The sequence below is a fragment of the Anomaloglossus baeobatrachus genome, chromosome 2 (assembly GCF_048569485.1).
Source record: "Anomaloglossus baeobatrachus isolate aAnoBae1 chromosome 2, aAnoBae1.hap1, whole genome shotgun sequence".
Taxonomy (NCBI): domain Eukaryota; kingdom Metazoa; phylum Chordata; class Amphibia; order Anura; family Aromobatidae; genus Anomaloglossus; species Anomaloglossus baeobatrachus.
Genome location: NC_134354.1, coordinates 100951628 through 101082295, shown reverse-complemented (window position 1 = coordinate 101082295; position 130668 = coordinate 100951628). Strand labels below are relative to the sequence as shown.

The window sequence follows — 130668 nt, the reverse complement described above, 5'->3', positions numbered from 1 at the left end:
GGACATCAGTACAATTTTCTACAAAAAGGTAAATTTTACCTAAATTCATGAATAGCAAAAGTATAGCAGTTTCAGCGTGTAAAGCCATGTGAATCCCCCAGAAGGTTACATAAAGGAGCTTAGACTTGGTATGTGAACAAAAGACCAAATTTATTGTTTCATGATCACCACAAAATTTATTTTACAGTGGCTTACACAGTACAAAAGGTTTTCTGCATCTACACTTCACACTTTTATAACATATATTGATCAGTTGACAGTTTGAGAGGACTGGTCTACCTACAAAGATACGTGAAAGTTTTTAACTTGTTTCAGTAATTCATCTGGTAGTGGCACCTATGGGCAAACAACTGATGTTGCAGGATAAATCTGCAGCCAATCAGGCATTTCCGGGAAAGTGGTATTGTATACGGATGAAAGAAAGCTCAAGTCTGCCATTATGGAAGCTTTGCTCTTTTCTGGCTCCGAAAAAGGGGTCACAAGTGGGGTAATCTTGTATAACTATGATTGTCTTCATGGTTATCCTCAACTGCTGTGGATATAAGATAAGAACTCCACTTGGATATCCTTCTAGAGAACCTGAATCGCTGATTATTCTTGTATACCTGCGCCTGAGGATGTATCCGATGAACTTGGAAAAATTGCTTGTAAAAAAATAAATGTTCCATCAGAGTTCTTAATTAACATAAATCGACTTCAAGTAGAAGTGGCATGCAGTTCCATTGTTCCTCTTTGGTGAGTACATGCAGGTGGGTAATGACCAGTCCAACCGGAATCTGCACCCAGACAGCCAGGTGGGTAGTGACTAGCCAAACCGGAATCTGCACCCAGACAGCCAGGTGGATAGTGATCAGCCCAACCGGAATCTGCACCCAGACAGACAGGTGGGTAGTGCACCTAGATATCCAGTTGGGTAGTGACCAGCCCAACCGGAATCTGCACCCAGATAGTCAAAGAAAAGGAATTATACTGTGTAAACCCTTCAAAAAGCAGTTAAAGATGTCCACAACTTTTGATATTTATGATCTATACATAAGACAGGACATCAATACCAGACTGGTGCAGGTCCAACACCCGGCAATCCCAATGATTGCTGTTATGTGCTCTGGCCAGATGTTAACAACATACAGAACTGAAATAGAACACAACTGTACATGGGTTCATGGCTGCTCCCAGGCACTAAGTTTTGCTCCTATTTATTTGAGAAACCTGTTCTAGAAAATCATGATAAAAATTAACACAGCTTTTTTAAGCATGCAGTATTTTCAGAAGCTTAGGATATGAAACTCCACAAAAACAGCCATGCTAGAATATGCTCCACTTTCTAAAAAAATCCACTGACCCCCCCCCCATACACAGGCCTATAGAAAACTGTTGTTTACCTACACGATATTCTAAGTAACATCTGGATTTCTTGATTGACATCCCCAGGGGGCCCTTGAGCTATATTGAACCACTTAACCCCCAATATGAGCAGTATTTGGCCCCATTATATTATTCACTATGTACAATTCACTCAATAACTACAAAGTACATTATAGAAGTACAGATAAATGTGAATTTATCGGTCTTTATCGGCAGCTCAGACCGACACTGATTACAAGTGTCAATTTTTAAACGATGATATGCATTAGTGAATTTTTGGACATTCATGATTTCCTCGTTCAATATGCCTCTCCTTCATTTTTAAAATTTATTGTAACTTTTGACCATGACAAAAAGTTTACTGTTGCATACAAGGTACAAATGTGGTCTCATTTTTTTCCCACTCTTGTAGTAGGTCATTCTATAATATAAAAGAGTGATTGGTTGAGGGTCTAGGAAGAGGGATGGTTTTCCTACTATCCCTGCAAATGAATGTGAGCGAAAGATGATCATGTGTCTTAATGATTAATCCATTCAAAAGCAAGGAATAGTAATGTGCGAACCTAAACTGTAAAGTTTGGGGTCCGTACCGCATACCTAGTGTCTGTGCATGGACCCTGAAAACGGACTTCTCAGGGAAGTCCGTGTTAAGGCCGCTTTTACACGCTGCGACATCGCTCAAGCAATCTCGTTGGGGTCACGGAATTTGTGACGCACATCCGGTCGCTTTTGCGATGCCGTTGCGTGTGACACCTATGAGCAATTTTGCATCGTCGCAAAAACGTGCAAAATCGCTCATCGGTGACATGGGGGTCCATTCTCGAATATCGTTGCTGCTGCAGTAACGATGTAGTTCGTCGTTCCTGCAGCAGCACTCATCGCTCTGTGGACACCGCAGGAACGAGGAACCTCTCCTTACCTGCCTCCCGGCCACAATGCGGAAGGAAGGAGGTGGGCGGGATGTTTGTCCCGCTCATCTCCGCCCCTCCGCTTCTATTGGGCGGCGGTTCAGTGATGCTGCTGTGACGTCGCTGTGACGCTGAACGAACTGCCCCCTTAGAAAGGAGGCGGTTCGCCGGTCACAGCGACGTCGCAGGGCAGGTAAGTAGTGTGACGGGTCCGCGCGATGTTGTGCGCCACGGGCAGCGATTTGCCCGTGTCGCACAACCGATGGGGGCGGGTACCCACGCTAGTGATATTGGTCACGATATCGCAGCGTGTAAAGCGGCCTTTACTGTTGGGGTTCGGCCACTCAGATAAATAAAAAAAAATAAATTAAATGAAAGAAAATAAGGAATAAAGCAGGACCGTTATACTTACCGACCTTCCCCACGGCTGTAACACGGCTTCCGTGTCCGCTCCTTAACTCTCATACATATTCACTGCTTCCCTTGCCCATCGCCAAGCCCGGAGTCTGTGATTGCTTACAGTCAGATTGCATCCCCATCCTGTGTGACAGTGTCTGTGATTGGTTGGAATCACACACGCTGTCTGTGCCCCTATAGTGATGTAAAAATAAATAAATTGGCATTGGGTCCCCCGTATATTATGATACCCAGCGCAGACAAAGGATACGATTACAGGCCGCAGCCCCCAGCTGTGTGCTTATCTTGACTGTGTATCAAAATAAGAGAGACCCTATGCGGCTTTTTTTTTTTTTTTAAATATTCCGCTTCACTCACCAAAAAGAACCTGATCTTCTAGATCCTAAATGGGTCCCTATTAAAATATTTGTGCACCCCAGGTGAACACATATTTTAGATTCTGTTAATGCGACCAAAACCCACCCACATTCGCTACCAAAACTGCACCCACTTGCAATTATGAGAATTTTGTGGCTCTCACTGGGGTGCAGCCTCTTGTCATTCACAGCAGGGAGCTGGCTGATCGTCTTGGATTGGTCGCGACCAACCCATCACCACTATTCAGGCAGGCCAACTGCGGCCAATAAATGTCAGCCAACCAGCTACATGGAAGCCAGTCATCTAGTGGTCTTTTTAGATAGCTCAACTAGAATTCTAAGCGCAAATAATGAACGCATTCTCAACAGCACATTGCCTTACACCTTTTTACAAAAGACAAAGTGCTTCCAAGTATAATTTTGAATTGAGCTTAAAAATCATCACAGTTGATGAATGAGCATTTTACTCGTTCCTTGGGTGATTGCTGCCGGTTTATACAGGCCGCTATTCAGGAATTCTCATTTAAATTTGCCATAGAAAACGATTGTGATTAAGTGCATTTAATGAATTTGTTCTTTTCCTTCCCAACCGTTGCTTTTAAAGGGTTTTATACTTCTACACATATGGCCTATTCTTCCAATGGGTCATCAATATCAGATCAGTGAGACTGCGCTACCCAGCCCCCTGTCAAGTCAGCTGTAGCGGTGGTGGCTGTGAGACTGAGAAGTTACCTTCAGGATTCAGCGGGCCACGAGTGAGGAACAAGACCAGACTAGGTTTAAATGCAAACTCTTTATAACCTGATAAGGAAATTGGGAACTGAAACTAGTGTGGAACACAAAAATATCAACACAAGGGAATGTACAAATACCGGGTTACTAAACCAGGATCAGTGTGCTGGGCTAGGGACCGATTCCAATAGGACAGGAACCATCGGGACCAATTTATCTAACTAGGAACTCCAGGAAGGAACTAGGAGGTGTAAATCACTAGGTGTATTAAGGAGCTGACTCTGGACCAGCACATCAATTAACAATCTTAACTAAATCTCTAATTCCCCGCCCTTCCCCCACACATATAAGCAAACCGGAAAAGTACCCCAGGGTAAACACCTGCTAGCAGAATACACAATCAATAAGGTTCAGTACTATAGTGGTGACTGTGGCGTATTATTTATTATACCTGGTTTGGCGCCAAAACCAGTACTGCATAAGTGTGCACACTTGTCCGCAAAAACAAAAAGATATAGGCCAGACCTGAGCTCAGGACGTACAGTTACAATGGATTTATCCAGGAAGGTCTCTGGTGCAAAGGGGTATCCGCTTCACTTTCGGCTCTACAGAAGTTCTCTATGTCACTGGCGATCACGGGGACAGATCACCTCAAGGCTTGGCTCTGCAGCAGTTCGCTATGGCACCAGCAATCACAGGGACTGTTCACCTCAGGGTAGAAGTCACAGTCTGATATGAAGGTCTCAGGTGCGGATCACCTCAGGGCTCAGCTACGCAGTTCTCTCTCTGGCAGCCATTTATATCAACTGACACGCAGCTGACTGGCCTCTGCTCAGGCAGCAATCGGCAGGCTCTCTCCTCTCACACTCCAGGTCTCCTCGCACAGCAGTCCGCAGGCTGTCTCCAACACTCCAGGTATCCAGAACACACTAGTGAACAAGCAGCCACTTCACCTCAGAATCTCCTTGCTCTGAGACTCTTTCTCTCTCTCTATCCTCCTCTCAGGCTGTGCAGACATCCCTCTGGTGGCCAGAAGGAGACACTACAGCTGGCTTATCAGCCCTCTCACAGTGGCTCTGTCTGAATGTTATCTGCTCATATCCTCTTTTCCACCTGACCTTCTATATACTGGGCCTCCTCTTTTGGTGCAGCCCCAGATCTTCTTCCATTAAGGACACATGTCACCATGACTGATGGGCACATTGATTTCCCTTGAGGCAGGCTCAATTCTTTATTCTGGCCATCTCAGTCTCTATGGTGATCTCCACCGTATCCTAGCCTTTTCTCACTAGAATAATGGCTGTCTAGGCCAAAGAATACTAGCAGTGTTCTCCATCTTTTCATCTCCTCTATTTGGTCCTGAGCAGGTCCATTCCATTCAAACCTTGAAGAAAGCACTCTACATGAGTCTCCCTTTGTCACTTTTGCCATGCATCCCAGAGTGCTTGAGTTTGTGTTCCTGATGGTTACCTAAGACTTGTACCTCCTTCTACTGGAGTTTCCTCTGGGCTGCAGTCTTGGCTGTACTACATTCAAGAGGATTTTTTTTTCCAGATTGGAGGGATGTTCTTTCTTGCGCTATTGTGGCCTAAAAGCTTAGATTGCTTGCTAATTCTACATTGCGAGGCCCGTATTTTCTTTCCTTGTTGCAGATGCCCTCTGATGCCCCACATAAATTCCTGATAACCATTTCTCACAGCCCAGTCTTCCACTCAAATTCCCGGTCACTCAATTTAATGGCAGGGTTCTTGAGACCGCAGTTCTAAAGGCCTCGGTCTTTCAGATTGGGTCTGATTATGATCAGGATGTGACAGATCTACAGTCACACTTGGTAGGCCTTGTTTTATTGGTGGAGATCCAACAACGTCACTCCTACGTGTTTTTCCCTTCCAGTTGTTCTCTTCTTTTTGTAGTCCGATCTTGAGTCCAGATTGGTACCGTGTTCTTTCAAAGGCAAAGACTCTACCTTGGCTATTCTTTTCAGGAGACAGATGGCTTAGAATTCTCAGGAAAATACATTCCTCCAGGGCATGGCACACCCTATGCTGCCGTATCAGCCCCAAAGGGTGTGTGAGACCTCAATCTAATTATGGATGTTTTTCAGCCCCCTACACTCAAGACAAGGAGGGACATCTCTTCACTCCTGTTTTCCTATAGGGTGGCTTTCCCGATAGGGATGACTTCTTTAGTCAAGATGCTGAACGAGCGGCTCCCACCTGTTACTCTTGGTTCATTATCTTTACCTAAAAAAAAGTGGTCTTGCATTTAGTACCATTCTTTCTGCCTAAGGTGGTCTCTTCCTTTCACCTTAGTGATGAAACTTCCCTTCCTTGTGCCCTCTTTCTGAATGTTTTTTCGCAAGCTGAATGGGTCAGAGGGTGGCTCCACCTGTATTATCCCTCCACTTTTCATTTGTACAAATCTATGGCTTTTCATCCCAGAAGGCCCTCGCAGGTGTCTGACTCCCTCTAAGGCTACCAATGCTTGTGGGATTCAATATACCATCCAGAAGCAGATTGAGCTAAAGCCAAAGTACACTCTATTAAGGATCACAGCTTACACGGCCAGTGTATGTCTCCTGGGCCAGCTCTGTCAGGCCACTACTTGGTCTTCATCTTTTCAAAGGTTTAGGGTCCTTATCTTTGTGTTGGTGGACACAAGACTTGGAAAAGCTTGCTGCAGACAGCAATCACTTTGGTAGTAGCCTGAGAAATTGCCATTCTCTCTTTGCAGAATTATTAGCTTCACCATAAAAAGGACTGCTTTTGGGACACCCAGTGGCTTTGCACATCAAAGAGGTGTGGTCCATGCAACACACAGGATGTAGCCTGGCAGTTAAATTTTTAAAAATAAAATGGGGGTGGAGTGACGGATTAGGCCTCTTGCTCCCACACCTCTGCCATTCCAGACAAGACACAACTTGGAGACCCATCTTGGAGTCTTGACATTTAAAAACATGCAGGCAGATAGCAGGACAGTGGCATCAATTGCCCCCTTCACCCCCATTTCCCCATAGTGGCTTTGCACGTCGGGGAGGTATGGTCCATGCAACACAGTATGTGGCCTGGCATGTACATTTTTAAAAATACAAATTGGGATTACCGACAGGATTAGGCCTCTTTGGAGACCCATCTTAGAGTCTTGATATTTAAAAACATTGCAGATAGACAGCAGGGCAGTGGCATCAGTTCCCACCCCCCCAATTTGCACAAACTGTCTTTGCACAGCAGGGAGGTATGGTCCATACAACACACAGGATATGGCCTTGGTGTCTCACATGGGTCAAAAACACAAGGCATAGTCACTTCCATAAGAGCTGACAGGCTCTCACTCACCCCGACTGTAGGGGCTAAACAAGTGGAGGTTCTGCAGTCGGAGACCCGGGAAGAATAGTTTAGACGGTGATGCAGGAGGAGGAAAAAGCAGCAGACACATTTAATTTCGCTGCCAGTGGTTGGGTAGGCCGGGTAGTCCGCATTTTAGCACAGTAAGATTCCCTTAGTAATGCATGTTGTTTGTGCCAGTTCATGTATGTAAGTAGTCAAACTATTTAAATTTGTGTCTCTTCTGTGTCATTCATGCATGTAGTAGTCAAATTATTTGAAGTTTTGCCTCTACTGAGTGGTTGCTTACAACATCGGTAGATAGCGACAGGTGAGTGATCCTTTGTGGTGTCAGAAAAGGCCCAGGCTAGGCAATCCTTCCTGTGAACTGCAGACTTGGGATCGCAACTGGCCACAGCCAGAGTTGTGGCTGAGGATGCAGTGCTTCTCATGGGTGTATCACTAGGTATTTGTGCGGGAATCGCCAACATAACATCCTCGTCTTCCTCCTCATCTGCTGAGCTACACAGCTGTGTGCCTTTGGGCTCACACCAAGTTGGATCTACAACTTCATCAGGCTCTATGTTGTCCCAGTCCTCATCTTCTTGACCTGACATCACATAACAGTACGTGTGCCCTAAAGGTATCCAAGTCTCATTATCATCACCTCCCCCCCAAGGTTAACGTCAATTGACAAGGTTCGGGATCCTACTCTGACCCTACTTCGTCTGGGCCAGGATCCAACTCACATAGATTTTGGGCTCGGTGCAGATGCTTTCCTCCGCTGGAGTCTGGGAATCTTTGGAGTAGATTTCTGTTGCCCAAGGGATACAATGTGTGAACATCTCTGTAGACTCGACCGTATGTGGTTCACACAGTCAGTTTGCAGTTTGGAGATTTGTGACGCGAGTGGAAACAAGTGTAATAGGGGTGGCACCTCTGAGGAATGAACTGTGTGTGATGTTGAGGTACAGGAAGAGGGGTTGAGGCCACTTGATGCAGCGTTTGCCATCCACCCCAGCACATGCTGTTTATCAGCCTCATTTTCAAGTTGAAACGATGTGCGGCTGCCAAAGATATCTAGTAGAGTAGGCTGTCCAGTGATGGAAGTTGTTCTCATTTCTCTTGGAATAGGATGATCCAGTGTTTTCTCACTAGAGCTTTGACTAACAGAACTTCCCAAAGGAATTACCTCTAACTAACAATACATAGAAAAGTAGTTTACTGCATAATTTTGAGCAGGCAATGACAAGTGCCAAGACCTTTTTAGCTACTTCACTAGCAAATTTACAGCAGGCACTAACTACCAGTACCTAGAAACGTGTTTCACTGACTAGTTTGGAGCAGGCAGTAATTAGCAGCAATACCGATTTAGATTCTTCACTGGCAACGCTTTACCAGGCACTAACAAAAGTAGCAATTCCTATTTCTATCATTAAATGCCGATTTGTGGCACACAGCCTTCCGTACATTTCACGTACCTACTTGTACACCATCGCTCTCCTATCTATCTCAACTACCTATCATTAAACTCCTAGCTAAGCTAGCTGTCTAGCAGCACCTTCCCTAATGTTTCACATTCACAAAATGGCGTCGACGGCACATTTTTCATTCAGACGGACATGTGACTTAGGCAGCCAATCACACAAGCCCTTGTGTCTGAACCTTGTGGATGTTTGCTGTGCCGTGATTGGCTGCAGAAACATCCACAAGTTAAAAATAAATAAATAAATGGCGCCACACCTGACTTCTCCAGAGTTCCCACCCCCTCCACTCATTAAACACATCCCCCATTCATCATACAGCACCACAATCCTACCTAAAAGCACAACATGTTATTAGAAAAGCATTTTTAAAACACGATCAATGATCAAACAAAGCGGAACATTGGGGAAAGTGTTTGGGCTACCGAACCAAACAGGCTAAGGTTCATACTGAATTTGAAATTGGTGAACCTTTATCGAACAGGTTCACTCATCTCTAGTCCAGAACTCACATGTCATAAAAATCCATCAACATAGTACAAAAAAGCTGTGAAGAAAAATCATGTAAACAACCACCACCACAATTAAAATAAAAAAGGCTTAGGATAATTTTAACCTATGTTTATTTGAAAAATTATTTTATTTGTCCTAAACAACACAAAAGCCTCCACACCACCCAAAAAAAAGATAAATATATCATGAATATAAACTGAAAAATTTCTTTTCAAGGAAATGCAATAAGAAAAAATGAAACCTATATTGCAATACTATCTGCAGAGTCAAATGAACAATGTCTTTAGTCTTCCTCTTTTTCAACATATGTTTTTACTGCAGCTCGAGCAATTTGCCTGGCTAGATATCGGTCTCTGGCAGAAATCACAGTTTCTTCATTATTACGCTTTGCAAATTTGCTTGTTGAGGACTTTCCATCTTGTGAGGCTTCCTCCACCTTGCGCTTCAAGTCAGAATCTTTTTCCATTTCATCAGGTTGATACGCTTCACACGATGACACTATCTCCCCTTTTATCTCAAGACCCTTATGAATCTCGACTTTATCTGGACCCTCTTCAAGCTTACTTTCTGTTTTTCCCTGGTATTCTCGTTCTCGCCTGTCAGTGTGATCTCTCTCTGCTCTGTGTCTATTTTCTCTTTCTGGTTGATCTCTATCTGCTTGCTCTGTGTTGTCGGTGTGCTCCCTGTCTATGCGATCTCGGTCCAACCTGTCTGTGCGATCTCGGTCCGACCTGTGCCTGTCCTGCCTTTTGCGATGCTCTCTCTCAGTGAGATCTTGATCTTTATCAGCCCTGTCTCTCCTCTTTCCCTCATCTATTCTTTCTTTGTGTTTCTTGCTATCTTTTTCAATATAATATTCGTCAACCTCTCTTCTGAGATGTTCTTTTTCTCTTTTTCCATCCCTTTTACTGCGTCCATGTTCTCTCTCTTCGTAATCTTGATCTTCACCCCTCCTCTCCCAGTCTTTACTACTATGCTCTTTGTGCCTTGTTCTTTCTTCGAAATCTTGAGTACCTACTCTTTCACAATCACGGCGTTGTGAGTTGCTACTTTCTATTCTGTTTTTGCCACTCGTTTTTGTACTTTTTTCCTTGTACCTGTGGTTGTCATCCTCTTCACTTGATGAGCTTGTGTGTCTACGTCTATAATGTGTCTTTCTTTCTCTTCTCCCAATTTGACTTGATTTGTTTGCAGAGTCCTTTTGATCATCACTGGACTCAGTTTCCAAATCACTATCAGCATCGATGTTGTCCTCCTGGCTCCTATTAATAGACTCATCAGAATATCCTCTGGGTTTCTCCTGTTTAACCCTACAATTAGAAACAAACAGCGTTTATACACTTATTTCTAATATTTCTTGAAGTATATACAGATAGATTAACCCCTTCAGCCCCCGGGCACTTTCCGTTTTTGCGTTTTTGTTTTTTGCTCCCCTTCTTCCGAGAGGCGTAACTTTTTTATTTTTCCATCAATCTTGCCATATGAGGGCTTGTTTTTTGCGGGACGAGTTGTACTTTTAAATGAAACCATAAGTTTTACCATATAGTGTACTGGAAAACGGCAAAAAAATTCCAAGTGCGGAAAAATTGCAAAAAAAGTGGGATTGTACAATAGTTTTTGGGATATTTTATTCACCGTGTTCACTATATGGTAAAACTGATGTGTGGGTATGATGCCTCAGGTCGGTGCGAGTTCGTAGACACCAAACATGTATAGGTTTACTTGTATCTAAGGGGTTAAAAAAAATTCACAAGCTTGTCCAAAAAACGTGGCGCACGTTTTGCGCCATTTTCCAAAACCCGTAGCGTTCTCATTTTTCAGGATCTGAGGCTCAGTGATGGCTTATTTTTTGCGTCTCGACCTGACGTTCTTAACGGTACCATTTTTGCACAGATGCTACGTTTTGATCGCCTGTTATTGCATTTTGCGCAAAATTTGCGGCGACCAAAAAACATAATTTTGGCGTTTGGAATTTTTTTGCCGCTACGCCGTTTACTGATCAGATTCATTGATTTTATATTTTGATAGATCGGGCATTTCTGAACGTGGTGATACCAAATATGTGTGTATTTTTTATTTTTTTAACCCTTTAATTTTCAATGGGGTGAAAGGGGGGTGATTTGAACTTTTAGGTTTTTTTATTTTTTTTTAATTTTTTAAAACTTTTTTTTTTACTTTTTTTTTTTTATTTTACTAGTCCCCCTAGGGGGCTATTGCGATCAGCAATCCGATCGCTCTGCACTATCTGCAGATCTCAGCTACAGAGCTGAGAACTGCAGATTTGCTGCTTCACTTTCAATGCCGGCTGTATTCCGGCATTGAGAGGAAGTGACTCATGTTAGCTACAGGCGTCATCACATGACCCTGTGCTACCATGGCAACCGCCGAAAGTCACGTGATCATGTCACGTGACTTCCGGTGGGGGCGGGGTAAGTCACTGTCATGGCGGCGCCCATATACATATCGCTGCCAAGACTTTGGCAGCGAAATGTAAGGGGTTAATGGCCGCGGGTGGAAGCGATTCCACCCGCGGCTAGCAGGCACACATATCAGCTGTTGATAACAGCTGATATGTGCGTGTCTCGCCGCCGCCTGCCGGCGGCAGGGGGCGGGGCTTACCGGCACACGATCCATGACGTATCTAGTACGTCATGGGTCGTTAAGGGGTTAATTGTAGTTTACTATATAGTCATTGTGTGTACTAGATTGAGGCAGATTAACTTCGTAATGTACTGGATAAGTCTCCAGTCTTTCCACATTTGGGCAAATGTATTTACTCACTGAAAATGGATAGCCATAGAAAACTGATGATCCACACCACTATTAGGGAGGAAACTCCCAACTACAATTTTCTGACTATATAATACGCAAAAATTAAAATGCAACAATAAGTTTCATTGTTGAACGTCTTTCTTGTGGCTATGGGCAGGTGCCTGAACTCGTCGGGCCTGTGTCCAGCTCTGTCCCCATCTACATTGAGGTTGGTTGACACAAGGTGCGTTTTTAATACTAGAGGATAGGACCGTCCCGATTAGGGTACACCCTGTCGCGGTGGGATGGATTTTATGCTTTTTTTTTTTTTTTTTTTTTTTTAAATCAAGCACAGTGTTTACCAAGTACCCCATGCTATTTATATGTACTATTACTATTTACTTACTGAAGGGCATATGATCATTTTGTTTCTATCTTAAAGGGAACCGGTCATCAGAAATTTTGCACTAAACCTAAAGATTCCCCCTCTGCAGTTCCTGGGCTGCATTCTGGCAAGGTTCCTGTTGTTCTTGTGCCCCCTTTCTGACCAAAATAAAGACTTTATAAAGTGGTACCTTTTTGCATTCAGATCTTGATAATGGTACACTGGGGCGGGCTCTCTGGTGTCCGTTAGTCTGCCTCCCTGTCTCTTTAGGCCGTCCCCCATCGCGCAATTTCAAAGAGGTGACGTGAGGTAAGCTGGCCAGCGCTTGTGGAGAACGGTGGAGGTGGCGGTGAAAGTGCGAGCACGAGATTATGGGCGGGTACTTGCTGATGAAAATCACAGCGCCGCCAAAAATCTCGCGCACGCGCAACACGTCACCAGCGGTCACACTGTGCACATTTCACAGTCCCGCAAGAGTGGCACGGCGCATGCGTGAGATTATGGACGGCGCTGTGATTTTCATCAGCAAGTACCCGCCCATAATCTCGTGCTCGCGCTTTCACCGCCGCCTCCACCTCCACCGTTCTGCGCAAGCGCTAGCCAGCTTACCTCACATCACCTCTTTGAAATTGCGCGATGGGGGATGGCCTAAAGAGACAGGGAGGCCGACTAACGGACACCAGAGAACCCTTCTAACTTCCTAACGGAAAAAAATGTGTTTCAAAAATTGCGCTGGTGTAAAGCAGACAAGTGGGAAATGTTATTTAGTAACTATTTTGTGTGACATATCTCTCAGATTTATATGCATAAAATTTCAAATTTTGAAAATTGCGAAATTTTCAAAATTTTCGAAATTTTCACAAATAAACACAAAACATATCAGCCTAAAATCACCACTGACATGAAGTACAATATGACACGAAAAAACAATGTCAGAATCACCAGGATCCGTTGAAGCGTTCCAGAGTTATAACCTGTCAAAGTGACACTGGTAAAAATTGCAAAAAAATGGCCGGGTCTTTAAGGTGAAAACAGGCTGGGGGCTGAAGGGGTTAAAAGAACTGAAATGACAGCAGGGTGGCTCAGTGGTTAGCCCTTTTGTTTGCAGCACTGGGGTCCTGGATTCATATACCAACAAGGACAACATCTGCAAGTAATTTGCATGTTCTCCCCAGGTTTGGGTGAGTTTCCTCGAGGTTCTCCGGTTTCCTCCCACATTCCAAAGACATACTGATAAGGAATTAGATTGTGAGCCCCAATGGGGACAGTGATGATGATGATATGCAATAATAATAATAATAATAATAATAATAATAAAACAAATAAAAAATAAACTCCAATAAAGAAAGCATACCCCTTGTAACTTTTCGCCAATGAATAATTGCACTCTAGTAATGTACAATTTGGTTATCCCATACATCTAAATAAAGACATATCCTCTTTGTGTTTGCACCAGAAGGTAATGAGAAGAAAAATGTCAACAGTGAAAACTTTACTTACTCGGTACTTCTCAAGCTGCATTCAGGAGTTTTCTCTTCGCCCACAGTCTGGTTCAGCAGATGTCGGTAAAAGCCGCTCAAGTCCTTCTGCTTAGTTACATCCAGAGATGCTAAAATTGGAGATGTTGGAAAGTATATTTAATATGCATTTTATTGGGTGTAATTATAGATGTCCTAAAGATGGAAATTCATCTACATCACAGCAGTGTCTCATCTGCAACAGCAACTGGGTGCATTTTATTCCCCTTGCTATAATACCTGTAAAACCTTGCAAACTATATATAAGGATAGCAAAGGTGCCCATAGTTACAATGGATGGCAGGATGATAGCTTTTATGTTTTATTGTTTGGGAGGTTTTGGAATACTAATTGCAGCTCTCTCCCTGCAAACCACAGATCAGGGCATCAAACCGCAAGATCCCCCAGTCTACAGTTGGCTTCTCATAGGCACACATTTACTATGAAGCCTGTTTTGTTACATTTTACAGTCTTTTCAGTGATACAGATAACTATTATTTTTCACCTTCTATCGCAGCTTCTCTCCGCTCCCGCTCTTCCTCTTCAGCTTTCTCCTGGAGCTTTTTCTTATAGGCGGTTGTGACGAAAGCTTCCTTGTCCTGAAATTCTTCCCCTTCCATTTCACGTTCTTTCTGGATCTTCTTCTCCATTCTTTTTTCCTGCTCCTTTTTTCTGTGCTCCACTGCTTTCAAGATGTTCTGGATATATTTCGGCTATGATAAAAATACATGTGCTCTAAATAGAATGGCAAGATCTTTCATTTTCCAGTACCTTTTCTGTTCATTTTTCAATATGGTGCCCAGTAAAGATGGCATGTATAAGAGATAAAGGGTTGTTCCACTACTTATATAGTGATGATGTATCCTGAAGACTAGATCAAGAATATCAAATCGAAGATGGCCCAACACCCGGCACTGCTATCTATACTCATTGAATGAATAGGAGCCGGTCTGCAGTATCTTGCAGCAGCCATTACAGTTGAAGAAGCTGTGATGTTTAGCTATGCAACTACTAACATCCGACCGGTGCAAGCACGGAGATCAGCTGACTGGTGGGGTGCTTGCTGGTGGTCCAGCACTGATCAGATATTGAGAAGGATAGGTCATTTATATACAAGTAGTGAAAAATCCTTTAATATCAAGACACACTTGTGTTAAAAGGATTTGTTTCACCAAACACATCTGCTTTGAGATTTACCACAGTGATCAGCTTAAAGGGAACATGTCACATCCTCAAATAATACTAACCTGCATATATGGTGTTAATATGCAGGATAACAGCATTCCAAAGCTGCCTGGGCAGCCGCACGGAAAGCCTGGCTACTGGGAGGACATTAACCTTATTCCTCCCAGCAGCCTCCGGTTTTCAGTCGTAGTATAGGCGTATCTGGCATGGCTTCAGTCACTGCTCAGTACATAGTGAGTGGTGAGTGTAACCAATCCCCGGCATTGACTGACAGCTGGCTCTAAAAAGTTACGCTGCTGACCATTTGGTCAATCAGGATCGGGACGCGGTTACAGCCACCACTCACTACATACTAAGCAGAGACTGACACGGCGCCATCTATATCGCTATAACTGAAAGCCGGAGACTGCCAGGAGGAATACAATTCATTTCCTCCCAGTAGCTGGGCTTTCAGTGTGGCTGCTGGGCAGCTTTAGAACACTACTAATCAGCAGATTAACATCATATCTGCAGGTTAATAGCATTTAGAGACATACTTGGTTATTTTTAAATCTAGGGTGACAGATGATTTGGATGGAGAGAATGCAGCTGGATGCTCACATATACTACTATGTGGAGGTACTAATTAGATGAATAGCTTTACATGTATACGTAAAGTATACTAAAGTGTGAGGACCCACTTTTTAGTAGCCCAAATGAGTGACATTTGCCATAATGGGTCCCAGTACCGAATTTACAGAAACAATGTTGTTTTTGTAATCGAATTTATTAAAGGGAACCTGTCATCAGAAATTTCGCCCAAAAGCTAAAAGATTCCCCCTCTGCAGCTCCTGGGCTGCATTCTAGGAAGGTCCCTGTTATTATTGTGCCCCATGTGAGACCAAAATAAAGCCTTTATAAAGTTCTACCTTTTTGTATGCAGCTTCTGTAAATCTGACACGGGGGCGGGCTCTCTGCCGTCCGTTATTCTGCCTCCTGGTCCTGTATGCCGCCCCCATCGCTCCTTTCCATATCTGATGCACCGCCCACTGCTCCAGCCATCCCCACGCATGCCCAGTGCCAGTCTCACAGGACTGAGCAGTGTGACCGCTGGTGACGTGTGCGCAGGCAAGTGATTATGGACGGGACTGTGACTGTTATCAGCAAGTACCCGGCCATAATCTCGTGAGCGCGCAAACCTCTCCAGCATTCACACTGAGCTCAGTGTAGATGCTAGACTGTATGGGCTGCTTCCAGGGATGACGTCCCTTTGTCATGTGATAGGGGCGTGTTCGAAATACTATCACATGACAAAGGGACGTCATCCCTGGAAGCAGCCCATACAGTCTAGCATCTACACTGAGCTCAGTGTGAATGCTGGAGAGGTTTGCGCGCTCACGAGATTATGGCCGGGTACTTGCTGATAACAGTCACAGTCCCGCCCATAATCACTTGCCTGCGCACACGTCACCAGCGGTCACACTGCTCAGTCCTGTGAGACTGGCACTGGGCATGCGCGGGGATGGCTGGAGCAGTGGGCGGTGCATCAGATATGGAAAGGAGCGATGGGGGCGGCATACAGGACCAGGAGGCAGAATAACGGACGGCAGAGAGCCCGCCCCCGTGTCAGATTTACAGAAGCTGCATACAAAAAGGTAGAACTTTATAAAGGCTTTATTTTGGTCTCACATGGGGCACAATAATAACAGGGACCTTCCTAGAATGCAGCACAGGAGCTGCAGAGGGGGATTCTTTTAGCTTTTGGGCGAAATTTCTGATGACAGGTTCCCTTTAACTATGTGTCATCTACTATAATTACTAAGGTATAACTCATCATGAAACGTGCCTCTGTCAGGGAAACCAGTACCTGACATGACATTCAAAGTATGCATTCAGAGATTATCTAGCATGTGCGGACAATAAAGAAAAGATAGGGACCATTTTATCATTGTTTTTTCATATTTTTCTGTAGTAAAATAGTTCAAATAGTGACTCATTGTTTATCCCCTTATTTATGAATACATTTTATTGTTTTTAAGCTAACTTTACTTGATTCAGGATGTGATTATAGCCAAAAAGCCCAAAGTATCAACCTCTTTAAATTTGTGCCAATTTAAAAAACTCTGTGGATTTGCTGTAAACTTGAACAGCGTAAAAAGAAAAACTGAGCAAAAAATAACTAAAAATTACTTAAAACATTTCAAATGATGTATCGGGTTCTAAGTGTGAACATAGCTTCATACTTGTGTTAATATTTTATTTATATATACAGTGGAACCTTGGATAACGAGCATAATTGGTTCCGGGAGAGAGCTCTTAAACCAAGTTACTCTTATATCAAAGCAAATTTTCCCATAGGAAATTATTGAAATTCGGATAATTCGTTCCACAACCCAAAAATATTCACTGTATTTATACAAACTTATTACAGTAATACAATATAATGTAATGTATTGATATAAAATTATTACAGTACACTAATACAAAATACTGTACAGTGCAGTAAAAAATATATAAATAATATTAAACTGCACTTTAGCTTACAATAGAATTATTGGTGCTCGGGAGGTACAATACAAACAATACACTGTACTGGTTAGCAGAAAGAAATCCACAAATGCAAATTCATAGACATGCTATATAGTATATACTATACAATGGTATACTGTATACAGTACATACAGAAAGTTACCTCCAGAACTTGTCAGAGCGTGGTGAAAGGACGGATCCAGAAGTGTACACGGTTGAGTATTTGCTCTTATTGCAAATCATTGCACTTAAACCAAGTTACACATTTTTGAAAAGCTTTGCTTGTCTTGCAAAATGCTCTCAAACCAAGTTACTCTTAATCCAAGGCTCTACTAATATATATATATATATATATATATATATATATATATATATATACATACATATCTATCTATCTATATATATATTATATAGGTTGTATTAACCTTTATCTAAGCCAGTAGACCAAAACCTTTCTTAACTGGAGAGCCATATTCAGCTTTGAGGTGGGTTGGGCGGCAGATCCAACACCCGTCCCCGTCAAAGTGGTGCTCCCATTACCGGTATGACAGTTACAGCTTTCCCACAGAAATCGCCATATACAGTATACTTCTCACCTTACCCTCATTCAGTAGTCTCACCTCAAGTTCTCCCATCTCTATATCACATCAAGCTTCAAGCACCTTTTCTAAATGGCAGTATTATCTTATCTCCAGATTACTTTAATTAATTTATCTTTAAACCCCCAAATCCAGTATATGCACAATCAGGTCTGGTCTCCTGTGTGGGGCTACTCACAAAAGCCACCAAGTTGCAAGGCCTAGTGCTAATGTACCAACATGGCAGGCAGCAGCGAGCCACATATCATGAGTCCACAAGACACAGGTTGGGGAGCCCTGTTCTAAACTGTAATATTAATGATTACATATGAAATTTGCCATTTACCATCCAGTTCATGCATTTAGCACTGAGATACCTTTCTATCCTTTCCAGATAGCATCTTTGCTGCATTATCCTCCTTCTTCTTCTGCAGGTCATCATACACACTGTCATATTCATACACGGATGCATCCTCCTCCAGGGCTTTCTGCATTTCTAGCTTGGTCTTGGAAGAGAGATATAAACATGAACATTTCTGCAATTTATCATATTTTATTACAATGATCTCAGAATGATTAAGATAAACCTCATTAGATCTTCACCAGAAAGGTCAAGTTCAACAACCCACCTGTGCTCTACAAGATAATATTGAGAGTAACCAGAATTCCCAATGAAACGTATGGAAAGCTTCAATTTACACAAGGAGCAAGATTGCAACACTTTACATGATGTATTGGAGTTACAGAAACACTCTAGAAAGATAAAGCTTCCAGCAATGCGCCGTCACGAGAAATCGTCCACTTACTTTATCTCATTTCGGCAGGCTCAGGATGAAAGATGTCATCAGTGACGTCACATGCGTGAAGGTGGTGCAGAACACGTGTGCAAGAAGCCTTTCCAAAGAATCAAGTAGCGTGGGTATGGTACTGGCACACAAGTGGCCACATAGTTTTGTTATGCGTCAATGTAGCATGTGATGCACGTGGTTTGACACTGTTCGAATGATAGTCAGCGATCTCACAGATGACATGCATCAAAGGAGAAATCTTTTGTCCTATGATTTTTATAGTGAGATAAAGATACTATTACTGCGTTCCTGCTCCGTGATAAGTTAGAAGACTGTAGGGGGGACGCTACTTCTGCAGTTAGAGGCCACAAATAGGTTTGAGAGGAGAAAAGAGGGAAATGGCTGATCTTCTTGGACACATATAAAGAAAGCCATGTGCATTTCTCTCATTTGTTACTGTATGAAAAAATAGATCAGATGGGATCATTTTCTTTTGATTAAAGGGACTGTCTGGTTAAAAAGACAGGATAGGTGCTAACCTACTGATCGGTGTGTTTTTGATTGCTGGGACTCGCACCAGTCAGCAGAAGGGAGAACCTTTTTCCCATTTAAAAAGGTTGTCCACTACTTTTACATTGATGGCCTATTCTTAGGATAGGTCATCAATGTCTGATCGCCCTCCCTATTGATCCGTATGAGAGGTCACAACATCCACCTCCCTATTGATTTAAATGGGAGGCGGACGTGCAGTACCTGGTCGAGTCCACTATCAGAAGATGGAGCAGCTCGTAAACTGAGCATTTCAGACTGCCTGCAGCCGCCGCAGGGACGAAAAACAACTGATTGGCGGGGATGCGGGATGCCATCAATGTAAAAGCAGCAGACAACCTTTTTAATAAAAGGAGTAGCTGATGGGAAGCTCCACTGATTGTCTAATGGCATTGCCAGAAAAAAAATGAGCGCAGTGCTCGGCAGCCCCAAAGGGAATGAATGGAACATAGATGGAGTATGTGCACTGCCGTGGGGATAAAAAATCCCCATTCTAATGGGGATAAAACTTCCCCATTCTACCAATCACTGCAGGTCCCAGCAGTCGGGCCTCCACTGCTCCACAACTTATCACCCATCCGGTGATCAACCCTTTTAATTGTATGAATTTCAGGATATGCAAGTGTTTTGTCTTTTTTTTTTTACTATTTTGACCTTTGTGACTTCTTTGGTCTATATGTATTACATTACGTAACTGGCAGTAGAAAGATTTAACAGTGAATCTATCCATGACCTTGTTCTAACATCAGAGTTTGCAACTTGTATTTCTTTTCTCCTGAAGTCCCCTATGCTGATTTATGACCACATCAAAGTTTAACTCAGCTTTCATGTGGTCGTCAATAGAGATGAGCGAACCAGAAGTTCGATGTTCGTACCCAACACAGACATTCCCAAAAAAAAAAAAAAATCATACTTTGGGTTCGGAGTTCGGCCTTTTGGATGGTGTAGCCCCTGGAGGTCAAAAGAATCTGTGGCAGTTCCAAAAAGGTATGCCCGGGATTAAACCGCTTTTGATCCCATATAAAAGGGGGTTGTTGTTAGGACACCCAAGCACAATATTTGGATATCAATATTGATGGATCATTACATCTGAATAAAAGGCCTCCTGATGAACCCCAGCCATGGAAGGGGGGAAACGCGTTGAGGCAGACGCGAGAGAATTTATGATCTAAACTCCTAGATGGGAAAGGACTGAGATATAATAGGTGACTCTGGATGGAATGGAGGTTTTTATGCCCCGTGGATGATTATGAGCACCAGCAATTTGAGAATTTGGATTCCTATGGAGTAATTACTAAGAAGAAAAGAGAGAGATGCCTGAAAATTATTATTATTGATTTGACTATTTGCATCTTGGGTGATATTTCTGTGGAAAGAATATACCACAATTGTTTGGTCAGCAATATATATGTAGGTTGTTGGTCCTTCTTTATCATTACCGTGGTGCCTATGGGCTATATCCTGTAATTAATTTTTGACCTATTGAGCTTTAGATTAGGAATTTGTAGGATCTTTGATAGGGATAGCCTCCATGGAGCAGGGGCGCAAAATAACAGCAGGGTGTCCCCCGCTGATAGGTAGTTGTGATTATTAGGACAAGTATAGGGTCTTGTAGAAGGCCAACCATGAGTATAATAAACTGATATAAGTGGTATTACTTATTTTTTCTTTGCATTTGGGGTGTATTGGTGGGTGATTTTTTGATTTTTGGATATTTTTATTGTGAATCAATAAAATTTGTATTTTTAAATATATCCCGGTTTTTACATTTATGGATTTGGAGACCCAAACTGCCCAATCAGTGACTTCCAATGGGGTTCAGGTCAAGTTTGGGTCCAGCACAAGACTTTATCAAAATTACGTCTGAACCTGCCAAGCCGGACTTCAACGGGTCCGCTCATTTCTAGGCATAAAATTAGAAGCATTCAGAAGTAGAGAGATAAGAGTCACAAACCAGAGCAATCAGAAGCTCACTGACAGGTTTAATGATAACACATTCTATAGCCAACCATAAAGTGTGATACAAAGAGGCTCTATAAAGCTAATGTAGATCTGAAATTTGCAGTAATGGATTTTAACAAATCGATTTTAATTAAAAGAAAAGCCTCTCAAAAGTGTCCATATTCTTTAAAGGTAGAATTTTGTAGATTTAGAAAACAAAAAACTGAGTATTGCTTTAAAAGAGTTTTTTGAGTTTAACACTTTACTTGGCATTAATTGTCAGTAAGAATATAAGTAGTTTAGTAGCTACAGAGTGTGTCTTAAGTAGATCTTCTTGGATTGGGCTGGGCATCTGCGGTCAATAGTCACAGTGCGAGCCTATCAAACATCATCTTGTCAATGTCATTCTGATTTGAAATGAGTGGCATGAATACTACAGAGTATCAACAAGTCAGGTCAGCTATTGCAATGTACTTGAGATGATGCCAAGGGCTGAGCCTTAGAGAGAATTAATATAACTTGGATCAAAAAGTTGAAGGTTTCACAGTAGTAGTATGTATTTCTTTTACTTCACAAGATGGTATACATAGCGCACATTTCTGATATAAGCATAGTTTTATAAACACTCTCGCACATATCCCACCCGTATTGTAGAAGAGAATAACCAATTGTTTTTATATTTTACCATTTGTATTTCTCTATATATAAAATGCAGTCAAGGATGGATAACACATAATACCTGCTTCATCGCACGTTTCTTTAGGGCTTCTTTTTGCAGAGTTTCTCCAACCGACATCTAGAAATAAATTAAAAAAAAAAAATGTATTTATGTATAAAAGCAACACAAATAAAACAGGGAATCAAAGTATACAAAAACACAAACATAGGCAGTTTCGGGTGATATCATCTATGCCATTGGTGGTTAACTTACCATTTTATGAGAGTTTAAGATGTGGACTATGATTCTATGCAAAATACAAGGAGATACACCGAGTGCAGAATTATTAGGCACGTTGTATTTTAGAGGATTTTTTTTATTATTGATCAACAACTATGTTCTCAATCAATCCAAAAGACTAATAAATATCAAAGCTTAATATTTTTGGAAGTTGGAGTGGGCTTTTTTTTTAGATTTGACTATCTTAGGAGGATATCTGTTTTTACAGGTAACTATTACTGTGCAGAAGTATTAGGCAACTTAATAAAAACCAAATATATTCTGATCTCACTTGTTCATTTTCACCAGGTAAAAAAAAATAACTGCACAAAGTTTAGAAATAAACATTTCTGACATGCAAAAACAAAACCCCAAAAAATTAGTGACCAACATAGCCACCTTTCTTTATGATGACACTCAACAGCCTACCATCCAAAGATTCTGTCAGTTGCTTGATCTGTTTACGATCAACATTGTGTGCAGCAGCCACCACAGCCTCCGAGACACTGCTCCGAGAGGTGTACTGTTTTCCTTCCCTGTAGATCTTACATTTTATGAGGGACCACAGGTTCTCTATGGGGTTCAGATCAGGTGAACAAAAGGGCCCATGTCATTATTTTTTCATCTTTTAGATCTTTACTGGCCAGCCACGCTGTGGAGTAGTTGGATGCATGTGATGGAGCATTGTCCTGCATGCAAATCATGTTTTTCTTGAACGTCACCGACTTCTTCCTACCACTGCTTCAAGAAGTTGTCTTCCAGAAACTGGCAGTAGGTCTGCGAGTTGCGCTTCACTCCATCCTCAACCAAAAAGGTCCCACAAGTTCATCTTTGATGATACCAGCCCATACCAGTACTCCACCTCCACCTTGCTGGCATCTGAGTCAGAGTGGAGCTCTCTGCCCTTTACTGATCCAGCCTCTGGCCCATTCATCTGGCCCATCAAGAGTCACTCTCATTTCATCAGTCGATAAAACCTTTGAAAAATCAGTCTTAAGATATTTCTTGGCTCAGTCTTGGCGTTTTATCTTATGATTCTTGTTCAAATGTTGTTGTTTTTCAGCCTTCCTTACCTTGGCCATGTCCCCGAGTATAGCACACCTTGTGCTTTTTGATACTCCAGTAACGTTGCAGCTCTGAAATATGGCCAAACTGGTGGCAAATGGCATCTTCACGCTTGATTTTCCTCAATTCATGGGCAGTTATTTTGCTCCTTTTTTTGCCCAACATACTTCTTGTGACCCTGTTGGCTATTTGCCATGAAACGCTTGATTGTTCGGTGATCACGCTTCAAAAGTTTGGCAATTTCAAGACTGCTGCATCCCTCTGCAAGACATCTCACAATTTTGGACTTTTCAGCGCCTGTCAAATGTCTCTTCTGACCCATTTTGCCAAATGAAAGGAAGTTGCCTAATAATTAAGCACAGCTTATATAGGGTGTTGATGTCATTACACCACACCCCTCCTCATTACAGAGATGCACATCATCTGATTTACTTAATTGGTAGTTGGCTCTCAGCCTATACAGCTTGGAGTAGGACAACATGTATAAAAAGTATCATGTGATCAAAATACTCATTTGCCTAATGATTCTGCACACAGTGTATGTCTGTTTTTTTTCCTGTATCGCAGAGGAAAAAGGCCAAAAAAGTGTATGAGTTTGTGAAAAACACATACAGCACATGGATGGGCATCCATTACTGTCCGTATTTAACATTGCAGAGTGGGGGAGAAGCTTTGTAACTTATTTCTTTACCCATCCGTGAAAAACACTGATGGAAAAATATGGACACACTGATAGTACACGGATGGCACACTGGTCTAAAACATTGATCATACCAGTAACATTGTTTCATTTACGTGTTAAAACACGGACGTGTGAATGAGGCATAATTCATGACTACATAGAACACGTAATCGCATAAAAGCTATTTATTCCCCCTTTATCCCAACCTTTTCATATGGTTTTTGTCAAAGACAATGGAGCATGTTTATCAAGCTAAATGCACCAGAATTATGATGTAAATCCCGCCTTCCGCCCAACCCCAAAACTGTCTTTCATGACTTATTATTAGAGATGAGCGGACCCGTCGATATTTGGGTTCGCACAGACTTGAATAAAAAAAAAAAAAAAAGTTCGGTTCAAAAACCAAACTTGACCCTGGGCAACAAACCCCATACAAGTCAATGTGCACCTAAATTTCTGTGCTGAAAAATGGCTGTAAAATGGTTGTAGTAAAGGGTAGGGGGCTGCAAAGGGAAGTATAATTGAGTTAAGAGCAGGACAATTACACATACTCCTGTTTTATTCCTCTGGGAAAGACTTTTTTCTGGGCTACTCATTAAACGTCATGAATATTCACTGATTTCTCCGCCCAAACTCTGTGCCATCTTTTGTAATTCGCTGCAGACTTCTATACATGCCCCCCCCCCCCCCCGCCCCCTGTGTTGGCATATGTGATTGGTTGCAGTCAGACTGCTATACGCACTTCTCCACCCTCTGTGTCGGTGTCTGTGTTTGGTTGCAGAGCAGTTTGCAGTATTGCACTGTAAAAAAAAAAAAAAAAAAAAGAACAAAGATAATAATAACGCTTTTTAATTGTTTAATAAAAAAAAAAAATACAACAACAGAGAGGGTTCACCTTTTTTTTTTTTATAACCAGCCAAGGTAAAGTGGACAGCTGGGTGTTGGTATTATCAGGGTGGGAAGGGTCATGGTTATTGGCCCGACCCAGTCTGCAGCTGCTTCAGAATTGGCATATTCATTAAATTTGCCAATTATGGCGCTTTGCCCGATTCTTCCCAATTGCCCTGGTGCAGTGGTAATCGGTGTAATATATGGAGTTGATGATAGCTGTGATTTGTCAAAAAGCATGGCTGTCATCAAGAACTAGGTTTTTAATGGGAAGGGGTCTATGAGACCCCCATTACTAACCCTGTAAGCCTAAAGAAATAAACACACAGAAAAATTCTTTATTTGAAATAAAAAAACACAGACACCCTCTCTCACCCATTTGTTAACCCCCAAAACACCCCTGCAGGTACGACATAATCCACAACAACATCTCACGATGATCCTTGGCTCTTCTACATCAAGAGGCTACAGAGACAGAAAATGTGACCGCTCACTGCAGCCTCTGGGACACACTGAGGGCAGCAGAGGTTAACATGGCTGTGAGAAGCGGTGACGTCAGTAAGTTCACATCCAGGAGCTCCCATGGTACCAACTGTGACCGCCGGTGAACTTGCTGCTGGATTTCGTGACATGGCGGCAGAACAGTCCTGCTGCAAGTTCTCCGGCCAAGGTAAAGCAGATCGCTGGGGATTACAGCTTGAAGTTGCTGATTTACCTCCACTGGTTATCAAAAATAGGGAGGGAGCCCACATCATTAATTATTTATTTATACTTTTTTTTTTTTTTTACAGTGGTGCGCCGGCCAATCATAGCCATGACAAGATTTGTCATGGGTGTGATGGGGCTGGAAGTGCCCATATCGGAAAAGCTTGCTGATTGGCTTTATTCGGATGGCAAACCCATACAGGAACCATACGTAGAGGTAAATGTCTGTCTTTGGGTTTGCTCATCCCTCCTTATTATGTGTTTTAGAAACTTTATGTGGCTTGTCTAGCCTAAGTGTGTGGATTGATGGTTTATTGGAAAATGGATGAGGCCTACCATGCAACACTGAGCAGTAAAACAAGGAGCACAACAATATATGTACAAACTTTTGCCACAAAATAATCCAACTTAAAGATGGTGTAAACTCAGGCTAGACAGTATTAATACACAACAGACTGATCAAACAGCATGAATCACTATGATAGACACAGTCTGGAAATGTGCCGATTTAACTTTGCAATGTCAAAAAATTAAATACTATTGATAAATAGGCTCTAATGGACTTATCTTTCTACAGAATAAACGTAGGAGTTAAAGGGAACCTGTCAGGTCCCATATGCGCTCTAACCTACAAGTAAGGTGATGTGTGGCCTAGAAACCCCTTCCTACCCATCCCTGAGTTGTAATATTGTGTAATATGAATTTATAAAAAACATTATGTGTTCCCTATGTAAATATGCAGAGAGTTTAGTCCCCTGGGCGTTGCTTAGCCCCGTGGACGTTTCCATGCTTTCCGTGGTATCACGCCCTTGTGGGTGTGATACCATGGATTTACATGAGCAATGTCACCGTCAGCTCCTGGAGATCCTGCGCGTGCGCTATTGCCATTCGCGCAGCCTTCTTATCTGAGTGTACGCTTGTCGGTTGCACAAGCTCGCTGCGCATGAGCAGAAGACTCCTGCGGTTCAGACCATGCACAGAGCGTGTCTAAAGCCGGCAAGTAAACACCCGAATAAGAAGGCTGCGCAAATGAGAAGTGTGCACACGTGGGATCTCAAGGAGCTGATGGTGACGTTGCTCATGTAAATCCATGGTATCACGCACACAAGGGCGTGATACCACGGAAAGCATGCAAACACCCACGGGGCTAAGCGACGCCCAGGGGACTAGACCCTCTGCTTATTTACATAGGGAACATGTAAGTTATAAAACTTTTTTTATAAATTCATATTACACAACATACATTACAACACAGGGATGGGTAGGAAAGGGGTTTCTAGGCCACACATCCTGACCTGACAGGTTCCCTTTAACAACAGTAGAGACTGATAGTCTCTCCTCTTTCTCTAATGTATTGATGATAACAGAGAGTAATAGAGGAAGGGTCTAAAATCTGCGCCAAGGACTCAATCAATAGATTGAGTCCTTGGCGCGGATTTTAGACTTTTCTTCTATTACTCTCTGTTATCAGCTTTTCCTTGGGGATGCTGCCTGGACCCTGATTCCTACATGCCTACATAGTGGTTGTGACTTGCACAACCATTAGAGGTGAGTGTGATACCCCAACAATGGAAAGGGGTAAAATGGTGTAAGACCCTATTGCACTTTTTGTTTTCCACAGTTTCCTATTCTAATGTATTGATGTCAGGTGGATTTTCATTTGAGAAAAGCTCTTCCATGTGCACTTTTCCTTTCTTACCCTATAGTGGTAATTTTTTGTGTTCTACGTTTATGTTTTCCGCTGTTTGTCTTTACTGTATCCTTTCAAAAGTTGGAGGGCGAAACCATTCCTTTCAATAGATCAGTTGATCTCAGTACCGGTAGTAAAAAGGTAGCTAGACAAACAGTCATTTTACAAAAAAGAAAAAGAAAAACAATTTTCAACCCAAGATATTGCTAGTAAAGATTTGTTTATAGATGCTATAATTCAACCTTAAAGGAGTGGTAAAGCCTGATAATGTAATGGATTAATAGAATACAGTAATCCTCTTCATGCCTGTTGGACAGGAACTGTGTAATCATCTTCAGTTCCTGTGATAGGTGTTTCTGTATATCCCTTCCTTCAAACCAGATGGACTCAAAATGCTCACCAGTCAAGTCAAGTGTAAGTAATTCTGTATGTGGCACTTATACTCACGAGTAGAGATGAGAGGACCCTTGGAAGTTCGGTTTGGCAGGTTCAGCTGGACATTAGATAAAGTTCGGTTTGGGACCCGGACTTGACCTGAACCCCAATGGAAATCACTAATTTTTCAGTTCGGGTCTCCGCCTACATACAGCCAGCTGTAAACAGGTCACTTACAGGGGAAAGTAGGTGGGATTTTTCAATTTATTTTTCTTGTTTGGTGCACACTACATCCGATAACGTTGTTGTTACCCCCTGTGCAAGCCTTTCCAACACTGCAAGAGGCTTGCACTGGTCTGAGCATCGAGCGTACCCGAGCACAGCGATGCACTTTTCTTACGTAAAGCACCCGAACTCCGAACCCGAACCCTGGGTGTGGTACAAACACCGATCCTTGGGATTGCTCATTCCTACTCCGTAGTGAATAAATTGACAGGTTTCAAAAATGTTATTTCCATTTTTAATACGTTAACTTGTCTATTCAGCCTGTGATTTCCAGAATTCACAACTTTTACTTCTTGGTGTTACAACTTGAATGTCGAAGAGTATTGTGTAGATAGATATAATTCAGACAACTGCTTCTTCGTGTATGTGGATTTTATGCTTAAACCCACTGCATACATCTGAATAACTTGAATACATGTCTAACAAGTCAAGAAAAGCACAAATGACATCAGTCTTCAACATCAAATAAGTCATTGCTGTCAGGACACAATGAATATAAGTGGGGGCCCCGAGAATGCAGGTGGCAGAGCGCCATTGTTTTCCCTCCACTCAGCTGTTACAGCACACCTTATGAAACCGTGAATAGTGTCCGTCATGTCATCAGTATTCACTTATATACACACAGCTGGACTGTACATATGTATCTCATAAGACCAAAGCAAATAATTCAGTCTTTCCTCTCCAAGAAAGATATTCTATATCTTGGTATTGAAAAACAAGTCTCGATGGCAGGGAAAAGATAGGGGCCTCAGATGTACACACATCAGCCTTGTCCCACTGTTCAGGATAAGGTACCACAGTGAAGAAAAAAAAAAGAGAGAAAGAGAAAGAAAGAGAGAAAGAGGAGAGAGAGAGAGAGAGAGAGAGAGGAGAGAGAAAGAGGAGAGAGGGGGAGAAAGAAAAGAGAAAGAGGAGAAATAGAAAGAGGAGAAAGAGAGGAGAGAGAAAGAGGAGAGAGAGGAGAGAGAAAGAGGAGAGAGAAAGAGGAGAGAGGGGGAGAAAGAAAAGAGAAAGAGGAGAAAGAGAAAGAGGAGAAAGAGAGAGAGAGCGAAAGAAAGAGAAAGAAAGAAAGAGAAAGAGGCGAGAGAGAGGGAGGGAGAAAGAGGACAGAAAGAGAGAAAGAGGTGAAAGAGGTGAGAAAGAGGAGAGAGAGAAGAGAGAAAGCGAGAGAAGGAGAGTGCGAGAGAGAAGAGAGAAAAGAGAGAGAGCGAGAGAGAGAGAGGAGAATCATTCTCCAATAAGAGGGTTTCTAGTAACTGTTGTAAATCATCAGCAGACCCACCTGTTGTGATATTTGTAGTCATATATGTAGCTGAGCAATGTCACTATTAATTTTCTAACATGTAGAACAATACCAATAATAATACTAGTATGCTACAAGTATTCCCAGTGACAGCACGGTAGCTGTAGAACTGTATTACAGTATTTTTATGAAAACTAAGCTTTTTTTTCCCCTTTAGTAACCCTCTGTCCTAGAATAATACAACCATTCCAGCACACAAGTTGTGGCATTCATCCAGGAATGTGTAAAGTATAAAGGAAACTAGGGCATTGCCTTGTTACACACAGTGTTCATGTGCCAAAAGAAATTGATAAAACTTTAACTATGTGCAGGCAGGGTGTGTGCCTGAAATTCCCAGGGGAGCGTGTATTAACCAGCAGTGCCTAAAAGGGTTTTCCAAGTAATGTGATCAAATAAAAAACTTTTTAATATTAAACATATTTCTAAATACCTTTAACAAAAAGGTGTGCTTCATCTAGGGCTCTCTGTCAGGATTTTTAAGATGGCAACGTTCATCTAGCAACGTGGACCTGTCCTAGAAAGAGCTGCCTGAAGAGGGAGACCGACCTACTCACTGCCCTGTGCTAAAACTGTCAGGCTGACTAAGACGGATGTTCATTCTCAGTCCGCTAAAGAAAGGTTTTTATATTCTCCTTCAGTCCACTCAGCCTAATGTCCTGTTAGTTTGAATGAACAGAAGAATGCAAATTCACGATGCCTGACAGGACGCTGCTCTGACATGATGTCTGGTTGTGCTGATGTTCTTTACACAGCCTGGCCTTCTGCATGTGCCCTGAAATCTATGATGGGAGCACACTGATTTATGGAAGTTGCCATCTTTAAAATCCTGACAGAGTGCACTAAGGGGTACTTTGCACACTAGGACATCGCAAGCCGATGTTTGCGATGCCGAGCGCGATAGTCCCCGCCCACGTCGCAGCAGCGATATCTTGTGATAGCTGCCGTAGCGAACATTATCGCTATGGCAGCTTCACACGCACTCACCTGCCCTGCGACGTCGCTCTGGCCGGCGACCCCCCTCCTTCCTAAGGGGGCGGGTCGTGCGGCGTCACAGCGACGTCACATGGCAGGTGGCCAATAGAAGCAGAGGGGCGGAGATGAGCGGGACGTAAACATCCCGCCCACCTCCGTCCTTCCGCATAGCCGGCGTGAGCCGCGGTGACGCAGGTAAGCTGATGCTCCTCGCTCCTGCGGCTTCTCACACAGCGATGTGTGCTGCCGCAGGAACGAGGAACAACATCGTACCGTCGCTGCAGCGAAATTATGAAAATGCCGGACCCTACACCGATGATACGATTACGACGCTTTTGCGCTCGTTAATCGTATCAAAAAGGATTTACACACTACGATATCTTCAGCGACGCCGGATGTGCGTCACTTTCGATTTGATCCCACCGACATCGCAGCTGCGATGTCGTAGTGTGCAAAGTACCCCTAAGGCTATAGCCGCCACACAAAGAATTGACATGCTGCAGTTTTTTAGTCAACCCAAAACTGCACACACAAAAAAAGCAACGTGCGCACATCATTTCTGAATTCTCATAGACTTTGCTGGGAGAAGGAAAGACATGCATATTTGAACAACAAACTGCACCAAAAAATGTGGCAAAAAACCACAGGGTGCGCATGGAGCCTACAGTATATATTTTCGATAAATAAAGGTATTTATATTTTTTTATTTAAATATGTGTAATATTTATTTATTTTATAAGAAATCTTGGAGCACCCCTTTAACCCCTTCACCTCTGAAGCTGTTTTCATCTTAGTGACCGGGTCATTTTTTGCAATTCTGACCAATGTCATTTTGACAGGTTATATCTCGGGAATGCTTCAACGGACCCCGGTTATTCGAGACAGTTTTTTTCATGACATATTGTACTTCTTGATAGTTGTAAATTTAGGTTGATATTTTTTTGAGTTTATATGTGAAAATATTAGAAATTTGGAGAATTTTGAATTTTTATGCCCTTAAATCCAAGAGTTATGTCACATGTCTACTTTATATCAGCGCAATTTTTGAAACAGAATTATTTTTTATTAGGAAGTTAGACGGGTTCAAAGTTTATCAGCAATTTCTCATTTTTGGCTAATGTTTTTTTCTGGTGAGTTTTTTTAATGAATTTTTCAGAATTTGTCTTTTGTTGTGAATTATTTGAATATAGTGTAGGGACTCGTAAGCGTGGGGACCCTTGATCTTGGGTTACAGTGCTGGCCAAAAATATTGGCACCCCTGCAATTCTGTCAGATAATACTCAGTTTCTTCTTGAAAATGATTGCCATCACAAATTCTTTGGTATTATTAACTTCATTTAATTTGTCTTCAATGAAAAAAAAAAAAAAAGTTTGTCATAAAGCCAAACTTATAATTCCACAACAAACATAAAAAATGGGGTAGACAAAAGTATTGTCACTGTTTGAAAAATCATGTGATGCTTCTCTAATTTGTGTAATTAACAGCACCTGTAACTTACCTGTGGCACCTAACAGGTGTTGGCAATAACTACCGTAAATCACACTTGCAGCCAGTTGACATGGATTAAAGTTGACTCAACCTCTGTCCTGTGTCCTTGTGTGTACCACATTGAGCATGGAGAAAAGAAAGAAGACCAAAGAATACTTTTGTATTCGGCCAAAATATGGGCCAATACCTCACTATATTAAATATTGTTATATATCATTTTTATTGCATAATTTTCTGCAGGATAGAGCCAGGCCCTTTTGGGTGTCTGCCCATTGGGATGCACTTATATAGTGATGGACAGCCCACCTGATTTAATAGTATGGGTGTCATCAATAGACTGTAAGCCAGACACTGTGCATCACACATACCTGTGTAATTGGTGCCCTATGCAAACCCCATTTGTGTGCATGTTCAATACCAACAACCACCCCCTTTTGCATGAAATGGTATAGAGTGGTCATCTCATCGGTATTCTACACATGTGTTACCCTTACCTTCATCATAGGGGGCCTGCTGCATCCTGCGAGTGATCTTGCTGTCTGACCGTTGTTGGCTAATGGCTCAGCATATGTAGAGCAACAGTTTTTTTTATTAAGTGTGTGTTTGATATAAACACTAAACTTTAAAGTTTGGGTTCCCTCATCACTACTTAGGACTTGTAGGGAAGAGCTTGGCTAAGGGTATGTTCACATGCGGCATCTTTTTTTTACCGTAAAGATGCAGCGTTTTTGTCCCAAAAAAAACGCACAGCGACAAAGATGCGTTTTTACCACGTTTTGCTCAATGTGTTTTTTAAGTCAGATCTATTGACTGGAAGAGCTCAAAAATGCTGGAAAAACGCAAAAAGAATTGACATGCTGCATCTTGGGTTCATCTTCAAAAACGCGGCCAAGATGCAGCCAACAAAAGATGCCCCGTGTGGACAGCAAAATCAAAATCTCATAGACTTTGCTGGGGGAAGGAAATGCATGCATTTTGGTGCATCTTTGTGACCTCACAAACGCACTAAAAGATGCCCTGTGTGACTTAGGGGTACTTTGCACACTACAACATCGCAGGTGGGATATCGGTGGGGTCAAAATCGAAAGTGACGCACATCTGGCGTCGCTGTCGACATCGGAGTATGTGAATCCTTTTTACTACGATTAACGAGCGCAAAAGCGTCGAAATCGTATGATCGGTGTAGCGTCGGTCATTTCCATAATTTCGGAAGGACCGATGTTACGATATTGTTTCTCGTTCCTGCGGCAGCACACATCGCTGTGTGTGAAGCCACAGGAGCGAGGAACATCGCCTTACCTGCGTCCCGGCTGCAATGAAAAGGAAGGAGGTGGGCGGGATGTTTACGTCCCACACATCTCCACCCCTTCGCTTCTATTGGCCGCCTGCCGTGTGACGTCGCTGTGACGCCGTACGACCCGCCCCCTTAGGAAGGAGGCGGTTCGCCGGCCAGAGCGACGTCGCAGGGCAGGTAAGTGCGTGTGAAGCTGCCGTAGCGATAATTTTCGCTACGGCAGCTATCACAAGATATCGCAGCTGCGACGGGGGTGGGGACTATCGCGCTCGGCATCGCTACCATCGGCTTGCGATGTCGTAGTGTGCAAAGTACCCCTAAGCCTAAGAGTCGATTTGTTCAGCTAAGCTTTAAAATCTCTATTGCAGATCAAGTCAGTCAGAGACATACTATGACCCCCCTATATATGTAAGACAGGCCCGTCATAGGGACAATGCTTCTAGGGAAGACTCGTCCTTTAATACAGCATGCTTTGGAGCATCTCGCCCTCTTTCTTTTTCAGAATATAATGAAATTTAAAGTAAATTCCATTAATAGAGGTGGAAATCCAAAGATTCCAAAGCAAGAAGCTGAGGAGATATTAATTAGAGATGGACGAATAGTAACTATTTGTGTTCGGATAATGCTTACCGAATACAGAACACTATTCCAGTATTTGTCACAACAAGAGAAAAGCTCGAGTTCCCCATTGATTGGCATTAGGTTATTCGTGACGAATATCACAGTATTACTTTAGCATTCATTACAAATAAGCCTAACACAAATAGTTACTATTTGCTCATCACTAGATATTAATTAAAAAGGGAAAAACTAAAATATTACCCCAAAAGCTCAATCCCTTTAAAAAAAAAAAAAAAAAAAAAAAAAAAAAATCACTTCCAGACTTTGTCCTGTATGAACACTGTATTTTGCTTTACTTTGCAATGATACTCATGGTTTAGTAGTATTACAATACAGAAAAACTGAAATATTACATTGGTGTAATACTTTTCAAAATAATTAATTCTCTCTGGAAACTGATCAGATAGAGCTGAAAGTGCCAGGTACGACTCATTTAGAGGTAAAACAAGTGTTGAGGAAGTTACACAAAGGCCAATGTTGCAAAAAATGCAGAGAATCTACCAATACGTACGTCAAGCTAAGAACAAACCCGTCACAATTAAGGATTGGGAGGCCTGGACTGTCCAAGTTTTCCATTCTTGTGTACCTGTCTGGGTGCACATTAATCATGAGTGGACCAGGAGGAGGGCTTGCACAATATATGCTTACATAGGGATGGTAAATTCAGTTACTCAGATTTTATTTTGGCACTAACATAGAAATGTTGTACACATTATGACATTCTGCACTGCAAGAGGTCCTGTACCAAAAAACACAGTGCAGGCTGTAATTATGGCCGTTAAAGTATGGTTAACATGCAAAAGTGGGTTTCACACCACCAGAATAGCTACAAAAATCTTTCTTCCCCTGCCCAGGAGATGTAGTATGGTCACAACATGTTCCTGTATGGTCAGACACAGCCACTACACAGTACACAATAGGGGCACAAATATAAGATTATCTCAGCACAGAATAAATGTAATTTGTTTGTGGGTTGACCCTTTAACTAAAAGGCATCTAGTCCAATAGTGATAATCTCCTGGTGATCAAGACAATTATTTTATTTGAACAACAGCACATAGCCTAGTAAGTAACACATCGCTGGAATCAGACTCTGAACCCCTAAATCATGCTTCTCTCAAATTACATAGCAAAAATCTGCTGCCAGCTACATTTTAAAGTGAACCTGTCAGGTGCAATATGCACCCAGGACCACGAGCAGCTCTAGGTGCATATTGCTAATCCCTGTCTAACCGTCCCTGTATCTAGTAGCATAAATAAAGAGATCTTTAGAAAAAGTATTTCTAATGATCCCATTTGATATGCTAATGAGCGCAGAGACTAGTCGCAATGGTGTTAGTTTCCCCGACTAGTTCGCCCTCTTAGCACACCCACAGGGGAGTGCTAATATGCTATTCAATGCCCATTGCCCAGCGTCATCAGTGGTGATGCATGTACCTGTGTCTGTTGTTACCGCTTCAGAACGCTGGCTTTAGAGACCTGTGCGCAAGATCAGACGTCACCGCATTTCCAGTCATGCACACAAGACAGCTCTCAAGCCGGGACGCATACATCCAGCTTCATAGTGGGCATGACCGAAAGTGCTGAGACTTCTGATCATGCGCACTGACCCTAAATCTGGCATTCTGAAGAGGTGAAAATGGACACAGGTATGAGCGACACTGCTGAGCATTGGGCATTGAATAGCATGTTAGCACGCCCCTGTGGGCATGCTAAGAGGGCGGACTAGTCGGGGGAACCAATGCCCTTGCAACTAGTGCCTATGCTCATTAGCATATCATAAAAGATATTTAGAAATACATTTTCTTAAGATCCCTTTATCTATGCTACTAGATACAGGGACAGTTAGGCAGGGATTAGAAATGTGCACCCAGAGCTGCTCGTGGTCCTGGGTGCGCGTTGCACCTAATAGTCTATTGTGCATGAGGGCCTTAAAGGGAAACTAACAATGACTGAACCTGACGATAATCGACAGGTTCAACCAATTGTCTAATGTGGTTGGAGGCCTCTCACAGATGACTGTTAGGCTGCTTTCACACATCCGGCTTGAGCTGTGCGGCTCAATCCGGCTGTGCAAGCTATGCAACGGATGCGGTGAAAACACCGCATCCTTTGCATAAGTTTATCCCATGCGGCCCGTCCGGTTTTTGCCGCTTGCGGCATGCTACTGAGCATGTGCAGTGGCAAAAACCGCATGCGGCGGCCGGATGCGGTTTTTGCCGCATCGCGCCGCATCCGGCCGCCATTGGCATGCATTGAAAAATGCGCCGCATCGGCCGAATGCGGCGCAATGCGTTTTTTTTTGCTGCACGAAAAAACGTGCCAGGCAACGTTCCATCCGGCCGCCGCATCGGCTAAATCTGCTGCATGCGGCAAAAACCGGATGGAACGCAAGGCCATGCGGTACAATGCGGCACTAATTAAAGTCTATGCAGAAAAAACGCAACCGGCAGCAAAAAAAACCGGTTGCGATTTTCCTGCAAAGTGCCGGATTGTGCCGCATTGCAGAAACCGGAGGTGTGAAAGCAGCCTTAGTGATATGTATGATTTCGGACTGCCGCTCCTTTTGCACTCCGAGAGATAAGCTGATGCCAGTAATCTCTGGTAACGTCCATCTCATAGAGAACACAGCTGTGTTCGGCTGAGTGAGCACTCCCATGTTTATGAGAGTTGGGCGAGATAATAATAATATTTACTTATTTATATAGCGCCATTAATTCCACAGGGCTTTACATATATCAGAAACATTGTCCCCATTGGGGCTCACAATATAAGGTCCCTATCCGTATGTCTTTGAAGTGCGGGAGGAAATCAGAGCACGCAGAGGAAACCCATGCAGACATGGGGAGAACAAACTCCTTGCAGATGTTGTCCATGGTGGGATTTGAATCCAGGACCCCATCATTTGGCCATACAATAATCTCAATGTATATAAGCTTTAGTGTAAGGGGTGCTTCACACACAGCGAGCTCGCTGCCGAGATCGCTGCTGAGTCACGCTTTTTGTGACGCAGTAGTGACCTCATTAGCGATCTCGCTGTGTGTGACACTGAGCAGCGATCTGGCCCCTGCTGTGAGATCGCTGCTCGTTACACACAGCCCTGGTTCGTTTTCTTCAAAGGCGCTCTCCCACTGTGACACACAGATCGCTGTGTGTGACAGCGAGAGAGCGACGAAATGAAGCGAGCAGGGAGCAGGAGCCGGCATCTGGCAGCTGCGGTAAGCTGTAACCAAGATATTTACCTTAGTTACCAGCCTCCGCAGCTCTCACGCTGCCTGTGCTGCCGGCTCCGGCTCTCTGCACATGTAGCTGCTGTACACATTGGGTTAATTAACCCGATGTGTACTGTAGCTAGGAGAGCAAGGAGCCAGCGCTAAACAGTGTGCGGCTCCCTGCTCTCTGCACATGTAGCTGCATTACACATCGGGTTAATTAACCCGATGTGTACTGTAGCTAGGAGAGCAAGGAGCCAGCGCTAAGCAGTGTGCGCGGCTCCCTGCTCTCTGCACATGTAGCTGCATTACACATCGGGTTAATTAACCCGATGTGTACTGTAGCTAGGAGAGCAAGGAGCCAGCGCTAAGCGGTGTGCGCTGGTAACTAATGTAAACATCGGGTAACCATACCCGATGTTTACCTTAGTTACCAGTGTCTGCAGCTTCCAGACGCCAGCTCCGTGCAAGCGCAGCGTCGCTTGCACGTCGCTGCTGGCTGGGGGCTGGTCACTGGTCGCTGGTGAGATCTGCCTTATTGACAGCTCAGCAGCGACCATGTAGCGATGCCGCAGCGATCCTGACCAGGTCAGATCGCTGGTCGGATCGCTGCTGCATCGCTAAAGTGTGAAGGTACCCTAAGGAAAAAGAGATAAACACTCCAAGATATCAGACCCACAAAGCATCAGGCTCAGATATTTTAGATATCCAACTGTAACTAACTTCAAAAACATTTACATTGATATTTGTGAATTACGTTGCACACCTTTAAGCCTCCAAACTTTTGTAGACAGGTCATGGGTATAATTTTGGAATTATGTTCTTCTTTACTTTTTTGATTTCTTTAGCTGATGGATAGCTTTGTTTAACGAATGAATGTTAAAATGATCCACCTGCCTCTTGTTTGGCTGGAGTGTCCGCAGTACAAACACAGCATTGTGAATGGTTTATAGTGACAATTTCCGGTTGTCTTGAAGGTACTGATAGATTACAATTTCCTGTACCTTTTATATTATTCTTGCTTATCAACAGGTCTTTTATTAAAGGTCTGTGAGCATACTTACAAGTCAGTCTTCTTTATTTGTCTACATAAAGTCTTTTATTTCTAGGCACAAAGCTTTAATTTCAGACTATTTTTCAAGGTAAGAACATTTTCACCCATGTTGTTTGAGTAAAGACAGGTTGTCCACAGTCACACAGATACAAGTATGGACCTATGCCAGTAATTGAACATGGATTAACATGTCAGAATATTACCTATAGAGCATGTGATAAGCCCTGCAACAGGCCACCATAATGTGGAAGAGGATTGCGCAGTTGTAATATCCTATAGATACCAGATTTTCTGGCATATAAGACGACTTTTTAACCCCTGAAAATCTTTTCAAAAGCCGGGTGTGGTCTTATATGGCAGTGTACGGTGCCTTCATGGCTTTACTGCCATTGTTTACACATAATAAAAGATACTCTCACCTGTCCTCCGTTCCCGCGGTGCCTCCAGCTGCTTCTTGCAGTCCGCAGGTACACAGACCCCTCCGTGATAGCGTCCGCTGCAAGGAGCGGCCGCTACAGGATGTAGTCATGGCTTTACTGAAGTTAAATGCTTTGTGGCGCCGTAAAGCATTCAACTGTAGTAAAGCCATGACAACATCCTGCAGCGGCCGCTCCGTACACCGGACGCCATCACGGAGGGGTCTGTGTACCTGCGGACTGCAAGAAGCAGCTGGAGGATAGGAGGAGAGGTAGAATATCTTTTACTGTGTTTAAACAATGGCATAATAGGGGGCAAAGAGGGAACTAGCAAGAGGACATTACTAAACAATGGGGACAATACTGCGGGGGACATTACTAAAGAATGGGGACATTACAGCAGGGGACATTTCTATACAATGGAGACATTACAGCAGAGGACATTACTAAACAATGAGGACATTTAACTGGAAAAGTTGGGGGTCGTCTTATACACCGGAAAATACGGTACTTCCATATAATTTTGACATCAAATCCATACTGGTGAGAGTCCGGATCCCAAGACCCTAACTAATGCTTCTGGCTTTTTCGTGAATTTATTTACTAAAATAAGCTAATCATGACATCCTCTCAAAAAACCCAAATGGTGTACACAGGAGGCAATGTAACATAGAACTTTACATGCCCCGTTGCCCACAGTGGTCAGACCCCATACCTTTTGTAGACAGATTGTATGTCGTACTAATAAGTTGTCAATGTCTGTAATGAGAAAACTCCTTTATTATATGTATTAGTGGACATTTTTTATTTAAAAAAAAAAAAACAAAAAAAAGCGCTGCGTCTTAGAAGGAAAATTTTTCACGTTAATATACCCTATAGCTTGCTTATGTGTATGTGACTTTAACCCAAGTATGAAGCCTAAAACCAGTCACAGTAATGCTTATAGTTTTTAACTTCGGGGAATTCAATGCAAAATTTATTAACATATTTAAAGCGAACCTGTCAAAAAATTTTGGCTTTCTAAACCAAGACTAGCACCTTAAGTAGCGCCTGTGCTGCATTCTATAAAGGTGCATCCTGTGCCCCGACTCCTCTGGAGACCAAAAAAATACCTTTATAAAATCTCATGCCATGTATGTAAATTCGTCGGCCCGGTCTGATGAGTGTTCTATTTTACGACTCCTGTCCATCCTTTCGGCCCTTTGATGATTGACGTGGATGACGCCTCCAGCGCCATCTGTATAGCCGTGCAAAATCACGCACCTGAGCAGAGAATGCCGGCTCGCGCAGGCTCACTTCTCTCTGCCCTATTGCGGCAAAGATGAAAACATAAGTGCGCCTCCATGAGACGGCAATGTCTTCCTTGGCTTTGTAAGGTAAATGACCCATTGGTAGATGGCTTATTTTTTTTATCTAAAAAGATACTTCGAATGTCTTTTAAGCTAGGGTCACACGTAGCGACGCAGCAGCGATCACGACAGACGACCTGACCTTATCATGATCGCTGCTGCGTCGTTACATGGTCGCTGGTGAGCTGTCAAACAGGCAGATCTCACCAGCGACCAGCGACCAGCCCCCAGCGACGCATGGAAGCGATGCTGCGCTTGGTAACTAAGGTAAATATCGGGTAACCAAGCAAAATGCTTCACTGGTTACCCAATATTTACCTTGGTTACCAGCGCGCACCGCTTAGCGCTGGCTCCCTGCACCCCTAGCCAGAGTACACATCGGGTTAATAAGCAAACCTTTGCTTATTTACCCGATGTGTACTCTGGCTACGTGTGCAGGGAGCCGGCACTGGCAGCATGAGAGCGGCGGACGCTGGTAACGAAGGTAAATATCGGGTAGCCAAGGGAAGGGCTTCCCTTGGGTACCCGATGTTTACCTTGGTTACAGCTTCCCGCAGGCTGCCAGAAGCCGTCTCTCTGCTCGCTTCAGTTCGTCGCTCTCTCGCTGTCATACACAGCGATGTGTGCTCCACAGCGGGAGAGCAACGTCCAAAAAATGAAGCAGGAAATTCAGCAACGACCGACGACCTCACAGCAGGGGCCAGGTCGTTGCTAGATGTCACACACAGTGACAGCAACAAGACGTCGCTACTACGTCACAGAAAATGGTGACTTAGCAGCGACGTCGTTGTCGCCATCGCTGTGCGTGACACCACCTTTAGGCTCCTTCACACGTCAGTGATTCTGGTACGTATATTACTGTTTTTATACGTACCAGAATCACAGACATACGCAGACCTATTAAAATCAATGGGTCTGCGCACACATCAGTGATTTCTCACTGACGTGTTTCCGTGCAGCATACATGCATGTCCATGTGTTCTGCACGGAGACAAGTCCGTTTTTTTTTTGGCATTACTTATGTTCCTACTCATTGTTTATTCCGTCTTGCTCCACACCCATACATGCGTGCTGCAGCCTCTGAGACACTGATCAGTGAAGCCCATCACTGATCACCATCCGTGCTCACTTTTAGTCAGGATTTTTTTTTTTTGCTTGTCATTTTTTTTACCCCCATTTTCACCACCATCCATGCGTCTCCTGCAGCCGTTGAGTGGTGATCAGTGACACATATCACTGATCGGCATCCGATTGTAATTGTTTTTTGTTTTCAACTAGTGTAAAAAAAGAAAGAAAAATAAAAAATAACAATTTAGATTAGTAGTGTCATAAAATAATTTAGATAGTTGATAGGGTTAGATTAGGGACAGTAAAAATATACTATAGTAATCGTGTACTACAGTATTTTTTTTTACTGAACAGGGTTAGCGTAAGTTAATTGTGGACTCCATTTAATATCTGTATTTTCAGAATTGTAGTGGAAAATTCTTGTACTTGCTTTTCTGCATAGAATAACGATTAGTGTAACTAAGTTGCAGTTGATCAGTAACTGCTTTTACTGTCGTCTGATTACTTTATTTTTATTTTATTTAGATCTCTTTCTTTCTAGATTCTTGTCTTCTATTTTTTTCTCCCCCTCTTTCTTCTATCCTAATAAAACAAGTTTCCAACACACACAAACAAAAAATAAAGTGTCCCGCTTGTCCCAAAGGAGCCATACATCGTCTTTGCCCCGACAGTGATAGTAAGGCCGGGGCCACACGGGGCACTAGTGCGATCCTCGCATAACACTCGGCTCAACACAGCGGGAGCAGAGTGTCATGCGAGTGTCCCTGCGACTGAGGTCCGAGCGGACCTCAGCTGCGGGGGGGTGGGCTGGCACTGAGAAGGGGAGGGAGGAATTTATCTCCCTCTCTCCTCCATAGCCGGTTATTGCAATTCTTGCCCTTCACTCGTGGTACACTGGTGTACCGCGAGTGTAGTGCGATTTTTCTCTTGCCCCATACACTTGAATGGGTGCGAGAGAAAGAGTCTCGTATTACACCCGCAGCATGCTGCGATTGTTTTCTCGGTCCGATTAGGGCTGAGAAAATAATCGCTCATATGCACTGATACACAGGCTAATATTGGTCCGAGTGGAATGCGATGTTTTATCGCACTCCACTCGCACCGTTTTTCTCGCCGTGTGGCTTAGGCCTGAGGAAGAGGATCCCTCCTTAATTTATTTTTCCTCTTCCTCCAGTGATACCGAACCCCCACACAGATGCCCCAGGATACCAAATGATTCAGCGCCACTCTGTACAACAGAAATGCTGATCTCCTGTGAATGCTGGCACTCAGATGGTGTTTACAGGAACTACGTCATCATGACAGTGACAGAGGTCATGAGCTGACCCCCCGCTGTCATGACAGCCCATCGGAACCCCGTGATCACGTCACAGGGCTGCTGATGGGAGCTGGAAACAGCGTGATCCCCATCGGAGCATGGGAAATCCCATTGTCAGAGATTGACAGCAGGATTTAACTAGTTAACAAGCATGGGTGGATTTCCGGTCCACCTGCGTCTGTTCGCTGCACATGTTTTCTCATCAGATCAGCCGACAAGTAGGGAAACATGCGGTCACAGGTTGTGAAGGGGTTACATTTGAATAGGTTTTACTTTGTGCAATGTTGTTGTGAAATATTGTATAATATTTTTTCATCTTCAATAAAATAGATTTAACATAAAAATATTTATACACATATCTGTCATATCTTTATGGCTACTAATCACCTTATAGTGACTAAGTGGAAACAAATAACACTACGATCAATTATGGAAGTCATTGAGAGAATATCTTCACATAGTATTTACAAGTAAAATATAGTCTTAAGAGAAATACATTTTAAGAGTAGTGATGGGTGAACCCCCCCCCCCCGATGATCGGGAGCCTTGGCCGAACAGTTTGGAAAGATAACCTGTTGCTGAAGAAATATGCATTATACATATGTTTAGAGAAAATCATTCTATCTAATGCCTCACAACTCACAATTAATTTTCAGCCTTGGCATGAAAATTTTAACCCATAAAGACTTTCTCAAAGAATACCTCTTAAATTAAGTTGTGAGGCATTAGATAGAATGATTTTCTCTAAACATACATATAATGCACATTTCTTCAGATACATGTTAATGCTATACCTTTTTATCCATTATGTCTCATCCTGGTTTCCCTTACCTAACCCTCCTTTCGTTTTCTGTTATCCCCCTATAAAAAAAACCCCCAAAATTATAAAAAAAAAAATAATATTTGAACCACAAAGATATGCATGACCTAAAGCTAATTGTTGTGAAAGAACTATACACCACCAGTCCTCAATACATCTGGCACAACAGCGCTAATTGGTAACCAGTACAGACTACCTGCATGCGGTACCAACACTTAGATTATTCTGTATAATGTGACCTGTGTCCTACATTTGTAAACTGCTACTTTAGATCTACATATCTGGCGTGGTTCTCTCTGTACAAAGCAAATTATATTTTACTATGTGAATACAACAGGTCAGCAAATAAACCTCCAGTCCAAGCTACAATAGTCCAGATAAGAACATTAAATACAAATGCACGATTGCATGATTCAGATTCTTAAGGCTACTTTACACACTGCGACATCGCTAGCGATCTCGTTAGCGATGTGAAATTCTAGATCGCAAGTGCGATCTTTCCAGATCGCACATGCGTAAAATGACCTATGTGCGATCTCGAAAGATCGCACTTGCGATCTCGAATTTCACATCGCTAACGAGATCGCTAGCGATGTCGCAGTGTGTAAAGTAGCCTTACGGTCTCACTATAAAAATAGATGTTAGAAGAAAAAAAATCTCTGAATATAAGGCCTAAGACACACGGCGAGAAAATCGGTGCGAGTGGAGTGCGATAAAACATCGCATTCCACTTGGACCAATATTAGCCTGTGTGTCAGCACACATGAGCGATTATTTTCTCAGCCCTAATCGAACGAGAAAACAATCGTAGCATGCTGCGGGTGTAATGTGAGACTCTTTCTCTCGCACGAATTCAAGTTTATGGGGCGAGAGAAAAATCGCACTGCACTCGCAGTACACCGGTGTATCGCGAGTGCAGGGTGATAATCGCAATAGCCGGCAACGGAGGAGAGAGGGAGATAAATCCCTCCCTCCTCTCCTCCGTGCCAGCCCGCCCCCCGCAGCTGAGGTCCGCTCGCACAGTTGGACCTCAGTCGCAGGGACACGCACATGACACTCGGCTCTGCTGTACTGCCACCAGCGTGAGCCGAGTGTAATGCGAGGGGATCGCATTAGTCCCCGTGTGGCCCCGGCCTAAGGGTACAGATATACAGGGTGGAAATGCTCCAGATTTTGTGTGTCCATTAATACATGTAGACCCATAGCCTAAGGCTTCGTGCCCATGATCAGGGTTTGCAGCGTTTTGGAAGCAGCATGTTTTTGCTGCATCCAAAACGCTGCGTTGTACAGTACAAGCACAGTGGAAATCTCATGCCTACTGTGCTTTTTTTTCTCCGCAGCGTAAACTGACAAACAGAGTGGCTTTCTGAGTCACAGCATGTCAATTTATGCAGCAGAGACGCAAGTGTTTTCTGCGGGGAGAACAGACTAAAGGTCTACAGAGGCCCGAACCCGGATCACGGGCACAGGTAACTGCGGTCTGCAACGGAGAATACTCGCGGCCCCGCAGGAGAGGATACGCTGCATCCAGGACGCCACACTTACAGTACCAGACATGTGGATGAAATCTGGCCATGTATGATCAGCAGCTGATCAGAACCCATTGACCACAGAGTTAACTCACTCCTTATGTTCATTGCATGGAGTGTCCTTCTAAGATTCAGCAGTCAGAGCGCCTGCAATACAGACAGCATGAGCCATTCAAGAGGGCCAACACTTTTAATCTTAAAGGAATTGCAGCTTTCCGAATCCTAAGCGCGTGTAATGCACACACAATTAGCATTTGGCTCTGTGTGCCGCATACAGGGCTCGTCACATGAACTCAGGTATTTCATTTGCATACCTGCAGACACTTGCCAACTAGAGTCTCAGCCGCATCTAATGAGAGATGACTTTAATTAGAATGTGGCCGCAAATATGCAATTTGCATAACCGCAGGCCCGTGACAACCTCTGGAAACGGGAGGCAGAGCTGATTCTTAACAATGTGTGCATTACACACTGTTATGATTCTGCAAGATGAAGCACAAACAAAAGGTTTCAACAGGGGAGGACAACCCCTATAGAAGGAGGAGATCATCTATAATTTTTCCAACTCAATTGGGAGCAGAAGTCATCATGGGCGGGATTGGAGGACGATAACTTTAGGCCGGGGTCACACTCGTGTATAGCATGGGATGCAATATGCTAATTATACCTGTCTCAGGCTCCGCTGCGAGCGTGAGCTGAGTGTCATTGTGCTGTGCTCAGATTCGCATGCGAGAATCAGATCACATGTGAGAAGATGGAAATTCATCTCTCCATTGCATAACTTTGCATATAACCCACTGTACTCGGATGACATTGTGATCCGAGACACGCTGCCAATCACAGCATGCAGCGATATCGCTAGCGTGCGTACCCGCCCCCGTCGGTTATGTGTCACGGGCAAATCGCTGCCCGTGGTGCCCAATATCGCTAACACCCGTCACACATACTTACCTGCCTAGCGATGTCGCTGTTGCCGGCGAACCGCCTCCTTTCTAAGGGGGCGGTTCATTCGGCGTCACAGCGACGTCACTAAACGGCCGCCCAATAGAAGCGGAGGGGCGGAGATGAGCGGGACGAACATCCTGCCCACCTCCTTCCTTCCTCCTTGCGGGCGGCCACAGGTACGAGGTTGTTCCTCGTTCCTGCTGTGTCGCACAAAGCGATGTGTGCTGCCGCAGGAACGACGAACAACCTGTGGCATGAACAACCAACGATATTATGAAAATGGACGATGTGACAACGATCAACGATTTTTGACGCTTTTGCGATCGGAGATCGTCGCACCTAGGTGTCACACGCAACAATATCGCTAACGACGCCGGATGTGCGTCACTAACGACGTGAACCCAATGATATCTCGTTAACGATATTGTTGCGTGTAAAGCACCCTTTACTCCACTGTTCTGTTTTTCGAGGGGGGGGGGGATATTTTAGGGGACCCACTCCTGCATTGTCCTGTTGGGGATTGTCTAAGGCTGCTTTCACACATCCGGCTTGAGCTCTGCGGCTCAATCCGGCTGTGCAAGCTATGCAACGGATGTGGTGAAAACACCGCATCCTTTGCATAAGTTTTTCCTTTGCGGCCAGTCCGGTTTTTGCCGCTTGCGGCATGCTACTGAGCATGCGCAGTGGCAAAAACCGCATGCGGCGGCCGGATGCGGTTATTGCCGCATCGCGCCGCATCCGGCCGCCATAGGCATGCATTGAAAAATGCGCCGCATCGGCCGAATGCGGCGCGATGCGGGTTTTTTTGCCGCACGAAAAAACGTGCCAGGCAACGTTCCATCCGGCCGCCGCATCGGCTAAATCTGCCGCATGCGGTAAAAACCGGACGGAACGCAAGGCCATGCGGCACAATGCGGCACTAATTAAAGTCTATGCAGGAAAATCGCAACCGGCAGCAAAAAAAAAACGGTTGCGATTTTCCTGCAAAGTGCCGGATTGTACCGCATTGCAGAAACCGGAGGTGTGAAAGCAGCCTAATTGACGATCATATACTGTGAATTTTTAAATTTTGTATATATATTTATTAATGAAGAATATCTTACCTTGTAGGTTTTTAGGAGCTCATTTATACACTCTTTATGTCAATTATTCTGTTACCCCAATTTAAGCCTGTATTGGTGGTTCATAGAGAAAAATTCTTCTAATACTCGGGTTTTGTTTTTTCTTCAAAATTCAGATATGTTTTACAGCAGCTATATAAATCAGACACCAGAAGACTCAAACTGACTCAAGAGAGTCTCGTTGACATGCTATGTGGTCTTATACAGAGGTCATTGTGCAGGGAGGGGGGCAAGGTGTGCTTTAACCATCCCCTATTGTTAACAGCCGACCCGGTGTTATCTCTATATGGCTAACACCTGTCATTGTAATTTTAACATAAAAAATACTAAGTCATATCAAAATGAAACTTTCCTCCTGAATGACAAATCTGTTACTTTGTCTTGTTGGTCTACTAGGCACTGCTCCCACCTGGCCAGAATCCTACTGCACACTGATGAGGGGCAATACCCCGAAACAGCTGCCTATGGATGGATACCTGGCCTTGGTATTTCCCTTGTCATATCTTTAAACTCGTCAAAGGGGGCGTGGCCTGGCTATGGAGGAGTGAGGACACACTTCATCTCGGCTCCCTAACCTGCCCTGGATAACAGCCGACTATACAGCACCCCAGGTCCCTGGCCCTGGAATATGAGCCACAGAAAGAGAGGGAGATTGGTCAGGCATCGGTCCTCTGAGGCTCAGACAGCTAGCAGTGACATACAATGTTTATTCCCCAGGGCCTCAGAAGCTTCCTCCAGTCAAGCTCCACCAAATATGGCTGCCAGCCTTCACAGCCACAAGGCAGCATACAGCCTGGGTGAGGCTCCACAGACCCGCAGCAGGTCCACTGATTGCCACCTGCGGTCCCGCAGCGAGGGAATTTCCACCAGGGGATCCGCTCGGTCGGGAGACACAGTAGGAGGTTCAGGTATACCCCAGTCTCTGCCCTCCTTGGACACCCAGCACGGGAATGTAGCCCTTGGAGAAGGTATAAACCGGTCAGCTCCAGAGATCCTCCTTCCCCCTCCTCCCCCTTGCAGCGAGGATGAGATCAGTACTCCAGGAGGGGGCCTCAGAGATCCACAGCCCCAGCAGACATTTAACAGCCCCCTGGGGAGTTTTGATAATGGACAGGACACTGCACAGCCTCGGGACAAACAGCAAACACCAGCTCCTGCTACTGTTCCCCTCCTCCACCTCTCTCCTGGCCCTTTACTGTGTACTGCTATCCAGGCTCAAAGCAGTTTAGCAGCGTCTACCCCACTTATCCTGGACTCAGAAGCACAAGGTACCAGTGGGGGATGGGAGGGTGAGAGTCTTGGGGAAATGATCCTGATAAATAGCCCTGCTGTGCCCCCTCCCCCTCCAGTGCAGAGTCTCGGGAATCAGCAGCAGGGGGCAACCACTTACACCAGGCCTGCAGCCCTAGCAACCACAGCAAGCTGTACTGATGCTGATAATTCATGTGCCTCACCTGTCTTGACTTCCCAGGGGATGGAAGTCCTGTCCGAATTAAAAGACCTCCGAGCCCGCATCAATACCATCCCCTCAAGGGAAGACATGGACATGATTGTAGCAAGGCTTGAAAAAGCGTACCGCGCAGAACTCTCTACTTTACGCGCCAATGTGCAGAAAATTGATAGCCAGGTCCAGTCTCAAGCCAATAAAATACAATCCATCCAGAGCGACGTTTTCTCTCACCAGCAAAGTCTAGATGCGCACGCTCAGCAAATACATTATCTCACAGAAGCATTAGATGATGCCGAGAATCGGGGCCGCCGCAATAACCTCAGAATCCGAGGCCTTCCTGAGGAGGTAGACTCCAGAGATCTCCCACGGGTTCTATAACGGGTGTTTAACAAAATTCTGGATGCTCCCCCTGCTAATGAGATAGAGCTGGATAGGGCTCACAGAGCTTTGGGGCCCAGATCGTCTGACCCTAACTGTCCCCGGGACGTCATTTGCAGGATCCATCAATACGTGCAAAAAGAGGCCATCCAGAAAAAGCTCAGAGACGGCGCCTCAGCTCTCTTCCAAAAGGTCAAGCTCCAGATCCTGCCGGACCTATCCCGCCTCACCCTTCAGAGGAGACGAGCCCTAAGACCACTTCTGGATCTGCTTAGGGCACACAACCTCACTTACAGCTGGGGATTCCCGTTCCGCCTGCAGGTACGACATGACGGCCAAATGCATATTCTTCGTTCCCCTTGGGACATTGATTCCTTCACAGCGGCCCTCCGCATCCCGCGGATTGAGATCATGGACTGGCCGGGCATCCCTCTGGAGCCCGAGGGAGGCCCGTGGCGACATCGTTCCAGAGACCGCCGTCAATGAGATAGATGAACTTTCGTCAAAAGAATCCCTGTTTCTCGGTTCCGTATAAATCTGGTTGTTTTCCTGAGTTATGGGGGGGGGGGGGTGTTTCTATCTCAGGGACTTTTCATTTTACAGTTTTGCCAATTGAGGTTGTGGCGTTCTACATTTGCCTGATTTTCACTGATGTCGATTTAACTTTTTCTTTTAGGCTGTATGCTCTGCTGGTGTGTGGAGACTCTTATGCAGTATGACCCCGGGGAGTCCACCTTGAGGTCCCCCTGGCCCATAAACTTGGGGACCCAGATTCGAAGCTTGACAAGATGTCTTTCTCCTGATTCTCCCTTTCTCTATGCTTTCTCTCTCAATTCTGCTTCTGGGCCATGGCTAGTGGGCTTTCACTTCTGTATTGATCACCTTAATCCGGGGCAGCAAGGGGGGCCCCTCTCCCCTTGGTAGAAAGCCTAGCCCCCCACAGGGGTCCAACGTCTTTAGGACGTTTAACTTCTTTATCCCAGCTAGTGGACTGAGCCCATTAGTCCACATCTTTTTAGTGTTCTACTCTATCTCTACTTCCTCGATCCTCCTCTCATTTAACCTCTAATCCTTCCTTCTTTCCCTTTGTTTGTTTCCTGCTCTCTCTTCCTCCTTTCAATCCTAGCTCCCTCCCTTTCCTCTCTCATCCCTCTTTTCTCTCTCCCACCCTCCTTGCCTCCCCCATCCCTAGACTAAATACCTCATATCGTGGAGCAATGGCGCAGATTAATGTTGCCTCTTACAACACCAGGGGTCTCAACTCGCCTCGGAAGAGATCGCAAATTTTATTTGAAATGCACAAAAAACGGATCCACATACTTATGTTGCAGGAGACTCACTTCAAGGAAGGCCATCTCCCTGCACTGAAGGACAGGAACTACACCTCCTGGTTCCACAGCCCCAACCCGGCTTCCAGGTCTGGGGGGTCTCTATTACCCTTCACAGGTCTTTGACCCACACGATTGTGGATTCCTTGGCCGACCCCGGAGGTAGGTTTCTTTTTCTGAAATTATGCATTGGCTCCACCGTATATACAATTGCTAACTGGTATCTCCCCAACAGGGATCCCTCTCGGGCCTGCGCCTCTATTCTGTCCCGTCTGGCTGAATTTTCTGAGGGCGTGTTAGTAGCTGGTGGAGACTTTAACCTCACACTGGACCCAGACATAGACACCTCGTCAGGGCGTCATTTTATACCACGCAGAAAACTTAAGGCCCTTAAACGTGACATTCAAAATATGCAGTTGGTGGATGTATGGCATGCCCTATACCCCACCACAAAAGATTACTCCTACTACTCCCCAGCCCATTCATCATATAGCCGCCTCGACATGATCCTCCTGAGCCAACATGTCCTGACGTGGCAGGTTGGAGCGTCTATTGGGAACCTTTCTCTCTCCGATCACGCCCCGGTCTTTGCTCACTTCACTCCTCCAAATAGCTCACAGCGCCCATGGACTTGGCGCCTCAATGAAAATTTGCTTAATGATCAATTGTGCTGTAGTGAAATACGGAGCCACATATCTGAATTCTTGGAAAATCATGCCAGTGACCAGACTCCTCTTCCGACACAGTGGGAGGCACTAAAGTGTGTAGTTCGAGGTTTATTAATTAAACATGGCTCTAGATTGAAGAAGGAGAGGTCTTCCCTTATCACAGAGCTCCTACAGCAGATTGCCTCTTTGGAAGCCGCACACAAGCAATCCCTTTCCGCCACGGTTTATGCGGACCTCACAAAGGCTAGGGAGGGGCTGAGGGACCTTCTCGATCAAAGGTACAGGAGACAAAGGGCCAAGTTAAGTCGATATTTATATGAGCATTCAGACAAGTGTGGGAGAGCCTTGGCTCGTTATCTGCACCCCAGAAATGCTATTGGCCATGTTCCAAAAATCCAGACGGGGGGGGCCCCGACCCAAGATCCCATCCAAATTGCAAACCTGTTCCGTTCGTTCTATGATGACCTCTATAATTTGAAGGGGCAGTTTAGAGATATGCCGCCACAATCTTTCCAGCGTAAAGTTAATGAATATGTGCAGCAAACTGCACTCCCTCAGATCTCTGAAAGGGATGCGGTAGCCTTGGAAGAGGACTTTTCCACAGAAGAGATCCTCGCCATAATTAAAGCCTCCCCGAATGGTAAGAGTCCAGGTCCGGACGGATTTACCTCCAAGTTTTATGAGATATTTGGTGACCAAATTGTCCCTTTCCTCACGAGGGTTTTTGGCTCTGTATCTGGAGACTCCCCCTTTGTCGCCCAGTCCCTAGAAGCACATATTAGTGTTCTACCCAAACCGGGGAAGGATCATTCATCTGTCTCTAACTACAGACCCATCTCCCTCATCAATGCTGACATCAAAATTTTTGCCAAGGCTCTCGCCAATAGACTGGCTCCACTTCTTCCCAGTATTATTATTACTTATCAGGTTGGCTTTGTATTGGGTCGTGAGGCCAGGGATAATACCAACAAAACCCTTATTCTTATGGCGCGGGCTAAGGCCAGAGGTCTCCCTACGTGCCTTCTCTCCATTGATGCAGAGAAGGCCTTTGATAGAGTCAGCTGGGAGTTTGTGATGGCCTCTCTGCGGCAGGTGGGACTGGGAGACAAATTCATTGAAAGGGTCTCTTCCCTTTATAGGAATCCCTCTGCCAGGGTCAAAGTCAATGGGTTTCTCTCATCACCAATTGCAATACATAATGGTACACGTCAGGGGTGCCCCCTTTCCCCCCTACTTTATGTCCTGGTTATGGAACACCTTGCCGTGGCCGTCAGAAACAATTCCAGTATCCACGGGATAGGGGTGGGGGTTGGAGAATGCAAGGCAGCTCTTTACGCAGATGATCTACTTCTGTTCATTTCACAGCCTCGCCTTTCCTTCCCCTCGCTTATTCAAGAGTTTGAAAAATTCAGTCACCTCAGCAACTTTAAGGTCAATTACTCCAAATCCGAGGCATTAAACATATCTCTCCCTGATGCTGAGGTGGATCATATCAAGAAAAATTTCCCCTTCAAGTGGCAGGACTCCGCCATTACTAACAGTCCCCATGGATCTGTCAAAACTATATCAGCTTAACTACCTTCCCCTTCTGAACAGGACAAGAAAGGATCTTACCTCATACAATAGTAAAAGACTATCCTGGTTTGGACAAATAAATGTTATCAAAATGGACGTTTTGCCTCGCTTTTTGTACTTGTTCCAGACGGTCCCCTTGGTTCCTCCTGCGGCCTTTTTCTCCAGCCTGCAGTCAGTTATCACGCGCTTCATGTGGGGAGGTAAGCGCCCGAGGATAGGCTTCACTATCCTTTGCAGACTTAAAAGCCAGGGGGGGGGCTGGATTGCCCAACCTTAAACTCTATCATAAAGCGGCTCTACTGATGCGATTACTAGATTGGCAATATCATGGGGCCACAAAGCAGTGGGTAAGCCTAGAAGAAATGGACCACGAGATCCCCTTGCGTTACCTCCCTTGGATTAGCTCGGGCTCCAGGGGCCAGCCTCTCTCTGAGGCTGATCTCTTGAGGGCGACATTGAGGGCGTGGGATTTAGAAACCAAAAGGGGTCGTCTGTCCAGGGGGTGCGGTCCCCTCTCCCCTATCTTTTCAAACCCAGATTTTGCCCCGGCAGTTGGGGCCGATGTTTTCCTGTGCCGGAGGAGGAGTGGGGACGTGTGCTTCTTTCACATACTCCAGGGATCCCCATTGCCCACATACGACTTGCTCTCTGCCTCTGCCTTGGGAGGGGCCATACCCTGGTTTAAATACTTCCAGATCAGGTCTTTCTTGACCGGATCAGGCCGGGAGGCACTTTATGCTGCCCCCCCCCTCCTCGTTTGAAAAGCTCTTTCTTTTGGAAGAGGCTCCGGGACATACCCTGTCCCTTATCTATAACCTTTTGATCCAGAAGGGGGATGTGGACGAGCTCAAATTTGTGGGGGGATGGAGTAGAGACTTGGGCGTGACTATCCGGGTTGAGGAATGGAGGACTGCTTTTCTTTTCACTCACAAATTCTCTAGGGCTTGTTCGGTCCAGGAAAAGGGTTATAAAATTCTCACCCGCTGGTACCGCTGCCCTCATGCCCTACACGCAATCTTCCCTTCAGTGTCAGACAGATGTTGGCGGTGTAATCACGAGAGGGGGGATATGTTGCATATATGGTGGAGCTGTAGCCTCATTAAGCCTTTTTGGAGTGGGGTCTTCTCGGCATACAATAGCATTAGTGGGGAGGCCCTCTCTGGTTCTCCACAAATCGCTCTCTTATCTATACTACCGGGGTCTGTTAAATCTCAGAAAATGGGACTATTGCGGTTTTGCCTAGCGGCTGCCCGAGCCGTGATCCCCAGACACTGGAGGTCCACCCGTGCCCCCGCCTTGGATGAGTGGCTTGAGGAGATGGCCTCCCTTTACAGAATGGAGAGTCTCACTGCTGAAATTCAGGACGCTACTGAAAAATTTATTAAGATCTGGAGTCCCTGGGTCATTTTTTTGGATTCTCCAGACTTCAGGTCCCTCTTTGGGGCGAGTTGAGACTCTACCTAGATTTTTCCTGCTAGTTATTCCCGGCCCTTTCTTGCCCTTCCCCATGATCCTTTTCCCCGTCATCATTCACTTTGTCTACTTCCCTCTTTCTTTCTCTCTTTATTTCTTTTCCTTCGACTGACCATTATGTGCCTCTATGGTATGAATGGTAAATCTTTGCTGTTTATGGTATAGTTTATGGATTTTATACTTTTATAATGGTTCAAGACAGAATGATATAAATGTTCTTAAATGTTCTTTATTGTAACAAACTGTATATGGCTGCAACCATGCAAAGCCTTTCATGTTTCATTGCATTCTTGGTTTGTTTTTTTTTGTTTTGTCTCTATTTGGGGGTTTGTCTTGGTCTGCAGCCCTGCTTATTGTAACCAACCTTAATTTTTCAATAAAAAAAGAGATTAAACATAAACTCGTCAAAGAGTTGGATATTGACTAAAAGGGCCACATAATATGGTGGTTATGGAGGTCTCCTTAAAAAGAGCCACTCCTTGGCTAGGTCCTTCCCGGAGGGATACCTGGCTAGTTTCTGTGTCGAGACTCCTAACAGAGGCTCCACGGACCTTTTTGATTTGCAAACCTGTTACTTTGTCATTTGGCAGACAAATGTGACTTTGTAGTGGTAACATACTGTATATATACATATTTTAGAGAGAGAAAGCGAGCAAGAGAGAGAGAACTCATCAAAATGCACAATTTCACCTGCTTTGGAGGCAGAAATGGGTCCCCTTACCTCTTAAGCGGGCTTTACACGCTACGATATTTTTAGCAATTGCTAGCGATATCGTACGCAAAAGCACCCGCCCCCGTCGTGCATGCGATATCGTGTGATTGCTGCCGCAGCGAATATTATTGCTACGGCAGCGTCACACGCACATACCTGGTCAGCGGCGTCGCTGTGACTGCCGAACAATCTCTCCCTCACGGGGGAGGTGCGTTTGGCGTCACCGCGACGTCACTAAGCGGCTGGTCAATCAAAGCGGAGGGGCGGAGATGAGCGGGACGAACATCACGCCCACCTCTTTCATTCCTCATTGCGGGCGGGACGCAGGTAAGGTGATGTTCCTCGCTCCTGCGATGTGTGCTGTCGCAGGAACGAGGAACAACATCTATAAACAACCATTAACAATTTTTGGTTTTAGGACGACCTCTCCATGGTGAACGATGTTCACCACTTTGGAGGACGTTTCAGGTCGCTGGTAAGTGTTACACGCTGCGATACCGTTAATGACGCTGGATGTGCGTCATTAACGACGTGACCCCGACGATAAAACATTAACGATATGGTAGCGTGTAAAGCCCCCTTTAGGCCTTTGTGGTTGCTTGCGGCAATGATATATCTGCCCCTAGATACACATATTTATATATGTATACACATATACACACATATACATGTAGAGATCACTAAAGGAGAAAACGGAATATGACAATAGCAAACCTGCCTAACAAACTAAACAACAGTAATTGTCTCCAGGTATGAATAACATAGACAATATATGAGTGATAGGATCGCTGTAATGTGTGAGCGGTCCCCTGGCCGGACTTTATTAGAGCCCAGTTATAAATACAATGCTCAGACAGCGATGCTCTCCCCACTGATAAGTCTCAGGAAATGAATGTCTCCCCGAGCGTTGCCCCTTATCTTCTATACGCCTGGCATTAATACCTTACTAATAAAAAATGTGATATTAAGTAAGCAAAAGGGAAAAAGGAAAACCGATAGCATCAAGCGCTGAATCTGTTAAAAGCACGGTGAGCAGGAGGTCTTATTACCTTGTATTTCATCCTTTTTGCTCTACACACTTTAATAAAGAGTTTGTATAACATCCGTCAATGCGGCTGATGAGCCGGGGCACGGCGCGGTGAACAAAAGCCAGAAAGTTTGAAGATTCTCATTGAAAATAATAAAATTATTAGATTATTGGGCAGGGTATGTTTTCATAAAAGAAAGAAAAAAAAGATCTGTATAGCCATACATATATGTAATCAAAAAGTAGGGGGGGGGGAGATATGGAGCACATGTATAAATGCTAAAGTGCCCCATCGCAGAAGAAGCCATTTAAAACAATAAGGATTTGATGTTTTCACGAAGCATACTCTTTTATTTGGAATAACGCAATATATATGTAACTCGTATGTTTAGTTTAGCAAATGTTGTTTTTAATGATACCCACCAGTGCTGGCAAATAATGTCGGTGCCCCTCTAATACTTCTATATGCCGTAATCGGGCATGTACACGTGCAGTCGTGGATGCATTGAATTCCTTGTGAATCTGGCTTGCATGGATAAACAATAGCCAATCCAAAGGATCAATGGAGCAGTCTTAACCAATGAGGAGACAGGAGGTGTGTCTCAGACTACATCAGACTACTGTACACACTGTAGATAAACAGTAGTCATAGCTCTGCCCTAATTGAGCTTAACAAAAAAGGCAGTCACACAGCAAGAGCTGAAGAAAGTAAACAGGATGAAAATATCCAATATACTGACTTACTATAGGCACAGACTTACCTAAGTCTAAATGCCATACTATACTCCGTATTCCATGTGAGTGGGTGTGTAACAATGACTTTGGGATAGTGGGGAACCGGGGCTCCTAAGCTGTCTCTTAAGCGAGGGGTCCCTATGCTATCTCTATTCTCAGGGATGCTCCTAATGGTAGAGAAAAAATTAAAGGTTGCAAGCAGACTAGCAAAGATTTACTCTTGCTGGCCTGCCTATGAATTTGCACACAGCAGATCGATGCCCGAGTCTGCAAACTCTCCGGGTCACCCTGTGCTCTGTGTGACCTGGAAGTGGCTTTTACAATGTACAGTAAGTCAAAGGAAAGTCAGAATGAGGCTCCATAGACTTACACTGTAAAAGAGACTTCTGGTTCACGCAGAGAGTATAGGGAGAGCCGGCTAATTGCAATTGTAGTGATGTGATTCAGGAGAGGAGCAGAACATCGCTGAACATTGGAGAGTAGCGATAGGAGAGTATATTAACACACTCACACATTACATACGCACATTTCATTGATAAAAACCTAATGGAATTGCTTCTTTAAGAACAGCACAAAGTCTTCCAGACATGGAATGAAAAAGTTGGTGATATAGTGGAATATCTATTTTTTTCCATTATTCAGAAATGACCCAGATGCTGGACAAAGAGTGATGCTCAACTTGTCTCTTCAGAATTTCCCTTAGGTATTTGATTGGGGTCAGATAAGAAGACATACTTTGTCACTAAATAATCAACCTGTTCTTCTTCAGAATTGCAATAGCAGCCTTAGATGTGTGTTTTGGAACATTGTCATATTGGAAAACTGCACATCTACCAAAGGCACGGGGTGATAAGAGCATCTTCTCTTGCAATATAGAGCAGTACGTCTGTGAATTCATGATACCATCAATGAAATGTAACTCCCTGACACCAGCAGCTCTCATGTAGCCCACCATAAAGACACTGACACAAACACGTCTTGCAACACTATACAGTCTCATTACTGGGTCTTGGCAAATTGCAGGTTGGCTTTTTTGTGGATAGGCATTAGGAGAGGCTTCCGTCGTAGAGGCCACCTATGAATGCCATTACACATCAGGAGAGGCTCCTGTTTAACTTTTGTGCTCGATTTGGATGTCCCTGTGAGATGGTTTCAGTACCATCGTTCTTACATTTTTCTATTACTTATGCTACAGTCTTCTGACAGATAAGTAAACATTTATGTGAGAAAGGTGAAGGCTACAAGAAGATCAGCAAAGAAATTATTTCCTTTGTCATGTATTGTGACATTTCTTTTCCATATGGTGCTATTGCTGACAGCATGAAATTGGAAGGGCTTTTCTTGTTAATTAAAACCCTTTTATAGTCACTTGTTTCCTGGAAACCTATTTGATGAATAATTTGACATACCTTGATAATTATAATTTTGTAGTCTAAACTTTAGCTTTGCCCCTAAGATTTTCATTGGCGTGTACAAATATTTTGACCGCCCAAATTAATAAATCTTGTTTGCAGTCAATGGTGGGAGTATTTTGTAGTATCGTATACATAGAAAATGTTGATTCTGAAAGGAAAATAAAGGTTTTCTGACAAATGTTGGAGTGCACTCATTTATGCTGAGCACTGTATATTATTTACACTTTACATACACAAAGAAATATTTATAAGGATAGAGTTGTTTCATCCAAGTTTTTTTTTTATTGAATACTGCCCAATACGTGACAAGAATTGTTGGGAGGGTTTCTTGATGAGCTTTGTGTTAAAACAGCAAAAATGTGTCGGGGTTCCTGCACATTTTCTTACACATGTGTCCCACATCAGTATGGTCATGGAAATTATACCCCAATATCAGGGGTTCTGCACTTGCATATGGTGTACAATTTTTTTTTTGTGTGGTTTCGCTTCGGAATGGGGTTTCATGTTATTTTTTTGATGAATCTGGTAGCTTTGGCCCATGCAACACTAATTAGGTTCCATGCCTAATAGAAGACATATCAAATACCTTACAGTAGAATCAGGTGGTACTAGGGTCCTTCAAGTATCAACTTATACCTGAATGTATCAAATCTTCATTTGTGAGTATCTCGAAATTTGAGGTTTGAAGTTAGAATTTTGTTTATAATTGAAAATTTTTTTTACATTTTTTTTTTTTTTTATAAACCATCTTTTATTGAAAATAAATCGTTATACATGTACAGTGTATAAAATTAGATGCAATTTTGGAATATCAGATATAGCGTCAATTATTCAAATTATAAGACAGTGTTTTCTTAACTAACCTAATAAATCTAGAACTCCCACAAACCCTTCCCAACCCTCCCTTTTCCCCTTTCCCCAGGCACAAAACATATTTGTAGTAACCTCTTAGCTAAGCCTAACCGGTGTGGTGCTTGCAATGAGTTGTCTCATATACCAGTCGGTAAATTGGAAGCATTCGTGTTTTTACATTCTTGACTTTTAATTTGTAAATATGACATTCTATCTCCTGTGATAATGCAGGTACAAATTAGCTTATGGCTTTCATTGAAGTGGCAGGGTGGTAGTATGCTATTGAGGGTAAGCACACACGGCGAGAAAAACGGAGAGAGTGAAATGCGATAAGAAAATCGCATTCCACCTGGACCTATGTTACTCTATGGAGCCGCCCCCATGAGAAATTTTTTAGTTAGCCCTAATCGGACCGAGAAAACAATCGCAGCATGCTGCGGGTGGAATCCGATTCGTTTTCACTCGCACCCATATACAGTTAGGTCCAGAAATATTTGGACAGTGACACAATTTTCGCGAGTTGGGCTCTGCATGCCACCACATTGGATTTGAAATTAAATCTCTACAACAGAATTCAAGTGCAGATTGTAACGTTTAATTTGAAGGTTTGAACAAAAATATCTGATAGAAATTGTAGGAATTGTACACATTTCTTTACAAACACTCCACATTTTAGGAGGTCAAAAGTAATTGGACAAATAAACCAAACCCAAACAAAATATTTTTATTTTCAATATTTTGTTGCGAATCCTTTGGAGGCAATCACTGTCTTAAGTCTGGAACCAATGGACATCACCAAACGCTGGGTTTCCTCCTTCTTAATGCTTTGCCAGGCCTTTACAGCCGCAGCCTTCAGGTCTTGCTTGTTTGTGGGTCTTTCCGTCTTAAGTCTGGATTTGAGCAAGTGAAATGCATCCTCAATTGGGTTAAGATCTGGTGATTGACTTGGCCATTGCAGAATGTTCCACTTTTTTGCACTCATGAACTCCTGGGTAGCTTTGGCTGTATGCTTGGGGTCATTGTCCATCTGTACTATGAAGCGCCGTCCGATCAACTTTGCGGCATTTGGCTGAATCTGGGCTGAAAGTATATCCCGGTACACTTCAGAATTCATCCGGCTACTCTTGTCTGCTGTTATGTCATCAATAAACACAAGTGACCCAGTGCCATTGAAAGCCATGCATGCCCATGCCATCACGTTGCCTCCACCATGTTTTACAGAGGATGTGGTGTGCCTTGGATCATGTGCCGTTCCCTTTCTTCTCCAAACTTTTTTCTTCCCATCATTCTGGTACAGGTTGATCTTTGTCTCATCTGTCCATAGAATACTTTTCCAGAACTGAGCTGGCTTCATGAGGTGTTTTTCAGCAAATCTAACTCTGGCCTGTCTATTTTTGGAATTGATGAATGGTTTGCATCTAGATGTGAACCCTTTGTATTTACTTTCATGGAGTCTTCTCTTTACTGTTGACTTAGAGACAGATACACCTACTTCACTGAGAGTGTTCTGGACTTCAGTTGATGTTGTGAACGGGTTCTTCTTCACCAAAGAAAGTATGCGGCGATCATCCACCACTGTTGTCATCCGTGGACGCCCAGGCCTTTTTGAGTTCCCAAGCTCACCAGTCAATTCCTTTTTTCTCAGAATGTACCCGACTATTGATTTTGCTACTCCAAGCATGTCTGCTATCTCTCTGATGGATTTTTTCTTTTTTTTCAGCCTCAGGATGTTCTGCTTCACCTCAATTGAGAGTTCCTTAGACCGCATGTTGTCTGGTCACAGCAACAGCTTCCAAATGCAAAACCACACACCTGTAATCAACCCCAGACCTTTTAACTACTTCATTGATTACAGGTTAATGAGGGAGACACCTTCAGAGTTAATTGCAGCCCTTAGAGTCCCTTGTCCAATTACTTTTGGTCCCTTGAAAAAGAGGAAGCTATGCATTACAGAGCTATGATTCATAAACCCTTTCTCCGATTTGGATGTGAAAACTCTCATATTGCAGCTGGGAGTGTGCACTTTCAGCCCATATTATATATATAATTGTATTTCTGAACATGTTTTTGTAAACAGCTAAAATAACAAAACTTGTGTCACTGTCCAAATATTTCTGGACCTAACTGTAAGTCTATGGGTGCAAGAGAAACATTGCATTGCACACGTATTACACCGGTGTAATGCAAGTGCAGTGCAAGAATCGCATCAGCTGACAATGGAGGAGATGGGCAGATTAGTCCCTCATTCTCCTCAGCAGCACACACGCCAGCTCCTCCGCGGCTGTGCTGTGATCGCAGTACAGTGGCATGACACTCGATGACAGTCCAGAAGAGCGGGAGCCGAGTGTCACGCGATTAGACTTGCATTAATGCCCCAACCTAACCTGCAGACTAACCCCATATCTGCAGGTAATAGCGTTCTGTCACATGACAGTTTCTCTATAATAAAGATTTCACGTGAAAGCAACAATGGAGGGAAAGGAAATGAAAGTTCCCACTACCAATCCACATAAAATTCCAGCCCCTGAAATGATACTTTACCAAAAAACTGAGCAGATTAAGTTTCTTATTTCACCCAGCTTTCCTGGGAAAGTTAAGGCCCTCATACACAATAGACTAATGTCGGTCGAACCTCACAATATCAGAGGCACCGTCTGACTGATATTTGGGGTGATGTTGATTGTTCATGTCCAACTTCGGACTGACGATTGCATTCTTCTTACAAAGATAAACCAGCGGCTGATGTATCAGTCATAGAGAACACAAAAGAGTATGGGACAGTAGGCTGAGATGACCGTGGGAGACACAATCAGCCAAAGCATCGTTCGTCGAACAGCCATGTAATGTGTATAGTCAGCTTTACACCTTCCCTACAATATCACCAGCTGCGTGTGCACACATGATTAACATCTGAGAATCAGATAGAACGAAAGAAAGTTCTGCAGATTGCAACGTTCTTGGACAAAACCCAAGGATGATTGCACCGCGTTGTCTCATTTAGTGGAAGTGTTTATTGACGTTTTCTTCTGTGAATGAGCTGGAATTTGATCCCATTCACTAGAATTTGAACTTAGTACAAACAATCAACTCAGATACAGCCCTGATGTAACGCACATTGATCCGTTTCATTGTGATATTTCTATTTCTACAAATAAACAGAACAACAACGTGTATAAGAATTTACAGCAGCGTATCTCCCAGGCACAATGGATGACAGCTTGCTGTATAACATTTGTACAGTTGGTGAGTGCAGAGCAGGCTGTCAGAGTGCCGGGCAATTATTACGCTCTCAGTTTAGTTTTTACCTGTAGCTGTGCTTCCAATAAACTAGTCTAACATTATTTATAGGGGTTATCCACTATTTGGACAACTCCTTCTCATTCCTCATGTTCGTCCCAGAAAAATAAATAAGCCTATACTCACCTCCCGTGTGGCCGTGGTTCTAGCGATGTCTGAAGTCACATTCCTGGGACCCACGTGACATTGTTATGACGCGCAAGCCTCGCAACCAATCACCGCCGGCTTCCTTCTCTACGCCTTCAGACAGTTGAGCAATAAGTCAGTACAGCGCTCACATCCTGCTCAAATGTACGAAGGCGGGGAGAAGAAAGTCAGCACTAAATGGTCACCAAGCTCACGTGTCATAACAATGTCATGAAGGCCCTGAGAATGCGACCTCAGACATCGCTGGAAACACGACCGCTCCGGAGGTTAGTAAAAGCCGATTTATTTTTACGGGGAAGAACAAAGGGAAATAGTAGGGATTGTCTATGTAGTAGAAATTCCCTTTAAAAGCTATAAACCTGCGTATTACCACTATATCCAAGTAAAATTAGATAACATGGGGTGGTCCAACAGTTTAGGCTACCTCCCTTGAGAAGAATACCAATCCAGATGTCAGATTGACCACGCACACATGGAATCCAGATGTCAGATGGCCACGCACACATGGAATCCAGATGTCAGATGGCCACGCACACATGGAATCCAGATGTCAGATGGCCACGCACACATGGAATCCAGATGTCAGATGGCCACGCACACCTGGAATCCAGATGTCAGATGGCCACGCACACCTGGAATCCAGATGTCAAATGGCCACGCACACCTGGAATCCAGATGTCAGATGGCCACGAACACCTGGAATCCAGATGTCAGATGGCCACGCACACCTGGAATCCAGATGTCAGATGGCCACGCACACATGGAATGCAGATGTCAAATGGCCACGCACACCTGGAATCCAGATGTCAAATGGCCACGCACACCTGGAATCCAGATGTCAGATGGCCACGCACACCTGGAATCCAGATGTCAGATGGCCACGCACACCTGGAATCCAGATGTCAGATGGCCACGCACACATGGAATGCAGATGTCAGATGGCCACGCACACATGGAAGCTCTTAAGTTTCCAAAAGTTTGCTTCAATGGAGAATACACAGCAAGCACAGCCGGGTACATCTCAGGTAAAAGCGAGATTCTAGAATAATAACTGTGAGCTGCTCTCTCACTATTTTAACAAGCATCTTAGGTTATGATCTATAGATATCTAACTTTTATTAAAGTGGTTGTCCACTACTAGGACAATTCTTTCTCATACCCAATGTCTGCACCCATTAAAATAAAAAAAAGCCTTCACTCACCTCTGCTGTCGACGCTGTTCCATCAATGTCAGAACTCATTCTTACTTACCGTTAATTACTTATATGACGAAGGTGAGGACAGAGACGCCGCCGTGATTGGGCATGGAACTCACGATAACCTCACATGAGCCCCTGTACCGGCAGCGGAGGAAAGATAAGCTTTTTTTATTTTAATGGGGGAAACATGACAAATGAGTAAGATTTCTCAAATCTCATTCACATGATGCTTTTTTTCTTTGCATATTTTGACTATTAATGCATTTTTTTCAAATCTGCAGCGTCAATTCTTTCACAATTTTTTTCAGTGTTTTTCACCAGTCAAATTAATACGCAAGAATGAAAATGCAAATAAAAATGCAGTGAAACCATGCATACTATACGCTGCATTTTTCATGCCAAGAGGCAGTGTTTTTAGTGCAGAGAAAAAAAAACACTGCAAAAACTCAACATGTGAACATACACACAATAGTTCGGTTGACAATGTGTGAGGCCAGCATTAAATCACCGCAAACTCAGGCAGTAATTAATCTCAGAGTAGAATTTTTGATGATTATGCAAAAATTGCACCAAAATAAAATGTCCTCGTACTAAAATACACAATTTCAAGTAAAAAAGAACAAAACAAAAACAAAAGCTTTCACAATTTTAATTTTCCGGGTAATAGCAACTCATATTCAGCTCCAGTTCAGTCACTAAGTGTTCCTGACAATGTACAGATCTACATAAGCCGTTAGGGATATGTAACAATTAACTATGATTACTCCGGTAACATTACGTTTCTTAGCAATGTGCGCTAAGGACGTCATATGCTGGGTTTTCTCTTGAAATAAACACTACGCTTGGCTTTGTGGGCTTTAGAAACGTCCCAGCTTTGGAAGAATCCCAAATAATGAATCACCTTTGTTATGACAAAGCAGTATCCTTCTAGGGCTATGGGGCTTTAGAAAGGACCTCTGCCCCCCGAACCCGCTATACTTTAGTGAAGAACAAGTGGATAAGAAAATGTCAGATTACTAGATTCTCCCATAACATCAACATGACAAGAAAATAGCTATTATGTAACGCTAGGCTTCCACACTACGGCTGAAGCTGCGCCTACTTGCGGTGGCGAATGGCCGAACAATTCAGCAGGTAAGCAAAGATATTGTGCACCATTGAGCCCCGAAGGGGACAGCTGCAGCGTGAAAGTCCAGCTTTACTCGGCAGATTTGATGCTACACATATGTATCTCCGAAATAAAAAATATTAGTAGACAGCTGAGGGCTGCAGCCCGTAGTTGTCTGATTACCTACACTGGTTATCAAAAATAGGTGGGACCCCTTGTCATTTTTTTAATTTGATCCCTATACTTTTTTGTTCGCATGGCAATTATCCTGCTGTTAACCTCACTTAGCTTCCTTTTGCAAGACCTAGCCCTTCTGGCCATTTTACAGCATCAAAGTTCGGGGCCTCATTTACTTATATGGAGTTCAGGGTCAAGTTCAGATCCCATACCAGAAGGAAGCCAGTAGCGGCACAAGTGGGCTCTAGGCTGGTAGGAGGGGTGTACCAGCGGCACAAAGCAGCCACCATTATTCTCCTGGCGTCGGACTTCAGGAAAATGTCACCGGAGGCGGTGCATGTGCAGATTGAGATCTTGGTTTTACGTGCCGCCCTCCGGCACCATTTTGGAGTGTGTCTTTTGCTCCGGTGCATCTTCTAGTCCGAAAAATACAATACATATTTTTCACTAAAATGTTGTTTTAGCGCCAAGTTTTTAATTTTTATAAGAGCTAATAAGAAAAAATAGACCACACAATTTGTTGTGTAATTTTTCCTGAGTGCGCCAATACCCTGCACTACTAAACTACTTTTGAGATACAGAGCAAAGCTGAAAACGGAAGGAGTGCCATACTGGACTTTAGAATTTGCTGGAATGGTTTGAGAGTGCCATGTCAAATCGGCAGAACCCCTGAGCTGCCAGAACAACAGAAATACCCCACAAGTGACCCAATTTTTCAAAATGCACCCCTTAGTGAATACATCTAGTGATGCAGTGAGAATACTGACACCACAAGTGTGTCACAGAAAGTTATATCATTCTGTTGTGAAAAAACAATAATTGCATTTTTATCAATAAAATACAATTTTAGCCCCAGATTTTTTCATTTTCACAAGGTGAAATTGCTAAAAAAAAAGGCCCCATAATTAGCTATACAATTTCTGCTGAACATGGCAAAATCCCATTTAAGGCTTATAGTACTGTTATGCCACATGGCAGGGCTCAGGAGGGAAAAAGTGCTGTTTGACTTGTGCGGTGTAGATTTTTCTAGAATAGTGTGGGCTCCACTTGCAGAGCCATTCATGTACCTAAAGAGTGGAATCCCCCTCAAGTGACCCCTTATTAGAATTTACAGTATTCTCTATGGATGTCTCTCAGTATTCATCTATGGATGTAGTGACTATTTTTACCTTATGGACGTTTTTGCAAAAACAACCACAGAGTGAAAGCTGGGAAGTGAAAATTGCAAATATGTAGTGTTCAATGCATTGTAGTGCCCAATATATTATGCCCAGCTTGTGCTTCTGGAGCCACGCAAATGTAAAATAAATTATAGCTCCTCACTACAGTAATGTCAAACATGTGGTTTAGGCACATTGTGGGGCTCAGGAGGGAGAGAGGCACTTGGATTTAGGAGAACAGATTTAGCTAGATCTCTTTTGGTGAGAGCCATGTCGCTTTTCCATTGCCTTTGCGCTACCATTAAGTTTGACACCGCCAATATTTCTGTTAACAAGTGACGGAGACAAGTGGGGACTTGTTTTTTTGTGGGTTGAGTTGACGTTTTTATTTCTACTAATTTTGTGCACATAACATTTTTTGATCACTTCCTATTTATAGTAAGCAGAATGAACAAAAACAGCAATTGAGGAATTGTTTTTTGGGAGGTTTTTTTTTTTAAGCCATTCCGCATGTGGTGAAAGTGAGAAGACAGCTTTATTCCTCTGTTCAGTACGATTATAGCAATGCCATATTTATAGGTTTTAAGGGTTTTTTTTACTGGTTTTGCACAATAAAAACTATTCTATAGAAAAAAAATTGTTTTTGCATCGCTAAATTTTGACAGCTATAAGTTTTTTATTGTTCTGCTGAAGTTGTTTGGTGGCGTATTTATTTTGGGACAAGATGACATTTTCAGCAATAACATTTTTATTTACATTTGTCTTGTTGATCGTGGTTTATTCTCCTTTTTGTTTGGCGGTTTTATGAAAAAGCAGAGTTTGACAGTTTTTTGGGGTTTTTTACGATGCTCGCTGAAGGGGTTAAATAATGTGACCGCTTCATAGGTTGGGCTCCAGGTGTGGTGATACCAAATAGGTTCACTTTTTTAGTTTTTTTACCCATAAATATACGTAATTATTGGTATAAGATTATTTATTTTTTCTTTTTGTGATTTTGTTTATATATATATATATATATATATATATATATATATATATATATACACACATATATATACATACACACATATATATATATACTATATATATATATATATATATATTATATATATATACACACACACACATACATATATTTACATCTTTTTGTAAACAGTTTTTATGTTTTAATTTAGTCCCTCTATGGGACTTTAACTTTCATTGCTGTGATTGCTGATGCAATGCATTATGATGCACCCCAGCATTGCAATGCATTATACTGTACCTGTCAGGACAACCATGGCAAACAATCTAGCCCACGTAATAACACCGAAAGCAGCAGTGGAAACTAAACGCTTGACCCGATTAGGCTAAGAAAAGCACAATATAAACATCTAAAAAAAATATATATAAAAATATATATTTATTTTACAACAAACTACAGCGAGGGGCAGGGGGTTTTCCGAAACTGGAAAAACCACTATTAGTTTGTCTGAGGATACTTAGGTTTTAGTGCGGTTTTTTTGGTGCAGTTTTGTCACAAATTTGCATGTCTATCTTTATGCCAGCAAAGTCTATGAAAATTCTGAAGTGTTGTGCGCACGTTGCTTATTTTTTTCCTTGCAGATTTGGTGCAGAAAATAAACTGCAGCACTGTCATTGTTGGTGCGTTTTTCCCTGCGTTGTACAGCCCTTTTACCCACTGACTTTATTATAAAAAAAACGCATGGCGGGAAACACACCAAATGCGTTCTTTGGTGTGTTTTTCTACCAAAAGGTGAAAATTTCTGCACCAAGTACGGTTATGTGCACATAGCCTAAAGGTCTAAAACCAAACTCAGATCTCCATTTGCATACAGCCGTTTTGCGGTTCTTGCCCATTTATCAGTGTAAGAAAACTAGTTGGTTGGATGAGAAACTTTAAATGGGCCTAGAGAAGAAACGTCTCTCCTTAAGAAAACTTCCAAGCTGTTATAGGTAGTATTATAGGTGATGTAATGTGCCTTATTAAATACAAATGCAAATTGCCTGTTCTCAGACAAAGAAAATAAGGACTTTAGTGCCGCCTATACCACTTTTAGCCCTTAGAAGCCTGGTAGTACAGTACTTGCTTAACGAGAACAATCCGTTCTGTGACTGTGCTTCTTAACCAAGTTACTCGTTCGGCAGAGCAAGATTTCCCATAGGAAATCATTGCAATGCAGACAATTCGTTCCACAACTTGTTAGATGTCCCCTCCTGGTCCCCTATTGTGCCATTCCACACACACACAAACGCGTACAAACGCGTACAAACACATACAAACACATACAAACACATACAAACACATACAAACACACACAAACACACACAAACACACACAAACACGCATGCACACGCACATATTATATGCTCACCTTACCTTCCGTTCCATCGCCGGTTTCCTGGGACTTGCTGTTCTTTGGTACGGGGCCGAGCTGTGTATCGGGTTACCATAATGACGAGGGCGGAACTTCCGTGGCCAGAGCGCTGACGTCAAAGGCAGAGCCGCTTGCCTCTGATTGGCCAGCACGCTGCCTTTGAGTAGCGGTAACAGGAAGTTCCTGCTTCGTCGCTATGGATGCCAATGCACAGCCTGGAGTGGAGCGGAGAACTACAGTACCCAGGAGGCCGGCGATGAAATGGAAGGTACACATTATATGCTCACCTTACCTTCCGTTCCACTGCCGGCCTCAATGTACTTGTAGTTCGCCGCGAGGACGTCGCAATGTACCCGGGAACTATAAGAACCATAAGGCTGGCGGTGGAACGGAAGGTAAGGTGAGCATAATACTGTGTGTGTGCGTGCTGTGTGTTTGTGTGTGTTTTGTGCGTACATGTGTGTGTTTGTGTGGACTGCAAGTGCGGGTTAGAGCGTGGTGGATGTACGGAACCGGAAGTGTGTGCGGTGAGGATTTTGCTCACACAGCAAAGCTTTCTCGTAAACCGGGTTACAAATTTACAGAAAGTTTTGCTTGTTAAGCGAAATTCTCGTTAAGTGGGTTACTCGTTAAGCGAGGTACCACTGTATATAGTGACAAGGTATCAGGTGAGGCACAACCCTAATATCTGACTGTTACTAGCTTGTTTCTCTTACCTCTTCATCAGAATCATCTGCGAATGCTGAATGTTTGGGTGCATATACATTTTTCTGTTGCAGTTTCTTGGGAAGAATAAGCCCATACCTGTGAAATACAGGATCCAGATGTAAATATTTGGTAGTAACTATACACTAGCACATAAATATAGTCCATTTCACAATCAAAGTCTTAAACGTCTTCAAGACATTTTCTTAGAAAACACAAAATGCTGAGCAAGTACAAACAGGCTACTAGATTGTGCTGGAGAGTACATGAGTTGTCTGTAGTAGCCTAGCCTCAGAAGAGAAAAGCTGGCTATGCTCATTCCTCAAAGTTCCCAATAAGGGTACTTTCAAACTTGCATTGTTCGGCAGCCGTCGCAATCCGCCACTTTGGGAAACAGCGCAATCTGTTAACGAGCGTGCGCTGTTTCCCTTAGAGTTGTATTGACGACGCATTGCGACGGATGGCTATGCGTTTCATCCGCCGGGCGGAAAGAACGCAGAATGTAGCGTTTTTCTGCGCTTCCCAGAGCGTCAAAAAAACGTAATGTGCAGGATTCCGTCGGCGTCCGTCGTTTTTATAAGGGAAGCCTATGGTGGTGGAATCCGTCGGCATCCGTCATTTGACGGATTCCTGTGACGGATCCGTCTTTACAAAACTGAGCATGCCCAGTTGAGTAAATCGCTGAAAAAAAAGCTTGATTGGATTGCGTTGTTTTGCAGGAACCATCGCATCAGTTGTGCCACTATATGCGACGCATCCGTTACATCCATCACACAACGCAATGCGACGGATGCCGCGCAACGCAAGTGTGAAAGCAGCCTAACCTGCCTTGTTCTGTATTTGAACATCACTGATTTGTGTCTTGTGACCAGTCGAAAAGACGATGAATCTAGAAATGTGAACTTGTACATTCAAGTGGGTGCCCTGCTCGATGCTGTATGCCACAGTGATGTCCTGTGTGTCTTCACCCACCTGTTGTCCTATATACTGTTCTGTACAATATGGGCACTCTAGCTGAAGTGTTGGATTTGTCTGACTCACATCATCTCTTTTCCTACCACTTTCGGGTATGTTCATACATTGCATTTTTTCAGCATGTTTTTATTTCTGTACCAAAAACCAGAGTGGTGGCAGGAAAACTGCTGAATGCAATAAACATGTTTTTTAAGTGCAATTTTCACCTATTAAAATGCATGGGTGAAAAATTCACGTAAAAAAAGGGATTAAAAACACTGAAAGAATTGACATGCTGAGTTTTCACCAAAACCCAGCAGGGCTTAAAATACGCTTAGGAAAAGAAAAAATGTAGAGTATGCATAAGGTAATTTAGGCAGCAAAAATGCTGCAAAGATGCCACATGTGAACATACTCTTAAAGGTGTTGTACAGGTTGGGGTTAAAGTCTGCAGTCACTCTATGTGACTGTAGACTTGTGCATGCAGTCAGGATTTTCCAGTGCCGGTGCCACAGTTATTCAATTTGCATATATGCAGTTACGTGCCGACTAGATGTGCGTGGCTTTGCACAATGCAAGTGAATGGCCCAAGGCCAAACATGTCTAGTTGGAATGTGGCTGCAAGTATGCAAATAGCTCATTTACTGTCTCAGGCTAGCGCCACACATCCGTGCTGCCGGCACGTGTTTGTCATTTTTTACACGTACCGGCGACACGGAGACACGTTAACCAATGCTACCCTATTGTAGCAGGCACACACACGTAAAACCACACGGAACGTGTGTCCGTGTGCGTTTGTACGTGTGTGCGTTTTTCAAAGCGCTGACATGTCAGTGTTTTCTCCCGCAGCACGGGTGTCACACGGCCCGCACCCGTACCACACGGGTGTAGTGTGGATGCGGTCCCGTGTGACACGCGCCGGAGAAAACACACATGTCAGTGAAAAAAAACCAAAACATTAACTCACCTTCTCCAGCCCTCCTGTCTCTGCCGCTGCTGCCTCTTGCTGCCGACCGCCGCTCATTATTCTCATTGAATATTCACTTCAATGCCTGGCAGCAGCAGCAGCGGGGAGACGCGAGGGCTGGAGACCGAGGATCAGCACCACGGACAGCAGCGCGGACATCAGGAAGGACCAGGTGAGTATGTTAATTACCGGTTCTACGTGTGCTATCGCGGATAGCACACGTAGAACACACGTGTCACGCACGTACCAGAGACACGTACTTACCTGCACGCAACACGCAGGGAAAATACGTGTCTCTCGGCACGTGCGTGAATTTCACGTGAGTGTGGCAGAAGCCTCAGCCTGTTCCGGGGCCAGAGAATCCGGACAGAGCGCACTATTAGGGCTCATACTTTTGCAGACTGACTGCAGGTTTTAGCCACCAGGCTGACGAACCCATTTCAACATTATCACATCATTTTTTGTTTCCTATAGAGGCGTCATTGGATACTTTAGGCTACGTTCACATTCACAATCTCTCTCTCCATTAGGGTACTTTCACACTTGCGTATTTTTCCTTCCGTCACAATCCGCCCTTTTGGAAAACAGCGGAATCCGTTAACGGATTCCGCTGTTTCCCATAGACTTGTCTGGAGGACGGATTGTGCCAAAAGTACCTGCGCTGCTGACGCTGTGTTGCGTCCTTCGGGCGGAAGGAACGCATCATGTAACGATTTTTGAGCGGCGGAATTTTTTTTAAATCACAGAAACTTTATTTTGTCTCTCGGTGGCCGAACGTTCAGCTGAGCGCCCGGCAGCCGGCATGTGAGACCTCTCAGCTGAGTGCCCAGCCGCCGGCATGTGAGAGCTCTCCGCTGAGCGCCCGGCCGCCGGCATGTGAGAGCTCTCCGCTGAGCGCCCGGCCGCCGGCATGTGAGAGCTCTCCGCTGAGCGCCCGGCCGCCGGCATGTGAGAGCTCTCCGCTGAGCTCCCGGCCGCCGGCATGTGAGAGCGCTCAGCTGATCGCCCGGCCACCGGCATGTGAGAGCGCTCAGCTGAGCGCCCGGTCGCCGGCATGTGAGAGCGCTCAGCTGAGCGCCCGGCCGCCGGCATGTGAGAGCGCTCAGCTGAGCGCCCGGCCGCCGGCATGTGAGCGCTCAGCTGAGCGCCCGGCCGCCGGCATGTGAGCGCTCAGATGAGCGCCCGGCCACCGGGTGATCAGCTAGTCGTTCACAATAGTCTACTGCCGGTACAACTGTAAAAAAAGAAAAAAAAATGCTTTCCGTTGTTTTGTAAGGCTAGTTTCACACTTGTGTTGAACGGCATCCGTTGCATTGCGTTGTGTGACGGATGCAACGGATGCGTTGCATATAATGGCACAACGGATGCAACGGATGCCGTTCAACGCAAGTGTGAAACTAGCCTTTACACTGTTCTTCTACTGAAAACATGTAACCAACGGAATCCGTTGTTTATGAACAATCCATTGTATTTCTTGGCACACGTTCTTCAACGCATCAGTCCCATGCGTCACGCGAGACCATTAGACCAGTGGAAATCTGTGCTTTGGTCTGATGAGTCCAAATTTGAGATCTTTGGATCCAACCACCGTGTCTTTGTAGAAAAGGTGAACGGATGGACTCTACATGGCTGGTTCCCACCGTGAAGCATGGAGGAGGTGTGATGGTGTGGGAGTGCTATGCCGGTGACACTGTTGGGGATTTATTAAAAATTGAAGGCATACTGAACCAGCATGCCTACCACAGCATCTTGCAGAGGCTATTTCATCCGGTTTGCGTTTAGTTGGATCATCATTTATTTTTCAACAGGACAATGACCCAAAACACACCTCCAGGCTGTGTAAGGGCTATTTGACTAAGAAGGAGAGTGATGGGGTGCTACGCCAGATGACCTGGTCTCCACAGTCACCAGACCTGAACCCAATCGAGATGGTTTGGGGTGAGCTGGACCGCAGAGTGAAGGCAAAAGGGCCAACAAGTGCTAAGCATCTCTGGGAACTCCTTCAAGACTGTTGGAAAACCATTTCCGGTGACTACCTCTTGAAGCTCATCAAGAGAATGCCAAGAGTGTGCAAAGCAGTAATCAAAGCAAAAGGTGGCTACTTTGAAGAACCTAGAATATAAGACATATTTTCAGTTTTTTCACACTTTATGTATTTCATTCCACATGTTTTAATTCATAGTTTTGATGCCTTCAATGTGAATCTACAATTTTTAGAGTCATGAAAATAAAGAAAACTCTGTGAATGAGAAGGTGTGTCCAAACTTTTGTTCTGTACTGTATATAGTGCCATAAATTCCACAGCACCGTAAAGAAGTCATCACTGTCCCCATTGGGGCTCACAACCTAAATTAACCATCAGTATGTCTCTGGAGTGTGGGTGAAAACCAGAGGAAACCCACACACACAGGGAATGTATAAACTCCCTATACATGTTGTCCTGGGTGGGATTTGAACCCAAGACTCCAGTGCTGCAATGTTAACAACTGAGACACCATGCCGCCCCTAACTTTATATTAAAGGGAACCAATCACCAGGATTTTTGTATATAACCTAAAGCCAGTGCTATACTGGCACTATCAGGCTGATTCTCTACATACCAGTAGTGGTCAGCTAGGATATACAGGTTTTGAAATCCAAGATACTAAAGTTTAGAAAAATCGGCAGCTTCTTGATTGACAGCAGCTGAGAATCAGATAATATCTGGGGGGGGGGGGTATTCATACTTATCCCCCTCCTCCTGTTAAAATTAGCATAAGTATTATAGTATCAATTTACTTTTCACTAGCAGGACCTGTGTGAGGTCATACCCATGTGACCAGAAGGGACGGGGCCTCAGCCAAAAAAACTGAAATCAGGAAGCAACATTTTTCTGTTGGCTGAGGCCCCACCCCCTTCTGGTCACATGGGTATGACCTCACACAGGTCCTGCTAGTGAAATATTAAATCGATTGTATAATACTTATGCTAATTCTACCAGGGGGAGGGGATAACTATGAATATATTATCCGATCCTCAGCTGCTGTCACTCAAGCAGCTGCTGATTTTATAATCTTTACTTTTGTGGATTTCAAAACCTAAAAGCTGACAACTACAGGTATGTATAGAATCAGCCTGATAGTGCCAGTATAGCACTGGCTTTAGGTTATGTATGAAAATCCTGGTGATTGGTGCGATTAAAGTGAATCTCTCTCTCCTTACTTGCAGAAGGTTGACTGTCTAAAGTAGAGTTACAACTTGCCGCCCACCATGTCACGTCAACTTTCTGTATAGTTTTTCCCATGTCAGAGGGAAGAAATGAAGCACAAAGCTCAGGAGCAGGGATCAGCAATCACAAATAAAGCAGTGTGCAACAAGATCTGGATCCTCCATACATCCAGAGAATAGGATTCCTTGACCCCCGTTTACCCTTCCAGACAAGCATACGTGGGTTATGATGTTGGCTGCATATGTATGCAGCTCTCCCTATTCTATGTTAATTTCTTCATGATCGGGCTATTTTCCGGTTTCGTTTCTTTCCTCCCTCTCATCCAAGAACCATCATTTTTTTTTATTTTTTTTTCTGTCCACATAACTGTATAAGGGCATGTTTTTCAAAGGACAAGTTGTACTTTTAAATGACATTCATTTTATAATGTGATGCATTGGAGATCAGGGAAAAATCCAAATGCGTTGAAATTGCAAAAAAAAAAGTCAAAATTTTACAATAGTTCTTACCTTGTTTGCTATACGATAAAACTGACCTGGCAAAATTATTCTCCAGGTCAGTATGATTACGCAGATACCAAACATTTATAAGATCAGATAACAAAAATATATTGGTTTTTTTTAATTGCTTTCTTGTTAATGAGCCAAAGAGGGGTGATTTGAACTTGTATATTTTATCACATTTTTTTTTTCACTTTTTGCTATACTTGTTAGTCCCCTTAGGGAGCTTGAACCTGCAATCATCTGATCACTTGTACAGTACATAGGAGTGCATCAGCACTGCTATGTATAGCTAAAATTGTGCTGTTTCTATTTGTCTTAGTTAAAACTGTTATTTAATGTTTTTCATGCTTGTCTCTGCTGCCATCTACTGGTCAGACCTTTCAGCTCCTCTGTTTCTTTTGTCCAGCCCATGGGAGTATCTGATGACCCTCTTGCATCACATCCTGGTGTGTGCATTCCAAACCAGAGTTTGTGAGAACAACATCCCTTATTGGAGCTACTAGGAGCAAAGTCTTCTGACCACGTAGTAGCTTCAGAGGCAAGCATCGCAGGAGAATTACAATGCCAAGTACTTGGATTACTGCACTCTGCATGTCCTAACCTTTGGAGAAAATAAACCACCATTGTTTCATCTCAGCATGTGCATGTTTCACTCTGGAGCGCTCTAGTCCTGTCTGCCCCACCTATAGGAAAAACGAAGGTAAGATTCTCACAACCTCTCACAACTACGCACCTTCCATCACCTTTAAGTGGGGACAGAACAAAAATCATGGTCTCCTATGAATGCCAACTAAATACTGGCTTTTATAGGAGAACCATCATGATAATCACAGAGGTCTTCAGCAGACCCCCAGTTGTCATGGCAACCCACTGGTGCCCCATGATCAGGTCCCGTGGAATGACGCACCCACCCAACACGCATTTAATGGAGCTATCAGTGATTGACAGGCCCATATAAAAGGTTAACAGCCTGTCGCTGTTAGAGGCACATGATGGCTAAATAATTCAGCCATCATCTGCTTGGCGGGCGACCCCGCATCAAAGTCTGGGACAGGGACACAATATATGATGTAAATGTATGTCATACATCGTGAAGGGGTTAAGAGAATAGTAAAATACAGCTAAATATTAGAACACCCATAATATTCAATGGAGAGAGTCACGTGTGTGCACGGTGTCTTCTCTGAAGTGGGTGAAGAGGACCCCCATTCTCTAGATATTTGGAAGTCCTAGTAGTGGAACCTATTAGCAGACAATTATGGCATCTACATTTGATATGCCATTAAATCTTAAAAAGGTAAAACCCCTTTAAGTTTTATTGTGGCCCTTGGAAACTGTTAAATCTGACAAAGTGGCCCTCAGACCAGGAAAGTTTGTGCACCCCTGGTCTAAAGAATGTCATTCCTGGCTAATGTTTCCAGTGCTGTGTTATCTGTACAGCCGTCTTTCATGTTATTACATTCAGATAACTTTAGTGACCGTTCTGCAGTCAGTTCTCACAATATATTGGTTTGGTTTGGTGTGAAAGGTAGGCTATTGCTGCCCCCTGCAGGATATAGTTAAAACCTTAGGGGCTAAACATATTTCCACCGAAGACAAAAATCAATGCAAGCTCCTATCACCACATTTGTGTCATGTCAGGGGCATGCGTGGAAACAAAATGTACACCACAAAGACAGGTCTGAAAAGTGTAATTCTCAGATAGGTAGGCACAAAACTGGATCCAGACATAAAAATGTCAATTGTGTCCTCTGCACATGTTTGACAAGTCAAGTTTTTATCTGGACAATAGTAGCATTAGGGCTCGTTCAGATGAGCAGTATGCACTACTCTGATTTTTCTGTTGTTTTAAGAAGGGGGGGGTTCAGACTAAACCATTAAAGTGTAATCATTTTAATTTTTATTTCATAAATCCATAGTACAGATGAAAATAAACTTGATAATATACAGTATCTTATCAGAAAAATCTGCTTCTTTCTCCTCCTGGAATGAGCATTTGCCCCCAATTCATTGGCAAAAACTGTAAATTCTATATTCAGTGAAAAGAGATTAACTGAAGTTTATAGCTCCACACTTCTGTTCCAAATTTCCAAATAAAATGCTAAATTTACTTTCATCTGAAAACAACACCTTGGACCACTGAGCAACAATCCAGTTCTTCTTGTCCTTGGCCCAGGTAAGACGCTTCTGGCATTGCCTATTGGTCATGACACAAGGAATGTGACAGTTGTAGCCCATGTCCTGGATACACCTGTGTGTTATGGCTCTTGAAGCTCTGAGTCCAGCAGCGTCCACTCCTTGTGAATCTCCTGCAATTTTTGAATGGCTTTTTCTTAACAATCCTAACAAGGCTGCGGTTATCGCAATTGCTTGTGCACCTTTTTCTAACACACTTTTTCCTTCCACTCAACTTTCCATTTATATGCTTGGCTACAGCACTCTGTGAACAGCCAGCCTCTTTAGCAATGATATTTTGTGTCTTACCCTCCTTATGGAGTGTGCCAATGACTACCTTCTGGACACTTGTCAAGTCAATAGTCTTCTCCATGATTGTGTAGCCTACTGAACCAGACTAAGGGACCATTTTAAATGCTTAGGTAGCCTTTGCAGGTGTTTGGTGGTAATTATTCTAATTTTCTGAGATAATGACTTTTGGGTTTTCATTGGCTGTAAGCCATAATCAACAACATTAACAGAAATAAACACGTGAAATAGATCACTCTGTGTGTATTGACTCTATATAATATATGCGTTTCCCTTTTTGTATTGAATTCCAGAAATAAATGGACTTTTTGATATTCTAATTTATTGAGATGCACCTGTATATATTCACACTGCAACCACTATTACATGGCAAGTCTAGTTCCAACACTAAAATTTTGGCCAAAGGAATGGTGTCCTTGATAAAACAGACAAATCTTCAGAAGTGTTACTTGTATACAGACTACTGCATTTTCAGATGTTGAAATCAAAACACCTCTCCCGTCTGGTCTGGCTGACGTACGCTACACTGGCCAAGTCATCTCTGGAAGGTCATCACTTTGGTTTATGTAGCGAATATGGGTGTACTATTCCTGGCTTTATAAACACAATGCTCATGCCAAAGAAGGCATAGTGACATTGTTAGGCCTAAGCCACACGACGAGAAAATCGGTGCGAGTGGAGTGCGATAAAACCTTGCATTCCACTCGGACCAATTCTAGCCTGTGTGTCAGCACCCATGAGCGATTATTTTCTCAGCCCTAATCGGACCGAGAAAACAATCACAGCATGCTGTGAGTGCAATGCCAGACTCTTTTCTCTCGCACCCATTCAAGTGAATGGGGCGAGAGAAAGATCGCACTGTACTTGTGGTACACCGGTGTACCATGCGTGCAGAGCAAGAATCCCAATAGCCGGCTACAGAGGAGAGAGGGAGAGAAATCCCTCCCTCCCCTCCTCAGAGCCGGCCCGCCCCCCGCAGCTGAGGTCCGCACGCACAGCCGGACCTCAGTCGCAAGGATACTAGCATGTCACTCTGCTCCTGCTGTGCTGCCATTTTGGCTCGAAAGATCAATGGTGGCAGAATGTGAGACTTTGGGAAGACCTGACCTGACAGATAACCCTTTAAAGTACAGTGGAACCTTGGTTTAAGAGTAACTTTGAGAGCGTTTTGCAAGACATGCAAAGCTTTTTACACATTTGTAACTTGGTTTAAGAGCAATGCTTTACAAGAAGAGCAAATACTCACCGTGCACACGTCTGGTTCTGTCCTTTCACCACGATCTGACCCGCTCTTGAGGTAATTTTCTGTACATATGTACTGTATACAGTATACCATTGTACAGTATATAGTATATAGCATATCTATCAATTTGCATTTGTGGATACAGTATTGTAGTTTCTTTCTGCTAACCAGTGCAGCACATTGCTTATACTGTACCTCTCGCACACCAACAATTCTATTGGAAGCTAAAGTGCAGTTTAATTTGTTTTATGTTTTTTACTGTACAGTATTTTGTATTAAACACCAAAAATCAGCTTTGGCAAGATGTGAATATAATGGGAATTAAATATGATAAGGTGGTCTCCTAGTATAAGGAAAAAAGATGCCACCACCCACTTATTCACAAATATAATGGATATTCTGATCTATACAGTCATGCAAACCAACTCACAAAAAGATCAGATAACAAATTTGATATAAGAACAATCTTTATTTATCAATAAAATATACATAAGAAAAAGAGGGGATGTAGCAACAGGGAGGATACACAAGGTGGCATACCAGAGCAGCTGGGAGCAGAGATATGTGCAGCGTTATAAAAGAGTCACCAAATAACCTTATTATAAGAAGAAGGGAAAGCCAGCATGTATTGATGAAGTATATTCAGGCCAAATCCCAAGATAAGACAATACAAAAGGCATCCGATGGTGACAATAAGGTATTAACAATGAGCACACATACTCACAGCTGGAATGGCGCCAAGTCCCATCCGACGCGCGTTTCAGCGTCAGCCTTCGTCAGGGAGGGGGGCGTGGCGACATACCGGCAGGGTAGGTGTATTTATATGGAAATCCAGTCAATCAATAATCGGATTAATTAGGCGGCGCATGCGCAGTGCAAGACGGCACTGAGCCCAAGCAGGAAGTACGCGTCATCGTCACTTAGCAACCGAAGTCATCCCACTATGAGTCACCGCTACACGTGACAACAAAGTCACGTGACGCGATGACATCAGGGGGGGCGAGCACGGAGCACGGACAATATAGATACGTCCACTGCGTGGGCGCTGTCCGGAGACCGCGCATGCGCACTAAATCCAGATGAAGCCAAGACATGAAGTATATTACAATCCGGTATTTATTTACCCAGAGAGAGTATATATATGTATTAATCAAAAGCGAGCAGGGAATGCATATGCATATTGATCAAAAAATAATAATAAAAGGTAATAGATGTTAATAAATATAATTCATTACTTTAAAATCCATAATTCATATATAAATAAATATTTGTGAAAAAGAAATATATGCACATACACATATATGTATGCAAAAAGGCATATATAATATAGTTATTAGACAATAAATACACATGCATATGTAACCCTGCAAGCTTATTAAGAATCTTTCATATACATGGAAAAGAAGAAACATTATAATAACAATAGAAAAAAAGGATGGGAGGGGGAGTAGAAAAATGTGAAAATGAGTGAAAACATAAGCTCACTAATGAAAAATGTGTATAGATAATGTGTGAGAAGAAGTTTTATCTGCAACCAGATATAACTATATGAAAAAAAAATTTTTATATGACTAACTTAGTAGTGATGTGAAGGTGAGAAACGTGTGTAAATGTGTGTAACGATATCCAAAAATGGCCGTGTAAAAATAAATATTCTTAAGAAAGTCAGCACAGTTTAAAAGAAAAACAATAGAAAATGAGCAGTGTGTATACACAAACAACATAGTGTAACCGATGTGGAGGTGAAGAGTGAATGTTAATAAATGTGTAAGAGATAATGATTCTTTAAAAAGTGTATATTTAAAAAGTACAATCAGATTTAAAAAAGGGGGATTCTTAAGCTTATATAGCTGTCAAAATGTATACTGGGTCCACCGATGATCATATAAAAACAAAAACAACTCATGTCCTGGAAATCCTGAGGATAATCATAGGCTGGATGAAGATGATGGGCATAAAACATCAAATTGCAGAAAGACTGTAGAAAAGAAAGAAAATTTAATGAAACACTAGATAAAAAATTAAAAAACCCATTAAAACCAGAGATAAACAATCCCTGCCAAGTGTGTAATAATGATCAGGAGGATAAGAAACAATAAAACAGAGGCAAATGTAATATACACATATGCACAGATTTACAACAATGTATGCATGCGTATAAAAAAATATATACATAGGCTCACAGATTAACAATGTGGAACCAAGTATTGTATCAAAAGGGGCCAAGTGGAGAATTTTTTACAAAAATGATGTGAAGCTAAGGTTCTCATTTAACCCTTTTGGATGTATAGTATCCAAAGTCCAGATCCAACGACTTTCACACTGAGCCAATTTTGTGGCCACATTCCCTCCACGGATATTCATAGGGACATGATCAATGCCGCGGACTTTCAATTGTGTTGAATCACATTGATGGAATCTTCTGAAGTGTTTCGGAATCGTCTTGAGTGACTCAATGTCGTCCTCCTTTGCCGCCGCTATGATGTCACGGATGTGTTCTCTTACACGTACTTTCAAAGCACGTGTAGTCAAACCCACATAGATTTTCCCACAAGGACAGGTGGCATGATAAATCACAGCCGTTGTAGTACATGTAATATGATGTGTAATGATATATGTCACCTGTCCATTTGAATTTGGGAAAGACGTGGCACGTTCAATATTAGGGCAGGCCACACATCTCCCACAGGGAAAACAACCCCAATTAGGTCGTGTCTTGAGGTCAAAAATTGGCTTTTTTGTCGATTGATAGTGGCTTTCTTAAAGAACTACAAACAAAAACAACTAGTACCTAGGGGTTTGCGTATACAAATCTTTCCTTCTTTTCAGGTTGAGGATGAGACTTTTGTCTCTAGGTGGGAAGAGATATGTACCACCAGTTCATTGAAGTTTATTGATTTACTTATTGATCTGGGTGGCAAGACCATCACAACCCTAGAGAAAGAGATTGATGAGGATTTTACGAAGCTGAAAAGCATTACTGACAGTAATAACATGTCTATCTTTAACTCCCAAATGGAAAAATGCTTTGATGAATGGGAGAAAACAATCCAAGACAATCAATCCCAGAAATTATCTAGAGACTTAAATGATTTTCAGTCCAATCAGGCATACCGTTGGAGGAGGAAAAATGTAAGAAAAATAGGCCAAAGGAGTCGTACACCATCTATGACCTCAATCTCATCATCTGAGAATGCATCAGACACCTCACAAAATCAAGGCATCACCACTCGGAATCTGAAGAGGAAATTTGAAAATAAACAGCTGAATAAGAATAAACAAGGGAGAAAGGACTTCAATGATGATCCACTCAAGGTAATCAATTTATCTGATTTTGAATTAACACCGACTGATATCTCAGTCTTATCTAAAGGACTAACTTTTGCACCATCTGCACGTTTTGACATCTTTACAGCCATAAAAGATCTGCATCTCTTTGGTCGGAATTTGATCTTTAAGAAATGGTTCCACAATGAGGATGAAAGAAGCCTCTTCCCCTCAGATGAGGAACAAGAATCTATCCGCATGCTTGAAGAATTGGCATTGGAGCATACACTTGGTGACAAGGGTAAGATACCTGAAACTATCCGGCAGAAGTCCCAAAAATTTCCTCCATTGGCCTCCTGTCCAGCAGTAGACCTCTTTGTAAAATTGGTCTCGGAGGATTTTGGTAAAATCTCTACAAATATATATAGAGATAATCTGTCCCTAGAAGAGAGGCGGAGTCTGAACCGCCTGAAAAAAAATTCCGGAAGTCCTATTTAAACCCTCAGATAAAGGGGGTAATGTGGTCCTTTGGCCACAGAAAATGTATGAGACAGAAGCATATAGGCAACTGAGAGATGGACATTGTTATAAGAAATTGACTTTTAACCCTTTAAATTCCTACAGGAGTATTTTGACAAACATCTTGGAGAAGGGTGTCTCATCAGGACAGATCACCAAGAAATTATCAGAGGCCTTAAATGTTTCCAACCCAACGGTACCTACCTTGTATTTTTTACCAAAAATACACAAAAATCAAGAAAATCCTCCAGGTAGGCCAATTGTATCTGGTGTGGGTGGTCTTATGGAAAATGCATGCCAGTTCATCGATTATCATCTTAAAAAATCTGTTGAGAGTTTACCATCATATCTTCAAGACACTTCAGATCTTTTGAAAAAATTGGATCAGGTTTATATTGAGGACGACATGCTCTTGGTGACCTGCGATGTGGAGGCGCTTTATACCTCCATCCGTCACCAAGATGGCATTAGAGCTACCTCTTTCTATTTAGAAATGAGTAACATGGAGACTGACTTCACTGATTTTTTGTTGGAATTACTGAATTTCACATTGACGCATAATTTCTTTACCTTTAACAATGCTTTCTACCTACAGCTCCAGGGAACAGCGATGGGGGCGGCTTGTGCCCCATCGTATGCAAATCTTTTCCTGGGGCTGTGGGAGAGGGAGCTGTTCCTCTCGGATGGTGATTCATCAATGGACCGGGTCATTTTTTGGGCCCGGTACATTGATGATATTTTCATCATCTGGAGGGGAAGTGCTGAGGAATTAAGGATATTTTTTGAAGTCTTGAATGTGAACCGATACAATCTTCGCTTTACATATAAATACGACACAAAGGAGATTGATTTTTTGGACGTTTTAATCAAGAGAGATCAGAAAAACCAAATTCAAACGGATATGTTTAGGAAGAACACGGCGGTGAACTCTTTGTTGCACGCGACCTCTTCACATCCCCCACAGATGTTCCGAGGAATCCCTGTGGGACAGTTTTTACGCTTGAGAAGAGTTTGTTCAACAGATTCAGATTTTTGGAAACAGGCGGATCTCATGAAGAAGAGATTTCTTGAACGGGGTTATAGTAGGAAAAATATCAACGCGGCCCGCATCAGAGCAGGCAATAACAACAGACAAACCCTACTATATACCAAACAAGATAAACATAAAAAAGATCAAGTTAGGTTTTGTAATACTACTGTATGTTCTGAGGATTTCGATTGCGTTAGGGCAATGACAACAGAGACGAGTTCTTGGTACGAGATGTTATATAATATGTCACCACGGTAGATACACAACGGGAATAAACACAGTAAAACAACACACAAAACGGAGCGAAGGGGATTCCCGGGGCCACGCACCGGACTCCCCCAGGGAGACCACCAGAGCGAACCCCTGTACAGGGACTGTCCGGCAATCAACCCCGGAAGGCCTAAATGTGCGGCAGCCGGTACACAAGGGGCAAGTGGTATAGTCCAGGAGTGTCCGTACGGGATGATTGTCCGGAGTGGTTACGAACCGGGCAGAGTGCTGATCAAAGATGGCAGACGGAGTCCGGGCACAGCTTGAAGAAAACCGGGTATGGTCCAGAGTCGGTCGGTAGAGTTTCAGGAGAATCCAAGGCAATCAGGAAGTAGAAACAGCAAAGCAGGAGCACACAGCAAGCAGTATACTCAGGCACTGGACTGGGCTGAGAGGCGGCCTTTTAAGCAGCTGGACAGGAAGTAGGGCAACAGAACCTTAAACTCCATGTTAACTGAGGGCAAGCTCATTCAAAAGAGAACTGGAAAACCTGGAAACCTGACATTACTCCCCCCCCAGAGACGGCCTCAGGACGGATCAGGGCCCGGCTTGTCCGGGAACCGTCGATGAAACTGAGCGATCTTCCGGGGTGCCCGAATGTTACCCACCGGTTCCCAGGAATCGTCCTCGGGGGCGTACCCCTGCCAACGTACCAGATATTGAAGCCGACGACGATGGAGCCGGGAGTCAATAATGTCCTCAACCACGAACTGCTCCTCGCCGTCGACCATCACAGGCGGAGGAGGAGGCACAACACGACCACGAAACGTATTAGGGGAGACAGGTTTGAGGAGAGACACATGAAAGACCGGGTGTACCTTTAGATGGTGCGGCAACCGTAGCCGACAGGCCACAGGGCTCACGATCCCGGTGATCTTAAACGGACCGATGAATTTTTGTCCCAGCTTCTGCGAAGGAACACCCAATCTCAGGTTTTTGGTGGATAACCATACAGAGTCCCCTACCTTGTACATGGGTGCCGGTTTCCGGTGAGTGTCTGCCGACCTCTTGTAACGCTCCTGGGCCGTAGCCACAGTGTCCTTTAGAACCTCCAGATTCTGTCGAAGCTCTGTCAATCTGTCCTCCACCGCCGGCACCGAAACCGCAACCGGTGACCTAGGCAAAACATTCGGATGATAACCCAAGTTAGCAAAAAAGGGCGTTACCTTAGTGGAGCTGCTCTGAGTGTTGTTATAGGAGAACTCCGCCAACGGAAGCATCTTCAACCAATCGTCTTGGAGATGGCTGACATAACATCGAAGGTATTGTTCCAGGGTTTGATTCGTCCGTTCGGTTTGCCCATTTGTCTGAGGATGGTATGCAGAAGACAAACAGACATCAATCTGGAGTGCCGTACAAAAGCCCTTCCAGAACCTAGACGTGAACTGCACGCCCCGGTCAGAGATGATCTCGTCTGGTACCCCATGCAATCGGAATACGTTCTGGATAACCAAATCCACTGTCTCTGCGGCTGAGGGAAGACCGGTACACGGAATGAAGTGAGCAGCTTTAGTCAATCGATCCACCACCACTAAGATGGTATTGTGCCCGCCTGAGACTGGCAACTCCACAATAAAATCCATGGAGATAGACCCCCAAGGGCGAGATGGCACGGGTAACGGTTGGAGGAGTCCCGTAGGAGCCACACGAGGGACCTTGCACCGGGCACAAACCACGCATGAGTGGACATAGTCCTTTACATCCTTTAGACAGGTAGGCCACCAGAAAAAACGGCTCAGAAATTCCTGCGTCTTCTGTACCCCCCTATGACCAGCCAACACGGAGTCATGGACCAACTTGAGAACCCGAAGTCTTACGGCCTCCGGGACATAAATGCGTCGCTCTCTCAACCACACACCATTCCGAAGAACAAGAGTTACATCATTCGGGGGGGCAGCAAGAAATACGTCACCATCATAGGCCAGCTTGATGTCCTTCCACAAGTCCTGGTCCTGGATTACTCCAACGAAATTGGCATCCGATAACACGGTCTGAGACGGGGTTCCAGGCACGGAGTCCACGGCGTGGATTCGGGACAAGGCATCGGCTTTCCCATTACGTGAACCTGGACGGTATGTAACGACAAAATTGAATTGGTTAAGAAATAGGCTCCAACGGGCTTGCCGTGGAGACAGGCACCTGGCAGACTTAAGAAATTCCAGATTACGATGATCTGTGAGTACTATCACTTGCTGCGCGGCTCCCTGTAAGTGGTGTCTCCATTCCTTGAAAGCGGAAATAATCGCTAACAATTCCTTGTCCGCAATGTCATAGTTCCTTTCTGCAGGGGACAACCGGCGGGAAAAGAAAGCACACGGATGTAAGAGACTCTTGTCCCCAGTCCTTTGAGAAAGGATGGCCCCTAATGCGTAGTCGGAAGCGTCGACTTCCACGATAAAGGGAAGTGCGGGATTCGGATGTACCAATATAGGCGCTGAGGTAAAACAAACCTTGAGACGATGGAAGGCTTCCTGGGCCTGGGCGGACCACACAAACTTCTGTCCTTTCTTGGTTAACAGAGTGATGGGACGAACGATCTCTGAAAAATTACGGATAAAACGTCGGTAAAAGTTGGCAAAACCGACAAAGCGTTGTACCTCTTTGACGTTACCCGGTTCCGGCCAGTCCAGAATTGCTTGTATCTTGCCAGACTCCATGTTCAGTCCCTGAGGAGAGATGACATACCCTAAGAATTGTATCTGTGAGCAATGGAATTCGCATTTCTCCAGTTTAATGTACAGGTGATTTTCCCTCAGCCGGGTAAGTACGGTCTTGACGTGCTCCTGGTGTTCCTGTAAGGAATCAGAAAAGATTAGGATATCGTCCAGATAAATCACCATGAATTGGTCCATGATATCCCTAAAAATATCGTTAACTAGATGTTGGAAAGCCGCGGGAGCGTTACAAAGTCCAAAAGGCATCACTAGGTACTCAAAATGTCCATACCGACATCGGAACGCGGTCTTCCACTCGTCTCCGGGACGTATGCGAAGTAGATTATATGCCCCACGGAGATCCAATTTGGTGAATATTTTTGCCTGTTGGACCCTCTCCAATAGCTCAGGAATCAACGGTAACGGATACCGGTTCCGGATGGTTATTTTATTCAGTTCCCGGTAGTCAATACAGGGTCTCAGAGTCCCCTCTTTCTTTTTCACGAAAAAGATGGGTGCCCCTGCTGGTGAGGTAGACGGGCGAATAAATCCCTTGGCTAGGCTCTCATCAATGTATTCTTTTAGTGCTTCTAGCTCAGGTGCCGCCAACGGGTAGACATGGCCAAATGGAATCTCCGCCCCTGGAAGTAAGTCTATGGGGCAATCATACGGTCTATGCGGGGGAAGCCGATCGGCTTTTCTTTTGTCGCATATGTCAGCAAAGTCATCATAAACCGGGGGTAGAACAGGTACCTGTACAGTGCCCTCCGCATTCGGTGTTACTGGAACCGGAACAGTTGGACTAATGGTCGGACCACTCTGCGGTGGGAAGGTTATTTCCTTAGTTTCCCAATCGATGACCGGATTCGTAGACCGTAGCCACGGAATACCTAAAATAATCGGAAAATGAGGAGAAGAAATTATCATGAAAACAAGGGTCTCCTGCTGACCTGGCTTCATCACGCATTCTAGCGGTACTGTTTCCCGATCCACTGGTCCAGAGCTTAACGGAGATCCGTCTACCGTCTCCATGGTAACCGGTGAGGATCTTTGCTGAGTCCGGATACCGTGTTTCCTGGCAAAAGAGGAGTCCATGAAATTTCCCCCTGCCCCAGAATCTATCATTGCAGAGGTAGGTATTAGATGCCCCTCCCACCGGATCTGAATGGGGAGCGAGCAATGGGTATATTTCCCTTCTGAGTCCTTTGGTGAGGTTGACATTACAGTCAAGGGAAATACCGCATCCAAGTGCCCACTTGCCTCAGAGATATCGGACTCTGCGTCCGTGTTGTCACACTCTGCCATGGCTGCCAATACCTTATTTGGGCGATTCGGACGTTTCGGGCAGTCGATCAAGAAATGATCCGATTGACCGCAATAGAAACACAAACGCTCACGGAGCCGGTGTTCGCGACGTTCGTTGGTCTCTCGCTTTTGCAGAGAGTCCACTTGCATAGGAACGTCCTCGGCCTCCCGTGGTGTCCTGAGAGCGGGTTCTCTAGAAGGAAACGCAAAGTTGTTTACACGGTTTACAGCTGCCCATTTTTCCTGTCTACGCTCCGTCAAGCGGGTATCAATACGCACACAGTGCTGGAGAAACGGTTCAAAATCCCCTGGAGATTCGGAACGAGCTAACTCGTCCTTGATGGTACCGGACAAACCTTTTCTGAATACAGACAATAATGCATTGTTTCCCCAGTCGGTGTCTACCACTAACCTCTTGAACTCAGTGGCGTATTCAACGACAGAACGCTTTCCCTGACGTAAGGAAAGGAGAGCCGATTCAGCGGTAGCACGGCGATTCGGATCATCAAACATTTGCGCCATTGCGTTCAGAAAGTCATCCAGGTGATTTAAACGGATGTCCCGATTCTCTATCATAGGATTAGCCCAAGCCAGTGCTCGTGAGGTTAATAACATGATTATACATAACACTTTGGACCGGTCAGAACGGTAATAATCAGCATGTACATCAAAAAACAGTATACATTGGTTCACAAATCCACGAAACTGACTACGATCACCATTGAAACGGAATGGGGGTAACCTAGGCATACCGGCAGCTGATACGGACGTAGTGGGGACGGCTTCCTGAGCCTCCACTCTGACTTGCAAATCCTGAATAGCCGGACCCAGTACCTGGTGATCATGGCCCAGCTGTGCCTCCACATCTCTGAGTTTAGTTTGCACAGCCTCCATCTCCTGCTGCAAGGAGTTGATCATGGAAAAGAGCTGATCTACTCGTGTCTCAGTCATTGCCCCAGCGAAATCCTCTTATGGCCTGAGTATAATGTAATACTACTGTATGTTCTGAGGATTTCGATTGCGTTAGGGCAATGACAACAGAGACGAGTTCTTGGTACGAGATGTTATATAATATGTCACCACGGTAGATACACAACGGGAATAAACACAGTAAAACAACACACAAAACGGAGCGAAGGGGATTCCCGGGGCCACGCACCGGACTCCCCCAGGGAGACCACCAGAGCGAACCCCTGTACAGGGACTGTCCGGCAATCAACCCCGGAAGGCCTAAATGTGCGGCAGCCGGTACACAAGGGGCAAGTGGTATAGTCCAGGAGTGTCCGTACGGGATGATTGTCCGGAGTGGTTACGAACCGGGCAGAGTGCTGATCAAAGATGGCAGACGGAGTCCGGGCACAGCTTGAAGAAAACCGGGTATGGTCCAGAGTCGGTCGGTAGAGTTTCAGGAGAATCCAAGGCAATCAGGAAGTAGAAACAGCAAAGCAGGAGCACACAGCAAGCAGTATACTCAGGCACTGGACTGGGCTGAGAGGCGGCCTTTTAAGCAGCTGGACAGGAAGTAGGGCAACAGAACCTTAAACTCCATGTTAACTGAGGGCAAGCTCATTCAAAAGAGAACTGGAAAACCTGGAAACCTGACAGGTTTATAACAACGTTCCACTCACAATGGAATGCAATGAGGAGAAGCATAGAAAAGTTTTGGCCGATCCTATGTTCAGATTCATCCCTCAGACAGTACCTCTCACCAAACCCTAGTGTCACAGCTAGGAGGAGTAAGAATTTGAAAGATATGCTGGTTTTCAGCCACTATCAATCGACAAAAAAGCCAATTTTTGACCTCAAGACACGACCTAATTGGGGTTGTTTTCCCTGTGGGAGATGTGTGGCCTGCCCTAATATTGAACGTGCCACGTCTTTCCCAAATTCAAATGGACAGGTGACATATATCATTACACATCATATTACATGTACTACAACGGCTGTGATTTATCATGCCACCTGTCCTTGTGGGAAAATCTATGTGGGTTTGACTACACGTGCTTTGAAAGTACGTGTAAGAGAACACATCCGTGACATCATAGCGGCGGCAAAGGAGGACGACATTGAGTCACTCAAGACGATTCCGAAACACTTCAGAAGATTCCATCAATGTGATTCAACACAATTGAAAGTCCGCGGCATTGATCATGTCCCTAAGAATATCCGTGGAGGGAATGTGGCCAAAAAATTGGCTCAGTGTGAAAGTCGTTGGATCTGGACTTTGGATACTATACATCCAAAAGGGTTAAATGAGAACCTTAGCTTCACATCATTTTTGTAAAAAATTCTCCACTTGGCCCCTTTTGATACAATACTTGGTTCCACATTGTTAATCTGTGAGCCTATGTATATATTTTTTTTTATACGCATGCATACATTGTTGTAAATCTGTGCATATGTGTATATTACATTTGCCTCTGTTTTATTGTTTCTTATCCTCCTGATCATTATTACACACTTGGCAGGGATTGTTTATCTCTGGTTTTAATGGGTTTTTTAATTTTTTATCTAGTGTTTCATTAAATTTTCTTTCTTTTCTACAGTCTTTCTGCAATTTGATGTTTTATGCCCATCATCTTCATCCAGCCTATGATTATCCTCAGGATTTCCAGGACATGAGTTGTTTTTGTTTTTATATGATCATCGGTGGCCCCAGTATACATTTTGACAGCTATATAAGCTTAAGAATCCCCCTTTTTTAAATCTGATTGTACTTTTTAAATATACACTTTTTAAAGAATCATTATCTCTTACACATTTATTAACATTCACTCTTCACCTCCACATCGGTTACACTATGTTGTTTGTGTATACACACTGCTCATTTTCTATTGTTTTTCTTTTAAACTGTGCTGACTTTCTTAAGAATATTTATTTTTACACGGCCATTTTTGGATATCGTTACACACATTTACACACGTTTCTCACCTTCACATCACTACTAAGTTAGTCATATAAAAAAATTTTTTTCATATAGTTATATCTGGTTGCAGATAAAACTTCTTCTCACACATTATCTATACACATTTTTCATTCGTGAGCTTATGTTTTCACTCATTTTCACATTTTTCTACTCCCCCTCCCATCCTTTTTTTCTATTGTTATTATAATGTTTCTTCTTTTCCATGTATATGAAAGATTCTTAATAAGCTTGCAGGGTTACATATGCATGTGTATTTATTGTCTAATAACTATATTATATATGCCTTTTTGCATACATATATGTGTATGTGCATATATTTCTTTTTCACAAATATTTATTTATATATGAATTATGGATTTTAAAGTAATGAATTATATTTATTAACATCTATTACCTTTTATTATTATTTTTTGATCAATATGCATATGCATTCCCTGCTCGCTTTTGATTAATACATATATATACTCTCTCTGGGTAAATAAATACCGGATTGTAATATACTTCATGTCTTGGCTTCATCTGGATTTAGTGCGCATGCGCGGTCTCCGGACAGCGCCCACGCAGTGGACGTATCTATATTGTCCGTGCTCCGTGCTCGCCCCCCCCTGATGTCATCGCGTCACGTGACTTTGTTGTCACGTGTAGCGGTGACTCATAGTGGGATGACTTCGGTTGCTAAGTGACGATGACGCGTACTTCCTGCTTGGGCTCAGTGCCGTCTTGCACTGCGCATGCGCCGCCTAATTAATCCGATTATTGATTGACTGGATTTCCATATAAATACACCTACCCTGCCGGTATGTCGCCACGCCCCCCTCCCTGACGAAGGCTGACGCTGAAACGCGCGTCGGATGGGACTTGGCGCCATTCCAGCTGTGAGTATGTGTGCTCATTGTTAATACCTTATTGTCACCATCGGATGCCTTTTGTATTGTCTTATCTTGGGATTTGGCCTGAATATACTTCATCAATACATGCTGGCTTTCCCTTCTTCTTATAATAAGGTTATTTGGTGACTCTTTTATAACGCTGCACATATCTCTGCTCCCAGCTGCTCTGGTATGCCACCTTGTGTATCCTCCCTGTTGCTACATCCCCTCTTTTTCTTATGTATATTTTATTGATAAAGATTGTTCTTATATCAAATTTGTTATCTGATCTTTTTGTGAGTTGGTTTGCAGTATTTTGTATTAGTGTACTGTAATAATTTTACATGAATATAGTACATTATATTGTGTTACTGTAATAAATTTGTATAAATACAGCAAATATATTTGGGTTGTGGAACAAATTGTCTGCGTTTCAATTATTTTCGATGGGAAAATTCGCTTTGATATAAGAGTAACTTGATTTACGAGCACACTCCCGGTACCAATTGTGCTCATAATCCAAGGTTCCACTGTATAATTAGGCTACAGTGCCTTGCAAAAGTATTCGGCCTCCTTGAATTTTTCAACCTTTCCCCACATTTCAGACTTCAAACATAAAGATAAAAATGTTAATGTTATGGTGAAGAATCAACAACAAATGGGACACAATTGTGAAGTTGAACAAAATTTATTGCTTATTTTAAACTTTAAAAAAAAAAAAAATAACTGAAAAGTGGGGCGTGTAATATTATTCATCCCCTTTAAGTAAATACTTTGTAGCGCCACCTTTTGCTGCGATTACAGCTGCAGTCGCTTGGGGTATGTCTTTATTAGTTTTGCACATCGAGAGACTGAAATTCTTGCCCACTTTTGAATGTATCCAATAGTTTTACTATATAGTATACTGGAATAAATGTGGAGAAATAGTGAAAAAAGTGCAATTGCACGATTGTTGGGGGGGGGGTTTACTCACTATATGGTAAGACTGATAATGTCAGTGTGATGTCTCACATCGGTACGAGTTTGTAGATATCAAAAATGTATACTTTTATCTAAGGAGTGAAATAAATTCAGAACTTTATCCAAAAAAAAGAGCTGTGCTTTTGTCGCCATTTTCCGAGACCCATAGAGTTCTCTTTTTTCGGGATCTAGGTCACAGTGACAGCTTATTTTGTGCGTCTTGAGCTGACATTTTTAAAGATACCATTTTTCTGTAGATGTGTTGCTTTGATTGCCTTTTTTTTTTAATGCAATGTTGCAGTGATCAAAAAACACTGGAAGCACCATGGAGCCTCGTGTGGATTACATCAGATCTGCAGGGGTGTTTTGGGGGTTAATAAAGGGGTGAAAGAGGGTGGTCTTTCATTGCATTTTATTTCAAATAAAGGATTTTTTCGGTGTTTGTGTTTACTTTCACTTACAGATTAGTGATGGGGGGGTCTCATAGATGCCTCCAATTATTAATCTAGGGCTTAGTGGCAGCTGTGGGCTTCTATTAACCCCTTAATTACCCCAACCGCCACCGCACCAGGGCAATTGGGAAGAGAAGAGTAAAGTGCTGGGTTTATCGCATCTAATGGATGCGACAATCCTGAGCAGTTGCAGCCTGCTATTTTTTTGGCTGGGGGCTCCCAAAAACCGTGGGTCTCCCCAGCTTGAGAATATCAGCCCTCAGCTGCCTGGCTTAATCTTGATTGAGGGAACGCATGCCGGATTTTTTAATTATTTAAATAATTAAAAAATAAAAAAAAGGCATGCGGTTCCTCCTATTTTGATACACAGGCAAGAGCACGGCTAGGGCTGCAGCCTGTAGCCATGGCTTTATCATTGCTGGGTATCATAATATGGGGGCCCCCTACACCAATTTTTATTTATTTACTGTACGATAGACCCGCAGACCGGGTCTATGATTGGAGGCGTCAGACACGTTGTCACTCAGTGTGGGGGCACATCTGACTGCAACCAATCACAGGCACCAGTGGGCGGGGGAAGCAGTGAATATGCATGAGCCTAATTCAAAGCCCCGAAAGAAGAATGAGGCAGTGGGAGCAGTGTGACAGCCGGGCCGGTGATTCGGTAAGTATGAAGCATTTACTCCTACCCCTTTCCACCGTTTTCTGGCCCCAATGCAGATACTCACCATGCACACTTCCGGTTCTGTCCTTTCACCACGAGCTCTGACCCGCACTTGAGGTAACTTTCTGTACATATATACTGTATACAGTATACCATTGTACAGTATATACTATATAGCATGTCTATGAATACGCATTTGTGGATACAGTATTGTACTTTCTGGTAACCAGTACAGCACATTGCTTGTACTGTACAGTGGAACCTTGGTTAACGAGAACAATCCGTTCTGCGAGTGTGCTTGTTAACCAAGTTACTCATCTAGCAAAGCAAGATTTCCCATAGGAAATCATTGCAATGCAGACAATTCGTTCCACAACTTGTTAAATGTACCATCCTGGTCCCCTATTGTGCCATTCCACACATACACAAACACACAAACACATATTATGCTCACCTTACCTTCCGTTCCATCGCAAGCCTCATGGTTCTTGTAGTTTGCCGGTACAGGATGTGTATCGGGTAACCATCACGACAGATGCCGGAACTTCCGCTGCCAAAGCGCTGACGTCAAAGGCAGGAGCCGCTTGCCTCTGATTGGTCAGCGCGCTGCCTTTGAGTAGCGGCTGACAGGGGAAGTTCCTCCCTCATCGTGATGGTTACCGATACACACCCTGTAGCGGCGAACTACAAAAACCGAGAAGCCGGCGATGGAACAGAAGGTAAGGTGAGCATAATGTGTGTGTGTTTCTGTGTGTTTGTGCGTGTTTGTGTGTGTTTGTTCGGACAAGAGTGGGTTAGAGCGCGGTGGATGCACGGAACCGGAATTGTGTGCGGTGAGTATTTGCTTGTACGGCAAAGCTTGCTTGTAAACAGAGTTACAAATTTACAGCAAGCTTTGCTCGTTAAACTGGGTTTCTCGTTAACCGAGGTTCCACTGTAATCTAATTGCCTGTGCAGTATTCCTACCCCACATTTGTTTAGTTCTGCCCTTATTTTGGGGAGAATAGATTTGGGGAGGGGGGGGTTACTGTATTGTTCTAGAGTATAGATTATCATATTTATACATAACTAGCTGTACTACCCAGCTTCGCCCGGGTTAATAACTGCTGTTAACAAAATAGAATGTACAGTTAGGTCCAGAAATATTTGGACAGTGACACAATTTTCGCGAGTTGGGCTCTGCATGCCACCACATTGGATTTGAAATGAAACCTCTACAACAGAATTCAAGTGCAGATTGTAACGTTTAATTTGAAGGTTTGAACAAAAATATCTGATAGAAATTGTAGGAATTGTACACATTTCTTTACAAACACTCCACATTTTAGGAGGTCAAAAGTAATTGGACAAATAAACCAAACCCAAACAAAATATTTTTATTTTCAATATTTTGTTGCGAATCATTTGGAGGCAATCACTGCCTTAAGTCTGGAACCCATGGACATCACCAAACGCTGGGTTTTCTCCTTCTTAATGCTTTGCCAGGCCTTTACAGCCGCAGCCTTCAGGTCTTGCTTGTTTGTGGGTCTTTCCGTCTTAAGTCTGGATTTGAGCAAGTGAAATGCATCCTCAATTGGGTTAAGATCTGGTGATTGACTTGGCCATTGCAGAATGTTCCACTTTTTTGCACTCATGAACTCCTGGGTAGCTTTGGCTGTAGGCTTGGGGTCATTGTCCATCTGTACTATGAAGCGCCGTCCGATCAACTTTGCGGCATTTGGCTGAATCTGGGCTGAAAGTATATCCCGGTACACTTCAGAATTCATCCGGCTACTCTTGTCTGCTATTATGTCATCAATAAACACAAGTGACCCAGTGCCATTGAAAGCCATGCATGCCCATGCCATCACGTTGCCTCCACCATGTTTTACAGAGGATGTGGTGTGCCTTGGATCATGTGCCGTTCCCTTTCTTCTCCAAACTTTTTTCTTCCCATCATTCTGGTACAGGTTGATCTTTGTCTCATCTGTCCATAGAATACTTTTCCAGAACTGAGCTGGCTTCATAAGGTGTTTTTCAGCAAATTTAACTCTAGCCTGTCTATTTTTGGAATTGATGAATGGTTTGCATCTAGATGTGAACCCTTTGTATTTACTTTCATGGAGTCTTCTCTTTACTGTTGACTTAGAGACAGATACACCTACTTCACTGAGAGTGTCCTGGACTTCAGTTGATCTTGTGAACGGGTTCTTCTTCACCAAAGAAAGTACGCGGCGATCATCCACCACTGTTGTCATCCGTGGACGCCCAGGCCTTTTTGAGTTCCCAAGCTCACCAGTCCCTTGTCCAATTACTTTTGGTCCCTTTAAAAAGAGGAGGCTATGCATTACAGAGCTATGATTCCTAAACCCTTTCTCCGATTTGGATGTGAAAACTCTCATATTGCAGCTGGGAGTGTGCACTTTCAGCCCATATTATATATATAATTGTATTTCTGAACATGTTTTTGTAAACAGCTAAAATAACAAAACTTGTGTCACTGTCCAAATATTTCTGGACCTAACTGTATTAACAAAAATGTATTCTGCACACAAAAACCACAAACAAATAGATATAAATGTAATTATAATGTCTGTCCCCCCCTCTGTATATATCTCTCTGTCTATCGCTTTGTCTGTCTGTCTCTTTCCCTGTCTGTCTCTGACTGTCTCTGTCTCTTTCTCCGTCGGTCTATCTCTGTCATTTTCCCTGTCTGTCTCTTTCCCTGTGTCTGTCTCTTTCCCTGTGTCTGTCTCTTTGTCTGTCTCTTACCCTGTCTGTCTCTATCCCTCTCTTTCCCTGTCTGTCTGTTTCCCTGTGTCTGTCTCTGTCTCTTTGTCTGTGTGTCTCTTTAGCTGTCTGTGTCTGTCTCTTAACCTGTCTCTCTCTTTCCTTCTCTTTCCCTGTCTCTTTCCCTGTCAGTCTGTCTCTTTGTGTCTGTCTCTTACCCTGTCTGTGTCTGTTTCTTACCCTGTCTGTGTCTGCCTCTTTCCCTGGCTGCATTGTGACACGCCAACATTCCATTTAAGGGCGTGGGTGCGCATTCTTCTGAAGTTCTGGCTGCACTGTGGCTCCCAGCTCCATTCGCTTTAAAGGGAACCTGTCAGCAGAAATTTCGCCCAAAACCTAAAAGATTCCCCCTCTGCAGCTCCTGGGCTGCATTCTAGAAAGGTCCCTGTTATTATTGTGCCCCCTGTGAGACCTCCTTCCCATCTTGCCCTGAGGCAGGAAATAGATAGAAGGAGGTGACGTGGGGTCAGCAGCACCGCGCTTGCGCAGAACGAAGGACGCCGAGGGGGAAAGCGCGGTCCCGCGATTATGGGCGGTTGCTTGGTAATAAACATCACAGCACCGCCCATAATCTAAAGCTTGCACGCACGTCACCAGCGGTGACACTGGGCACAGTGCTCATCGACGAGAGATGAGCACTGGGCATGCGCGGGGACCTGTGGAGCACTGGGCGGCGTCCACAGCTATGGAAATCAGCGATGGGGGACGGCCTAAAGCGGCAGGAGGCAGACTAACGGCCATCAGGCAGCCCGCCCCCGTGTCACATTTACAGAATCTGAATACAAAAAGGTACCACTTTATAAAGTCTTTATTTTGGTCTCACAGGCGGCACAATAATAACAGGGACCTTTCTAGAATGCAGCCCAGGAGCTGCAGAGGGGGAATCTTTTAGGTTTTGGGCGAAATTTCTGCTGACAGGTTCCCTTTAATGGAGGCAGGTTTTTTGGTGAATAACTAAAGCGCGGGGTTAAAATTTCCCCTCAAAACATAGCCTATGACGCTCTCGGGGTCCAGAAGTGTGAGTGTGCAAAATTTTGTGGCTGTAGCTGCGACGGTGCAGATGCCAATCCCGGACACACACACGCAGACATACATACATACACACATTCAGCTTTATATATTAGATTTTTTCTCTCTATAGTGCCTCCCGCACACCAACAATTCCATTGTAAGCTAACATGCAGTTTAATTTGTTTTATATGTTTTTGACTGCACTGTACAATATTTTGTATTAGTGTACTGTATTTACTGTATCATAAAATTCATTATTTTGTATTACTGTAATAAGTTTGTATAAAGGTAGTAAATATTTTTGTGTTGTGGAATGAATTATCTGTGTTTCAATTATCTCCTATAGGAAAATTTGCTATAACTTGGTTTAAGAGCACACTCCCAGAACCAATTATGCTCGTAATCCAAGGTTCCACTGTATTTGCATACATGATGCTCATGTTGCCTGCAGCTGTTTGGAACTTGATCCAAATCAGGTCCACAGGGTGTTTTTTGTTTGTTTTCTTGCGGTCTTGACAGAGTTGCTTACCATTCATATCAATCACAGAAAGATACTATCAAATTTGGCCTTTGCATTCATTCTAACGTAGAGTATCATCTAACTATGACAACTACAAAGACATCAATTTCTTAGATCATTCAGTATGTTTGAAGAAACATTCAACATATTTTTAAAGGGGTATTTTGTCATTCAAATATGAAGGAGGGCAACAGGTTCATCACATCTAAAGCAACAATACCACACCATTACTACATCCTAATGCCGCCAGCTCTCATCCTCCCCAACACCGACTGCCGAGAGATGAGACCTATAAGTGTAATGATACATAACTCTAGTATCTATATACAGTAGCTGCAGAGATCAGTGAGGAGGGAGTGTCCTTTTCTCCTCTGCATGACACCGCTTGCTTATGATTGGTCAACCTAATGCAGGAGAAGAAGTACACACCCCCAAAGACAAATTTCTGGTAAGGCCCAGTCAAAGTTTAACATCTTATACTATAACCTACAAAAGGTAAACTAGTGGTAAGGACTCAAATAGAAATTCCAAACCAAATGAAAATATGTTGCTCAGATATGTAAACCTGTGTCAACATATCAACGAACCACTAAAGGCAATAATATAAATAGAAAAATAATTATTTAGACATGACAATTGTACAAACAATACAAATGTGGAGCGTAGACTACGAATTATGGCAGACTGATACTGGGAACGGGACCCTCTACACCAGACAAGAGGCACTGATAATAAAAAAGAGTGAATCAGCTCACCACCAAGTAGTCATTCCAGGAAGGAAAATCTGGACGGTGCTTGTGGGTCAAGAAGGCTGTAGTCAATCAAAAAAGGCGCACAAAGAACGTCTATAGAAACTTGAAATAAATCTAAAATTTAATTTTATTCCAATAATGGTTAAAAAAGGGGGAAGAAGGAATAAAACATTGATCATGACTAAGGACGATCGCGTCTGAAACGCGTAGATCGGAGGAGTTATGTTTTATTCCTTCTTACCCCTTTTTTAACCATTATTGGAATAAAATGAAATTTTAGCTTTATTCTATGGACGTTCTTTGTGCTGAGGATCCGCCTTTTTTTAAGAGGCACTGATACACAAATGTGAGGAAATAATTAGACCCCCAAATTATTTTGGAATCATAACTTATCTAGATGTTACTATAGTTACTATATACTCTAAGTCATACAGGCTATAGGTAAGGAAAGCTGTTTAACCATACTAAAAACCTCCCAGGAAGGTACAACTGTGAATAAATTGAAAGCAGGGATCCATATGGGGGTAGACTAATGTGCCCAAAGGGCCAGTCAGAGGGCTGAATGCTTAGATATACAAAGTACTTTCTGGAAGAGATACTATTACTATAAATCTATCACAAAAACGGCGATGACCATATGTTGAGCCATAGTGGTCGGTAACAGGGTACACACTGTGAGATAGGGAAGTAGCCTTGACATGTGTTTCACCGCACTGGGCTTATGTTTAAAGCTGATTAATCCCTTCACGCTTGATTACATACATGTACGTCATCGGCCATGTCCCTGCCTTTAAAGTGGGCTCACACGCTGGGCCCGCATCTTTCAAGTGTCTCAGAGCTGCACCTGGACACCAGTATGTAACTTTCCCCTGATTGTATGGGGGATTTTAAGTGCTTAACCTTGTGTCTCAGACTCACCCCTGATGAAGCCGCTGTGCGCGGCGACACGTGCAGGGTCTTCTCTACCTCCACCCCAGGTCTATTTGGGTCTTCCTGTAGCCACTTGTGCCTCTCAATTTCCTTCCCTGGAGCTACCAGGTTCTTACTACTTGGCCTATCTATGCTGCCTCGGGCTCAGCATTATCTGGCTCTGGGCTTATCATCTACTATTTGTATTGTTGCTCTCTACCACACTATATAGCATTTCCACCAAGTCCTCTTGGTGGATTTCTGCTTTTGATTAGTGCACCTTCATGCACAGGAGCTTTTTATATGCAATTATTGTGCTTACTATTGTGTGCATAATTTATTGAAGGTGGCTTTTATATCCTGGCCATCTAGTTTACTCTGGTCCTCCAGTTTGTGTCCAGGCTATTGTGGTTTGTTATTCTTGATTACTACAGGTTCCCTTTTATACAATTGCATTGCTTATTGGGGCAGTTACTATATTGTGGACTTGATCCACTTGGGTTGTTTTCTATTTTATATGTTTTTATCATTGTTTGTGGTTGGCATTTATTGTAATAAAATGTTTTTGATAATAAATATGTAAAATGATTGCCTTATTCATTCTCGGTGTGCACATATGTTAATGCAAACCTCCTTTTCTTGTGTCCATTGTCTTATTTCTGCATGTTGTAGCACCCGTGATTATTGTTGTATAGCAACGTGGGTGCAACCCACACACACACACACACATATATATATATATATATTACTGTAGATTAACATAATAACTTGCAGGTATCTGAGTCTTCTCTAATTTTGATTCGTGTTCTTTTTCATTTATCTCATTTACATTTTTATTATGTGCTGTAGAATAAATTCAATGTATGAAATAAGCTTAAAATACTGCTAGTTTACTCATGTTAGGATATAATCACACAGGACGACACAATGACCTTAACATTTAAGAATTTGTGTGTTGTTCTCTAATTTTGATCTGCAGTGTACAGACAACATTCAAATCACAAATTCTTAGTGACTCTTTAACCCCTTAATGACCAAGGACATAACGGTACATCCTTGGTCATATCAGGGTAGTCACCGCCGGCTGCTTTGGTGAGCTGACAGTGATCCCTGCACTTGTCTGCTGAGTTGAACAGCTCACATGTGCAGTTAACAGGTGCGGGTGGATCCACGATCCACCCGCGCCTGTTAACTCCTTAGATTGCTCTTTTAAAATGTTACAGCTCATTTTAAATGGCCAGGGCGGTGAACTCAGTGTTCCCTGCCGCCATCGGAGACACCATGGCGCAATCACAGAAAGCCGATGGTTCCCATGGTAGCGATGGGACACGTGATGAATCAACATGACCTATTTCCTGTTAGAGCCGACAGAGCGCCGACTCTAACAGGAATGCTGCATTTCTGCTGATCAGATCTGTGCAGCTCTGATCAATAGAAATGAACAAGCAGACTGTGCAGTAATAAAGTCCCCTAGGGGAACTAGTAAAATAACTAAAAAAATATAATAAAAAAAAAAAAACTTACAAAATTTGAAAAAATAAAAGCTTAAAAGTTTAATTCACCTCCCATTCGCCCTATTGTAAATAAAACAGTTGATTTTATTTATTTATTTTTTTAAAATATCCACATTTGGTAAAGCCGCATTCAGAAATGCCTGCTCTATCAAAATGTAAAATCAAATCAAAAACGTAGCATCCGCAGAAAAACAGAATAACTACAAATGTCAGCACAAGAATAAAATAAGAATAAATAAGAATAAATAAGAAAAAATAAGCAGTCACTGAGTCCCAGATCCCAAAAAATGAGAACGCTACGGGTCTCAGAAATTGGCGAAAAAAGTGCTATTCTTTTTTCGGAAAAACTTCTGATTTTTTTTTAATCCCTTAGATAAAAGTAAAAGTATACATGTTTGGTGTCTACGAACTCGTACCGACCTGAGGCATCATACCAACATATCAGTTTTACCATATAGTGAACATTGAATAAAATATCTCAAAAAACAAAAAAACAGCGTGTGCGTGTGTGTACACACACACACACACACACACACACACACACACACACACACACACACACTGGTTTGAGGGGTATTGGAAAATTTGAGGTTATTGGTATGTAGTCTGGTTTAGGGTATTAATTTATTATTAAGATTATTTTTAAAAATAGCCACCAAAACTACCTAAAAAAACAGACCCCCCCAGATCAAAGTAAAAAAACCATTACTGCAGACTGACTGATTGCTGCCTGAAAAAGTCAAAATGAACACAAACAGTTAAAGACCCTAGACCACTTTATAAAAAAAAAAAAAAAGCCAGCATCTCTAAAAATATGGATCAACACAGACCTCCTAAAAAGTACAACCCCAGGCCAGACACTCGGAAGTGGACCTAGACCTGTGCTTCGTTCTGCCTAAGGCTATGTGCGCACTTTGCGTTTTTTTTCTGCGTTTTGGCTGCGTTTACAACTGCACTTTGTCATTGACAAAAATGCATGCGTTCTGATTCCCCAGCAAAGTCTATGAGAATCATGCAAAATCTGTGCGCACGACGCTTTTTGAAACGCAGCGTTTTGATTGAATGTGTTGTAGAAAATCGCTGCCAAAATGTTAAGCAGTGCGTTTGCATTGCATTATTGTTGCGATCCGCATGTTTTTTTAACATAACAAAGGCAGGTCTTTCAGTCGGTCTCTCCCTCTGTCTCTATCTCTGTCCATGTCGGTCTCTCCCTCCCACCCCCTCTCTCATACTCACCGATCCACGATCACCGGCGCGGCGCTGCACGGCGTTCACACTGTGGCGGCTTCTTCTCTTTTGAAAATGCCGGCCGCTCATTAATCCATCACGTATTCCCTGCTTCCCCCGCCCAACGGTGCATATTATTGGTTGCAGTCAGACACGCCCCCACACTGAGTGACAGCTGTCTCACTGCAACCAATCACAGCCGCCGATGGGCGTGTCTATATAGAGCAGTAAAAAAATAAATAAATAATTGCGAAAAAAAACGACGTGCGGTCCCCCCACAATTTTGATACCAGCCAGGGTAAAGCCACACGGCTGAAGGCTGGTATTCTCAGGAAGGGGAGCCCCACGTTATGGGGAGTCCCCCAGCCTAACAATATCAGCCAGCAGCCGCCCAGAATTGCCCCATCCATTAGATGCGACAGTCCCAGGACTTTACCCGGCTCATCCCGAATTGCCCTGGTGCGGTGGCAAACGGGGTAATAAGTAGTTAATGGCAGCAGCCCATAGCTGCCACTAACTGAATAGGATAACTGAAGTGAGCACTAATATATATATTATGAGTGCAAGCCAAAAAATACATACTATATAAGGATAAGGCTGCACATCAAACTTAGATAATAGTATAATGCCTCAAGCATATGGAAAAATATTGGAATATACAATGAAAAATGCTACTTGCTAATTTGAACATGTGAATAATGAATTGCATACCTGCCATGAATATTAGGAAAAAGGAGATATTTAGCAATCGCATTGATCAATGTAACTGAGCCCCAAGACCTCGTCAAGGTATATCTCTATATTGGGGTCCCTAGCTCTGTGACTGTGACTGTGTGTCATCTCATTGCAATTAAAAACTGCTGTGGGTGGAGAGGGGTAACTAAGGACTTTTCTTATATAGGCAAACGGGGTAATAAGTAGTTAATGGCAGCAGCCCATAGCTGCCACTAAGTCCTAGGTTAATCATGGCAGGCGTCTCCCCGAGATACCTTTCATGATTAACCTGTAAGTTAAAGAAAATAAACACATACATCCAAAAAACCCTTTATTTGTAATGAAAGACAAAAAATACGTAATTACTTACCGGTAATGTGTTTTTTCTGAACCCATGACGGCACCACGAGAGAGGGGATCCGCCCTTCAAGGACAGGAAACCTCCAGAATAAAAAGGGGCGGCACCTCTCCCCGCATCAGTTGATTACCGAGCATGACAGGACTTCCGAAACAAGCAACATCGTTAAAAAACATATCCCGCCACCATAACCGCCCAGTGAATAGGAGTGAAAAGGGAAGCAAACCAGCAACCCCCAAGTGCAGGGAGGGAATGTAAGGGTGCCGTCATGGGTTCAGAAAAAACACATTACCGGTAAGTAATTACATATTTTTCCAGCACCCATGACGGCACCACGAGAGAATTACAGAGAGGAAGACCTAGGGAGGGACAACAGTTTGCAGAACCCGCCTCCCAAAGGTGATGTCGGTGAACGACAAATCAAGGCGATAGTGATTAAAAAAGGTGGACGGAGAAGACCAGGTTGCCGCCTTACATATCTGCTCAATGGAGACCTCCGATCTCTCCGCCCAGGAAGATGCCATCGCTCGCGTGGAGTGTGCCTTCAAACCAGGAGGTACGACTTCCCCCCCGGCCGCGTAGGCAACCGAGATGGCATCCCTGATCCACCTTGCCAAGGTGGATTTAGAAGCCTTAAGCCCCTTTCTACAACCCTGGAAGACTACAGAGACTTATCCCTCCTCCCTTCCGAGGTGACCAACAGATACCGTTGAAGACAACGCCTAACATCCAGGCAGTGCCATCCCACCTCCTCCGGAGTAGAAGGGTTGGCATAAAAAGAGGGGAGCACTATTTCCTGTGATCTATGGAAGTGGGAATGCACCTTCGGCAAATAGGCAGGGTCAGTTCGTAACACAACTCGGTCATCAAAAAACTGGGTATACGGAGGAGAAATGGATAAGGCCTGAAGGTCACTAACCCTACGGGCAGAAGTGAGGGCGACCAGGAGAATCGTCTTAAGGGACAGATGCTTGATAGAGATAGAATCTAAGGGCTCAAATGGGGGCCGTGTTAAGGCTGAAAGGACCAAGTTAAGGTCCCAGGACGGTAGTGGCATGGTTCCCCGAGGCTTAGACCTAGCACAGGACCTAACGAACCTAGATATCCAGGGATCTCCGGCCAGGGCATGGTTATACAAGGCGCTCAGTGCGGAGACTTGCACCTTAAGGGTACTAACTGATAGACCCAGTTCCCAACCCTTCTGGAGAAATTCCAGGACAACCGGGACGGAGGGAGGTTTAGTAGGATCCGCACCCGTAGAGGTCAGGAATTTGGCCCAAATGCGCCCATAAATGCGAGTAGTGACAGGCTTTCTGCACTGCATCAAGGTGGATATCAGACCCTGAGAAAATCCCATATTGCCTAACAGCGATTGCTCAAGAGCCACGCCGTCAGATGTAACCTGGTGTGCTGCGGGTGGAAGGCTGGACCCTGGGATAGGAGATCCGGCAGGTCCGGGAGAACCCACGGATCGGTGACGGACAGATGCGTCAGCCAATAAAACCAAGGCCTCTTCGGCCAAAAGGGTGCTATGAGAATCACGACTGCTTGATCTTCCCTTATCTTCCTGAGCACTGCCGGGAGGTGGATGAGTGGAGGGAAGGCATATGCGAGGCGGAAGTCCCACTTGAGCAATAGTGCGTCCACCGAGTGGGGATGATCTCTCGGATCCAGGGAACAGAATCGGGGAACCTTCCTGTTGGTTCGAGTTGCAAATAGGTCTATCTCGGGAACCCCCCACATCTCCGTTATCCGGTCGAAAACGGACTGATTTAGAGACCATTCGCCTTGGTGAAACTGGGTGCGACTGAGAAAGTCCGCCAAATCGTTCTCCTTCCCTCGGATATGCACAGCCGACAGGGAACTCAGATGAGCCTCTGCCTGAGACATGATCCTGCTGGAGACGGACATGAGGTGTCTGGATCGAGTACCCCCCTGGTGGTTGAGATAAGCTACTGTCGCTTGGTTGTCCGACAGAACTTTCACATGGCGACCCCTTAACCACGGCATGAAATGACCTAATGCCTTTTTACTGCGCTCCTATAAAAAAAACACAGACAATATGACCGCCATTAAAAGCGGAACCTCTGAGGTGCACTCACCCACCGATGCCCAGAGGCTATACCGGTTCAGCAGGGCCCTCATCTGACTTCCGTCCTCTAGAAGGCCGTCTTCTGTCAGGAGAGTCAGGTTCCTTTCGTTTGGAGGACCGGTCATCCGTCCCCCCACGCTTGCCCCCTGAGCCAGCGACACTGTCCTCCTTTCCCCCCTTCTGCTGCCGCTTCAGGGAGGCTGTATCATGATCAGAGGGAGGTTTTGGAGAGGAGGGAGGCGAAGGAGACGCTGCTGACTGTCCGTCATGGCCACAGAGCACAGGCACCCTAGAGAGGATTGCCGCTCTAATTTTCAAAGACATGCTGGCGACTCCGCCCCCACTTCCGGCGGACGTCCCATCCGGCTCCACAGGCCGCACATTGGAACAAACGCGCGCCTGCGCACATCCCGGACATTTTCTATCCACAATATGGCGCTCCTCGGAAGCGCCACATCCTCAGCTGCCACGAGGACGCCCCGCAGGGATTGCAGCAGCCGCCCCCCCTATCTCGGCCGGCACGCGCCCGGACACTGTGTCCTCCAGAGGCGTCGCGGTTACATCTCACCACTGACAGCTCCTCCGCAAACAGGACGCCGGTAAGGAGAGGAGGGGGGGAGGAAGGGAAGGAGCCCGTGCGCAGACATAACCCCCGTGGGTATGCTGCGACAGGAGAGCCCTGCGGACAGGTCCCCTGGAGGATCCACTTACCTGCCCCGCAGGCTCCCGGCGCTCCAATCGGGCGCGCTGCACACACTCCGGACCCCCGTGGGTCTGATGCGGCAGCTCCCCAGCACCGCGGCCGACCGCAGCAGGACCCGTGCCGCTGCCAGAGCCGGTCGACCGGGCGCCGGACTTGAATCTTCGGCCCCTCAGGACCTTCTGGAATCGATTAGATCTCTGGAGGCTCCCTGTTCAAGGACAGGAAACCAACTGATGCGGGGAGAGGTGCCGCCCCTTTTTATTCTGGAGGTTTCCTGTCCTTGAAGGGCGGATCCCCTCTCTCGTGGTGCCGTCATGGGTGCTGGAAAAACACCCTCTTTCACCACTTTATTAATCCCTCAAACAACTCAAGGTCCGACGTAATCCACGCAAGGTCCCACGCCGCTTTCAGCTCTGCTACATCGGAAGCTGACAGGAGCGGCAGTAGAACACCGCCGCTCCTGTGAGCTCCATGCAGCAACTGAAGTGAGTCGCGCGATCAGCTGTGCTGTCACTGAGGTTACTCGCAGCCACCGCTCTCAGGTGGAGGACTGCAGCTGTGACAGCGAGTAACCTGAGTGAATGCACAGCTGATCGCACGGCTCACTGCAGTCACTCAGGGGATTTGTGATCACAGATGAGTCCTTCACGTGTGACCGCAAATCAAGCTGCGGCACACGCACAGAGCCGCGCGATCACAATGAAGTCGGGTGAAGTTCATCAGAGTTCATTCTGATCGTGCTGCTCTCTCTCGCAGCCAGCCATGCTCTTTTTGACAGTCCGGTCCCACTCGGCTCTGCTGCAAGTCTATGGGGATGCTGCAGAGCCGAGTGGTACCGCACTGTGAAAATTGTGCGTTCTGGATGCTTTTCCCACTCTGTCTATGGCAGAGAAAGCATCCAGAACGCATGAATTCTCCAGGAATGTGCATACGTTGCATTCTGCCGAATGCGTCTCAGAACGCAGCTTTGTTGGCTGCGTTCTGAGACGCACAGGCAGGGACTTACACGCTGTGGAATTGAACGCAAAGTGCGCACATAGCCTAATAGTCTCAGGACTTCGCTTGTGGTTGGACCTGGGAGGCTGTGCTACCAACTGTCCAGAAAGTCCGTAAATAAGGAGCACTTTTTTGTCCTGTCCGTAAATACAAAAATTAAAGTGTCCATGATTTTTATGACGCTTAAAAAAAACTGTAATTATAATTTTACAGTGAATGCAGCTGATTTCTTTATATCAGAATTATGGGCTGTAGACATGGATCACTTATAATCAAAATGATCTATTGTGGTTTTCCAATGTATTTGTAAAAAAAAAATATATATATATTCTGTCCGGGATTTTTTTGATAAGGCGTCCAGAAAAAATAAAAAGTCAAGTTGGCAAACTTGCTGGGAGGGTAGCTAAGAGGTGAGTGGTCATCTGGAAGATTTGCTGGATTTTCTGGAAGATCTCCCATTTTTTCCCAGCACATTATCAAGAATTAAATAGCGTGGCCTATCTTCAGGTGGTAACTGGGCAAAAGTTGTACCAGGTCACAAGCAGATGCCAACCAGCACAAGTCACCATGTCACCCAGGGTCTATATATACATTGGGGCTAATACACACACATATACAAGACACACACATGTATACAATATACAGACACATGTGTAGACAACATACACACACACACACACATGTATACACACACACACACACGTCTACAACATATACACACACACGTATACACACACACGTATAGAATATACACATATACAATATATACACATGTGTACACTATATACACACCTCCTTGTATACAATACACACTCATGTATACAATATACACATGCATATAATATACACACATGTATACAATACACACACATGTATACAATATACAAACGCATATATAATTGCACACAGGCATACAATATATACACATGTATACAATACACATATACACATGTATACAATACACACTCATGTATACAATATACACAAGTATGCAATTGCACACAGATGTATAATATACACACACGTGTATGTATATATGGCTCTTGAGATCCTACATCACTGCCCCTTCATAATTCTCTGCCATCTGCAGGGTCACCTCAGTCGCAGCCCGCCCTGTTATTGACACAACATCCCCCTCTGCCCGGGACATGGGGCAGTGATGACGTCCGGGCGGAGCCGCTGTCAGTAGCAGCACACGGGTCTCCGTGGTCCTTATTCTACCATATAACACACAACCTGTGCAGAGAGTACTTACTGCTTTCCGGGAGCCGCCATTTTTCCTGCGCAATATACTAGCGCCTTGTCTGCAGCTGCACATTCGGCACTAAGTTTCGTTTCATCACCACATAGGTCACACTTTTTGCTTCTAAAACCTCATGTACCGTGATAACTTGTCAGGTACATGGACAGGTCTGCATGGTTATCGCGAAGTAAACGTGATACAGTTGTGCCGAATCTGCAGGCCAGGCAGAAATGGCAAGATAAGCGGAAGTCGCGAAGGGATCACTGGGAAATGTAGTTTTTGCGGCTCAGAGTCTCGCACAGTCACATCTGGGATCGTGGGATTTTTTACAGCAGTGAACGATGAGATGCAGGCTGCTTTCACACATCCGGTTTTTCCTGTGCGGCACAATCCAGCGCTTTGCAGAAAAAACGCAACCGTTTTTTTTTGCCGCCGGTTGCGGGTTTTTTTGCATAGACTTACATTAGCGCCGTATTGTGCAGCATGGGCTTGCGTTCCGTCCGTTTTTTGCTGCATGCGGCAGATTTAGGCTACTTTCACACATCCGGTTTGAGCCGTGCAGCTCAATCCGGCTGTGAAACCTATGCAACGGATGCGGTGAAAACACCGCATCCTTTGCATAAGTTTTTACATGCGGCCGGTCCGGTTTTTTCCGGTTGCGGCACGCTACTGAGCATGCGCAGTGGAAAAAAACGCATGCGGCGGCCGGATGCGGTTTTTTTCCGCATCGCGCCGCATCCGGCATCCATAGGCATGCATTGAAAATGCGCCGCAGCGGCCGGATGCGGCGCGATGCGTTTTTTTTTGCCGGAGCAAAAAACGTTGCAGGGAACGTTCTATCCGGCCGCCGCATTTATTTATTTTGCCGCATCCGGAAAAAAACGGATGCACCGCAAAGCCATCAGGTACAATTCGGTTACAATGCAAGTCTATGGGGACAAACCGGATGCGATACCGGATCCGGTTTACCCGTTTTTTTCCGGATTGTACCTTATGGGAAAAAACTGATGTGTGAAAGTAGCCTTAGCCGATGCGGCGGCTGGATGGAACGTTGCCTGGCACATTTTTTTGTCCGGCAAAAAGAACGCATAGCGCCGCATCCAGTCGATGCGGCGCGATTTGCAATGCATACCTATGGACGCTGCATGTGGCGTCCTGCGGCAAAAAACGCATCCTGCCGCCGCATGCGTTTTTTTCCACTGCGCATGCTCAGTAGCCTGCCGCAAGCGGCAAAACCGGACGGGCCGCATGTTAAAAACTTATGCAGAGGATGCGGTTTTGTCGCCGCATCCGTTGCATAGGTTTTAGAGCCGGATTGGCCGGCTCTGCTAAAACCGGAGGTGTGAAAGCAGCCTTAGGCTATGTGCGCACTTACCGGATTTTTCGCGGATTTTGCCGCGGATTTGCTGCATGTTTCGCTGCAGAAAATGTTCATAACATCTCTGCAGTGAATCACCAGCAAATCCTATGGAGAAAAAAAATCCTGTGCGCACTGGGCGGAATTTGACAGCTGCATGTTTTGCTGTGGGAATCCCGCAGCAAAAACAAGTGCATGTCACTTCTTTTCCGCACATCGCTGCGGGATTTCACTCCATTGACTCAATGTTAATCATGAAATCCCGCAGGGAATAACGCAGGCAGCAAATTCTGTGCGGTTCACTGCGTTTTGCTGCGTTATTCCCTGCAGTATTTCGCGGTTTACCTCCGGTAATGTACATCACTTGCTTGCGGTTTTGCAGGGAAGTGATGTCATTACAGGAACAGGAAGTCGTGCAGAGAGTAAACACACAGATCACACACACACAGACATCACAGACACATAGATCACATAGACACAGGACACATAGAACACACATAGAAAGAAAACGGAAATATAGAAAAAAAAGAACGTGGGCTCCGCTGCATATTCACCGTCCAGCCGAGGTAAGCACACAGCGGCGGCCCGGTATTCTCAGGCTGGGGAGGGAGAGGGGCAGGGGTAATGTCCCCCGCCTCACTCCCCCTCCCGCAGCCGAGAATATCAGCCGCAGCTGCCCCGGCACTGTCGCATGCAATATGCGGCACTGCCGGCGTGTCCTCGGCTCTTCTTGCCACCGTGTAGCAGTGGTGGCAAGGTAATACAAGGGTTAATGATGATGGGGGACCACCGCCATTAACCCCAGGCTTGATCATGGCAGCGTCTATGTGACAGCTGACATGATCAACCCGTAAGTAAAGTGAAGAAAACACAGACACCAAAAATTCTTTATTTTAAATAAAACAAACAAGCCTCGTTCACCAGTTTATTAACCCCTCCCGCACCAAAGCTCCGGCGTAATCCACACAGCTCCGACTCCGGCGTCCTGCACTGCTGACATCCAGCCGCGATGTGTCACAGACACAGGCTGAATGCAGCAGACAGCAGAGGTAATTACCGGTCATTTCCCACGGCCGGTAATGTGAACTCACTGCCGACCGTGGGAAATGCAGCGATCTGTCATCTATCCCTCTATCTATCCCTCTATCTATCTATCTATCTATCTATCTATCTATCTATCTATCTATCTATCTATCCCTCTATCTGTCAGTTTATCTATCCCTCTATCTATTCTTCTGTCTATCTATCTACTCAGAATTAAATGACTTTTTTTTTTTTTTTTTTCAATGTGCTTTATTGCAGTGAATGCAATAAAGCACATCCCAACCCGCACGCGGCAAAACCGCGGCAATACCGCGAACAATACCGCGGTAAAACCGCGGCAAACCGCGGCAAACCGCATGCGGTTTTCGGGTGCGGTTTCCCGCGGTTTTTTACCGCGAGTGCGGTAATCTTTGAGAGGATGCGGAATTTTCTCAAGAAAATTCCATTTCCCAGTGCGCACAGAGCCTAAACCTATCGGTAGAAAATCAAAGTCCACCTCTACACTAAGAATCTTTTATGTAACAAGCAGTGGCGTAACTAGAGTTTGATGGGCCCTGGAGCAAAGTTCAGACCTGCCCCACCCCCCCTCCATATACCCTGGAGTACATGGTAATTGGGGTACGGGATAATAACACTGACACTCGGGGTACAGGATAATGACGCTGACACTTGGCTCCTCCCCACAGCACCCAGCTTTCCTATGTTCTGATATCCATCTTGTCGACGGCACCCAGCTTTCCCATCCTCTGCTATACTGTACATCTTTCCCTCAGCACCCAGCTTTCCTATATCAGAGCACGGGAAAGCTGGGTGCTGAGAGAAGATGTATAGCAGAGCTTGGGAAAGCTGGGTGCTAAGGGAAAGAGCCTTTTTCCCTCAGCACAAAACGTTCCCATCCCCTGCTTGTATCTTTGTCCCCCCTTGTATATAGTTCTCCAAATACTATAATGGCCCCCCACATAGCATTCCATATAGTATAATGGGTCCCACATAACCTTTCATATATTAGAATATACTTCCATAGTCCTCCATGTATTATAATGCATTTCCAATAGTTCTCCATATATTATAATTCACCCCATAGTACTCCATATATTATACTGCATCACATAGTCCTCCGTGTTTTATAATGCACCCCCGTAGTCCATGTATAACGTAGCCTCCATAGTCTTCCATATAATATATAATGTAGCCCCCATAGTCCTATATGTATTATAATGCAGCCCCATAAACCTTCATATTGTATTATGCAGCTGTACCGCCCCGGGGCTCGGCTGGCAGGCGAGCCTCTCGGATCCGGGCTCGTCGGTGGGTGGCTCGAGTGCCTCCGGACCCGGGGATCACGTGGCTCTGAAGGGAAGCTGGCGCTACGTGAGGGGGGTGGTCTTCGGTGGGGAGGTTCACCGCCGGGGCCTTGGTGTTTAGGGATTTAAGTTCGTGACGCCACCCACGGGTTGTGGTGAGTGTGGACACCACCGCTGCCGTTAACTAGGCTCCCGGGGACGGTGTTGTGCAGCCTGGTGTTGACCCCTCCATGGGTAGGGGGTGATGGTCCCGGGGCCTGGTGGTTGCGAGGTGCGGGCGTGTTAGTGTGGTGTGGTGCACGGCCCGAGGGCACTGTTGTACTCACTATGACAGATACACCGGAGTCTCTGGTAAACCAAAAAGATGGTGGTCGGTGCCCACAGCTGGCTGCGTCTGGTCCCCCACCCGGTTCGGTGGTTCCCGCCTTTCTCCTGCACCTCATTTTGTAGATTTTGACTGCCTATGCTTCAGTGACGGTAGTCCGCTCCCCGGCTTTGTGTGTGTCGGGAGAGCCTGTTTGCCCGCAGACGCTGGCCCGTGGGATTTCTCTGCCTGAGCGGTGGCTTTCTATCCCCCTCGTTGGGCTGTTGTCTTCAGTCGGGACTTGGGTGGGAAAGAACCTAAGGTCCAGACTCCAATCAGTGAATTCGAATCAGTCCAGTGGCTTCTGGGCTTCGTTCTGGGTCTGAGTACCCCTCCTGGTGCTCCAGTTTCCAGTCGGTTCCCCGGTTCGGTACCAGCGGGCCACTACCCTGTCCCGGTCCCTTACGGTTCCACCAGCCGTCTTCCCGGTTCCTGGAGGCGGCAACCACCATCTGCCTCCTGGCCACAGGGTATCCGGGCTACGACCCAGATTCCTGACAGACGCTTACTCTTTCTAGACTACTCTCTTCTCCCTCCTAACAGATCTGTGTGTTTTTCCCGCCTCAGGCTATCCAAACTCCTCGGTGGGCGTGGCCAACTGCCTGGCTTCGCCCCTTGGTGTGAACGTCAATACCTGAGAGGGGTGACTCAGGGTTTTTAGGTTGGCTGCTGTTACCTTGTTAGGGGACGGGTGTGTGTGCAAGGGCCCGTCTGTGACTACCTGGCTAGTCCAGGGCGTCACACAGCCCTATACTCCTCCATGTATAATGCAACCCTATATTCCATGTATAAGGTGTTCTTAATATTTTTTATTCAGCCTCATACTCCTCCATGTATAATGCACCTCTATAGTCCTTGTATAAGGTGTCCTTCATGTTGTATAATGCATCCCCATAGACCTCCATGTATAATGCAGCCCCATAGACCTCCATATATAATGCAGCCCTATAGACCATGTATAATGCATCCCTATAGTCCATGTATAAGGTGTCCTTCATGTTTATAATGCAGCCCCATAGACCTCCATGTATAATGCAGCACCCAGGCCTCCATGTATAATACAGTCCATGTATAATGCAGCCCCCTAGACCTCCATGTATAATGCAGCCCCCCAGGCCTCCATGTATAATACAGCCCACCCTAGGCCTCCATGTATAATGCAGCCCCCTAGACCTCCATGTATAATGCAGCCCCCCAGGCCTCCATGTATAATGCAGCACCCCCAGGCTTTCATGTATAATGCCACACCCTCAGGCCTCCATGTATAATACCACACCCCCAGGCCTCCATGTATAATGCAGCACCCCCAGGCCTCCATGTATAATGCAGCCCCCCTAGGCCTCCATATATAATGCAGCCCCCTAGACCTCCATGTATAATGCAGCCTCCCAGGCCTCCATGTATAATGCAGCACCCCCAGGCTTCCATGTATAATGCCACACCCTCAGGCCTCCATGTATAATACCACACCCCCAGGCCTCCATGGATAATGCAGCACCCCCAGGCCTACATGTATAATACAGCCCCCCTAGGCCTTTATGTATAATACAGCCCCCAGGCCCCATGTATATTACAGCCCACCAGGCCTCCATGTATAATGCAGCCAGCCCACCAAGCCTTCATGTATAATGCAGCCAGCCCACCAAGCCTTCATGTATAATGCAGTAGCCCCAGGCCTCCATATATAATGCAGTCCCCCCAGGTCTCTGGCCAGCGTGTACTCATTGATTTATAGAAAAAAAAAAAAAAAAACAAGTACTCACCTCTCTCCTCGTTCCCCTGCTGCTCCGCCGCTGCTGGTTCCGGTGTCAGCGGTGGTGGCACCAGGTCAAATAGCGGCTGCATGGTATGCGACAAAATAGCACAGGTTCACTATCACAGAAAGGAGCTGGCTGCTAGCTGCGTTGAGTTATTTAGAGTGCATATTAAATGTATACTGTTATACAAGCTGTACACTGACTACTTTACATTATATCAAAGTGTCCTATCTTCAGTGTTGTCCCATGAAAAGATATAACACAATATTTGCAATAATGTGAGGGGTTTACTCACTTTTGTCACATAAAGTATTATAGCCAGGGGGACTGACTGCAGGAGAAAAGCCAAAAGGGACCTCAGTGCTCTGCCCCCTGATTGGACCCCAATGGTCTGATAGCTATGGCATCTCCTAGCTATATGTAACAATGTTCAGTGATGGAAATACGACAGAAAGTTGATAGGAACACTGAGAAAAAAATACTTAGTTTTATTCTGAACATAAAACCACAATTTTCAGCCCATTACAGACACTTCCAGGCCTTCTTTATACACGTACAATTGACAACACAAGTAATTTTACCCCAGATATCTCTACAGCTCTGCTAAGTAAATTTACATAATATATGAAGAGATACAGGAGCGTCTGCCCACACATTATCTGAGCAGCTCCATGTAATATACAGTGTTATATGATATCTATGGTAAAATGTACCAAATCGCAATGACTGCATCCTGTCCCTTTAAATCTGCAGATGCATCTGTCACCATGGTAAATGCATTTATAAACAGCCAATAGAACTGCTCAGTTTGAATAAAAAGAAAAAGTTGATTATCCTCAGTTTGTTACACCTCATCAGAGTGTGTAGACAGACACTAGTGAGCAGCGTGAGATTTCAGGTTTAAGACGTAATGTAAGATACCGGGTGGCGATACATCCATCACCCGCACTCACACCAGATACCGGGCAGTGATACATCCATCACCCGCACTCACAGCAGATACCGGGCGGCGATACATCCATCACCCGCACTCACACCAGATACCAGGCAGCGATACATCCATCACCCGTACTCACACCAGATACCAGACGGCGATACATCCATCACCAGCACTCACACCAGATACCGGGCGGCGATACATCCATCACTAGCAATCACACCAGATACCGGGCGGCGATACATCCATCACCTTCACTCACACCAGATACCAGACGGCGATACATCCATCACCAGCACTCACACCAGATACCGGGCGGCGATACATCCATCACCCGCACTCTCACCAGATACAGGGCAGCGATACATCCATCACTAGCACTCACTCCAGATACCGGGTGGTGATACATCCATCACCCGCACTCACACCAGATAACGGGCGGTGATACATCCATCACTAGCACTCACACCAGGGGGTATCGGCCATCACTTGTCCCATCAAGCAGCCCCTTTTGTGGAACTGATAACATATGTAACAGGAAATATCTTTCCATCTCCCAATCTCGCCCGTCCACAGCAGCCCCTGAATATAGAGACAATGTTCTTCAGTGTTTTCAGGAACTGTCACCCAAGTCCTAGAAATATGGATCAAGTCCCTACAACCTCTGCTCCTCTTTTATAGGATTTTGATACATTTCGTCAAGTGAATATGTCAGAAGACACCATGGATTGGACTGGATCTTGTGCCAACGTTAGACCAGCTAGTATCATCAGTCTGAGAGGGACGACTGTTTCCTAGATTCAGGATTTCCACTTTAAAGGGGTTATCCTTGAATATTTAATTGTTAGACTTTGGGCCTTTGACTTTGTCATCAGAAATCACCTATTATTTAAATCAGGTTTGTGTTCAATCTATTTTTTAATAATATTTGTCATTGGTTTTTTTTATCCATATCACAATCTTTAATGGAAACAGCACCTAAAAATCTTTTTGTTCTCACTGTGGCCACTGGGGCTTTTTTTTTTAGGGGGGCTTTAGTCTCTAACCTAATCCTAATATCTGGTTGTTTCCTTTAGTTGACGTTACACCTGAGGAAAAACTAAGAAGACTGGCCTATTGCATGAAGCTGCTACCTTCACCGCTGTTCAAGAAGGAGGTCAGTAAGAAAACTAAGGATAACATTGTTGTTTCTTTTGATATAAGGTGGTTGTGCATTCGGATGTTCCTATTAATCCTTGTAACTTAATCTCTGGTCTTCCCAGTGCCTGATGCTGACCAGCCCCGAGGCCCAGAAAATATATGCAATACGGCAAGAAGAACAGCCTGAACCATCCAGGTCAATCGATGTCAGAAGAAAAAGGAAGAAAGAAGAAGATGAAAAAAAAAATTGGAGAGAATTATGCGACTACCTGGATGAAGAAGAAGAAGAACACATGCCAAAAAAGTCGGTTAAGAAGCTTAAAACTGGACATCCATATCCCTGCAAGGAGGAGAGAACAAGGAAGGATCCAGCAAAATAACATCCGCCAATGCATCAATTGGTTCATGAGAGGAAGAAGAAACATCATATGGACCATCCTGCTGGGGCCTCTAGACTGAAACATCAAAGATGGTGGTGGTAAGTATAATAATAAGAACAATAATATGAGTGATAATAAGAAAGTAGTAAAAATATGAAAAAAATAGCAGTAGTAATAGGTAGAACAGCAGTTTGATCCAGGGTTCTAGGACTGATCGCCTCTTCTCGGGGTCGAGAAGGAATTTTTCCCGTGACAAAAATTGGCTGAATGTGTCCTGGGGTTTTTGCCTTCTTCTGGATCAACATTGTAGAGATAGTGTAGTACTAATAGTTATAGAAAAGTTAGAATTATACTGTAATAGTATAGCAGGATAATAATACTAATACAATAGTTATATCTGTAAAAATAAAAAATTAAATTAGAAAACATATAAAGGTTAAAATAATACTGTAATAAGAGAGCAGGATAATAATAGTAATAAAATAGTTATATCTATAAAAATAAAACACTAACTTAGAAAAAAATATAAAAGTTAGAATAATACTGTAATGAGAGCAGGATAAGAACAGTATAACACCTAAAATCTATAAACACTATAGTCCTAGTTTAATTAGCACTGTAATATTAACTACTTAGTTAGAAATAACATCATTAGCTTTGAACCAGGGTTCTAGGACTGATCGCCTTTTCTCAGGGTCGAGAAGGAATTTTTCCATTGTGACACAAATTGGCTTAATGTGTCCTGGGGTTTTTGCCTTCTTCTCGATCAACATTGTAGGGATAGAGTAGTATTAATAGTTATAGAAAAGTTAGAATTATACTGTAATAGTATAGCAGGATAATAATACTAATACAATAGTTATATCTGTAAAAATAAAACACTAAATTAGAAAAAATATAAAGGTTAAAATTTTACTGTAATAAGATAGCAGGAAAATAATAGTAATAAAATAGTTATATCTATTAAAATAAAACACTAAATTAGAAAATATATGAAAGTTAGAATAATACTGTAATAAGAGAGCAGTATTAGAATAGTATAACACCTAAAATCTATAAACACTATAGTCCTAGTTTATTTAGCTCCTTAATATTAATTACTTAACAAGAAACAACATCATTAGTTTTGATCCAGGGTCCTAGGACTGATCGCCTTTTCTCGGGGTCGAGAAGGAATATTTTCCCTGTGACACAAATTCGCTGAACGTGTCCTGGGGTTTTTGCCTTTTTCTGAATCAAAAACTATTAGGCATAATTTATTAGGATTTTTTAATATAAAAATTTGAACAAAGGTAAGAAAAATGATAAAAAAATAAAGAAAATTATAATAACAGATGGACATTTAAAAAAGTAATAGTGCAGTAATAGTAAAAATGGTAGTAATAATATCAGATGTGACTAAAGGTAGCTTTACACGCTACAAGATCGCTAAAGCGATCTCGTTGGGGTCACGGAATTTGTGACGCACATCCAGCCGCTTTAGCGATGTCGTTGCGAGTGACTCCTATGAGCGATTTTGAATCGTCGCAAAAACGTTCAAAATCACTCATCGGTGTCATGGGGGTCCCTTCCCAATTATCATTGCTGCTGCAGTAACAATGTTGTTTGTCGTTCCTGCGGCAGCACACATCGCTATGTGTGACGCCGCTGGATCGACAAACATCTCCTTACCTGCGTCCACCGGAAAAGGAGGAAGGAAGGAGGTGGGTGGCATGTTCCGGCTGCTAATCTCCTCCCCTCCTTTTCTATTGGGCGGCGGTTCAGTGACGCTGCTGTGACGTCGCTGTGACGCTGAACAAACCGCCCCCTTAGAAAGGAGGCGGTTCGCTGGTCACAGCAACGTCGCTGCACAGATATGTGCGTGTGACGCTGCCATAGCGATAATGTTCGCTACGGCAGCGATCACCACATATCGTTACAACGACGGGGGCGGGTGCTATCATGTAGCGTGTAAAGCGGCCTTTAATCCCAGTTAGTCAGTAATTTAATGACAAGTTAGTGTAGGGACCCATCTGAAGAGGTCGCCTTGACGTTGGCAGATGGGATCACACAATTTGATCACATTGTGTGCTAAGAACCTCACATGCATTTTTAGAGAAAATATAGTATTTATGTAGAGCTCGTGGCAGCTTAACCCCTCATATGCCTAAGTCCACATCTAGGTGCTTAGTCAGGAGAGGGCTATCTCTACACTCAATGGCTTCCCAGCGATGAGATTGCAGGTGCTGATGGATTGCTAAGGCCCACCATGTCTACCAACTTATTCCTTCTATTTGACCCCGACAGAGACCTAATTGGATACCTGTCAGAGTTCTGCCCACTGCTCTGCAGCTGTTAGTTGTACCGCTGCTGCCCACCAGCTCTAACACTGCTGCTACATACAATGTCATGGAGCCCAGCACCTTACAGTGAATCGGCCAACATCACGCTCAGCGGCTGGCACAAGTAGTTCATAACCAGTCTCAGAAATGACAGATCATGGAATTAATTTATAGACCTTGAGCTGGTAAACTAACTTGATAAATAAAGATTGTTACATAAGTCGCCTCCTCTGTTTTGGTGATAATTGTCCACTGTCATATCTACTCTAATAAAATACTAAGCAAAAACTTCATATTACTGTTTTTGGGGGTCTGGGGGGCGCTGTCGTTTATTCATTTGTTTTAGCGTCTAATACAAATTAACCTCTGTACCTCCATCATTTCTGGGTTCAGTGGAGCTCCAATCAGCTCACTTGACCCAACATGCAGCGGAGTGCGCACGCTCCAAAGGTCATGGCAGTGTGATGAGTTTACATAATCACGCTGCCAGCATCTCTGTAGAGCGCTACTGAGGAGAAGAGGTCGCTGGAGCCAGGAGCAGGTAAGCACTCCTTGAGCTGAAGATACTGGGAGCTGTGGTTTGGAAACTGTATGGAAAAAGGGGCAGCTTGGGTGGGGTCTGTATGGAAAAGGGGGCTGCATGTGATGAGATTGTATGGCAAAGGGGGCAGCTTGTGGGTTTGGATCTGTATAGAAAAGTCGGCAGCCTGTGGGATGGGATCTGTGTGAATAAAGGGGCAGCCTGCGAGGTGGAATTTCTATGGAAAAAGTTAGCCATTAAAAGGTATCAACCACTGAGGACTTTCTGTTCTTTTAAACAATTTTTTTATGGAAAAAGGGTCAGCTTTCGGGTAAATCTGTATGGAAAAGAGGGCTGCATGGGGTGGGATCTGCATGGAAAAGGGGGCAGGCTATGGGATGGGATGAATATGTAAAGGCGGCAGTATTGGGTGGGATGAGTATGGAAAGGGGCAGCCTGCAAGGTGGGATCTGTATAGAAATGGGGTCAGACTGCGGCATGGGATCTGTATGAATAAGGAGGCAGCCTGCGAGGTTGGATTTGTATAGAAAAAGGGGCAAACTGGGAGTAAATCTGTATGGAAAAGGGAGCTGCATGGGGTGGGATCTACATGGAAAAGGGGGCAGCTGGGATGAGTATGGAAAGGGGCAGGATTGGGTGGGATGATTATGGAAAAGGAGGAAGCCTGCTTGGTGGGATTTGTATGGCAAAGGAGGCAGCCTGCGAGGTGGTACCTGTTTGACACAGGGGGCAGCCTGCTGGGTGGGATCTGACAAATGGGGCAGCCTGCAGGATTGAATCTGTACGGCAAAGTGGCAGCCTGTGGGGTGTGATCTGTATTGCAAAGGGTGCAGCCTGCATGTGGAATCTGTATGTTCAAGGGGGCAGCCTGTGGGGTTTGATCTGTATAGAAAAGTGGGCAGCCTACGTGATTGGGTCTGTAAAGAAAAGGGGGCAGTCTGTGCAGTGGGATCTGTATGAATAAGGGGGCAGCCTTTGGGGGTGGGATCTGTATAACTAAGGGGGCAGCATGGAAGGTGGGATCTCTATGGAAAAATAGGCAACCTTGTGGGAAATCTGTATGGAAAAAGGGTCTGCATGGGGTGGGATCTACATGAAAATGAGGCAGCCTGTGGGGTGGGATGAGTATGGAAAAAGGCGCAGCCTACAATGAAAGATCTATACAGCATAGGGGGCAGTCTGCGGGATGGGTTCTGTATGGTAAAGCGGGCAGCCTGTGGGGTAGGATCTGTATAGGAAAGGAGTCAGCCTGCAGTGTGGGATTTGTGTGACAAAGGGGGCAGCCTGTAGGGTTGGATCTGTATGGTAAAGCGGGCAGCCTGTGGGGTAGGATCTGTACAGGAAAGGAGTCAGCCTGCGGTGTGGGATTTGTGTGGCAAAGGGGGCAGCCTGTAGGGTGGGATCTATACGGCAAATCGGGCAGTCTGCGAGGTGGGATCTGTATGGCAAAGGGGGCAGTCTGTGAGGTGGCATCTGTATGGCAAAGGGGGCACCCTGCAGGATGGGGTCTGTCTATAAATGGGGGAAGACTGAGGGATGGGATCTGTATGAATAAGGATATATCTTGTGAGGTTGGATTTGTATGGAAAAAGGGGCAGCCTGGGAGTAAATCTGTATGGAAAAGGGGCTGCATGGGGTGGAATCTACATGGAAAAGGGGGCAGCCTGTGGGCTGGGATGAGTATGGAAAGGGGCAGCATTGAGTGGAATGATTATGGAAAGACGGCAGCCTGCAGGGTGGGATCTGTATGGCACAGGAGGCAGCCTGCAAGGTGGGATCTGTATGACAAAGGGGGCAGCCTGCAGGATGGAATCTATATGGCAAAGTGGACAGCCAGTGGGGTGGAATCTGTATTGCAAAGGGGGCAGCCTGCATGTGGAACCTGTATGAGACACAAAAGTATTGAACTAAAGCACATCTCGTATCAATATACATGCCACTCCATCAAGGCTCAAGAGAAACAAAGAAGCGGAGTATTCAGGGGCTGAATGTACAACACATCAATTCTTTATTGAATACAAATATTAAAAGATTAATTTATTACAAATATATAGTGGTGCTAATAGTGAAAAATAGGTGAAAACCCACATATTGATGGGGGGTAGGAGGCAAAAACCACCGTAAAGGAAAGGGGGTAGTCTGAGAGGGAACTGAATAAAGAAACAATCATAAGTGGCTGACAGGTAGGGAACCTCTATTCACAGTATAATATATGAAGAATCACACAGGCCAAATCAGTGTCCCATAGTCAGAGTAATGAAGAGGCACCAAACGAGTCAGTCACATGATATAAATAAAAGTCCCAAGACTTACACATGGTCAAGGTGGTCACCAGAGCATCCCACACCAGCAAGAAAAGCCCTCCTACGCGCGTTTCGCGACACAAGTTGTAGCTTCTTCAGGGTCAAAGAGGGTCTGATTGGGTCTGTAAAGAAAAGGGGGCAGTCTGTGCCGTGGGATCTGTGTGAATAAGGGGGCAGCCTTTGGGGGTGGGATCTGTATGACTAAGGGGGCAGCATGGAAGGTGGGATCTTTATGGAAAAATGGGCAACTTTGGGGGAAATCTGTATGGAAAAAGGGTCTGCATGGGGTGGGATCTATATGAGAAAGGGGCAGCCTGTGGGGTGGGATGAGTATGCAAAAAGGCGCAGTGCGGGATGGGCTCTGTATGGCAAAGCGGGCAGCCTGTGGGGTAGGATCTGTATAGGAAAGAAGTCAGCCTGCGGTGTGGAATTTCAGGGCCCCATACTGTCAAAATATTTGGGCCCTCTTGAGACACCGCCCAGGCTCCACCCCAGCCCCGCCTCTGCACAGCTCTGACTCCAGTCCTCAAACCTTACACAATCCCACTGTCCACTCTAGAAAAACTCCATATCTGCACTCCACTCCCTCCCCCCACCTGCGGTCTGAGTAGTTGTCGTGTGACCAATCGTTCATATGCATTTTTCAGACTTGGAGTCATGTGATGACGAGCTGCTGTTTCTAATTCTTTTAATGTTCAGTGAAAAAGGGAGTGATAAGAAGAAAAGCTAATTGCTAGATGACTGTAAGTATTAAAATAACATATGAGTGTTTGGTCACTTTGGGACACCTATTAGGCCAATAAAGAATAATAGTAAGGTATGGTTTTGATGAAAGCCTGATATATCCACCCTCACCACTTCACCCCCCCTCCTTATATCTCCTTGTCTAGTATTGTTTTGTTTGTCTTGTCACATTCCCTGTTTTTATTGTATTAGTGGATAGTATGATATGTACACTGATTTTCGGTTTACAGTTATTGCTCATATGCTTGTGAGACATATCTATGCATTCATGTACTTTTTCCGTGTCTGTTTTTAAAAAATTTAATAAAACATTCAGTTATAAAAAAAATAACATATGAGTGAAGTGGCCATGTGATGACTGCTTGAACCAGCAAGCAGAGCCAAATCCTGACAGTGAGTATATTACACGCTGTTAGGATTGGGCATGCTACAGGGCTTAATTTTATAATTAATGGGCTTGTTCAGGTTTGAGATAAATGTCTGCAGTCACGTTAGGTGACTACAGGCTTCTGAATTCTCACAGAACTTGCATTGCACACTTTTATGATTTTCTAGTGCCAATGGTGAGATTGGACGGTCATATGAGCATAGAAATACATCACCAGAAACACCAGAGGTACAGAAACAAAGCATCAAAATGCCCATCAGTACATAAATACATCACCAGAAACATCATAGACATAGAAATACATCAACAGAAACATCATAGACATAGAAACAAAGCATCAAAATGCTTATCAGTAGAGAAATTTATCATCAGAACCACCAGCAGTACAGAAATACATCTATATAACCCCTATCAATACAGAAACAGCATCAAATCCCTCATAAGTACAGGAATACATCACAAGAATCGGTATACGGTTCATCAATTGTAATGTCAGGTCAGGTTAGCCCTGTATATATATTTATCGCATGAACCTAGAACTTCCAGTATGTCCTTAACTATGGTAAGAAGATACTGGGAGTTGTAGTTATCAGTTCTTATTAGACCATACAGGAACCACAGTACTGATGAGAATTAGTCAGTATCACAAATACAAATCCAGGTTCCATTATAGATGATGTTGTTTCTGAAGAGTCGTCCTTTTTCTTTTCTTTATCTTGTCAAGATGCCATTATGAATTTTCATGGCCACACATCGTCTCTGCAGACTTCCATCTTCTTGGCTTTTCTGCAGCACATCCCGACACGATGCCTGAAAAGTAAGTGTGACATTCGCTGAATAAAATATCTGCCCCACACTGCGCTCCTGAATAAATAATTTCCCCTCACTGTGTTCCCTGCACAAAACATGATGCACACACAGGCCCTCGTATGGTACATGTCCTCCACACTGCCCTCTCTTTTCCATACTGGGCCCTCTCTTCATATTCCTCTACACTGTGTCCTCCTATACTGACCAGTCTCTATACTGCTCCCTCTCATCACACTCCCCCATTCTCACCATACTGTCCCTTCCTTGCTGTGGCCTCACACTATCCCCCAATGATGTCCTTTCTACAAACCCCCACCCACACTACCCAGTCATGTCTGCATCCATCCTGCCCCCATGCTACCCAGTCTTTATTATATGCCATTTTTCTCATCCCATACGGTCTCATAAGGACCTCCATAATCATCACCTGCTTGCTTCCCATACTATGTCCGCACCCATCCTCTTCCTCATAATGTGTCCGCACCCATCCCCCACTTTCCCAATGCTATGTCTGCACTTATGCCCCCCTCCTCATACTCCCCATAGTGTGTCTGCACCCATTCCCCTCACTTCCCATACTATGTCTGCACCCATCCCACCTCTCTGCATACTTTGTCCGCACCCATCCCCCTCTCTCCCAATGCTATATCTGCACCCATCTCCATTCCTCATACTGTGTCCACACCCATCCTCCCCTCAATTCTCATACTGTGTTCTCACCCATCCCCCCTCACTATTCATACTGTGTCTGCACAAGCATGTGTACAATGTGCTGTGTACAATATGCAGAAGATTATTTTTCTGTCCACATAAAAGATTTGGTCAGTGACAAACAAGATCCTTCAGTGGCAGCCATCCAAACTGTGGCCCTAAAGCCTGCTTTACATGTTGCAATTAGTTGTACAATCGCATTTGCGATGTGACACGCCAAGGTTGCATACGGGATCTTATGAGATTGCACGTAGGTCGTTCATTTGCTGTCACACGAGCGTTAGTAGTCTATGTTAGGCCCCTTTCACACGTCAGTGATTCTGGTACGTTTGTGCTTTTTTTAAACGTACCAGAATCACTGACATACGCAGACCCATTATAATGAATGGGTCTGCTCACACGTCAGTGATTTTTCACTGCACGTGTCTCCGTGCAGCGTACCCGCGTGTGCGTGATTGCTGCATGGAGACATGTCCATTTTTTTCTGACATCACTGATGTTCCACGGACCACGCAGTGGTGTGGTCCGTGAAACACGTGCCAGAAAAAAACGTGCATTTAAAATAATAAATATTTTAACTCACCCGGCGTCCAGCGATGTCCTCTGCAGCCCGTCCTCCCTGCTGCTTCTAAGCCGGCTGCTTACTGTCGCGCATATTCATTATGCGCGACACAGCCGACCCGGAAGCAGCTGCTGCAGGGGTCACCGCCGGCCGGATGCTGCACCGCGGGAGGATTCAGCACCACGGAGAGCGGGAGCGGGCGCAGGTGAGTTGATTTCTAAGTGCAATCACGGGCCACAGAGAACGGAGCCCGGATTGCACTTAGACAACCCACGTGTGCCGAGATTGACGGCACACGCAGGGACATGTGCGTGTTTTACACGCCAGTGAAAAACGTCTGTGTTTTTCACTGACGTGTGAAACGGGCCTTAAATTGATCAATTTTGTGTGCGATCCTTAGATCATGTGTTCTGTGACGTATGCATTGGGCACCCTTTTTTTTTTTTATTTATTGACTTGCCAAGCGTGTGTAATGTGTAGGGATGTGTTTTAACTATGTCATCTGCCATTCAGCTCTGCTACATGGCCGCTGACAGCAGACACAGACAGCCATGTAGCAGAGCTGAATGGCAGATGACAGCAGACACAGACAGAGCCGCACTGTCAGAATGAACTCGGGTGAACCTCACCCGACTTCATGGTCATGCTGCGGCTCTGTATGTGTCGCGCCCTGATTAGTGGTCACCTGTGAAGGACTCACCAGTGACCGCTAAACTCCTGAGTAACTGAATTGAGCAGCCCTCTCTCATATACTCACCGATCCCCGGCGCGGCGCTGCACGGCATTCACACTGCTCCGGCGGCTTTTACTATTTTGAAAAAGCCGGCCGCCCATTAAACAATCTCGTATTCCCTGCTTTCCCCGCCCACCGGCGCCTAAGATTGGTTACAGTGACGCCCCCACGCTGAGTGACAGGTGTCACACTGCACCCAATCACAGCAGCCGGTGGGCGTGTCTATACTGTGCAGTGAAATAAATAATTAAATAATTAAAAAAAACGGCGTGCGGTTCCCCCCAATTTTAAAACCAGCCAGATAAAGCCATACGGCTGAAGGCTGGTATTCTCAGGATTCTCTTCCCGATTTGCCCTGGTGCGTTGGCAAATCGGGGTAATAAGGAGTTATTGGCAGCCCATAGCTGCCAATAAGTCCTAGATTAATCATGTCAGGCGTCTATGAGATACCTTCCATGAGTAAATTACAGTAAATAAACACACACACACCCGAAAAAATCCTTTATTAGAAATAAAAAACACAAACATATACCCTGGTTAACCACTTTAATCAGCCCAAAAAAGCCCTCCATGTCCGGCGGAATCCAGGATGCTCCAGCGTCGCATCCAGCGCTGCTGCATGGAGGTGCCCGGAGTTGCAGCAGACACAGCCACTCCTGTCACCTCCACACAGCAACTGAAGACAGCCGCGCGATCAGCTGAGCTGTCACTGAGGTTACCCGCTGTCACTGGATCCAGCGGTGGCCGCGGGTAACCTCAGTGACAGCTCAGCTGATCGCGCGGCTGTCTTCAGTTGCTGTGTGGAGGTGACCGGAGCGGCTGTGTCTGCTGCAGCTCCGGGCACCTCCATGCAGCAGTGCTGGATGCGACGCTGGAGCATCCTGGATTCCACCGGACATGGAGGGCTTTTTTGGGCTGATTAAAGTGGTTAACCAGGGTATATGTTTGTGTTTTTTATTTCTAATAAAGGATTTTTTCGGGTGTGTGTGTGTTTATTTACTGTAATTTACAGATTAATCATGGAAGGTATCTCATAGACGCCTGACATGATTAATCTAGGACTTATTGGCAGCTATGGGCTGCCAATAACTCCTTATTACCCCGATTTGCCAACGCACCAGGGCAAATCGGGAAGAGCCGGGTACAGTCCCAGAACTGTCGCATCTAATGTATGCGGCAATTCTGGGCGGCTGTTGGCTGGTATTGTTAGGCTGGGGGGCTCCCCATAATGTGGAGCTCCCATCCTGAGAATACCAGCCTTCAGCCGTATGGCTTTGTCGCGGGCGGAGGAGGGGACGCCGCGCTCTCCCTACTGCTGCTCGGGTCCGGCTGCCGCGGCTGCTGTGGCCTGCTGCTGCTCGGTGGCTCGAGCGATGGGCCGAATCCCGAGGACTCTAGCGGCGCTCCTCGCCCGTGAGTGAAAGGGGGTTGTTGGGTGTGGGGGTGGTTTATTGTCCGTGACGCCACCCACGGTTGTGGTGATTTATTGGCACCACCGCTGCTCTGTATGGGGATCCCGGGAAGGGTGGTATGGAGCAGCCAGTTGTTGTGTTGCCCCTCCGTGGGTAGGGGTTGGTGATCCCGGGGCCCAGTGATGAGATGGGAGATGCAGGGCTTGGTGGGCGCAGGGACGCGGGGGCAGCGCGGTGCCTTGCGGCACTGTGGTACTCACTCAGCCTGAGACGTTGACACAGTTTTTCAGTAAACCACACGGCTGGAAAGACGGTTCCCACGGACGGCTGCACTTGCTCTCCCAGTAGGTAACGGTGATGTCCCTTTGACCTGCACCTAGTGTTTCTGTGTTGGTAGCGATAGGTTCCCACCGGTAACCCGCTCCCCGGCTTGGATATGGGCCGGAGGAGCCCTGCTTTGCCCGCAGACTCTGGCCCCGAGGAACTGGTGCCCTGGCGGTGGCGGTGTTCCTCCTTAATGGTTGGACTTTTGCCTTCAGTCGGGACTTGGTTGTCGGGGGATCGACGTCCCCTTCACTGACGGATTTGGCAAATTATGGCGACTCCTAGCCTTGCCGGGGTCCGAGAGGCCCCTGCCTTGGTGCTGACTGTCCTTCGTATACTGCTCCAGACCGCCGGGCCACTACCCGTCCGCGGTCCTTCCAGCAACCTCCGAGCAGTCCCCCTCCAGACAATCACCGCTGTTGCTGACCTTGCTGACACTGTCCTGCACTTAGCCGGACCAACTTCAGGGCTTTCTACGCTCACTTTTACTCCTTTTCTTCTTTGCTTCACTACCACTTCACTTTCACTTAGCTCCTCTACCACTTCCTTCTACTTCACTCCTCACTCTAGCTCTTCTCTGACCTCACTCCACTCTAGCCCTCAGCTAGACTTCAACTTCTCGTTCTTCCCGCCTCCGGAGCTGAGAACTCCTCGGTGGGCGGAGCCAACCGCCTGGCCCACCCCCTGGTGTGAACATCAGCCTCTGGAGGAAGGCAACAAGGATTTTAGTAGCTTTGGTGTTCCTGACTGGGATGTAGGGTGTGGTGGTGTGATGACCTGTGACCCCTGGCTTGCCCAGGGCGTCACAGCTTTATCTGGCTGGTTTTAAAATTGGGGGGGACTGCACGCCGTTTTTTTTAATTATTTAATTATTTATTTCACTGCACAGTATAGACACGCCCACCGGCTGCTGTGATTGGGTGCAGTGTGACACCTGTCACTCAGCGTGGGGGCGTGTCTCACTGTAACCAATCATAGGCGCCGGTGGGCGGGGAAAGCAGGGAATACGAGATTCTTTAATGGGCAGCCGGCTTTTTCAAAATAGTAAAAGCCGCCGGAGCAGTGTGAATGCTGTGCAGCGCCGCGTCGGGGATCAGGGATCAGTGAGTATGAGAGAGGGGGGGAGAGGGATAGACTGACGTGGACAGAGAGTGAGGGACAGAGATAGTGACCGACTGACAGAGATTACTGAATGACAGACATTGTGAGGCACTTCAGAACGCAGCTTTTCATCTGCGCTCTGAAGCGGACCTTTTTTAAGGTGCGGTGCAGAGCGCACACCTGCGCACATAGCATCAGACACCAAAATCGTATGAGGGATGTCACACGTTACAATTGACTAGGTTCGTGCAACAAAACGCTCAATTCTAGACAAAGATACGATGTGTTTGCGATCAACGGTTTTGCGTTCAATCCTGATCGCACGTAGATGTCACACGCAGATACCTCACAAACGATGCCGGATGTGCGTCACTTACAACTTGACCCCAACGACGGATTGTGAGATATATTGAAGCGTGTGTAGCGGGCTTAAGGCCCTGCCTCCAGAGCTAAAAGCTCAGTATGCCATATCTTGAGAGAAAAACAGCGGGAACAGCGGCTCGGAGTTCGATAGCTCCAATGTAAATCCTCCAGCTGAGCCCCGAAATATCATCACACACCCCCAACTGTTAGAGAACGGAAAGACGGACAAACCCAGGATGACAACCTTTGAGAAAATCCAGGATAGTTCTTCAAAACAGCACTTTTTTTACCTGAAATATTAATCCCTTAAGGACAAGGCAATTTTTCCTTTTTGCGCTATTTTTTTCCCCTCCCCTTATTCCAAGAACCATAACTTTTTTATTTTTACATGTCAATTGTTTTTGCCATTTGCCTTTAGAACTGCAAAGCAGAGTTTTTGCCCATTAAACGCTGCAGTTGAAAAAGCAGGTAAAAAGCAGGTAAAAAGCAAAGTGGGGTCTTAGCCTAAAAGCAATGATGAATAGGGGCCCAAGTGTTTTAGCAGGAAAATAAGGAAACTAAAAAATTGTTATAAAGTAAGTTTCTCTATTAGGACTAGGACACACGGCGAGTAAAACAGAGAGAGTGGAAAGTGATAAAAAAATTGCATTCCACTCGGATCCATATTACTCTACTGTATGTGGCCGCTCCCATCTGCGATTTTTTTCTCAGCTCTAATTGGACTGAGAAAACAATCGCAGCATGCTGCGGGTGAAATCCAATCTGTTTTCAGTTCCACCCATACAAGAGAAACTTTGCACTGCAGTCGCATGAGACCGGAGTGCAGTGCAATATACTCATCAGCTGATAATAGAGGATATAGGAAATTAATTCTTCCCTCTTCCCGACAGCTGTGGTCTGATCACAGGATCGTATCACAGTGGCATGACACTCGACTTACACTCACAGCACAGTGGGAGCCAAGGGTCATTAGCATATCGCATCCGATGCACTCGCATTGGATGCTAAATGCTTGTGTGGCCTTAGCATTACTCTACTTGTTGTTAATACTGTATGCAGGGCCGCCATCAGGAACTTCCAAGGTCCCAAAACTACCAAATCTCCCTTCATACTGCCCCCACCACACCTCCTGCCCTTTTTGTATTTTGGTTAGCTTTATCGCTGCCAATTAATGACCACTAATTGGCTGCGAGTAGTCTGGTGGTTGGCTGTCTGTTAAGGTACCGTCACACTAAGCAACTTACCAGCGATCCCAACAACGATAGGGATCGCTGGTAAGTTGCTAGGAGGTTGCTAGTGAGCTGTCACACTGCGACGCACCAGCGATCCCACCAGTAACCTGACCTGGCAGGGATCGCTGGAGCGTGGCTACACGAGTTGCTGGTGAGCTCACCAGCAACCAGTGACCAGCCCCCAGCGCCGCGTGGAAGATGCTGCGCTTGGTAACTAAGGTAAATATCGGGTAACCAACCCGATATTTACCTTGGTTACCAGCTCACGCAGCTACACGTGCAGAGAGCAGGGAGCAGCGCACACTGAGCGCTGGCTCCTGCTCTCCTAGTACAGCACACATCGGGTTAATTACCTGATGTGTGCTGCAGCTAAATGTGCACAGAGCAGGGAGCAGCGCACACTGAGCGCTGGCTCCTTGCTCTCCTAGCTACAGCACACATGGGGTTAATTACCCGATGTATGCTGCAGCTACATGTGCACAGAGCAGGGAGCAGCGCACAATGCTTAGCACTGGCTCCCTGCTCTCCTAGTTACAGCACACATCGGGTTAATTAACCCGATGTGTCCTGCAGCTACATGTGCACAGAGCAGGAGCCGGCAGCACAGGCAGTGAGAGCGGGGGAGGCTGGTATCAAAGGTAAATATCGGGTAACCAAGGACAGGGCTTCTTGGTTACCCGATGTTTACATTGGTTACCAGCCTCTGCAGAAGCTGGCTCCTGCTGCCTGCACATTTAGTTGTTGCTGTCTCACTGTCACACACAGCGATCTGTGCTTCACAGCGGGACAGCAACAACTAAAAAATGGCCCAGGACATTCAGCAACAACCAACGACCTCACAGCAGGGGCCAGGTTGTTGCTGGATGTCACACACAGCAACATCGCTAGCAACGTCACAAAAGTTGTTCGTTAGCAGCGATGTTGCTAGCGATGTTGCTTAGTGTGACGGGGCCTTTAGCCTGAACAATTGTTAATAGTATTGTTCTGTGCCCATAGAATACTATTGTTCTCAGTAGTAAATGTCCTGTGTATAAAGTGATAAGCTACTCAGAATTTCAGCATCTGATATTCCATAAAATATACGCTGTGGTATGTATCCAAAATAGTGAAAAAACACAATGCACACAGCTCCTATGACTAAGGGCTAAACTACAGGGTGCAGTGTTATAAGGGGATGCTTAGCATGAAACGCGTAAGCTATGTGTCTTGTGTGAGAGTGCGTGCTATCTATCATTTATAATAAGCTCTGGAGGCAGATTCTCAGGGAGATCTGTGTCCAGTCCATAGATCTTAGGCTGCTTTCACACTACGTTTATTTAACATGCGTCCTGAACGTTTTTTTGCTGCAAAAGCGGATCCTGCTTTTACAGCAAAAAACGCATGTAAACGCATGTCTTACTTTGCAGGATCCTGTCACTGGATGTTTAGGGGCGGGCATTGGAGTCATGTGATTGGGAGTGAGGGGAACTAAACGTGCCAGACTGGGAGCCGGCTTCTGACAGCTGCGAGGCTCGTAACCAAGGTAAACATTGGGC

At 44.6% G+C, this 130668-nt stretch overlaps 1 protein-coding gene across 4 annotated transcripts; it reads right to left on the bottom strand.

The window, feature by feature from the left end:
* Nucleotides 1-9191: 9191 nt before the first annotated feature.
* NSRP1 (nuclear speckle splicing regulatory protein 1) lies at nt 9192-107505 on the bottom strand. 4 transcript variants are annotated; one of them, XM_075335236.1, is made up of 7 exons: nt 107318-107505; nt 68234-68321; nt 22040-22096; nt 18400-18528; nt 14257-14464; nt 13735-13843; nt 9192-10408 (listed from the first exon to the last, which is right to left on the bottom strand). In XM_075335236.1, exons 1-7 carry the CDS (start codon nt 107335-107337, stop codon nt 9382-9384), a joined length of 1638 nt encoding a protein of 545 aa, XP_075191351.1. In that variant the 5' UTR covers nt 107338-107505; the 3' UTR covers nt 9192-9381. The 4 variants fall into 4 exon arrangements, with proteins under 4 accessions (XP_075191351.1, XP_075191353.1, XP_075191352.1 ...); XM_075335238.1 differs by lacking the exon at nt 107318-107505 and adding an exon at nt 62747-62829; XM_075335237.1 differs by lacking the exon at nt 68234-68321.
* Between the last annotated feature and the right edge of the window lie 23163 nt (nt 107506-130668).

Coding starts and splice junctions, on each gene's coding strand:
- NSRP1 (XM_075335236.1), bottom strand. CDS start 107,337: ATGGCGGCTCCCGGAAAGCA. Junction 22,097..68,233: donor CAGATGATTCTGATGAAGAG/GTAAGAGAAACA, acceptor ATTTATTTCTAG/ATGTCGGTTGGAGAAACTCT. Junction 10,409..13,734: donor TGCAGCTTGAGAAGTACCGA/GTAAGTAAAGTT, acceptor TTCTAATTGTAG/GGTTAAACAGGAGAAACCCA.